The following is a 144,179-nucleotide window of genomic DNA, read 5'->3' as shown; positions in this document are numbered from 1 at the left end:
ATGACAAAAATGACAAAAATGACAAAAATGACAAAAATGACAAAAATGACAAAAATGACAAAAATGACAAAAATGACAAAAATGACAAAAATGATAAGAATGACAAAATGACGAAAATGACAAAAATGATGAAAATGACAAAATGACGAAAATGACAAAAATGGCAAAAATGACAAATACGACAAAAATGACAAAAATGACAAAAATGACAAAAATGACAAAAATGACAAAAATGACAAAAATGACAAAAATGACAAAAATGACAAAAATGACAAAAATGACAAAAATGACAAAAATGACAAAAATGACAAAAATGACAAAAATGACAAAAATGACAAAAATGACAAAAATGACAAAAATGACAAAAATGACAAAAATGACAAAAATGACAAAAATGACAAAAATGACAAAAATGACAAAAATGACAAAAATGACAAAAATGACAAAAATGACAAAAATGACAAAAATGACAAAAATGACAAAAATGACAAAAATGACAAAAATGGCAAAAATGACAAAAATGACAAAAATGACAAAAATGACAAAAATGACAAAAATGACAAAAATGACAAAAATGACAAAAGTGACAAAAGTGACAAAAATGACAAAAGTGACAAAAATGACAAAAATGACAAAAATGACAAAAATGACAAAAATGACAAAAATGACAAAAATGACAAAAATGACAAAAATGACAAAAATGACAAAAATGACAAAAATGACAAAAATGACAAAAATGACAAAAGTGACACAAGTGACAAAAATGACAAAAATGACAAAAATGACAAAAATGACAAAAATGACCAAATTGATTAATTTAACAAATAAACAAAATTAACAAAATTGACAAAATTGACAAAATTGACGAAATTGACAAAATTGACGAAATTGACAAAGTTGACAAAGTTTACAAAATTGACAAAATTGACAATATTGACAAAAATGACAAAATTGACAAAATTAACAAAATTGACAAAATTGACAAAATATTGTGTCAATTGTGTCAATTTCGGCAATTTATACAATTTTGACAATTTTGTCAATTTTTAAAACTTTTTTTTTTGCAATTTTGACATTTTCATTACAATTTTGACAATTTGGACAATTTGGACAATTTTGACAATTTTTTCAGTTTTGTTAATTTTGACAAATTTGACAAATTGGACAATTTTGACAATTCCGACAATTTTTGCAATTTTGTCAATTTTGACAATTCCGACAGTTTTTGCAATTTTGTCAATTTTGACATTATTGACAATTTTTTCTATTTTGAAAATTTTGACAATTTTGACAATTTTGTCAATTTTTACCATGTTGGTAACTTTAACAGTTTCAATAATTTTGAAATTTTGAAATATTTGATATTTTTGAATATTTTTTCAATTACGACAATTTTGATCATTTTTATCATTTTGACAATTGTTGGCAATTTGCAAAAAATTGATAATATTTTGAATATTTTGGCAAATTTGACGGTTTCGAAAATTTTGATGATTTTGACATTTTATAGACTTTTTTTTTATTTTTGCAAACAAAAATTTTAGATAGGGTTTTCAAATTATGGCAGTTTTTGATTGCAGGTTCAAGTCCTGTCGGTGAGCCGTTGTATCTTTTTCGAAATTTTCATGATATTTACGGCTTATGTTCTTTCGTTCTTTGATAGTTCATGTTTCTCTAATTTCTTTCATCACATATGAAAATGTGATCATTTTCAGGTACAAAGATGTACCAAGCGATTTCATAACATCAGTATTGATGGCAGTTTTTATATTTTTGATTTTTTTTAAACAAAATTAACACTCGTCTTATAAATTATTCAAAGGACCAATCATTTTTAAATTAAATTTTATCGTGATAGATTGTAAATTCCCAATCTCGTAATGTTTGCTGTATTCAGAATTTGATTATTTTATTTTAATTATCTGTTCATAATTATTTTGTGTCATAATTCATGCCAAAATAATGATTATAATCAACAGCACATCCGGGACCTTCATCCGGGACAAGTTCAAATCTACCCTCCATAGATCGAGTGCATGCAAGTGTCCACATGCATATTACGCATGCCGCTTCAAAGTAAATTTACGGCCCATATTTTATGCGCGGTAAATATTTGTAATGCTCATCCATCCTCCAACAGTTTTAATTATTAAATTACGCACCATCACCCCCACTACGCTGCCACAACAAGACTCAGGCTACGTCTTCCGATTCACCGAAAATTCTCCATTTTCCCCCTCTTCTTGTATTTAGTAGAAAATTGATTCACTAGACGTCTCGTATCGCAATGATTCCTCAAACCCCACGCGCGATGCGTTGAATTATGCGATAGCTATCATGATTTTCCCCAAACGAAGCCGTGTCGGAGTTTTGAATTGTCGTTTTGATGTTTCCAGTTTGAAAAAAAACACAAAAAAATAATAATAAAAAAGTTTTAAATGGTTTTTTGATCTCATAAATTTTTCAATTTGAAGTTATCAGAAAAAAACGTTAAAAATATTTTATATTTCTAAAATTTTTAATTGGACAAAAAAATGCTTTCAGCATATGTAGATAAATGAAGTTTATTGACGAAAAACTAATCTACAAATTTGCGTAGACACGTCCTAAAACTTTAAGCCGAAGCACTCCAAGCGTTTTGGGGCGATGATGCTCGAGATGCTGTTGTTATGACAACACCCGCGACAGCCGAGATTAAATTCATTTATATACATTTTACCGAACGCGCCACTTCCTGTGCTCCGTCAAGTGTAGTATACATTTCGGGTGCGGTTTGTATTTGTAATTCCATCTTATCATAATGGAACCCAACAGCTTCTGGTACAACCGGAGGGGTCTCATCGTGGACATGAAATGCTGGATTTTTCGTTGGCGGAAAACTTAATTTAAGAGCAGAAGATATCGAACCGCCTAGTCTGGTCTGGTTGGTGGTCCGGATATAAATCAATGCGAAAAAGTCGCACGGCTTCGTCGGCGGCAATTTCACGGCCTGACACGCTTCGGTGATAGTTATTATAATTATTTTATGAAAAAGTCTGGAAAAATTCGTGCTGATTGCATGTATCTCCGTTTACTGAATCAATTACAAGCCAGAATAAGCTATGTGCTTTTTGCTTCTACTAAAATTACCAGTCAAAATAGTTAGGTTTGAAAACCACTTTTTTTTTAATATTCTGAATTAATTTTTTAAGAAAACAGATGATCCTCATATAAACAATGTCCCAAACAACAACAACACATATACGTCAATACATTTGTGGGGAGGCAGTAAATTCTGCAACCGCAAAGATATGACGCAAACAGAAGCAACATTTCGTTTGGCACCCGGTCAGTCATCTCCATGCATTAAAGATTTGTTTTATCAAAATGGATGCGGACACTCTCTGCTTCTTAGCCAAATCCGGGGGTCCATCTTTGTAACAATAACAAAAAAAAAAGAACGACATAGTACCTAAATGTTTATGGTTAAAATTTCCCAACCAAGCGTGGTTTGCTTGATATTATGAAACCACCTGCCCAACTGTTGGAAACGATGAACGAAAACTACGCATCGGTGTGACTTCTTTGTAGGAGTGTACATATATTAATACATGGTTTAAACACGTTTTTCCCTAAAAATGTACCACTTATAAATAAAGACAAATAAGTTTGAAGGAAACTTTGCTGTCATTTTTTCTAAAAATTAAACATTTTCTCGTGAATAATTCTTAATCGTTGGACGTTTTCAAGTATATACCTATGTAGATTTAAGCTAGCTAAAATTCAGATTTACCAAAATCAAATCTAGCATTATTCAAGACCATTTATTTCATTGACACAATTCTATATAAGATGCTATATTCTTGTTAGGTAATCAAAAATCTTAATGCTGCTATTTGGAAATTTCCTAGGCAAATTTTTTACGGTCGCCATGTAAGTGAGAAAAAAATTATAATATCACAGCAGAACCTGTCTTACTATCGACCATGGCCGTAGGAAAAAGGGTGGGGGTGGGGGTTGATGGGTCAAACAACCCCCCCCCCCCCCTCTTGAGAATCCAGGAAAATCAAAGAGATATTCTACAGTTTGCACAAATTGGTTTAAATTTTCAATCTAATTTGATGATTAAGCAAGACTATTCAAGAGTTACAATCAAAACCTAAAACTGATGCCATAAGCTCGAAAACTAGTACCGGTTACGGTTTGTTTTTTCAAAATTTGCTCACTTGTTGAAAGAAACTTGTTCTGAATATTAAATTTTAAATAACATTAATCTCATTTCGGAGGTTCTAGTCCTATATTATAAGAATCAAAATTGTATTTCTGTTTTCATATTTTGGATTTTGTATCAAGGCAGTTTAGGATTCTAGATATTTAGTTCGAATAGTGATAGAAAATTGGAAATAAATGAACTGTTTTGAAATCCTGGTTCAAATTCGGATTAGCATTTCTTCCAAATTTAACTCGGGCTTTTTACAATACAATTTGTTTTTTTTTAGTTTGATTTGAGAATGAGAATAAACCCGGGCAAAGTCCAGGCTTTTCCTATGTATCCCGGGAAACCGGGCTTTTCCAAAATTGTATATTAAAAATCCGGGCAAACCTGGATAAATACAGGCAATCTGGCAACATTTTTCATGACTGATGGCTCTAAAACAAATCTCACTTCTTGGCTCATGTTCAAAATTTTGATCTAAATTTAAGTATCAGAAATCGTATTATTATTCGGAAACAGATTCGAATTTCGAAATTTGAATTTAGGTACACAATTCCGATTCCGAGCACTATTCTAGACACTATTGAATGATGGTTTAAAGCAACTAAAAAAACAAAACAATTAAATTGAAGCCTGGCGGTCGTATTGAAATGTGTGACTTTTGACTAGTTCTAGAGTTGGCGAGCGACATTCAAACACAGATTTGAACAAATTTATCGAATATTTTATGTTAGATGTAAGATAGAAAATTCAACTATTTTGATTAAACCACTTCAATATTTTCTTTATGGATAGCATTTTTGCAACGCATTCTAACATAAAGGCAAAAATTTTACATTTATTAGCAATATCTGCGTGGCCACTCTTTATAGAAGAATATATATAATTTTTGGAAACAACAAAGTAACGAAAATTTATTTTTAATTGATTAAAGTTATGTTAATTCAGGTTAAAAATGAAAATTTTTAATCAAAGGTCAGTTTGTACCTTTACATTTCAGCTTAAAATCACAAGTATAATTAAGAATTTTAGTGTTTTTTGCAAGTTTTGATTTTTAAAAACCCTGATTAATTTCAAAAAATCTTTCACAGGATTCGAATAATAAAGTTGAATTTTCAATGAAAAATATTTGTTTTAAACAAGACATGTAATCTTCATGCAAAAAAAAATTCACAGGAAATTGCATATGTTTTCAATGTATTATTTACAAAATATCTATTACAGTTTTTTGTGAGCACTACAAACTAAAGTTTTAATTTTGGTTCAAGTATGCAAGAATAAGACTTGAACCACATAATTGCAACCTGGTGAAAAAAAGTAATATTTCGCTATTAAAATTTTTACTATCATTTATCGGAAGTCTTCTTTCTTTGAATTGGCTCAAGAGTTCGATAGAGTACATTTTTTTCAATAAATTGAAGGCTTTCCCTAAAAAACATATTCCATGCCCTAAATAAATAGGCTAAATCTACCAGATTCTTAAAAAAAACAAGATTTTCACCATCGATGAAAGTATGTTCCCTATTTTGTTGCTAACGCTTTAATTATACAAACTGTGCTTACCATTTCACCAATGAATCGTAAATGAAAAAAAATCGCCACGACCAATAGGCCAAATCGTCAGATAAAACAAGTCAAACTGTAGCTCTATAGTTCAGTTTATTTCATCGAGATGAATTCGCTGCTAATTTGTACCGCAGAAATCGCTCATCGTGACCCGATTAATGGTGCTCAAACTGCCCCAGGAGTGTTCTCATTATGCCCCTAAAGTGACTGTTTTTCAGCTGTCGGCAAAAAATTTTTAAAATGCATTTTTAAACGTTTTTATCTACTTTTTTAAGTTTCAGCCAGTTAAGAAATAGACTTTTTTAGTTTCTGACACGAAACAATGATGTAACTCAAATATTATAGCGGTTTTCTTAAGGTCCTTCTTAAGGTGACCATTATGCCTTTATCTCCCCTACACACCTTTTTGAAGTGTTTAAAATGATTTAAAATGTATTGTCAAGAAAAAAAAATATGTTTAAGTCGAGAGTGTCAGACCAGTTATGACAACTGTGGTAAAACTATGTAAAATTATGTAAAAAAATAGGAAAATCTGACAAATTTGACAAAAAAAAATAAAAAAAATTCAACACTTTGTCCAGCGACAAATGTAATGAAAATATGACAAAAATTTCACTAAAATATGACAAAAAAGACAAAATTATGGAAAAAACCATGACAAAAGTTGACAACTATGTGACATAATTATGACAAAATACTGGCAACCATATTACATAAAAAATGACAAGTGTGGTAAAAATATGACGAAAATAAGACAATAAAATGAAAAAAACATTACAAAATTATGACATAAAATTGTGGTAAAAGCATGACAAATTTAAAGCAAAAAGTTGACATATATGATCAAATTTTGATTAAAATATGACAAAAAAATTGACAAAAATCCGGCCAAATCTAACTATGACAAAATATGACAAATATTTTATCTGTCAGATTGCTGTCATTTTTATCAAATTTGTCACTGTCAGTTTTTCGTGTTCTGTCACTTTTTTTGTCAATTTTTCAACTAATTTTTTCATATTTGTCAGATTAATGTCATTATTTTGTCTTATTTTAATCACATTGGTCATATTTTTAACAAGGGTCTCTCGATTTTTTGTCATTTTATTTTTAAAATTTATGTCATAATTTATGTCATAGTAGTCAGATTTTTGTCATAATTAAAAAAAATCATGTTTTGTCATTGAATTGTCAATTTTTTGTCATACTTATGCCATAATTTTTGCTATATTTTTGTAATATTTGTCATATTTTTGTCATGTTTTCACTTCATTTATCACATTTTTGTCACAATTTTGTAATTTTTTGACTATATGCAGAAAAAAATATAGTAGAAGCAATAAAGTTTTGACCAAAAATAATAAAAGTTTTGGTTGGGAAAAGGCACAAATATTGTTTTTGTAATATTGATGAAAAAAAACATTGATCCACTGCTGCTGGAATTTCTGGAATATTTTTAGCGATTTTTTTTTTAATAATTCAACATTTTACACGTTTATTGTAATAAACTTAATTTTGTTCTTAAACTTAACACATTTTGTTTTCAACTAATTAAAAATGTGAGTGTATGAGTTATAATTTTTTATGGCTATCTTATACCTTTTTTTTACAGCAAAAATTGCATTTCTAATATAAAAAAAAAAACTAAAAAAACGTGTTGTTGAAACAACTCCCCGTTCTTTTTCTGCGTGGACATTTGTCAATTTTTTGTCATAATTTTGTCATATTTGTCAGACTTCATTTTTATCACCTTTGTCATATTTTTGTCATTGTATCATTTGTATTGTCAAAAATTCAATCTTCAAGAAATTTATATTCATCACATAACTCCCACCTCCCCTTTAAATAATCGTTTAGTTTTAAGCGTGTTTTCGTATCCCAATTCACATTTTGCAAAAATGGCAATAACAAATGCCTACTGAAATTATCAGCAACTTTCGTTGACACTGATTAAATGCTAAAGCTGCATTCACTGATCGAATATAGTGAGTGATAGAAATGCCTAAGCGAAAGACGATTTCGTAAGGAGTTACCTGGTAACGTAATGTTTACATATGCAGATTTTTGTGATGTTCTGTCAAGTGGTTTTTGAGATAGCGTTCAATGTAGATATTTTAAGGATTTAATTTTATGAGCAACACGTGCGCCATCTGTAATTCATACTATGAACTACTGTAATGCATACTATTTTTTATTACTGTTTCCAGCAGCTTGGCCTTCAAAATAACACAAAATTTTGAGTTTGGACGAAGTTATAACAAATTTAGCCGACTGTTCTTCTTCGGCACAAAAACAACATATTTGAGTTTTTATTACTCCACCACCTTTTTTGCGTAATGGCACGATTCCAGATCAAACTTAAACAGAATTTAAATTTTGTGAAACCTATTAAAGTGCTTTGCAGGCAAAACAGTCGCGTTTGGAGGCAATCTTCTTTGTATTTTTAGTTATTCATCTTGTCAATCGTTATGAAATACTGAGAAATTTGCCGTTTTCTACAGATCATTAGCCACCTCAAGTGCGCGACTTTGAATTTTTCAATTTATTTCTCCATGTTTATCTCCGAAAAATACAGGCGGGACTTGTCAACGAATAGTTTCTGCCTGGCAACCTGCCAGGTGAATGCTAAAGAGTTCGTTTTGCTGTCCATTACAAAAAATTCAAAAATATCTCCCCACAAGCAGTCCAAATATTTTGCGCACGACTTGCACACCGTATTTTGTTTATTTTACCGGTGGGCAGCTGGGTGCCTAACGAGGTATTGCATGACTACTTTTCATGCAATGCTTTGTGTTGCACAAGCAGTGATGTCAATTGAATTTATCGTTTATCAATGCCAAAAGACATACTCCTGTCAAACAGCTAATAACTTTTTTGCCTAATAAGATCCAGAGAATTTATAAATTGGCAGAAAAACCATCAGGTTCGGTTTCACAGGAAAAACAAAAATGATACTGATTTTTCAGTACAAAATATTCCATTTTCCCATACAATCCTTAAAGTTCAAATTTACTTATGTAAAGGTTATTTAAACGTGCAGCAAAAAATCATGGATGAGTTTTGAACTAAAACGAAGCTTTTTTAGACCCCAGGGTTTGAGAAATTAAAAAATGATCCCAAATCGAATCAGTCTACTGGTCAAGACAGATGGAAAAATCTGACACGGATGAGGGTTAAATCAAAGTTCCTGCACCCACAATTCAGTCTCTGTGCCAATGGCGGCATCATTGGTACAAGGCATCATTGGTACAAGATGATAACGCGACCGGTGCTGATTCGATTTGCTCCCACCGGCATTAACCTCCCAAGTTAACCGAATTGCGTATGTCTGAAAGAAACAAAATAAAAACGAATTCACGTTTATCGAATAAATACCGGGCAACACCAGGCAGCCAGCGATCCGATCACTGTGCGTGTGTAGCAAAAGCAACAACAAAAATATTTCTTCCACCGGCCAAGCTGCCCGGCTTTGGCGCTGGTTAAAATGATGGACTGGCAAGACGATATAATTGGTGATTTGAGTTCGATTCTCACTACGGCGCTGTGGTTTTAATTTTTATTTTCTTGTTTCTGGGATGAATTATCCAATAGGAAGGAAATCCCATAAAATGTTTTTCTTGTTTCGCTTGAATGTAGTGGTCATCATTTTGGTTGGGAGCCGAGTCCTTATGCCAGTTACGGTTTTTCAAACATACCGTCTTCGGCATAGTGCACATTTCAGCGCATTATCGGCACAGAGATAAGCTAAATAGGCATTGGATTTTTGCAACCTCTTCTATGGGTGTGGTTAATAATTTGATTATTATTCATATAGCAGGGCTGGTAGCGAGTCACTTTTTAGTGACTTGGTCACTTTTTTTGGGTCAGTCACTAAAAAGTCACTTTTTTCATCATTTGGTCACTAAAGTCACTATTTTCCGAAAAATGGTCACTTTTATCACCAAAAGTCACTTTTTTCACCGAAAATAAACCAATGAAAGAATAATTTGAATTGCGCGTGTTAATATTGACGGTAGTAACGGTAAATTACTTGTTCAGTCAGTTAGAAATTTTTTTCGCCTCCGGCGGAATTTCGGCATGAATCACCCTTGGCTTGAGACATTTCGATCTACGACATTATTTGACGTTCATGAATTGAAACTAACTTTGATTGTAGATTTTATTTTTTAGTTCAATCAACCTTTTGCATTGGATCTCAAAACTTGATATACAAAAACCCTATCTCGTCTTTGGAATGGGTTTTTATTAAGAAGTGTAACTAAGTTTGAGATTGAAACGAACCATTTTTTTTAAATCTTTTATGTTATAACAAATGTTATGTTGATATGAAATATTCTTTAAAAAAACAATTTCATACTCAAATTTATTTCGTGTCTTTTGTTCTTCTAAATACTTAAAAAAAGGTTTAAAAATTTACACAAGGCTAAAAAATTTACATTTCTCTTAGGTGCAATGAATTTAAACGGTAATTTCAACTAATTTGGGTTCTCCGAATCTAAATATGTATGCAATATTTCTATCAGCTTTTGTTATTGAAATGACTTTTGAAAATAATTAAAAATCTTTAGAGAAGTTTCTGCACTTTTTTTTACAAAAACTCAAATCAAAATCATTGAATCAATTGATGAGCTTTAAATAGAATCAGGTTTTTTTACACTTTCTGCTGTGATGTCAAAAATACTTGTAATGACATTTTTCCATGATCAGTTATCTATAAATGATTGATTTTACTAGTAATAAACTCTTTATCACCAAAACTAAATGTTTTCGGCCGAATTTGACAAAATTTCTGGTTTAGGACACTATTTACCAAATCAATAATTTAAAAAAATAAGCACCAAAATGGTTATAGTGAAACATGTTTATTGAAAAAACTCTTCCTGAAATGTTTTTAAAAACTTATCTTTTTTATTTCCATATTGTTTTTTCAATTTTCAAGTAAATTTACCGAACTTTATTGTACATTTATTTTTTCAATTTTCTAATCAACTTGCCGAATTTTTTTAATCAAACTTTTTAAATTTTTAAGACATATTTTTAAATATTGTTTCCTTGTTTTTAAATTCTGAATTTTCGTGTTCTTCAACCATAAGCCTTTAACTCCCATTTTTTAATAATAAAACATAATTTCAACCTTCTGTTATTTCAGGACCCAATATTTTAATCAAAAGAGACAAAATACTCAGAGCTTGTAATTTAAAGCCTTAAAACCTGCGATTGAATATTTAAAAACTTTTTATTAATATTTTTTATATGAAATCATGTTTTTTGGATCGATCATGATTTTTAAATTAATCTAAAAAGTTTGAAAAATTGTTCTAAGTAGCAACTTTAAAAATAAATTTTAATACGCAATGTTAACTAAATTTGTACTTGATTTGTGCTTTCAATATTAATAACAAAAGTTTTGTACTCATTATTTTTAATTTTTCATCAGTTTTTATCATTCACGTAATTACTCATTTTCTATCATTTCTGTGTCAGTGTAGTGGAACATGAAGTTATTATTTAAGCTTCAAAAAAGAAATTTTGATAACTGGAGAATTTTACTTTATTAAAGGTTTTATGTCTGGTTTAAATAACTGGCACTTTTAAAATAATCATAAATATATTCTTCTTTTTATCAAATTAAATTAAACCATTGAATAAATTCTGTTCAAAATTTATTTCTTATTCAGTAATCGCTAATTCACATTTTAAATCGTGATTAAATATTTTCTGTTCAAATTAAAAAATTACAGCGGAATTTCTCACTAAACTTCCAGTTGTAAATGAGGAAAAGAATTCCAAATTTAGATGAATAAAAATTAACAATTATTATCATTTTCCTGAAATCTATTCATGGTAAGTTTTGTACAAGATTGGACATTTATTTTAGAATTCAGATTTTTTAATTTTAAATTTGCTAAGAAATTCTTTAGAAACTAATTTATTTCTTACTTTCTTGACTTATCGAAAATTTGAAACATTCATTGTAATATGGTTCCAAATTTTTTTTATCAGTCTTTTGTTTAGTTTGTGTGTTGAACATGAGTGACAAACGGTGTAAGAAAACCTTTTCATTTTAAAATTTTTATTTGTTGTATTGTTATTATTTTTATCTAAATTTCGAAACCCAGCCCCCCCCCCCTGGCCGGGTCCTTCGCACGGCCTGATTTGGTCACATTATTTGTAGTTCAAAGTTACTTTTTTCGTTCTACATAGTCACTATTTGGTCACTTTTTTCGGTCCTCAAAGTCACTATTTGGTCACTTTTTTTCAAATTTTGGTCACTAAAGCCCCTACTTTTTCATTGTCAAACCGCTACCAGCCCTGCATATAGTCATCTGAATCTGATTTAAGGTACACCGGGGTAAGTGGGGACGGTTTTTCATATAGTTCAACTTTTAAAAATCATTAAAAAATCAGCAGTGAGTCAATTTTCATAAAATTGCGTTCAATATGATGCTGAACATGTTTTTCACAAATGCTGAAGAGATGAGCTTGATAGACGCAAAGCGAAAAAAGTTATCACGTAAATGGTTATGGACTGCTGGTGTCTTCATTTACCCCGCTTTAGTTTAGCTTTAGGTAAGTGGGGACGGTAGATTTTCCCTTTGATTTCTCATGAAACTTTCAACAAATTTGTGTTTTTTTTGGTTGAATACGTTACTTTATTGCTCGAACCGTCCGAAATTTTGAAAAAAGTTCCTAGTACTATTAATAAGGCATCTTTCAATAATTATTGTGTGTAATCCGATATTATCGAAAACATATACTTATTTTAGAAAAAAATAAGTACTTTTCCCAACTTTTCATGATCTGAATGTTAAATATAGCTAAATTTTATTGAATGAAGGAGAGAAAATTAAAAAAATGTGTAAACATCAAGTATATATAAAGCCGTCTCCACTTACCCCAGGTAGGGTTTGGAGACAACATTTTAGATTTTTGCAAATAAACCCCTTTTTCTTAATTTTTAACCGTCGTTTCTTTTCCTAACTGGTTGTTTCGAATGTAAGGATTTTTTCAATGTAGAGTTTTTCGTCAAGAGCCAGTTAGTTTACGAGAAATTTGCGATTGAAAAAGATGTACTTCAACTCCACATCGTAGTTAAAAATAGAAAATTTACAAAAAGTCACCGTAAACATCCGCAATTGTCGGAACCGTATCTCTTTTACAGTTATTGGATGGATTACAAGTAAATTTAACATTCTGCATTAAAAGTTTGAAAAAATAGTTCACAGTATTGTTTTAATAGCCACCGTCCCCACTTACCCCGCGTCCCCACTTACCCCGGTGTACCTTACATTCTTTTAGATATCTTCTGTACTATTTCCGAGAAAGTATGGTTCAGAATTTTGATAAAACAACTATCCGTATCCTTGTTCCGGATGCCGATTCTGATCTTGACACTTATTCTGATGAAGATTCAGATTCGAATTCGAATCCTGATGTGGACCCTGAATTCTGAATCTGAATTCCTGCGCCTTATACAGATTCAGATCTGCATCCTGGTTGTGAACCTGATCCTGATACTGATTTTTTTTCCTGTCCTGATACTGATCCAGATTTTGAATCATGACCATAATCCGGATCCAGATTTTGATTTCGAACTTGAACTTTTTCTATTTTAAGTTCTAGTTCCTGATATTAAGCTCTATCGTAATACTTATCCTTATTCTGATTACGATCATATTCTCCAAACTAACCACGATCCCAATTCTATATCTGCTCATGATCTTGATCATGATCCTAGTCCTGCTTCAGATCCATTACCCAGAAACGATCCTGATTCTGGTGCGGTTCCAACTCTCCGTCATTATCGTGGTCTAGAAATCTCAATTTATAATGCCGATTCTGGAAAAAAGGCTGACCCTATATCTGATCCTAATGTCAATCCTCTTTCAGATGAAGTCAAATCCCGTTTATATGATTTTTATTATTTCAAAAGAACCTCATAAGAAAAAAGATATCTTTAAAAAAAACTGCATTGAATTGATGAATATAAATGGATGCAGTCTTATCCAATCCATGAAACTGCTCCAAAAAAAACCAACATTTCATAAACATGGAAAAAATTTACACTAACCGGCAACTTTCGTTTCTTTCCTTCCGCAGAAATTGAACCCAACATCATAGCCAAGAAACCGTGTAGAATAGCGGTGGCGACCAAAAGATGGCAGTCAAAAGTAAACTCCTGAGAGTGGATTTGCATTTTGGCTGCCCGCAGCAACAACAGGAAGGGATACCAGAAGAACAACAACCACAACAACAGTCATCGTCATCGTCATCTCCGGCTTCGGTAGTTCCATCCTAAAGAATCTTCGACCACTTTGCGTCGTCGTGATTTGTTCCCTGCAACCGCCTTGGGGTTATAAGAGAAAAAAAGGCCAGAAGGACGAAATTTATTATAACAACTCTTTTGGGAGTGTACTTATCTCGATCATCGCCGCAACATCACTCTTTCCCCGGGTTTTCTGGTAGAACATCTGTAATGAAAAAAGTTTTTTTCGGCGGACACTACTAAGGACTCTCTGCTCCGGTCGGAAAGTTGCATCGCAAGCGGAAAATGAACCCCCAATAGAACCGGGAAAGTTGGTCAAGTGAATTAATTACTTCTGCCCGGGCGAGGAAGAAAAATCTTCAAGGGTCGGGCATATGCTGAAGGGTTTCCAACGGTACCACATTAGACGAATGTTGGTTTATCATCGATCTCATCCACGTCGCCATCATCTTCACCATCGGCCACAAACGGCCGCCGGATCGTCGTCGAAGTCGCACAGCCATCAAGGAGACCCCGATGGCAGCAGTTTACTGGTAGTGTCACCGCCATCATCATCTTGATCCGGTTATAGATTTTTCTAACACCACCACTAGGCGATTGTAGAGCGCACTTTTGTAGCCGGGGAAAAATCACATGAAAGTTGCGCCAATTCAACATCAAGGTACAGAAGGAGAATAAGAGGAAAGGAACCGACAGCATTTATGAATATCGTGCCAAGATAATCGCAAAACAATTAGCATTCTAAGCTAGAACGAACGCGCATCGTATCCGGGCGTTTTACCGGACAAAAAAGACAGACACACAAAATTCGTTTAATCTTTTACACATACGGAAACGGAACGCACATATCCGGATCCCACAGAGAAAACGTTTAGGAACCTAGGAGAAAAAGAAGTCAAATCAGCCCACAGTGTGCCTGGTGTGTCCATCACACAACCGCAAGCAACGTCGCCACAATATCTTTGAAACCAAACCAAACCAAAAAAAAATCACAATATTATTAAACAAGGAAAATCAATCGGCACAACATTAGCCTGTAAATAAGCATTTAAACATTGAAAAACAGAAATAAAATCGCCGTATCCTACATAGAATTGGCCGAAGGCGAAAAAGTTTCAAGTCCAGCCAAGCATCTTTTGGCAAAGCGAGAACCCTCTTTACAAAAGTACCGTTTAAGGATCGATTCCCGAAACCTGTAGATTAGTTTAACTTTTTCGGAACCCACTCTTTTAAGTAGACAAAAAAAAGCCGAAATGGGTAACAAATGCTGCAGCAAACGGCAGGACCAGGAACTGGCCCTCGGCTATCCTGGTGGGGGTTACAAAAAGGGAGAAAACTCCTTCAGTTCCAACATGTCCGGGGGACCCAAACACAATGGCGGGGGCGTAGGCGGAGGCGGTTCCCTGGATTCACGCTACACACCGGACCCGAACCGGGGGCAGCTGATCAAACACCCCAAGGGCGGGGTGGACATCATCCGGCCGAGGACGACACCGCGTGAGTAGAATTACAACAATACATTTTCTTCTATCAGTTGACAAAAAAAAACCAAAAGACGACAGCTTACAAATTCCAATAAATATGTTTATCAGGCTTTTTCCCGCTACCCATCAATCTATCAGTCAAGTGATAATCCCAGTGTTACAACTTCCTACTACTCCCAGTACAGTTGTTTCTCTTAAGCCAATTTGTAGAATGTAATCGGACCACCCAGTTCAACCCCCTTTCCCACCCGCGCACAGTTGTTGTCAATCAAACTTGACGTTTTTATAACGGTGTTTACATGTGGTTTGTGGTCGCGTTGTTGTTGTCCTTATCGCCGGCGGATCAACTCCATGCTTTGTAACATCAGCGGGGGAAATGTAACAACACCCATCGGGGAAAATTACAATTCCAACCTACTACAACCCAAATGTGTACTTTGTACTATGTTGTGGACCATATGTCCAGGTGAAGCCCGCTCATTTAAGAGATACGCACGTGTCATCTTTGAAATACAGTTTGACTGTGGACTGGTAGATGCGGGTTTTCCAGAACTATGCTGTTTTTAACAATTTTTCAAAAATTAATCTAGATATGGCTCAAATGACTTCTTTGTAGAACATAATGCAGCTAAAAATGGCGATTACTTAGAGATTTTATTCACTTCTTGAGCCTATAAATTCTTTTTTTTTTTTTTTTTTTTAATTTTTTTATTGGCTTTACCTCTATAACATAACCGGCCAAGTGTTAATTACTCTTCTACTTACATGTCTATTTTACATTCAATTACAAAATTAGCTATCGTTTTATATAATTCAATGTCTTTCTTTTTTAGTATCAAATGAATATCGGGTGGAATTCCTTTTTTCATTAAAATTCGCCAAATAGGTCTACGAAGATTTTCAAATCTGCTGCATGCGAAGATAATGTGATCAGGATCTGCGATGGATTCGCCACAACTGCACGTCGCGTCCAATAGGATACCATTTCTAGTCAGATGAGCAGGGAGCCGTGAATGATTTGATATTAATTTGATATTAATTAATTTGTCTGCGGTTGAGATCCAAGCTACTAAACCATGGTTGGAGCGAAACGTTAGAGATGATGCTGTGACAGAAACGTCCTTTAGTTCCTGCATTCCACTTTGCTTGCCATTTGTGCACTGTTGTACGCCGAATCGGAAACTGGATGTCGAATGATGTTAAAATATAATCTGCTGTACCACCATTGATGCACGCACTTTTCGCCTCTTGATCTGCCAACTCGTTCATTGGAATACCTCTGTGAGACGGAACCCATATCAGATGGATCTCGTGCCCCATTCTTTGTCCTTCAAGAATGGAAGCTTTTATATCGTACCAAGCAACGGGATATTTTTGATTGATGTTGATTTTTTGAAGGCTCGTGAGACAACTCAAACTATCGGTTAGAATAATATACTGAGCAACAGGAAGGCTTACGATCATTTTCGCAGCATGCCTGATTGCTAGAAGCTCTGCCATATAAACTGATGCTTTACTGTCGAGTTTGATCCCTTCTGCAGGCGCTCCAAAACTATTTACCACAGCATAACCTGTGCCGTGTATATCTTTCGACCCGTCAGTTGCCAAGATTTTCGCGTTGGCATACACTTCCAAGAGATAGTTTGAAACCAAATCAGCTGCCGATGAGTTCTGGTGTTCTGAACATAACCGTTTAACAGTGAGATCAATGGATATTATTGTTCTTACAACTTCACGGTTGACCATGTAGCATGGGAGATTATTTAGAGGCTGTTCAAGTGGAATAAATTCGTTAAGCATTCTTATGGCGCGGTGTATTCCCGTAGCCACTAAGCCACCTTCCAAGATCGGTCTGGAGTATTGACCATGCCAAGAAGAAAGTGACGCTCTTTTATTTACAAAACGCATGACAGCAAGTTCTCTTCTTTGTTGCAGCGGAATAATACCAGCCATCACTTCGAGTGAACCTGTGTGGGTGGTTTTTGTGGAGCCCAAACAGATTCGAATTCCTGCCCATTGTAGTCTATCCAAAACGATGGCTTCTTTTTGTGTTAACTCCGTCATAAATATGGAACCGTATTCCAATATTGATCTCACACATGACTTGAAAATAGCTAACATTGCTGCTGGATGTGCTCCCCATGACTGGCCCGATATGCTTCGTAGAAAGTTAAGATACGGAGCCGTACGTTTTTGTACCTCTCTAATATGACACGACCACGACAGATTTCGTGTGAGGTACATGCCGAGTAACCTCAGGGATCTGACGTATTCCAAAGTGCAACCGCCGATATTTATTTCTGGGGGATTATCGCATTGTTGTGTCGAGATCAGAAGGCACTTACATTTCGTGGGCGAAAGTTCTAACCCAAGGTCGAAAATATTTTCCACAACTATATCCACTGCCCTTTGGAGAGATTCGCAACTATGCTCCAGCGAGGTTCCTCTTACAGCAATTGTTGTGTCATCGGCGTAATTTACGGTTATCACATCAGGAGGGACACTGTTGATCAATCCACTGATCACAACATTAAAGCATAACGGACTTAGTGGAGATCCCTGAGGAAGGCCTTTCCACGTTGTCCTAGATATTGAATCTAATCCATTTGAAATGCACAAATTCCTTTCTTCAAAAAGATGGAAGATACTTCTTACTAGGCATTCAGGGACTGTTAATGAGCGTAATTCGCGGACCAGAACATTAATTTCCACGTTGTCGTAGGCGGCTTTGATATCGAGGCTACCTATCACCACATGCTCTCTTCTTTTCAAAGCTAAAGAAGCTTCATTAATCAGGGGAAACAACGCATCCATTGTTCCTCGTCCTTTCCTAAAACCGTTGATAGCTGAAGGGAATAAGTTGTTGTTTTCGATGAAATGTTCTAGTCGATCTTTGATTATGAGTTCATACACTTTGCGAAAACATGAAGCTAACGCGATTGGGCGAACAGCAGAAGGAGAAATCGGATCATGACCACTTTTAGGAATCGGTACAATTTTAAAGGTTTTCCAGCTTTCCGGAATTCTTCCTGAAGCAAAAATTTGGCAATAGATTTTTCGCAACTGACTAAGCGCCGCCCATGGGAGATGATTTATGACGGAATATGGAACACCATCCAAACCAGGAGCCGAATCTTTACCGATTTTTAAAACTGCTTGAATATCCGATACTGAGAATGGTAAACCAGTTTAAGGGCAACACGAACATTGTAGAAAAGCCGGGGGTGGATTTTTGGCAGATGAGGGAGCCAACTTGTCCAAAACATCGTTGGCCAAATTGTCCGAAATTCTAAGGTTTTTTGATGGCTCTCCGCGCCCTTTGAATCTTCTAGCCATCCTCCATAAGGTTGTGAGGGACGTAGAACTATCACAACTATCACAAAAATGTTGCCAACTTTTCCTCTTCTTCTCGCGTACCAAATTTCTGAACCTTCGTTCTGTATTAGCGTACCCTTCGTAAGCTTCGGTTGACAGCTCTCGTTTCCAAGCGCGGAAAGCAACTCTGGTGGCTTTCTTCGCTTCTGTTAGCTCTTCGTCCCAATAGGGTTGCGGTATTCGGCGAGTGTGGTTCGAGTTTACTGATGGACAGGATCTGCGCAGTGCTTGCCAAATCAGCTCAAAGAAGACATCAAAGCTATCCGGTTCTCCATTTTCGACGAATGATTCCTCGAGGCTTCCGGTAAAACGTTCCCAGTCGATTTTCCGAACATTGATTCCAGAGTAGAATTTCATCGCGCATGTAGTACTCGAATGAAAAACTATCGGAAAATGATCGCTTCCATTTGGTGAATCCAAAACCTCCCAGTCGAAGCACAAACTAAGGCTCGAAGAAACCAGCGTGATATCAATTGCGCCCCACGACCGGTTTACATCAAACCTAGTTGGCTGACCATTGTTGAGAATGACGAGATGAGATGTTTCGATGGCTTGATGAAGACGGTCTCCACGTGTGTTTCCATGATCGCTTCCCCATAGGTGATGTTTTGCGTTAAAGTCTCCTCCAATGATGCACGGTTTCGGAACGGTTGATAAAAAATTATCAAACTGAGTCTGCGATATGTTGGCTTGCGGGTGTATGTACACAGATACAATAGTGATCAACCCGGAGATGTATTTGATCTGGCAGGCAACGGCTTGAATATCCGCTGACAGTGCAATAGGAAATGCTACGGGATTCAGTTCTGAACGAATCGCGATGGCTACGCCCATCGAGTTTCGTCTGTGATCTTTACGAAAAATGGTGTGCTGCGGTAGACTAAAGTTTGTGTGATTGTCGAGATGTGTTTCACTCAAAAGCGAAATATTGATATTGTGTGTATTTATGAGCTGGATTAAAGATGAGCGTTTACTATTTATCCCTCTACAATTCCATTGTAGACATTGCAGAGGAACGGTGGCTGTTAAAGTGCTCGGTGTGGTGTTTTTCATAATCTGAGATTAGCAAAATATCCTTTCATTTTATCACTTACAACATCCGAAATTCTCTCCAAAACCATTTGTTGAATTTTTTGTCGAGTTTCAACATCTTCCTCAGGAACTTCCAGAGCCTCTGCAACGATATCGATGACCTCAGTAGATTCAATCGTCGATCGGATCGAATCGCAAACCCCGTCAGAAATGTTAACTTCAAGTTGGGGAAGCTCATCGTCCGAATCGACATTATGACGACGTTTGCTGGAAGGATTAGACCCATTCTTGTCAACATTACTTGTTTGGCAAGCAACTGCCACGGTGGATTTTGTTGTTGGTTGGGAGATGATAGTTAGTGAGTTTGATGATTCATTTGAAGTTGTTCCACAAAACCAATCGACACGTCCTTGTGAAAAAGTGTCGCGCCGCTCTTTATCGGTTTTCTTTTTTTGAATTATTTTCGGACAAAGCTTGTGATCATTGGCCCGATGGGAGCCCAAACAGTTAACGCACTGGGGCTCACTATTTTCACATGCATGATCTTCGCCGCCCACTTGCTCCAAGCATTGGTTACAGCGTTTAGCACTCTTGCATCCTTTTTTATCATGTCCCAAGCGCCAGCAGTTACCACACTGGCGGACAGGATAAATGTACTGCTTAACAGAATAAAGCACTCTATTCAACTCGATGTGAGTAGGTAAACTCTGCCCAGCGAAAGTAAAAATCACCGTAAACAGGGCTTCCTCTTTATCATCAGCTAATTTTCTAAGCACACGACGAGCATGAACTATCTCCGGGTTATCAACTTGATTCGACTTGCGTTTATCGTACGCATTAGCAAACTTCAATTCTTCATCACAAATATCCGGCTCAATATAGGCTACCCCAAGGCACTCCACCAGCCGTTGGGGGATAAAAAAACGCACTTCATTTGAGGTACCGATGCCTGCTATTTCATTAGCAGCATCCCTCGATCGCATCAAAATTTTCATTTTGGTTTTAGAAACCGGCATAGCACGTATAAAATCGTCACCAAATTTCTTCACCAGACTTTTAGCAATCTTCGCAGCAGATATATTTCCGACATTTGTTTCAGCCATAACGAGATATGGCCCAGCATAATTTTCGTGATATTTCCGCACTCGAACTTCATTTTTCGATGACCTTGGTGTATCGTTGTGGGTCATTGCACCGCTCGACAATAGCGTGTGGAAGGAGAGAAGAAAAATAAATTAGATTTCGATTCAGCTCACACACACGATGTGCAACGTACCGTAGTTCAAACGAGACTGGCCTATAAATTCTGCTGATAATGTTGATGCTTTGGTCGCATGCGAACTGAGATAGTCGGCTCTGTAAGCGTCTGTTCTTCATGGCAGGGGTGGCGTGCGAAGTTTAACAACGTTCTGGTGGTGTTCGGGATCCAAAATAGCAACATCACGACGGTCCTCCTGCGAGATAGGTTAGCTGCGGGCCTTTTTATTATTACTACTAGCTGATCCCATACGAACTCCGTCTCGCTTTCAAAGTCAATTGCCCAGCATTTTCCAGATGCACTTCTGAATTCATTGTTAAGTAATAATTGCAAAAATATTGGACGATCACTTCGTCTGTCGTCTGCTACTTAATTTGAAATCAGAAATCAATGTACCGTGCCAAAAAAACCACGTGTATTAATTTCGACTAAATCATTGCATAAAAACGCAATTATTGCCAAAAAGTTAAACCCTTTTCATAGCCTCTTATACAATCTTTGATATCTGAAATCGATTGAACTCCCGTGTGCAAATTTTCAAAGCAATCCATTGTATAATAACGTGAATATTTCTAAAAACAGTGAAAATATATTTTATATGGACGACATCTTTCGTCGACCCCTGGCAAAACATTTGACATCTGAAATCGATTGCCCATCCCTGAAAACTATCGTGTGCAAATTTTCATCCCAATCCGATGTATAATAACGACGATATTGCAAAAATATTGAAAGGTTTATATGGACGACCCCCTTTGCCGGCCCCTTACACTGAATTCAATACCTGATATCCATGCTCATCTCTCATAACTCTCGTGTACCAATTTTTGTCTGAATCCGATGCATAATAATGACAATATCGCATCAACAGTGAATAGTTAACATGGACGACCCCTTTGGCCGACCCCTGATTTCAGTTTGGATAAGTGAAATCAGTTGTTTGTCCCTAGTAACTCCTACGTGCAAATTTTCATCCCAATCCGATGTGTAAAAACGTCAATATCACTAAGATACTGAAAAATTAATATGGACGACCCCTTTTGCCGGCCCCTTACACTAAATTTGAAACCTAAAATCGATTGCACGTCAGTCAAAACTACCGTGTACCAATTTTCATCTGAACACGATGTATAATAACGAAAATATCGCAAAAATAGTGAACAGTTAATATGGACGACCCCTTTGGCTGACCCCTTACAATAAATTTGATACCTGAAATCGATTGCTTGTCTTGCAAAACACTCATGTGCAAATTTTCATCACGATCCGACGAAAAGTAACGTCAATATCGCGAAAACAATATTTGTCTTGTATGGACGACCCCCTTCAGAAGGGATCATTCGAAAATCTAAAAACATTTTTCATCTTTCCTGGTCCTAATGAGCATCCATGCCAAATTTCAGCTCTCTAGCTCCTAAGACGGCTGAGTCTATAAAGGACAAACAAACAAACAAACAAACAAACAAACAAACAAACATACAGAAATTGCTTTTTATATATATAGATTATTGAACATATTTTATTCAGTAACGTAAGACATTAAATCTTTTTTAATGTTACATGTTGTGCGTTGATAGAATTCAAGGGCCTTGGATCTTATTTCGAATAATAACTAGTTACGCCAGAACAAACTTCAAATCCTTCTGCATACTATATCATTGTACAAAATTTAATCTTCATCTCTGTATCCAAAAATATTTTATAAAGTCGAAGAGTTCTCAAAGAGTTACTTTTTTTCCGAGGACTGCTGATACGAATCCAATTTAAAGTTGGACTGTATTTTAAAACTTTCATTTACAGCTTCGAACATAATTTTTATCGGAGTGTGCAAATTTTCGGATTTTTTCGCATCGAATTATTCTTATTTACAAAAACTTGCATACGATTTATTCACGTCAAAGACAACGCGTTTCTCATTGAAGAAGCATGGGTAGACTGGAGATCATCATTGATTCGGGTATTAATACACTGTTCTGTCAAGTTTGTGCAATCTGAATAGAGTTGTACATCATCTGCAAAAATGTGTATTTGTAAAAATCTTTGAACATAAGGTAAATCGTTGATATACATGGTGAAAAGTATGGGTCCAAAAATAGAGCCATGAGATGCTCCAGACTCCAGATACGATTTTATCAAAGTCGTCGCTCAAATTCCAAATCCCAAATTTTGTGGAAATTTTTGCAAAGAATAGCTTGATGAATCGTGTCAAATGCTTTAGAAAAGTCAAGCAGAATCATAATAAAAAATCGAGCCCTGGAATTACTGAGCCTATGTCATCTCGTACTTTAATCATCGCAATTTTAGTACTGTGTTTTCGTCGATATTCTGACTGATATGAGTAATAATTTCGTTTTCCGATAGAAACCCACAGATTTGAATTTTTTTAATCTTTTCAAACACCTTCGAAAGAGCACAAAGTATACTTATAGGGCGAAGGTTATCTAACGAATTCAAATTATTTTTCTTTTTGATTCGAATAATTTTTGAGTGTTTCCATTTTTGAAGATATTTTCCTGAAACTAAAATTCTATTGAAAGTGTTCGTTATGGGAGTTAATATGTGGGGTTGTTATATTTTTAAAAATTAAAGGGGAATGTTATCTGGATTAGATTGGATCTCAAAAAAGCAGGTTAATGCTTTGAACTCTTCAACTTTTCGAAAGAAATATAAATTCCAGCTAGATATTAACACGTTTCTGTTTTGAACATTTTTGGTTTAAACTTTAGAAAAAGCTTGGTTTATTATTTCGGCATGAAAGTTATTTAAGGAAATAGAGTTTGAGATGGTAATTCCAGTATTTTTTAAAATATTTTCCATAAACTTTATGGCGGTAGATTAAGGTTGAGGGATTGGTTAAAATGATTTCTTTTCGCATTGTTAACAAGAAGATTAACACGATCTCGAAACTTCCTATAAGCAACAAGATTATAAATTTCTCGGGTGATTTTGTAAGCTAGATTTCTATTTACGTCTGCTCGTTCGGTGTTTAAATTGAACCAAGGACTTTTTCTGGATTTGGTTATACCATGGTTGTATCGAAACATATTAAAAAGGGTTTATGCTTAGAACAAGTGCAGCGTGATCTGGCGAATGTGGGATGTCCAAGAAGTTGGAGAACGGTCGCCATGGACCGAGTGAATTGGAGGAATATTGTTCATCAGGTTATGTCGTGAGACGAAAAACCATGTAAATAAAAACAAAAGAGGGTAACCTTAAGCGAGAAACCTCTATTATAAGTGATACAAATCGCCAAGTCCTTTGATTTTTTTTCATGCTAGACTAAGATTGCCAGAATATTCAGCACCTATCCGGGCAATTTTAACCTGGCAAAATTCGGGCTTTGATTTCAAAATTGACGACCAAAAATTCTTACAAAAGCCGGGCAAATGTAGTCAAAACCCAGAAATTACTCAACAAAAATCAAGAAATCAAATGGAAAAAATATATATCAAAGCTTAGATTTCAAATCATATTTTAGGCTTTCAAAAAACCTTTCTTGATTATTATTACAAAACTAGCGAAAAAAAATTCGTTTTGGAGGCATAAATATAAAAATTTTACAACACAATTTGTTTTTTTTTGTTGTATGATTTGTCAATCAAAGTGCACGCTATCTTTTCGCAATTCCTTAACGAAAACTTTTGATCCGTTATTCAATAATACTGGGAGAACTCCTTTTTCTGGATAAATTCCTTTACCCTCAAAGGGGTACTCATCATGTTAACGCGGATAAAAATTATTCCTTATATCAAAAGAGCTCGATTATGGGATTGGAGCAGTTTCAAGTGACAGAGCCAATCATGTTTCATGCAAGGTATCCAAAATCAATAAACAATTGAATGTTACCAATTGTATATTTTCCAACTATTCATATTACTAGCAAAATTTTTGAAAATCTTTCGGACCTTCATCATTAGGACGGCATAAAAATTACGAGTTCTGAAATGAACTTAGATTTAATATTATTTGGTTTTACTTCTTTTTAAATTTTTTTTTTAATTATTTTAAATAAACTTACTCTACCACCAGCCATAGAACGAAGGAGACTTGATGCATCTTATACATGTCCGCAAGTACCACATAATTTTTGCAGTTTTTATACAACTGGTTCCGGAACAACTGTTGGGAAATATTAGATTAAGAACAATTTCTTTGAAAAAAAAAACTTACTACAATCCTTATCATCCAGTTCAGTTCCCCTTGCAGAGGTAAATTTTCACAAAAGCAAATAAAATTCAAAAGCTTACAAAGTTCCAAGACTATGACCCGTTATTTGACAGATCATGAAGGTTTTCAATAACGGGTCAACTTAACGCCTTTCAGGAGTAGCCAAAAGTTAGCGTGTGAATAAAAGCTGGCAAATTCCGGGCATTTTTCAATGAGATTCGGGCAACCCGGGCCGCACTGTTCCCAAACTTTGTACCTATTCAATATCCGGGCAAATCCGAATAAAAACGTGCAATCTGTTAACCTTATGCTAGACTAAGAAAATCAAAGAAACTCAAATCCCAGACCCCCAGTTTTGGTATCAAAATGACATTGTGGTATGAAGAGAAACAAAAAATAGTTTAAAAAACGAAAGCTCTCTTAAATATTTGTAGTTTTCAAAAGAATCTTGTAGAAATTTCGTTGAACTGATGTTGACTTTTGAAATATTATGTTGGATAAAGGGGCAATTTGTTTGATTTTTTTTTTCAAATTCAATTCTACCAACTAGAGATGTACCGAATAGTGGTATTCGGCGAACGGCCGAATACCGAATATTGACCTTTTCAACTATTCGGTCAAACGAATATTCGGCCGAATATTCGGTCGAATATTCTATTGAGTTTTTAATGAAAAAATCTTTAGCGATTATTTCAATGCTTTCTTTTTATTCCATATTAATGCCCCCCATGTTTTCAGTCGATTATTTTCAACCAGATGATATTATCGGATGACCTTTTTTAAGTAGGGGTCTTTTACCAATAACTGAAAAGACATCTGATGACTAGTCTCTTCTAGGGCGTTTGTTCCCAAAGACATTGCGTTCCTGTGAAATCTGGGACAAAACAAATCGGAACAGGAGCTAAGCTATTTGAATTTGCTTCTTTGATATTGTACTAGTTGAAGGTCGAGTTTGAGCAAGATATCTTTAAAATAGCTATTGAAAAGAAAGATGATTTTCAACCTTAAGCATACCATACTTTCAACTGCACGTATCCACATGGTTAGGCATTCAGGACGTTTTAAGAAAAAAAAAATTAAAAAAAGGCAAAATTTATGTATTTTTGAAATTTTTGAAATATTCTTATTGAACACAAATATAGAAGTTTTTAAAGAGAAATTTGAGTTTTTTTATTTGATTTAGAAAATAATCTGACAAAATTCAGGAAGTTTAAAAACATCTGGGCATCCCGGCCAGATTTGACTTATCTGGAATCTTAACTGAATTTGTGGGCAAGCCTGAATATATCCAAAAAATCTGGAATAAACTTTAATCAAAGTATAATGCGATATTTGTCAGCATTCTCCTGTATTAACGATCTACAGTGTAAAATGATGATTGTGTAGCTTTTACAACATTATTTTTGAATATTCTATAAATTATCCAAAACATTGGAAAAATTTTACAAGTCTGTAGTAAATATTCGGGCTATTCGGCCTATTCGACCGAATACTTAGCTCAACTATTCGGTGAGCCGAATATTCGGCTTAACGGTTTTTTTGGCGGTATTCGGCGCCGAATATTCGGCAGAACGAATATTCGGTACATCTCTACTACCAACGGTCGCAATAGATATGTTAAATTGAACAATTCACAATCAAAACACAAAAGAACTCTCCTACCTCAAACAGAAGTTTGTTACTCAAATCCCTAGTGGACGTGTATATTTTCACAAATAACAGCGTTTTGCTATTTCTACTTTTTATGATATATAGCATTTCCTTACATTTTTAGACTAGGAATTTTCATAGTCCCAAAACTACCAGTCTCAAAATTAAGCTAACATGAAAGCTATTCATACACATTTTAGAACTTCAAGCACCCAGAGGCATATTCACTTGGAAATTTAAACCGCAGCCTTTAGAACTGAGACTTGATAACGCTCTACTGAGCCACGCTAAAATGTTAAACAGCATAAAATGCAAAAGCAACAAGAAGCATTGAAATTCTAAAATGATGCCCTATGGAACTTGAAAACTAAATAAAGGTTCATGAAAAAGCACGACGACTTCCAAACTGCAAAAGCCTCATGAAACGCTCAAATGTTCCTGAAACGCTTACTTTTAACTTTGAAAATTTGTATTGAGTTAAGTTAAGGAATTGGTCCCTAGAGCAAAAATGTTTTAAATTCTCTTGAGTATCCTTTCTCGGCCAACCATGAATGAGAATGGGGATAATTGATCCTTTTTTCTCATTTTCATCATATCTTTTCGGAAAAAAATTACAGATCGCCATCTTTTGCATTTTCTGAAGGCGTTTAATTTCAAGTTTCTATGCTACAAAAGTTAGATTGAGGTTGCCAGATTGTCCGGTTTTATCCGGGTTTGCCCGGATATTTTATACAAAATTCATACAAAATTTATGCAAAATTTATACAACATTTATACAATTCACTTTATTTGGCAAATAAAAAATAATAATTTGTGTTGTATTTTTTTACCTATAACTCCAAAAGGAAATTTTTTTCTTAATTTTGTTTCTTAATTTTTGCCAAGAAATCTCTGAGTTTTGACAAAATTTGCACGGATTCGGTCGTCAATTTTGAAATTAAATGCCTGGATTTTGCCAGGTTTTTATAAGAAATTGTCCGGAATTTTCCGACCCAGATAGGAACTGAAAAAAATTCTGACAACGTTAGACCGATACATGAACCCTTAGATAAACTAGAAGCGTTTTCGTGGAACTTAAAATATTGTGATATTTTGAAAGTTTAATTAGACTTGATCCTTTAATCAGGGAGCCCTTGACAAAATCTAAAGATAAAAGATCCATTGATTTTTTTGTCCATATTAGTTTTCATTTCACAGTTTATAAGTATCAGACGAAAAGTATTCTCTAAGTTTGTCTACTACGATATTCTCATAGCAGTCTTAAAGGAACAATTTTTCAAATTTTTTAATAAAAGCACTGTTGTGTGTACTTTTTATCAGGAAATATTGGATAAATATTAGTCATTGGATAAATATTATTAATTTCGTGCTTAGCAATTATCAACATCAATTCAGAAGAAAAATATATCTTTTTGGACTCGAGGGATCAAGTGAACCCATAACATACATATTGGAAAAAAATTTTCTTCAAAAAACTGAGAGTATGATATGCTTTGAAAATATGGCATTAAGAAGTTCATATCATACTCTAACGTTGGACATCTATATATACAAAAATGAATTTCTGTCTGTCTGTCTGTCTGTCTGTCTGTCTGTCTGTTCCCTATAGACTCGAAAACTACTGAACCGATTTGCGTGAAACTCGGTAGCTGGGGGTATTGGAGGCAGGGGAAGGTTCCTATTATGGTTTGAGACCCCTCCCTTTCTCATGAAGGGGGGGAGGGGCCTCCCAAGCAAAAGTCAATTTTTCGCATAAATCGAGAACGCATCAAGTAAATGGTATCAAATTTGGCATGGGGTGGTATTTGGGAACAAGGAATATTTCTATGAATATAAGGTACCCCTCCCTCCTCTCAATGGGGTGATAGGAAGGGGGGAGGGGGGCTACCTTACAATTTTTCATATAACTCGAAAACTAATCAAGATATTGGAACCAAATTTGGCATGGGAAGGTATTTGGATACGCAAAATAATTCAATGGTTATTCGAGACCCCTCCCTCTTTCCAGTAGAAAAGGGGGGGGCTCTTTCATAATTTTTTACATTACTCAAAAACTAATAAAGCAAATGGAACCAAATTTAGCATGGAAAGGTATATGGATACGAAAAATAATGCTATGATTATTTGAGACCCCTCCCTTTTTCCAGTAGGGAGATATTAAGGGGGGAGGGGCCTCTTTTATATTTTTTTACAAAACTCAAAAACTAATTAAGCTAATGAAACCAAATTTGCCATGGGCGGGTATTTGGGAACGTGACATGTTCTAATGATCGTTTGAGACCCCTTCCTTCTTCCAGCGGGGAGTAAGGAAAGAGGAGGGGGAGTTTCATACAATTCTTACTGCATAACTCGAGAACTACAACCGCAAATGGAACCAAATTTGGCGTGGAACGATATTTGGGTACGAGGAATGCTTCTATGAATATTCCCTCACTCCTTTAAAGTGGATGAAAAGGAGGGGAGAGGTCTTCCTTTCAATTTTCAGTATAATTGGAGAGCTGATCGAGAAAATTGAACCATATTTGGCATGTGAGGGTATTTGGATACGAGAAATGTTTTTATAATAAATTGAAGCCCTATTTTTTCTCAGCGGAAAGATATAAAGGGGGAAAAAGGGGCTTCCATACAAATTTTTTGCATAACTTGAGAATAAATCGTGCAAATGATACCAAATTTGGCATCATAAAGTATTTGAATACGAAAAATATTTTAAGGAATATTAAGTTTTCACCCCTCCATTCAATGGGGAGAACGGAAGGGGAGATGGTACTTCCTTTCAAGTTTATGCATAACCCAATAAATTACAACCTAAATAAAACCAAATTTGGCATGGGATGGTATTTTAATACCAGAAATTTTCCTATGTGAAACGATTCCTTTCTTGCAGTAGAAGGATAGAATTAGGAATATAGGAAGGGAAGAGGAATGCATTTAACTTTTTTTTACAAAATCCGAGAAATGGACAAAACTTAACATAAAAATTCATTTTTGTATGATTCTATGATTATCTGACACACCATCTTCCTTTCAGTGAGTAGGTACATAGGAGAAGGGAGGTGAGGTTCTAAGTTCTCAATTTATGCTAACGAAGCCAACCAATGGAAACAAATATGGCATGGAAAGGTACTTGGTTACGAGATATGTTTCTAAGATTGTTATAGACTCTTACGCTTCACAGTGTTGAGAGGGGAAGAAAAGAGGGGGCTCCATATAAATTTTGTTGTAAAGCTCAAAAACTTATCAACCAATGGAACAATATATGATATAAGAGGATTTTGGGGAACGAAAAAAAATGGGTATGATTATTAAAGATCCCGTCCTCCATTCAGCAGGGGGTGAAAGGGAGGACAGGGGGGCTCTCTTATCACTTTTTTAGAACATATCAAGCAAAAACAACCTGATTTCATAAGTTAGATTGTTTGCGTAAGATTAATTTGAGACCCTCCTTTTTCAGGGCGAAGCTTAAAGAAACAGATTTAAATTATCATATTTTTAACACAAATTCACAGATCAAGATTCAGAAAATTTGTTTAAGTCATCTTTGTATTGCAATTCGAAACTCCAGCTGTAGTTCTCATTTTAAAGCGGTTGCTTATGAATTTTGTTGTTATTTCATTTAAAATAATGCCAACAAAACAATAAAAATTTAAAAAGAAAATAACATTTGTTTTTGAAAGGTGTAGCAAAGCACACCGGGTCAGCTAGTAATGGAATAAATATGTTTATTATAATTTTTCGCGCGGGAAACATTTTAATGTGATAAAAAAGATCTTTAAGTCATATTTTGTTACAATTTTTACAATTTTTAAATTTTTTTGAGAAACGTGTTGGTTGTTTTGTTCTTTTTGACAATTTTTCTAGAAAATTTGATCTATGTAAGACATTCCAGTTTCTAAATATAGCTGAGAAATCAAGTATACCTAGGGATCAAGTATCCTCATTCTCCCCTACTGTTTAAACCATTTTGTGCCTTTTGCGCCTAATTTCGTGCCTAATCAACCCACACAATAACGTTTTCAAGAAACTTATTGCAAAAAAGAATTCGAGGGACGTCATGGATCGCTCCTTTTTTCTCGGACGTGCGCAATAAGATTCAAATAATTTTTTTAGGAGCACGGCCTGATCATAATGAGGTCCACTCGCTGCTGCTATGCCAGCAGTGTTAGCGACTTTCATACAATTTATTTGTATCTGCACGTCAGTTATTTTGGCGCAGGACTAACTGAACATGAGTTTAATCATCGAGAGAATGCGCCTCAATGATGAGTTTCTCAGATCCAGTCGTTCCTGGGTCCATAACCTGTTGAAATGGAATTATGATTCAAAGAATGTTTAAGGGGTTGAAACGAGATAATTAAAACACACCTGCATTTTACTGCTGCCATAGATCGTCAACACGGGCACTGCGAAATACTGAGTTTTGACAAAAAGCAAGATGGAAATAAGTAAATAAAAAAAATGTTCCATTTTTCAAGAAACCATTGTTATGCAGGATGCAAATCTATTTTAAATACTACTAGCTATCTCTGTAATTTCGTACATCAAAAACACAACGAGACGTTAAACCTAGTGAACGTTTTCCGAGTGCGTTACAACGTTTTCATTTTTGAAGGGATTAATTGACGGTCGCCATGTAAGAAAAAAAATTCTGTTGAAATATCAATACGAAGGCTTTTCTGCAAATTGTGGTCCTCATCAATATTTTCTCATTATATTTAAATACAGATCTTCTGCTAAGCTATTGTAATATTCATGTATATTTGGTAGAACGAAATAAACCCCCAATTTCATTTTTTGGCTCAGTCCATCCCGGCCTCTCGACGCGCCGCGTCGTGGTGGCCCTGTACAACTACAACGCCCGGGAGGAAACCGACGTCAGCTTCGTCAAGGGCGACCGGATGGAGGTGCTGGACGACACCGAATCGGACTGGTGGCGGGTGGTCCATCTGCGGACCCGCCAGGAGGGCCTTATCCCCTGGAATTTCGTCGCCGAGGATCGCAGCGTCAACAGTGAAGAGTGAGTTTTAGAGGGTTATTTTTTTGAATATGATGGTTTTTAATCGGACTTTTTTTTGACAATTTTAGTTGGTTCTTCGAAAACGTATCGCGCAAGGAGGCCGACAAGCTGCTGCTGGCGACGGAGAATCCCCGCGGAACATTCCTGGTGCGACCGTCGGAGCACAATCCGAACGGGTTCTCACTTTCGGTGAAGGATTGGGAGGAAACTAGAGGCTACCACGTGAAGCACTACAAGATCAAACCGCTCGATAACGGTGGCTACTACATCGCAACGAATCAGACCTTCCCCTCGCTGCCGGCCCTGGTGATGGCGTATTCCAGTGAGTTGAAGACGGTTGAATGGTTGTTTGGAAGGTTTTAAACGTTTCTCATTTTCTGTTTTAGAAAACGCCCTCGGCCTGTGTCACGTCCTGTCCAGTCCATGTCCGAAGCCACAGCCACAGGTGTGGGACCTAGGCCCAGAGCTGAGGGACAAGTGGGAGATCAATCGCAACGAGATTCAACTGATCAGGAAGTTAGGGCACGGTAACTTTGGAGAGGTTTACTACGGCAAGTGGCGTAACAACATCGAAGTGGCTGTCAAGACACTGCGTGAGGGTACGATGTCTACACAGGCCTTCCTTCAAGAGGCGGCTATCATGAAGAAGTTCCGTCACAGCCGGCTAGTGGCTCTGTACGCGGTTTGTTCGAAGGAAGAACCGATCTACATCGTCCAGGAGTACATGTCCAAGGGCAGTTTGCTGGACTATCTGCGAACGGGTGATGGTCAGTTCCTGCAATTTGAGGACCTGATCTACATAGCCGCCCAAGTGGCCTCCGGGATGGAATACCTGGAACTGAAACAGCTCATACATCGGGATCTGGCCGCCCGTAACGTACTGATAGGGGAGAATAACATAGCAAAGATCTGTGATTTCGGTCTGGCCCGGGTGATAGCCGATGATGAGTACTGTCCGAAGCAGGGTTCCCGGTTCCCGGTCAAGTGGACGGCTCCGGAAGCAATCGTCTACGGCAAGTTCTCCATCAAGTCGGACGTCTGGTCCTACGGCATCCTGTTGATGGAGCTATTTACCTATGGTCAAGTGCCCTACCCGGGAATGCACAGCCGCGAGGTGATCGAACAGATCGAACGGGGCTACCGAATGCCAAAGCCAACGAATCACCACCTGCCGGACGACATCTACGCACTGATGCTCAAGTGCTGGGACGCGATACCGGAGAAACGTCCGACGTTCGAGTTCTTGAACCACTACTTCCAGAACTTTACCGTCACCTCGGAGGTGCCCTATCGGGAGGTCCAGGACTAAGCTGCTCCTTCCCAAAAGAGCAAACTCTCTTTCATTTCAGAATAGTAGTTCTTTTGTTTGGTTTGCTATTTGCATTCGAGTAGTTTAGGCGTACATGGTAGAAGCACACTTCAAATAACAACCTAAAAAAAGAGATAAAAAACGATACGTTACGGAAAACGTACTTGTTTAGCTTAACACTGAAAGCTGTGTTACTTTTTAAACGAATAAGTTAAGAGAAGAAGCGTCAAATCCACTCTCTAGGGTGGTGAAGCATTTAGCTCGCGAGAAAAATAAAAGTGGTGTAGAGATAGTTACATTTATAAATTTCTTTTAAAGTGACTTTAGAATAAATTTCGTTTCAATCACCCTTTCTGTATTTCAAAATTACCTATACGTATTCATATCAATAAAATGTTTAATTTCAAAAAAAGTAATCTTTATTCAAGTTTCAAGGAACACCAAAGCTAGAAAATTTAAAAATAACTGTCCCAAAACTTGAATATTTCTTAAAGCTTAATTTTTGTTTTCAACTCATTTACTTCACCACTTTTGAACCAAAAGCGTCGTACATCAACAAAGCTGAAAGTCGATCACCGCTCTAGAGAGACAAAAACAAAGGAAAAACATGAACTGAAAACTAATCGTAGAGAGAAAATTAAAATAAATTAAAAGATAAAAAAAACACCGCAACAACAACAACAAAAATCGCTGAGCTGAAAACTAGAAAACTAGTCGTGAAAGCAAAAAACAACAACAAAAAGAAAAACTTCTTTTGTAATATAGTTTCTTAAATATATTTGGGGTAGAGTTACAGTTAATGCTATTTAGTCATGATGATAGATGATAAATTTCACAGAAGCGCAGACATACACACGCGTGAACATTCGATTGTTCAACAACCTACACACATCCAAACTCAATCAAGTCGCTTGATACATCCACCTAGATAGATGGTCTCTTAGAAAATCGTTAGTGTTAGTTTGTTTTTTGATTTTTACTACAGAAAAAATTCGCTAAGTGTTTACTGGATCCTTTGATTTAATATATTAGTCATTCGGTAATTTTACCGAAATTTTGGATAAAATTACCCAACAAACTTATTAAATTTACAGTGCACTCGACAGTTTTACCGATGTATTTGTCAACTTTTAATTGGTCGATAATTTTCTAACCAAATTTTGATCTTCCTACCGAAAATTTCTTTTCACATTTTCGATCAATTTTTCGAAAATTTGAGTAGTCAGCCTTTTCGCCGAAATTCTGGTAAATATTACTGGAATTTTTTTTTAACAATATGCTCGATAGTTTTTATCGCGCTGTAGTTTAAACTTATCAGTTGGCCGGTGATTTTTAAAAGTTAATTCGATTGTCGATCAGTTATACTGCCAATTTTACAAAATCGTTGAAAAATTGTCGTTTTATATGCATGGTAATTTTGACAATATTTGAACTTTTTCAACTCACGTTCAGATGAACTTGCTTGCAGCTCATTCGAGAGAAAAATTTAGCCTGGAGGAGCCAACATTAAAAGGCAAAATTTGGCAAATCCCATCACAAATCTCCTTTGAAATTCTAGGAAAGTCTGTACAGATGATGGCCGCATAGCGAAAACTAATTTTCGAAACCGGCATGTGCTAACCAGATTGGACGTTCTGAACCAGTTTTCCAAATTCGATAATTATTTCCAAAGAAAACAAGTTAAAAGTTAAATATTATTGTCACTGTTTTGTTAGATAATTACTAAGAAGTCTTGGAATTTTAATGTCAATTGTCAACATCAACATTTAGAAATTTTATAAAACGGGTGCCCAGTGCTTTTCAATGACAAATTTATTTACAAGGTTAAAAAACACTGTTGAACTACTTATTGGATCAAAGTTCAGTACGGTGATAGTTTTTTGTATTAAAAGTCAACAAAGGCCCTTTTATAGATAGTTTTTCTTTCAGTTTTAATTATTTTGATGATTTCTACACAGTTTGTAAATGTAGGAATCCAGTTAGAAACAAAAAGACAAAACGAACAAAATAAAACATTGAAAAACTGCCATCGTTCTTTTGAAAAAAAAAAAAACCATGAGAAAATGTAAGTGTCACACTTTGTGAAAAGTTAAATGAGAATGTTTTATCAGAGCATCTTTATCCGGGGTTCCAAATAGCCGATTTAGTTAGATCAAATTTCTGACCAAAGCAAGGCTTTAAGAACTGGTTTAAGGATTATTCCAAAACTGATGAGATTTGGATCCAAATTGACGCCAGTACAAAACCGTTTGACAGTTGGTGGAACACGAGTGGGGTTGTAAGTTTTTCAACCGGATTAGATCTAAATTCGTTGGTTCAATTCTTGAATAAATTAAAACCAGGAATAGACCAGGGATACAGGTGCTCTCAGTGTAGTCAGTTTTTTTTTATTTTGGTTAAATTTTCTTCTGTTCAAACCAACAATCAAGAAACTTCAAACTAGCAACCTAACAAAGAGAGTAGAGTTAGGTGAGAGTGGATTCATTCGAGGTTTTACACGTGAAAGAAAAGTGTGTGCGTGTTAATGGGGTTTTCTTTCTCTTACAAGATTGTGTGCGTGAATTAGTAGATCAAACATACACACATACGAACATCACAACAGCACTTTAAAGACACAAACAAAGCCGCCATTTTAGGTTATCTAGATGAGCTGCACGAGTCATGTCTTTTTTAAGCGGTCGTAAAGTCGTAAACTGATCTGAAATCTGAAATACACACAAATAAGAAAAATACACACCTAAACCTAAACTGAAAGACAGCCGCTGTAGTTCTTTACAAAAATACGTATGTGCGTGAGTAAACTGTAACAGTATAGGAAGCAAAAAAAAAACAAATGTACGCATTGAAAATAATAAATAAAAAGAAATCTAATTATAAGTAATCGAAACATCTGAAGGTAAAAAAAAACAAAACACTTTTATTACTATTTATATTTATATATAAATTAATTTAAAGCCATTATTCCTAAAAGTACCGTCTTAAGCTTTCAGTTTCGAGAATAATTGAATATTAATCAGAACGAAAAACCAAACTAGAAAGACAAACGTGCTAATTTTATCAGCAACACAACACAGAAGTAAAAAAGCAGGACAGCATACTTTTTACTCTCTATACTCTTAATAAACTTTAACCAAACCAAAAGCGACAAAATAAAGAAAAAACGAAATTCACTAACCTACCAATCGGTCGTCTCAGCACCACCCGCTATTGTTAAGGGTGAAAAATTTGGAGAAAAGTCATCATTTCTGTCCAGCATACGACAATTGCCAATGTTATGCAACCATTTTGAATGATATCAGGATGATAAACGAATAAAATTTACCCATTACAAACCAATCCAGACATACATTATACAATAGTTGAGAAGTAAAATAAATAAATGAGAAAAACCAAACCTTTTTCTACGGTTTTAAATTTAGAACGAGATAAAACTTACCCAATACATCAACAAAAACAACAACAAAGCAAAAAACAATAACCTTGTACACGCATAACATTTTAAGACAAAAAAGGAATGAAAAAAACGTAACAAAAAAAAATAGAAGAAAGTCAAGTTCCATGTTGCTGCAAATTGCCAGCGAAAACGCATTTTACACCATTTTTAAGCCGTTTCCGCCTCCTCCCACACATGATGCAATCAATGAATGAAATAATCATCTATTTCGATTATAAAACCTACCTTAAAATACCAACCTAAACCCGGGCACGAATATACATAAACAATCTAATAGACGAACTCCCAACACATAGACACACAACATGCAACTAAAACTAAAATTTGAACCACATCATCAATTTTCAACCGAATTCAACCGCAAAATCAGCAAAAAAAACCCAAAAACCAAATGGGCGGAAATGGCAGGCGCAAGATGATTTCTGTGACGCAAAGAATATAACAACAACAACAACAACAACAAAAAGTAAAGCGGAAGCTGAACAAAAAATAAAAACTAAGAAGAATGAAGAAAGCGAATGTGAAACAAAATTAAGTGAAAACTGAAAACAAAAAAAAACCAATTCTATGTTTAGTGGTTTGTTGTATGATAAAAACAAGAAAAATCTGATAAACAATAAAAAGGCAAGAAAAATTTGAAAAAAAAAACTTACTAGTGCCGTTTGTAATCCGAAATTTCCGAAAATTCTATAAAATTCTATCGAAAACAAAAAGATTTTCTACCTGAAGCTTAAGTAAGAACGAATCTGAATTGTAATTAATTTTTACAGCATGATTTAGGAGTGGCTTTTTCGTCCATTAAAATAACAAGTCATGCCACAAAATCAGTGACCAGGAGTACGTGTTGAAGTGGCTCCAGAGAGTGTTGTATACAAATACGTGTATGTATTGAACATTCTCTGGAGCCACTGGATAACTCTAATAAATTAAGGAAAGCATGACATTAAAGGGCGAACTCGAAATTATTGCGACATATTCAACAGAGCGTAAGATTTTTTTTACCATTGGGTAAAAATCAACCAAATTCTGCACACTTTCTCATTGATGTGTATTGTTCAGCTCCCGATGGGAGGCTTGTTCGTAGGAGTTCGTCGTAAGTGATGTTCCACAGAACCGGGCCGAGTATTGACCCTTGTGGAACACCCGCCAAAACCTCTTGTGTTCGCAAACCTTCGCCCGTCATATACTGCAGTTGACGGTTGTGGAAGTAACTTTCCACAAGCCTATACAGATATGTCGGGATCCTCATTTAGATGAGCGACGACGCAATCGCTGTCCAACTGACACTGTTGAAGGCGTTCTTCACATCCAGAGTGACCACCGCGCAAAAGCGGATCCCTCTCCTCTTGGTTAGCCTGGCTCTGTCCACTACCGAGCGGATGGCATCTACAGTGCTGCGACCTCGACGGAAACCAAACTGTTTTTCCGAGAGTCCGCCCTCGCTTTCGGTGTATCTCTGAAGTCGGTTCTGAATCCAGTATACAGATCGGCCGATATGCCGATGGGTCTTACCCGGTTTTGGCAATAGGACGAGTTTCTGCCGTTTCCACGTGTCAGGGGAAACCCGTTCCTTCACGTATCGTTGCAACGATGTACGGAACATATCGGGGAACTCCCTGATCGCGGCCTTTACTGCGACGTTCGGAATGCCGTCCGGTCCAGGGGCCTTCCTCGGTTGGCGATCTCGCGAAGTTCTTTCACCGTTATACGCTCTACGGCGCTGGTGTCCCAGTCGTACGGGACTGTTGGCCAGCGGGTAACATCGTGCTGTGGGAACAGCTCATTGATGATGACTCTCAGTTTCTCCGGGCACGTTTCAGGTATTGGTGCACCCCCACTTTTAGTTCTGCCCATGACTATCCGATAGGCATCACCCCATGGACAGTCGTTGGCGTCACGGCATAAATGCTTGAAACATGCCCTCTCACTTGCGTTGATGGCCCTGCGGATGGCCGCCGATCTCGTGCTTGTGAAGAGTGGTCTACAATCCGTTCTCTCTTCTTGGGTCCTTTTTTTTTTCTTTTTTCTTTTGGGGGTTCTCGTTGATGTTGTTCGGTGATGTTTAGAAGAAAAGATTTGCTTAATTTTTACGTTTCGGTTTACTGTTTATTTCAACCATCTTCAGAAACTATTTTATAATGTAAAATGAGGAGAAAAAAAATTTTTTTTTATAATAACTATAGCCTAATTAATAAAACGTTAAAGTACAAAAGTAAAAACACTCACAAAAAAGCTATTTTTCCGCCTGCTAAGGTCGTCGCTTAAATTGGAAAGGAAGTCAAGTCTATTGCTGCTGCTGCTGCTGGTTGTCGTCGGGACGTCGGTTTATTAGAGTTTTTGGATTCTCTCGTTCTCTCTCCTCTCTGAGTTTGGTCCATAGTCCGTTGTAGGCATTGGAAACTCCCTTCGTATCAATCTGGAGATTAACCGCTTGGTTCCCTCTCAGTTTGATGTGCAGTTTTTCCGCAATCAACTTATGTGACTTGTGGATGATCCTCTCCAGAATTTGGGTTTTCGTAAAATCGAACGTGTGGTCAGCGTCGTCTTCCAGTGCGTGTTGCGCTAGGCCAGTTTGTTTGTTTTTCACCCGTATGCTGTTTTCATGCTGTTTGGTCCTTTTTTCCAAGGTTTGCGATGTTTGGCCGATATATTCTTTACCGCAGCTACATGGTACTGAATATACGACGTTGGTTTGCATCATTTTAGGGATCGGGTCTTTCAATTTCGTGAAAACTGTTGACTTTATTTTGTCACATGGTTTGGAGGCGGCGATCACATCATGTTTGCGAAGGATTTTGGCCACCCTTTCGCTCAGTCCGGGTATGTACGGGATCGATGCCATTCTTGAAAATGCAGATTCGGGGGGGATCTGGTTTTGTAGTGTATTGTACATTGCATGTGTCCTTTTCTCGAAGATATTATGTAGTATGTCTTGCGGATAATTGTTTTTGCCGAGGATGTTTTTCACTGCATCGATACTTGTCTTCCTGGTTTCTGGGTCAGATAATTTTAGAGCGCGGTCCACAAGAGCGAACATTGTATTTTGTTTGTGCGTAAACGGGCTCTCTGAATTGAAGTCCAAGTATCGTCCGTCCGGTTGTTTTGTGAACCACGTTTTGATAATTTTATCATGTTGCCTCGATAAAGTCATGTCCAGGTAGCGAATGGTTTGTTGTTCCTCCTTCTCGAGCGTGAATTTGAGGGTTTTATGCGCATTGTTAAATTCCTCGAAGATCACATCTACATCACTTTCCCTGGCGACTACGAAACAATCATCGACGTAGCGTTTGTAAACAATCAGTGGAATATTTTTTTGTTTCAAACGTTCGATGCATCCTTGTTCTAATTTTTCCATGCAGATCGAAGCGATGCATCCCGATATAGATGATCCCATGGGTACACCGTGTATCTGTTTGTAGTAGTTGTTGTTGTATTTGAAAAAGGAGGATTTGAGAACAACGCTTAGGGCTTGTTGCAGGGAGGCAAGGGAGAGTGTTGTGTACTTGCGCAGCCTGTGCCATTGGTCCTCTATGAAGTCATACGCGTTTTCTGCTGGAACATTGGTGTATAGCGATACGACATCAAGAGAGAACATCACGCAGCCTTCGGGGATTCGGACCTTCGAGATGTCTTCGGCAAAAACGAAACAGTTCTTCTGCGGACAGGTTGTCCAGGTTCCTCTCCCAGTGCAACACTTCGACAAAGACGTTCTGGTCGAACTGTGTTGTCTTCCAGAGGCGTTCTCCTGTCCAAGATCACGTCTACCTGTCCGCGTACTTGAGCCTAGCCGATAGGGGATCGCGAAATGATCGCTATTCGTGTAGGCCTTGCTCACCATTCAATCGCAACCCCGGGCTACCGAAGGTGACATCTATGGTTGACTCGCCCCTGTTCCAACCCTGGTAGGTATTGGTGTTCCCTACATTGGCCAGATCCACGTTCAGCCTTGCCATGGCTTCTAGAAGAATTTGTAACATGTTAATATGTCCCATTAATTTAAACGAAATAAATAAGAGCGTAGATGGGCTGGGGGTCAAAAAAGGGGCGGTTAACGACGCTTGGGAACCGCTGTTTGGGAAAACGTACTCCACAACATCTCGGAGTTTGCGTCTCGAATGGAGTTTGCGAACTCCCAACAAAAGAAAAACCCCGGAAAGGGGAGAGAAAACCGTGTCTCAGGCTCTTGCCTGCCAACCACTGAAGAGACAGGACGTGTTAGTCCGTGAACGCTCGCAAGGTCCGACAGGCTCCGAAATCCAAAAAACGTGGCGCGATAAATCCGGAATTCACCCATATGGTGGCACCGTGAACCCGTCGTGGCAAAACTCGGTTCGGTCGAGGTTTCTCGAGCACCAAAGGAAGCACAACCCGTGAAATTTTGTGGCTATAGAGAGCACGTGTAGTGTCTGAAGACCCAATCGTGCGACCCAGTGTGATTCGAGAAGAATATCCACCAGAGAACCACTAAAGAAACACCTCAGTGTCCTAAGAGGTATACCGGTTCCCAGCTGCTAATACCGGCCGTCGCCAAACGCCTCCAGGCCAACAAAAAACCCCAAATCAGGCGTAGGTGCCCCTGAGAAGAGAGTATAGCCGGTAAGTCTAATAAGACCCCTTTAAGTGTTCTAAAAACCAATTTATTAAAAGTTTGACCTCTGGGGTTTGTGAGGCGGCTACCCCATTCATCGGCCCACGCGTTAAAGTCGCCAGCTATAACGATGGGACTTCTCCCCGTTAGCACCTCTACCATCGTGTCAACCATAGAGCCGAACCTCTCCAAGGACCATCTTGGAGGAGCATAGCAGCTACAGAAGTAGATCCCGTTAACTTTGACTACCACTATGCCTTCGTTTATAGTCGCAACCACTTCTTGTATGGGGAAACTACCTGTCACCATATCGCGGCCAGTTTGGCATCATCGGTCGCCCAATTAGTGACATTCGCAGCTCTACGATATGGGTCTGCCACTAGCGCGATGTCCAACTTTTCCTAAACTGTCATCTGCCGCAACAGCTGTTGTGCTGTGTAGCAGTGGTTGAGGTTAAGTTGGACGACCTATATGCTCTTGGCGCCGGGGTGGTACCGTCTGCGCCTTTTTATAGGTGAGGCACCTAGGGTTGCCAGCAGCGTGGTCTCCAGCGCAGACAGGGCATTTAGCAAGCTTCATGCAGATAGTCGATTTGTGATCGGTTTTGCTGCAGCGCCAGCATATGCCGTTTCTGTCCGGCCCAGTGCAGTCGAACGACTTGTGGCCGAATTCCAAGCACTTGAAGCACATGTCTGGTTGCTGGGGGATGGATATCTGACAGATCGACCATCCCACCTTTAGCCGCCCACACCTAAGTGCGGGGTTTGCTGCTGCAACCGGAAACTTGACCAGCCCTATCTGCATACCAGATCTGGGGGCCATTTCTCAAACGAATCGATATCTGGTCCGAGCAGATTTTGCACTGGTCAACCAGTGCCATCCACAGTTCTTCTTCTGTCGTGACTTCATCCAGAATTTTGACCCGGATGGTCACCTCCTTACAGAGGGCGCGTACCCCAGCCTTGTCGTCTAGGGCTTCGGCCGCCTTACTTAGCCGTAAGGGTCCCGCTGGAGTTTCCCGCACCACGTTTCTAGGATCATCTCGCCGGTGCGTGTCCGACGGATTTTCCGCACGTTTTCGCCGAGATCGGCGAGGTCCTCATTAGAACGCATCTGTCGTAGGACATCAGCGTACGTGCCCTCAGGTGCCTTGATGACAATCGCCTCTCCTTTCTCCCTGACACGACGTTTGCGTCGTTAGGGTTGGGGTTTGGCTTTTTTGTCTCCGCACCTTTGAGCCTCCCCCTTTTGCGCGATACCGTTTGCCATCCGGTATTTGCGCTCGTCGGGTCTCCCGCTTTGTCTTCAGGGCCTTCCGCCCGTTTTGAAGCCCTGGCCACAGGATCCTGCCGGACAGACGGATCCTTTGCTCTTTTCTTAGGGTCACCGGGTCTGAGTTCCCCGGGAGACTCTCTCTTACGTTTGCTGTTGCCGGCAAACGCACGACTGCCCTCTGTTTGGGCAAAGGCATTGACCTTCATCGGACGGATGGTGTCCGCCCTCAGAGTGGTCTCTGCCGGTCCTCGCTCTTCTGGCCTGGCCTCGGGTTCTGCGAGACGTTCCACCACAGCTTCATTGGCTGCGATGAAAAGCTGCATCACCCTGGCTAGCTTCTCGCTTTTTTCCTTGTGGATGTTGGACTTCCCCTTCACACATTTCACAAGGTCAGCGATGCCAGCCACGGCCGTGACCAACTCTACCAGAGCTCCCGGATCTTGAAGTTCCGGGGAGCTCAGTAGATCCTCCAGCACTTCCTGTACTTCATCGTACGGTTCCGCTTGAACCTCGCTCGGTGTTTCCACCGACTTCGCCGTCGAGTCCATCGGGTTGGCAGATTGCCTAACAGGTGAACGGATCCTGGCTCTCGCCTTTGTCCGCTCCATTGTTTTTCTTTTTGTTGATATTTTTGTTCATTTTTAATCACACGAGTCGCACGGTAAATAAAAGTTCGACTGCGCCAGTGACCTGTTTAGCGCAGCAAGGACTGGGATACTGTGGGGTGTGTCCTGGTGCCCCACAGGCAACCGTTTTGAGCTGGCGTGACTTAACGACCCGCCAGCCTTCCAGGTACATCGGCACGGTTAAACGTTACAGCTTCACCAAATGGAGTCGGTTTCCGATAGTTATCCATAGCCATAATCAAAGTTCGATAGCGAGGGTCTTCATAAAGGGGAAGGGAGGGGGGAGTAACTCTCTCGGCCGTACATCTGCAATAAAGCAGACACGTTTCCACTCTGCACCACGGGGAGGTGGAACTATTTCGCAGAGCAAGCATATCGATATGTGTCATTGTCTATGTATAGGTCATAAGACAATGTAACAGGAGGTTTCTTACGGTCGTCGCCACAAATTAAAAAAATCGAAAACATTGGTTCAAATTTTACAATTGGCCACTTTTTATTTCACCCTCCCAATCTCCCGACTAAGTTCCACTTACGATTCTCGTCCGACTGGCACCTTCCTGGGAACCATGCATGTGGGCAAAGTGGGACCTTTCGGCCTCGTACTTGCCTCCGAGACGCTCGACCGCCTGACCATGTTGCTGCTGGTGTTGTTGCTCTGCTGTTGGCATCGATTGCGACGCACCGAATTGCCGTGCCGGATGTTGTTGCTGAAGTTGTTGTTGTTCTGCTACTGGTGCAGCATCTCCCAAGCAGCCGGAGGTGTGGCTGGTATCGAACCGATGGAGCGCACGACATTGCCGTGTCGGATTTTGTTGGTGAAGTCGTTTTTCCGCTGCTGGTGCAGCACTTCCCTCGCACCCGGAGGTGTGGCCGGTATCGCACCAATGGCGCGCGCGACATTGCCGTGTCGGTTGCTGTTGCTGGAGTCGTTGTTTTTCTGCTGCTGGTGCAGCACTTTCCAAGTAACCGGAGGTGTGGCTGGTGTCGTCACGGGAGTCGCACAATATCACACTTCGATGGCTTTGCTTCCGGTTACTGGGGCTTCACAATTTTTGTCACGCTCCTGAATGGTGAGCGCTGCAGCCAAAGCACCACACTCTCCTCCAATTTTGCAAAAAACTGACTCCCCGGAAATATCGATGACAGGACAAGTTTTTTCTTTTTTTCCAGTTTTTCCGTGGACTGTGGGCTGCCGGTTTTTTTTTAAATAAGTTCGATACAGTGGGCCAAATCTGGTCGAACAAGTTGGTTTGTTTTTGATTAGGGTTGAGTTTTTTAACTTTATTTTTGCTCAAATCACACCATCGAAAAGGTTCCAAAAATCAACTGTAACAACAAAATAATGCGAAAAACAAATAATTTGGAATAAATTGCACGGAAGCTTTTATGAAACAAAATTGCATCCAATATCATTGCAAAAAACCTAAAAAACAAGTCATTTTTTATCGAAAAAGTTCAATAAAATCAAGAATATAAAAGGTTAAATAACTTCCATCTTCAAACATTTGTTTCTTGGTCTTGTAATCTTTCGGATATTTGAATTTTTTTTTCTCGTAATTTCAAAAAAACCTTTCATTTTTTTTCCCCTTCGGGTTTATTGAAAATTTCGAAAGGGGAGGGGGGGGGGGTTGTTGACAAAAGAAGAAATTGATATTTGTTCCAGCCTTATTATGGGATCTGAGTTACGAAACAGGGAGGAATGCGACAGCTGTTGCGTATCGTAGTGGTCCTAACGGCTTTAGTGGTCGTTGGTGGTGCTCTCGTTGTAGTGATCGTTGGTGGTGTTTTTGTAGTTGTAGTTTTCGGTGCCTTCGTCGTAGTGGTTTTAGGTACCTTAGTGGTGGTGGTCTTCGGAAGTTTGGTTGTGGTAACTTTTCTCGCCAGATCAACATCTACCGGAGTCGCCTTAGAATCCGCGATGGCAAAGGCACACAACACCCCCAGCGATGCCAGAACAAGAACCGTCAATCTCATGGTTGGTATTGATCTGTTGAAGGCTCACGACAAACTCGATGCAGTTTGCACAATTTTGCTTTTTTATACAATTTTAAATAAAAAATTATTATATTATTTTTAATTTAAAAATAAGATTCAAGTTATTTATTCAAGTGCTCGGATTTAAGCAGGATATTATCCAGTTGAAACCGGTTGACCATAAAATCATTAAAAAAAATAGTAATAAACGGGTTTTGACATCTTGTCTATTTTTAAGTTGATTTAAGTTTAAATGTACTAAACTTAGAATAAGTTATCTGTAAACTAGTGATAAGAAAAAAATAATTCCGACAAAATCGAATAACCCAACAATTCAAATAAATTTGTTGACCTTCGATTAAAACATTTGTTTAAACGTAGTATCAACTTTCTCGCATGAGCTTCAAAAATAAGTTTTCTCATTAAAAAAATTAATTTGAGAAACTTCTAATTTGTTCGTTTTTGGTATTTTCTCAAAACTTAGAAACATTTTTGAAATAAATTTATTTAATCGATTTTCTAAGTTGTGGTAGCCATTATCATAATTCTGGCGCGTGTATTACTCATTAACTTATTTTAAGCGCATTTTGTTTTTCTAAATCAAAACAATCTGAGCAAATAGAAACTTTTAGAACCTATTTTCAAACTGTTCAAACATTTTCAGTTTGGCGAAGGAGCTATGTGCTCCACGATTGTCTTATAAATAGTTGAAGAACCGTTCGAACCCAGTATAGTCCACTGGTTGAGCTAAAACAAATCACACCCACCCAGAGAAGATGAAAATCCTGATGCTGTTGGTCCTGGCCCTGGCTGTGGTCTGCACTTTGGCCAGCCCGGATGCAAATGCCGACCCCGGTAAGGCGGTTGCCGGTGCCAAGAAGAGTCCGACCAAGGTTCCAAAAGTGCTCAAGCTCAAGACCAAGGTCCCCAAGGTGAAGAAAGCCAAGAAAACCAGGAAGCCTCCAACCCTCCCCACCCTGCCGCCAATTTAAAGCCGGAACGAAGAAATCGCTGATAGCATGTTCTGGTTAAGGTTTCCCGAATGCTCGAGCTATGGATTGTGTTTAGAATGAAGTAAATTATAACGCAAATAAAGGGCGAACTTGAAATTATTGCGACACCCAAAATGTCATGCCAGTTTTCTTATATTGTTTAGAATCAGTCCGAAATTTTATACATACATATATTTACTTCAAAAATCAATAGAAAAGTTATTCGATGGAGCCTTGAGTGTAAAGTGAACACATTTTCGCCCTCCTTCAAAGTCTTTACTCGTTTCTCTTTTTTTTTTTTCATTTTCTTAACATGTCTCGACTTTGACTGTCTTTTTGCTCTTACGAAGTTCCCGCTTCACTATTGCCCAGTACTGCTCCACTCGGCGCAGCTCCGGACAGTTTGGTGGGTCCATGTCCTTTGGAACAAAATGGACAGAATTGGCCTCATACAATTCGTTCCGTGCCCGAGTTTTAGCCGTCGATTGTTGCCACACATCGCGATTTGAGAAGTTCTCTACCTTGTATGTATGTAGTCCAGCTCTCTTCTTTGCATTCTGGACGTAGCTCTGCGACATGCCGACCTTTTAAGCCAAAACACGGCTTGAGACGTTGGGATTCGCTTTAAACATCCGCTTCACCTTTCGCTTCGTCTTTTTGTTCTCCGGTCCCGGTTTTCTTCCAGCTACATGTTTCAAGTGACGGCACATAAAACTTTGTAGAACTCCAAATGAAAACGCGGGTACCTAAATTTCATTTGAAAAATCTACAAAAATTCTGTCGTTCGTTTTGACCAACAAGGAATTTTTTTAAAGTAAAGGCGTTACGAAACTCGTTGAAAAGTTGCAATTCGACACTCCCTGATACAGAAGAAAACATGTATAAGAATGGCGTGATAGTGGCTCCAGAGAGCGTTTTAAAATTATTTCTTTTTTGAGGGTTCGACGGTTTTTAAGTTCTAAATAGTAAGGTCAGAGTTTTGGAGTGGTTTCTAAGGATAGAAATCTGAGTGGTACAAACTTTTCAACAATAATGCAGAATCGTTGAGTACACCTTGACTTTTCTGGAGTCACTGTAGAGGCACACAGTTAACTGACTTAAAACGAATTGTCGAAAATCCTCCTCAATCAATCCTTATTTTATGTGTCCAAAAAAAAGTGTTAAGTGTTAAGAACCATCTTTGGCGGCGTACAGGAGAACGGAGTGTGGAGGCGAAGGATGAACCACGAGCTCGCGCGCCTCTACGGCGAACCCAGTATCCAGAAGGTGGTGAAGGCTGGCCGGAAACGCTGGGCGGGACATGTTGCGAGAATGCCGGACGACTGTCCTGCAAAACAGGTGTTCGCTACGAATCCGGTAGGAACAAGACGAGCGGGGCGCAATGAGCGAGGTGGTTAGACCAAGTGGAGCGTGATCTGACGAACGTGGGTTGCCCGAGAAATTGGAGAACGGTTGCCATGGACCGAGTGAATTTTAGGAATTATGTCCGTCAAGTTATGTTGTGAGACGGAATACTACGTATATTACGAATACTTTGCTCCTTTGCAGAGTTCGTTCATTACCGATCAGGCGAGGGGTGCGTGTCACTACATATCCTAGTGTCAAATTCAGCATTCGAAGATGACATATTTTCTCGAGAAACAGAAGTAGGTACAGAATAAAATCAATATAATTTCTTATTACACTCCTTGCCTAAGATTTGATTAGTCCTCAAATACAGCGTGAGGGAGAAAACGAAAAAAAAATCTTCTTCTTTTCATCGTGGATCGAGACCTCAAAATAAACTTACAACAATCGAGTACAGCCTGAAAGCATGACTATTTTTAGCTTTTCCATGGATTCCAACTTAAAGGTGTTGCTCATAATTCAAATTTTTGTAAAGAAATTTCGAACATGGAATAAGAATTCAGAATGCGAAATTTACAAAAGTCCTATTTCTTAAAAATTACTGAGGTCTGAAACTGAGCTTATTTCGAGGTGAACAAATTTTAGAGTTAATTTCGATAAAAGTTTAATTTAAGTATGAATTTTTTTATATCAGTTCAAATGTTTGAGACCTAAACTGCCGCTATTCGCAAGACTGTCCCATATGCAAAAACAACGAACCGAGAAAGTCGGCTTTGAAATTTTTTATAAACTTTCGTGGATTTCTCGTTTGAAACTTTACCTTTTTTTTCATAACAGATATTAAGATAATTGTTGTAGAATTTCGTCCAATGTTTTTTTGCTTTGGAAGTTGCTGATTTAGAGGAGAAAATAATGATGGGACAGCCTCGCGAGTATATTTCGCATGCGTATTGAATGTACCCGCAAAGCTGTCCCATATTTGGCTTTTCTTTTGTCAGTTGATCATTTGATTCTCTCTATCTGCGCTGTATTATTCACTTTACTGGTTGTTTACTGATGAAAATAAGATTGAAATGATGTTTATGACATATTTAGGCAAAAATAAAGTAAGTTTATCGTAAGAATTGAGTAGGTCTAAAATAAAATGAATTGCAACGTTCCATGAATAAAACAACCTGTACTCTCATCTTTTGGAAAGTTTTTCGGTCGAATATCTTTTTAGAAAGACTATAAATACCTACAAATAGAATTAATGCTCAATCAGAAACAGCAAAGCATCTTGGCTGCAAATATTTAATGAGAAAAATTAATACAATATGACTGCAGCAAGGAACAGCATGACAAAAACCTAAAAAAATAGACGTATGGGACTGTTTTGCGGGTATATTTCATATGGGACTGACATGACTTGGTATTTTTTTCATATATGTTGAGTACAAACTTATGCAAGTTTTTAGTCTAAATTGAAGAACTAACTGTATTTGAACGGCGCGAAAATTTTAATTTTGATGTTCAAGTGTGAAAAATAGTTTTAAAGTAGTTGGTTTGTGAATCCGGTGGAACGTGTTAATATGATCTGTGACACTAAGATGGAGTTTCGTCGAAAAAGTATTCCTTTTCTCCAAAATTATTGAACAATAATGACTGGTACTACGTCCGAGGGCCCAATGCGAGAGTTCCCGCGAGGTTTTGGATTATACTACGCTTTTCTGATCCGGATTTCAAGATAAGTAGATTTTTGTTTGTATTTTTTTTTCTATTTAGTGTTTCTATTAATTTTATCACTTTAAATAAGTGATGAATTGGATTGAAATATAGAATAAAATAAAATCTTATTTAAACAGGTTTATTGTTGTCAGCAAGGAAGGGAATATTTCACAGAGAGAAATATATCACAAGTAAACTTTACTGGATAAAAACATCGCATCGTTGCAGCACTTCAAACATTTTCAAATGAATTTAGGTTTTGGTAAAAAATTACAACTTTGAAAATTGTTGAGATACTTGAGATACTGTTTAATCATTTTAATTTGCTTTCCATAATTTGGTTCCGCGAAAATGTTCCCGTACGGTATCTTTCTAGCTGATCTTTTCAGCATTTATTAAAAAACACGCTAAGCATCCAACTTAGCTGTGTTCCATCAAAATCGACCCACGATTGATTTTAATATGATTTTGCAAAGTTGAACTATATGGAAAACCGTTCCCTTTACTCCGGTGTACCTTATATAATGATCAAATACTTCAACTGCCTAGATTAACTTGACTATAAACTTTATTCTGAACAGTCATCAATGCAATAAAGAAAAAGCTATTAAGGCATACAATATTCTAAATCAACCCAATACATAGTAACTGAAGTTGTGTTTTAATATGAAATACGTTTAAATTACAGCTGTTTTTTAACTCTTCCATTTTCCAGTAGGGATTGGTAAAATTTAGCCAAATGTTTATATTCAAATTTTGGGTGTTTGAGAAATGCGCAGAAGAATGGTTTAGAATCTTTGGAATTATTGGATTTCAAAGGATTTTTTTATATCAACATATTTTAAAATAAACGTGGAAGTAAGTTGGGTGCCGAAGTTATCAGTAAAAGTTGTAAAATAGTAACGCGAACCTCTGAAAAGTCAATCAAATTTATCACATTTATACAACATTTAAATTCAGGCTCAGGTGATACTAAAATAATTATGGATTTGATTATTCGGTAAGTAAATTGAAGGTAACACAAAGCTTCCATAAATTTGTTTATCACGATTTCAAAATAGGGCCATATTTCTTAGTGAACAATACGAATCTAGTATCTTCAATACAATATGATTTTAAATTTTCATAATCGAATTATAGGAGATAAAAAAACTGGTTAAAAAATCAGATCCATGCACTTGTCAAAAGTGTTTCCAGATCGTTTCCCTTTTCCCACATTCCCAATAAATTTTTTTTTGCTAGGATGCAGAGGTAACCTCGGTCCTAAAGCGCGAATTTATGTCTTTTATTCCTCTCTCTACTTTTCCTAACTATCTATTGACTACTAGGACGTGGCCGGCGCCGTTATTGATGTTCAAAGAGAGAGCATCAGTTTTGTGCATTGAGAATGGCCTCCTAATCCCAAGAATCATTCTTTTGACCTTTGCGCAAAATTGATGTCCTCGGTCAATCACGGAGTAGCAACCATTGGCGATGTAGAACTTGTTCTACTGAGCCACGCCTTTGATCGTGGGGTTCGAAATACATTTGTTTTAAACACTGTCTAATATGATAGAATTTTTCCTATAAGCTTAAATACGTTAAGAATAATTTGCAAAATAGATTAGAAATGATACATATATACTTCAAAAACTGTTGATAAAGTATTTCGGGCTCAATGATTAAGGTGGATGTGAGTAGTCAATCAAGCTAAGCTAAGCTAAGCTAAGCTAAGCTAAATTGAAGAACTAACTGTATTTGAACGATTTTTGAGATAAACTGAAAAATGATAAAAATGCATATGGGACAGTGTTGCGAATAGTGGCAGTTTACGTCTAGTCTAAGCCATATATCAAGGTAGAGCCAATTTTTTTCTTTATGAATATGGGCAATTTTTCCAATTTAGGTTGTGTCCATGAGATTCGAGAGGAAAAAAGGGAATTGACGGGTTTTCGTTAACGAAGTACCTATATTGAAATCTAACTCGTAAAGAATAACAACAAAGATTTTGAGCTGAGGTTTCGATTGAGAATTTTATTTTTATTCGAGTATGTACTAAAATTTTGATAAAATTTTTGAATAAATGAAATTAACAAAAATCAAATTTAAAAACTTAAACAAGAAGTTTTCATCTCAATTACGAATAACAACTTCAAAAAAGTATTATATTTCTTAATTCTGATATTGCTCATTTATTTAACTTTGAGACGAGTTGCTCTGAAAACTGAAAAAAAAAATATTTATACGTATAGTGTTGTTTTAAAACAACACTAATCTAAATCCAAATATCTCGAAAACGCGCGGAAATTTTTCAAAGATGTATGGACAAAAAATGTTCTTGAGATTAAAAGGAATTAGCCCATGGTATTTTTTATTACGGTATTTCATTGTTTTTGTGAGATATCGAACAAAGTAGGCGGAAAAAATGCAAAATTCAAATTTTTTTTTTTTTTTCGAAAAAAGTAGTTTTTGGAAAATTGCTGATATTTCTTCAGATTCGCAAATTCCATCAAATTTTTTAACCTCAATCAATCACAAACACCTTCCTGCACCCAATTGAGAAGGTTTTGAAGAAATTTGCAAAATCGTATTGAAATGAATTAAGAATTTCAAAAAATATTTTTCAAGTTTGATGGGCCATAACTTTTACAATACTCAAAAGAACGACTTCAAACCTCTTGAGTTGTGTTATTCGAATTAAAATGTTATTATTTCACTGAATCAATAACTGATATTCCCATTTAAAAAAAGTCATGCATTAAAGGGTTAAACATTTTTTCAACATCAATCGCTAATTAAATCTGCTTAAAGTTGTGAATTCCAATTTCATATATAAAAATTAAGTTTGGAATCTGATGGTGCAAGCGTAATTTGTTTTCAGATTTTTCCTTTATTTTTGCGATATAAAAAAAAGCCGAAATCGAAATGTTTAAATGCATCGAATTCTGGATTTCGTCAGTTTTCATGCTGATTTGAAATTGGCATAAAGAGTCCAGCAATATTTTTTTTGCTGAAATGATGATTTGGTTCTAGTTTTTTAAAACAATGCTTGCCTGTTCTATTGTTTCCAATTTCGTAAAACTAAACATCTGTTCAAATTTTGGATTTAACCTATCGTCTTCAACCTGTTCAAATATTTTCTCTTCGAAAGATCTGTCTTACACTAAAACTCTCTATAGTTATAAAATCTTTCATTGATGGCAAACTTGTGAGTTCGATTGAAACCATTTTTTCTTGAAGTTCGAGATGAAACCGTTGATGTTTCTGATTCTGGCTCTGGCGATGATGATCGGCCTCATCACCAATCCGGTACTCAGCAGTGTAATTATGAGTCCGTCGAAATTAATGGGAGGACTTCCAACTACGGGACGCCCATCAACCACCGCATTTCCGAAGATGGTGATTTAGATTTCGCGAGATGGTTATTTTGAAGGTTAATTTCTTTCAAAACTGAGAGAATTATTTTCAACTTATTAATGATCTTAACTAACGATTTTGAATAAATCGCTAAAAAAAGTTAATGCATTTTTATTCCCTCAATTGAAATATCACCTAATTCAAGCTAAGTTAAACTATTTTAATAACTTTGATCTTCAATTATTGTTTAAATAATACAACCTAGATAGCATTAAAACCTAAATTTGTTCACATGAATTTGTTCATTCTACACATTGAGCAGTAGCTTCTTGTTGCTACCGGACGAGCCTCGTCGAGCATTTGCGAGCGGAAGAAGCTGCCCGAACCGTCGGAACCAGCGTCCAAAATCGGCAAAGGTCAGCTTGCTTCGCTTGCTGTACACGTTCAGATAGATCCCGAGCACCACGATCAACCCGGCCCAAACGTAGCTGAAAATATGATTGCGATTAGGAACCTTACATTTGAAAAAAATCTTGCTGGCATACTTAAACGTGAACGGCTTGCTGAAGAATACGAACGACAGTGCTATGGTCACCGCTTTTCTAGCTGTCGTTACTGTGGCTGCTAGTGGAGCTCCACAAGTTCGAACCAATGTCAGCACTATTTGAATCCCCAGATAGCCAGACAGACTGAACAGAAATGCGTAACCGTAAGTTTCTACTGGGTGCTGTAATGAGAATGATATTCATTAAGTTCTGTTGTTCATCAAACAGAAGACTTCAATAATTCTTACATTCATGCAGAATGAAATCCCGGAGAAGAGGTTCCCGGTCAGCAGCATGATTACGGACAGATACAGGAATCCAATACCATAGGAATAGATCACGACTTCGTTGTTCGGAGCTTTGTGTTCCCGCATTGCCTTCTCCTGGACATTTCCGATGGCTGCATCGCACAGAAGTGCCATGGAGATCAGGAACACACCAAACGTGTTAAAGTTTGGCGAAACTTGAGAATCCGCCAAGGTAAAAAGAGTCAATCCCAGACACATAGCCATGGCCGCTAGAAAATCTAATGGTCCATGCTTCTTGCCCTGTATCAAAATGCTTCCAATCAGAACCGGAATAAGCTTGCAGCATTTGAAAATGACTTGAGTCGGGTAATTGAGATATCCCAAGCTAGAATTGGACAATCCCATCGTTCCTAGTGTAAGGAAAGCCAACAGCAGATATGTCCTCATAGGAATGCATCGTTGGACTTTGAGTTTCTCAATCGATCGTTCGATGTACCCGAAAATCGTGTAATATCCAAACTGCACCAGAGTCAAGAACCATCCGTAGGGTTTGAATCCGTCCAAGGTGAAAATCAGCTCCTGCATGTATCCATAAAGCAGATACATCACGAAAACGCCAGCACAGCATAGCAGAAACTGAGTTGTTCCATTATAATAGGTCAGATCAAAACACAGGATCTTCAGCTCCTTCCGATCGTCATCCGGACTGGGTATATTTCTTGGAACATTCCGTTGACCCGCGGAATCTCTCTCACCTATATAAATCGATTCGCTACCCGCCGAGGTCGTATTTCTGTTGCTGGCCGCCATCACACTTCCGTTTATTTTCTTCAAACAACCTCGTTACTCCAAGCAGACATTATGAGCTCTTAACTGCGGGAAAATTGCTGCCATTATTTATAATTCTGCCTGCAATATTTATAAACAAGTAGCAAAATCAGTAAAACCAATCCTTTCACGTCGTGGCAAAATCGGTGGATAGCATTCCCTATTTTAATCAATACTAAACCGCACAGGTGTAGGGTTGGATGAAGTTGAATGTTTGGCCGTACGCAGGGTACCGTTTGGTTGCTGGAAGTACCGTTTTTCTTTTGAATGAATTTCGAAATCGATAGGTAAACAAATGGCTGTCATTGTGGAAATTAACGGTACTCACCGGGCATTAGCACAAACTATGAAACTTTCAAAGGTGTGTTCCACGATAGGAGAAATTTGTTTCGCTAAACATTATAAGAAAATGTTTTGATTAAAAAAAAATAGTAACTCCGAAGTCCGAACAGGAAATCCAAAAAACTTACAGCTCAAAAATGACCAAAATGTCAAACATGAGAAAAATTGGCAGATTTTTAAAACTGTCAAAACTATCGGATTATTAAAATTTAGAAAAGTGTCAAAATAATCAATTTTGTGAATTTTGAAAAAAAAAACTAATTTTGTTATACTTTCAGTACTTTGACAAGTGTTGGCTCTCTCAAGAATACACACATTTTTTGACGATTTTGACTATCTTGATAATTTTGACAATTTTAATAATTTTAACAATTTGACTATTTGACTAATTTTTACAATTTGAAAATCTTTGCCATTTTGACAATTTTGAAAACTTTGACAATTTTGACAATTTTGACAATTATGACAATTTTGGACATTTTGACAATTTTGACAATTCTACAATTTTTAAAATTTGACAACTTAGACAATTTTGACAATTTGGACAATTTTCACAATTTTGACAATTTTGACAACATTTTTTACAATTTTTACAAATTTGACAATTTGACAATTTTGACAATTTTGAGAGTTTTGACAATTTTGATAATTTAAATAATTTGACTATTTGAAGAATTTTGACAATTTTTACAATTTGAAAATCTTTACCATTTTGACAATTTTGACAATTTTACCAATGTTGGACATTTTGATAATTTTGACAATTCTACAATTTTTAAAATTTGACAACTTTGACAATTTTGACAATTTTGACAATTTTGACAATTTTGACAATTTTGACAATTTTGCCAATTTTGACAATTTTGACAATTTTGACAATTTTGACAATTTTGACAATTTTGACAATTTTGACAATTTTGACAATTTTGACAATTTTGCCAATTTTGACAATTTTGACAATTTTGACAATTTTGACAATTTTGATAATTTTGACAGTTTTGACAATTTTGACAATTTTGACAATTTTGACAATTTTGACAATTTTGACAATTTTGACAATTTTGACAATTTTGACAATTTTGACAATTTTGACAATTTTGACAATTTTGACAATTTTGACAATTTTGACAATTTTGACAATTTTGACAATTTTGACAATTTTGACAATTTTGAAAATTTTGACAATTTTGACAATTTTGACAATTTTGACAATTTTGACAATTTAGACAATTTTGACAATTTTGACAATTTTGACAATTTAGACAATTTTGATAATTTTGAAGATTTTGACAATTTTGTCAATTTTAACAATTTTGACAATTTTGACAATTTTGACAATTTTGATAATTTTGACAATTTTGACAATTTTGACAATTTTGACAATTTTGACAATTTTGACAATTTTGCCAATTTTGACAATTTTGACAATTTTGACAATTTTGACAATTTTGACAATTTTGATAATTTTGACAGTTTTGACAATTTTGACAATTTTGACAATTTTGACAATTTAGACAATTTTGACAATTTTGACAATTTTGACAATTTTGACAATTTTGACAATTTTGACAATTTTGATAATTTTGACAATTTTGACAATTTTGCAAATTGACATATTGACAATTTTAACAATCGACAATTTTGTCATTTTTGTCATTTTTGTCATTTTTGTCATTTTTGTCATTTTTGTCATTTTTGTCATTTTTGTCATTTTTGTCATTTTTGTCATTTTTGTCATTTTTGTCATTTTTGTCATTTTTGTCATTTTTGTCATTTTTGTCATTTTTGTCATTTTTGTCATTTTTGTCATTTTTGTCATTTTCGTCATTTTTGTAATTTTTGTAATTTTTGTAATTTTTGTCATTTTTGCCATTTTTGTCATTTTTGTCATTTTTGTCATTTTTGTCATTTTTGTCATTTTTGTCATTTTTGTCATTTTTGTCATTTTTGTCATTTTTGTCATTTTTGTCATTTTTGTCATTTTTGTCATTTTTGTCATTTTTGTCATTTTTGTCATTTTTGTCATTTTTGTCATTTTTGTCATTTTTGTCATTTTTGTCATTTTTGTCATTTTTGTCATTTTTGTCATTTTTGTCATTTTTGTCATTTTTGTCATTTTTGTCATTTTTGTCATTTTTGTCATTTTTGTCATTTTTGTCATTTTTGTCATTTTTGTCATTTTTGTCATTTTTGTCATTTTTGTCATTTTTGTCATTTTTGTCATTTTTGTCATTTTTGTCATTTTTGTCATTTTTGTCATTTTTGTCATTTTTGTCATTTTTGTCATTTTTGTCATTTTTGTCATTTTTGTCATTTTTGTCATTTTTGTCATTTTTGTCATTTTTGTCATTTTTGTCATTTTTGTCATTTTTGTCATTTTTGTCATTTTTGTCATTTTTGTCATTTTTGTCATTTTTGTCATTTTTGTCATTTTTGTCATTTTTGTCATTTTTGTCATTTTTGTCATTTTTGTCATTTTTGTCATTTTTGTCATTTTTGTCATTTTTGTCATTTTTGTCATTTTTGTCATTTTTGTCATTTTTGTCATTTTTGTCATTTTTGTCATTTTTGTCATTTTTGTCATTTTTGTCATTTTTGTCATTTTTGTCATTTTTGTCATTTTTGTCATTTTTGTCATTTTTGTCATTTTTGTCATTTTTGTCATTTTTGTCATTTTTGTCATTTTTGTCATTTTTGTCATTTTTGTCATTTTTGTCATTTTTATCATTTTTGTCATATTTGTTATTTTGGTCATTTTTGTCATTTTGGTCATTTTTGTCATTTTTGTCATTTTTGTTATTTTGGTCGTTTCTGCCATTTTTGTAATTGTTGCCGTTTTTGACAGTTTTGTCATTGTTGTCGTTTCAGACAGTTTTATCATTTACGTAATTTTTTGTTATTTTTGTCCTTTTTTTCATTTTTGTCATTTTTATAATTTTTGTCATTGTGGTCGTTTTTGACAGTTTTAATTGTCATTTATTTCATTTTAAATTTTTATCATTTATGTCGTTTTTTAATTTTTGTAATTTTTGTTATTTTTTTAAATTTTTGTAGTTTTTGTAATTTTTTGTCATTTGGTCATTCGTGATTCATTTTTCATGTTCATCTTTATTTAAGTTTCTAACTGTCGAATGAATTTTAAAATCTTAAGATGTTCTAATAAAAAAGGGTATCGTTTTTCACCTAAAGGCTAATAAAATAATTGATAAACATAAATTACGGTGATGAATCTCTTCGTAAAAATAAAATTGCCTTAATAAAAAATTCTTTTCGTTAAGGTAAACCCACCGTGCATTTGAAACACTCACAGAAGACCGTTAGCACAGTTACACTCGACTCGTTTTTTTTTTGACAGATTGCGTGTTTTTTTTCATTCATTCTTTATCCTTTTTCATCGTACACGCGCATCGCGGCATCAGTTTTCGGGTCCCTCGCGCTGCTGCTGGCTGATCGTTTTCCGATTGTTCCATTCCTTTCATTCATTCGTTAAAACTGGGTGCCGCCGTTGCTGTCATTCGCGTTTTCGCCAAATTTTCCGCATCCAGCATTCAGTCCGTTTTTGTTCGCGTTCGAAAGTGGGATTTTGGTAGCGTTTGCTCGGTCCCGCATCCACTAGGCTAGGAAGTAAAGTTGTACTTAGTAGATTTTTAGGTGTATTCGGCTTAAACGGGGATTAAGCGGAATTGAAAAGTGTGCCGTCGTCGTGCTGCCGCGTGTGCTGTTTGCTAAAGTTTGAAAATTTTGATTCATTGCTTCCGTGGGTTGGGAAATGTAGAAGTGTGTGATCGTGGGTTTTTCTTCCTAAAAGTTATAAAACATCGTTGCTCCGGAGGTTCCAGAAAAAGTGTTCTCCCCGGGCCACATAAGTATAGTGTTGGCTGCGTGTTCAAGGGGTTGTGCAAAAGTAACAAAAAACGTGCCACCAAATCGCGTGAGTGAGTCAGCAGCGAAAAGCGCAACAAAAGGAATTTGAAATTTTTTCGGCTCCAGCTCCAGGGAGAAAGCTTTAAACTTTCGTCTGGAATCCGGAGAGGAGGACCTCAAGATGGTTAACGTGAGTGGCGGATCCAACGCCAATGGAAGCAATCCGGATCCGGCCAGCTTTCCCACCGTGAATTATCTGCACGAGCTGCCCCAAGCGGATGAGGAACGGCTGGAGAAGATTTTCAACAAACTGGACCGGGACGGAAATGGGCGAATCGATATCCATGACCTGTCTGAGGCCTTGAAAGAGTTTGGCCTGTCCCATCAGTATGCAGAGGTAAATTTGCTCGGGGATTGCTAAGCACCGAAAAAAGAAGGTCACACACCATCATTCATCAGTCATTCCAATCATTCATTTTTTTATGAGAAACTTATTTTGGATTCTTTTTTGGCTGCGGGAAATCTGTACGACCAGTTTTTGGGCAGGTTTTATGACAACATTGTTCCCCTCCATGGTGAATGGATTAAGTCTCGATTGAATTTCGATTCATCTTCTCTCGGTACGCCTCAGTAAATCTATGAATGCCTCGAGGTTGAAAAGCTGCAGCCTCTGCCATCTGAAGCGTAAATTTTCGATTTTTATGATTCGTTGCATTGGAAGTATTCCAGATGATTCAAAATGCACTTTAAAGTTGATCAAATTGTCACTAAAATAGAAACTTATATTCAGGTCATCTAAATCTGGGTGTCACACCACAAGATGAGTGCAATTATTGCAGCGATAACATGAACTTCTGACAAGAATGCTTAACTAATAATACACATTCGAGTCTCTCAATCCTTTTCCTAACACATCCTCGTCTTCGTTTCCCTTTCCGGTAGTCAAACCTTAAGTACCACGTTAGGGCCAGGCCTTCGCCAAGAAGTCAAGGACGAAAGTTCCATGATTTTTTTTGCTGCTTCAGCCAATTGGCTTGGTTCGTTCCCATCCTGATGCTATTGTCTACATTCTTACTAGAGCGGCGCTAGACATGTGACATGTGCGCACTCGCAGCGCGGCCTTTTTGTTCCTTACCCCCCTGGACTGGTTCCTCCAAACTCTTGCCGATGCAGTATTTCCTTCTCGGTGTGCTTTAATAGCCGAATTCTTTGGACAGCACGTGAACGGGACACTCTTTTTTGCGCTTTTATGTTATTTTTGCATTCTCGCGATTGCATCCACGGGAAAAGCAATCAGCCGAACTGAACAACTGTCACGATAAGGTTTTACGTCGGTTCCAACCTACTTTGGAAATTGTTGCTTGTTATTCTTCATTAGTGAGACATGTCATTTGTTGGTTTTCTGAATTTGATCACCGACTTAGAATCTAAGTCATAGATTTAAAATTTCGAATTTTCGAGTATCCGTTTTTCTTGCTGACTGCTGATTTATATTTCAAAATTGTATTGTTCTTTTTATTTTTGATTGTTTATCTGTTTTGAGTTATGCTTCTCAGTTAAGCGCACACGCGTTAAGCGAAAAAAAACGAGATATCTTGTATTTGGTCCGCAATGTGTTAATATTTTCAATATTAAAAGTTGAGGCATTTAACAGATTTTATGTCATCAGAAAAGTTAACTAATTGTTTATTGAAACAAAAAACATACATTTTAAAAATTTAAGAAAAAATATAAACAACGTCATGCTAAAGAGCTATTTTTATACTTCGAAAACCACTTAGAAAATTACTGTTTTTTTATCTGAAACGTTTTGAAGCTGTTGAATTGATTTTGAGTCCTTATTTGAGCGTTTATTGTTGTTAAATTTCCTTTTATAAAACGACGTAAAATTGTTATTCATATGCACAGATGTTTTTAATAAATACAGAAAAAATATACCAACATATTTTTTTAAGACACAAAAAAGTAAACGATTATATTTTACAATTATCAACTTCGGGCATTTTTTTAAGTCACTTTACTCAAATGGTTCACAATATTCAGAGTGATCTTATGAGAGACAAGACAACGAGTAACAGATTACTAGGTAAATTGATTGTGCCGGTTTTTTATTCTTTCTATAAATTCTATCGTGTACAACTGATAAGCTAAGCCGGTTTTCGCTTTCGTTATTCACTCGTGCAGAAAATGTTAACGAAACGTAAACAAACACCGATGGATGATGGTTGTGGTATTGAAGGAATCCGATGCTAACCTAATATTGCACGGCAAACTGCTGAGTTTGCTGTCTCGTCTCTAGACATCCGACGACCAGCAACGGACGTGCTCGGTTGATATTTTTAAGACTTCAATCCCGGACGAATTATTTATCTCTTGGCCGGAATTGACACCCAGCTCAGCATTTTCGAACGGAAAGCAAGTTAAGATTTTCCAAATCTTTTGATATTCGGTGGAACAGTAAGCTCACTTGATAAGCATCTTCACTACACGTTCTACAAAGACGCGACAAAAAGCTGAGTATGTAGCAAGATTTTCCCTTCAATTGCCATCATTAGTGGGTCATTATCAAGGTGTAATTTACTAACCAGCCGGCTGAACAAACCATTGCATTGCCTTGGATCGAGGCCAGCAAATTGTACGGGAGGGCTGTTTCTTGCACAATCTTACAAACGGTTCCCTCGCTGTAATTTGTAAAATTGTGCAAGGCAATTTTCGCGCCTTTCACTACCAAATTTTCGTCAATCATATGTCGTCTTTATGTAGTAAGTAAGTAGGTACTATCAATGGATCGACTAACTAGGATTTGATGACGAATCCTGTCAAATCAGATGTCGATATTTCTTAAGAGAGGTCGTTCGAAAAAAAAAAATTATTCGACATAATCGAAACACCTTTACATTTCAGTTCTATAATACGGTAGCAAATTTATACAAAATACAACTTAGTTTTCATTTCACTTCAGGAATAACGTGAGTTGCACTTCTTCGGCAATTCGAATCGATATGACCCTAATTATACTTTCTCGAAGCGATATCTCAGGAACGGAAAACTAGACACATGAAATATTCTGACTGTTCCTAAAATGAGGAGCTCTATCATTTCTCATTTTTAGGTTTTTTGATAGGGTTACCGGAGTCACCCAGCAAAAAAAAAAGACAAATAGCCGGTGAGGGTCATATAGACCCGGATTATTGTTTAGATTGTAAAATCAAAACTACTGAATCGATTTTCCTAAAGTTACTTCTTAAAAATATGAGTTTTGATTTTTATGGTCTTTAGAAAACGACCTGAAAGTAGGGTTGCCATCCGTCCCGTAAAAGCGGGACATGTCCCGCATTTTTGTTGAATTTCCCGCTTCCCCGCTTTTATCTCAAAATGTCCCGCTTTTTTTATGGAAAAAGCGTAAAAGTTCACTCACTTAAACTGGAAAAAATCAAATTTTTGTATCAATTTAAATTCATTGGTTTAACACAGAAAATTATTCAAATACGTCTTTTTTTATCAAAGCAAGCACTATTTTTTATAGTTTATAATAATTGTAAAGTTCTTAGCATTACAGTAAGATTCTGATTCAGTTAAGCGTCCTTGGAGCACATTCAAACAATGCACAATGAGAAAATATGACCTCAAAATCCCAAAAAAATCGAAGCCGCAGGTTTACGGACTTGAAGTAAAACTTATTTTGCGTAAAATTTTCTTAAAAACTTAAATTTTCCATCGGATTTGACCGGAGGCATCTCAGTGAGTTGTTATTTGTCTTTTATTATCCAGAAAAAAGCTTTTTTTTCTTTATGTCTTAAAAGCATAGAATCTTCAGTCATTGCAATTTCATAAATCGAGCTGACGATTTTTAAATACTTAAAATCACTTTAAACGGAATTGCTTGCTTTATATTTCATTGGATGTTGATCTATTTAAAAGAACTAACATCAAATTGAAGCTTAAGAATGTATACAACAACTCTCAAATTTTATATGGATCGACTGATGTATGCCAAAGATATTCACTTTTGTGTGAGTATTTAACTTTTCAAAAAATTAATTGATCAAAATAAAAATTTGGTATTGAAGAGGGCTCTTTTTAAAGGCTTGGCGCTTCCAAAATCTTCATGAAGCTTTCACATATCATTAGAAAGTTTCCTAAAAACAGTTTCACTTAAAAAAAAATTTGCTCAAATTCATTTGTGTGAAGTTGTTATTGTTTTTTTTTGCTGGGTCATAAAGGGCGTACAACACATCACTTAGATGTAGCCGGTCAAATCTGACGGCAGATTTGAATTTCTGAGAAAATTTTACATAAGACATGTATTAATTCGGGCCATTAAACCTGCGGTTATTATTATTTGTTTTAAATTTTAGGTCCAAATTTTCCCACTGTGCAATGCCATGTAAATAAATTTTTTATAAAGAAAATATTGTTTAAGTTGCTTCCAAATAATTATAGATATAATTTTTTTCGCCAGAATCTTTCATTAAATTGCCTTCTATAATACGTTTTTCGGCTCAATTGTCCAAAGCTTATAAATAGGAAAGTTTTCTTGAGTTTTCATATTTTTACACAATTTACCAAACAAACAAAATTTTTCAATTCCACAAAGGTGTTTTACGCTGTATCGAATCCACTAATTACACATAGGACGTGGAATATTTTCTCCCTAATGACGTGCTAATTGGCGAGAAATGTGGAAAATAACCGTGCTTATGAAAAATGTACAGTGTTAAAATGAGTCATGTAAGAAAAACTGAGCTAAATTAATACGCGTTAAAAAAAACATTAGTTTATGAACAATCAACTTAAGAATTTAAAATCTGCCCATTTGATCCGTTTTATGTTGAAATGTATGTTTCTTTTTCGCGGTTCTTAGTGTGATAAAAATACCTCAAAAAACAAAAAAAAAAAAAAATAAAATTTAGTTAGTTTCCATTGGTTTTCATATTTTTATAGATTAACCCTTCATTTCATGATTTTTTTTATTTTTCTTTAAAAACTATTTTTAACAGCTGGAAATGCTGAGTACATCAAGAAAAATAAAAATAAAATACGATTTTTCTCTTTTTCCATACAATAATTGTTGCAAATTTGTTACTTTATGAAACGAAGGGTTAAAAAATTTAACAGCCCAGTCTATAGATAATAAAAATAAGCAATGGTTCTCAAGAAGAAAATCAGTTATTTTTCATTGTTTCTTATATTTCCATTTATGATTTATGAAATAGGAAACCAAAAACTTTTTTTGATTTTAATAAATCTTTAAATCAGCCTAAGTTTAGCTGAAATTGTGAAATTTCATTATTTGTGGTCACCATCTTTGTTCAATAATGCCATCTTTTTTGGCCACTTTGTCTTTCGGCTCAACTTTCAGACACCAACAAAATCATAATATTTTTTTTCATCGTTAATAGATTGTGAACATGTAGACGATTCAAAAATGGTATATTTTATGACAATCGGTTCAGTAGTTTTGAAGATACAGTCAAAATAGTAATCTGGGTCTATATGACTATAACCGGCTAATTGTCCTTTTTTTTAACCTTAAAGAAAGGTTAACAACACTTTTCTCGTTATTGATAGAAATATTAAGAATGAATAAGAGATGGGAGCATCCAGAGAATCGACGAATGAAGGGATCCATAGGCCTCCGCTTGAACATACGCCCATATAAAAAAGTGGAGGGGGTTCAAATCCGGACTTCATAGATGTCAAGGATCATTCGGTTAAAACTTCATATTTATTCTCACCCAGCCTGGATTAGGACCGTTTCGAGGCATGGCATGGCCTCCATCTTGTTGGCTAACAACATTCTCTGGTTCACCTAAGTTTGCCCGAAACTACGGAAGAACCCGATTCTTAAATATGTCCATGTAGACTTCAGTATCAACATTTACTCCAGCTTCTAAGAAAAAATAAGGCATCTTCAATCTGTTCGAAGCAGTCGAAATACCATGACTCCGGTGGGATGTTTGGTAGTAGATTTGAATTTCACCTTCTCTGGAACATCCTTATCCTTCAGGATTCAGGAGTGAAATATACCGATCCGTAACACCGAATCAATCGAAAATAGTTTCTCATCTGAGAACACATTCTGCTGCTTCTTCTTCAACTTAGACAGAAATTGCTTCTTGCCGTCTTGCTCTTGCCTTTGATGACGCATTTAAGTCATCTTTGACCAATCGTTGCATGGAAGAATTCGAGATATTCGCTTCCTTAGCCAGCTTCCCGATTGATCCCACTGCAGTCCAGTGCACTGGATTCCGCTTCACTTTCGTCTCGACCGATTTAAACCACTTTTACAGTGCATAAAGACCGTGGCCTTCGACTTCCCGGCTTCCGTGGACATGGTCCATCAAGAAGAGAACATTTCACGCGGTGTAAAGTCTATGGACCACCGAAATTTTCTTGAAGGATTTTTGGGCGAGAAGCAAACTAGTAAAGAAACTATAGTAAACAAAGAGACGCAATCTGATCCCTTTCGAAATAATGAGCTTGCAACCCTGCTGTAGGTGTGCCTTTAAGACTGCTTGGTTTTGCTCGATTGGAATGACACTGACAGAAAATCAAAAATTCCCATCGTGACATTTCGTCTTTTTGTTAACTATAGGTTCGTTACAAACTAGTCACTATCTTCTTTGGGTACTTCTTGCCAATATACCGAGTTGTTTTTGACATTTTTCTTGCACACTTGCTGAGCGTGTACTAATGAGACGGGTAAATTAACCTCAAAAACTCTCGGTACAAAAAACGGGCAGCCGGTCAACAAACGTGGTCGTTTTTGAGGTTGATTTTCCTAAAACGGAAAAGTGTTGGTGAAACAACCAGCATAATATCAAGAACACTATCAGCGCCAAATTGAACAATTCGGTAGTGGATTTTGAAAAGGGCGAATACGCCAAATGTAAACAAATGGAGTTATCAGCTGGGTAATAAACTACGTTCAGAGCTCTACATTTTGAATGCACAACGTCAACTGAAGGATATTTGGTTTTCGAGAAACAGAGAAAATAAAATAAAATTTTTGCTGGGAGCTTACGGAGCTGTCAAACTTTGAACGCGTTTTTCTCGAAACAGTGATGTTGGCGCATTCGCCGTATTCAAAATTCGATACCGAATTGCATTTTTTTTAGAGCGGTCCCAGCAGTGTTTAGAAAACAAGGTTTTGGAGCCTCTCTAAAACAGTCCGTCTGGCACCGTTGGCTTAAGTTGCTGTTTCAGTTCAGTACAGTTATCGATTTCAAAATTCCCAACATACGCCTTTGTTCCAAATTCATGCAAAAATATACAACTGATCGATTTTGACGTTTGGTGTTTTATTTTAAAATATCTTTATTTGAAACTGCTTTTAAGGAGCCAAATTCGTTTTTAGTTTTTTTTCCAATGGTCTGCTTAGCTTAACAAACGTTTGGTGTTCACGGTTAGAAAATTTTAGCTAGCGATGATTAATTTCACACATGTCTGGGTATCAATGGTGTGATAAATGTTCCTTTTTGAGCCATTATTTGAATGTTTTTCCCGCATCAACCAGCCTATACGTACATAAATTGATAAAAGACGCTAACAAAAATCATATCAAATGTAAAAATATATGTCACATTATTCTTGACTCAGTATATTCAAATATTATCGCTGAATCCCCAAACCGGAGCTTTTGTTAACAGACATCTATCAAACATCTTCCAAGTGTCGAATTCAATCAGAAGAAGGGTTGTCGATTGCCGAGGTGTTTGCTAAATTGATATGAAATTTTTCATCGTCGCTGCTGGTTGGCGATGTTGCCAATCACCAGCTCGAAAACTTCGGATTTCAGCTGCATTGACAATATTAAAACATTAGGTGGTATGAAATAAAACCTACACCCAAAATAATCCGCACGTAGGGCCTACGTGAAAAACTACATAATTTTTATCCAATTGATTTTCACGTAGATGATACGAAATCAATATGTGAACGCGTCCCTAAAGGGTGATACGTTCAAAATTTGGTCAATATCAACTTGACGTATTTCTTTCAATTTTGCATTTAAAAAACCTGAACACACCTTCATTTTGAAGGTGTGTGTGTGTAGAATGTTGCTCCTATTTTGATTTTGGAATAAAGCATTTCCCGACTTGTCAACCGAACAGCTGATTTCTCATGTTCACAATTTTCGGCACCTGGTGGTAGGGTAAAAATAACAACACCACTACGCATGTTCAATGGCGGGATAGTAACGAAACCAAATTGGCGGTGCAATAGTTATGCATTACCATGGTTATGCAAAGTTCTTTATTTTTTAAACTACCTAAAATTAAATAATTGTAGACATGAAATACTTTGAAGGTAATATTGATGTTATATAATTTTAATTTTAAAAAATAATTTCTTTTGAAGAAATAATTGAACAGTACAAATCTCTCAAGTTCAATATGATATAGCGACCAGTAGGTGTTGACATTTTTCAAAACAAAAACAAAAAGCTACCCTACCATCATCTGTCTCAGGAAATGCTCTATTCTCTCTTCAGTTGTCAAAATGCCGTCCAAGGAAGAAGAGCAGCGTATCAAAGTTTTGCTCGCGCATCGCGAAAATCTGAGCTACTCGCACGCAAAATCGTTAAAAGCTGCCAAATTAACCGTTACAAATGTAATTAAAATGTTTGGGGAACGTTTGTCGACAGCCAGGACGTCTGGATCGGGGGGAAATCGAAATCCGGAAGCCACTGAGACGACAAAGAGAGTTGCCGGTAGTTTCAAGCGAAACCCTAACCTCTCTCTCCGAGATCGTCCACAACCGTGCATCGAGCCAAAAAACGAGCCAGACTAACGACTTGCAAGAAGGTAGTGACTCCAAATCGCAATGATAAAAAAAATACGACGGCCAAAGCACGATCCCGGAGGCTGTACACGACGATGCTGACGAAGTTTGACTGCGTGGTAATGGACGACGAAACCTACGTCAAAGCCGACTACAAGCAGCTTCCGGGACAGGAGTTTTATACGGCAAAAGGAAGGGGAAAGGTAGCATATATTTTCAAGCCATCTGTACCTGTGGCTTGAAAAGCAGCATTTTCATAGCTTCCGGGACTGTCAACCAATAAATTTACGTGGAAGAGTGTTTGAAAAAACGTCTGCTGCCTTTCCTGAAAAAACACGGTTATTCCGTACTGTTTTGGCCGGATTTGGCATCTTGCTATTACGGTAAAAAGGCCATGGAGTGGTACGCCGCCAACAACGTACAGATGGTTCCCAAGGACAAGAACCCTCCCAACACGCCAGGGCTCCGCCCAATTGAGAAATACTGGGCTATCGTCAAGCGGAACCTAAAAAAGACCAAAATATTGCTAAGGACGAGCAGCAGTTCAAGGCAAACTGACTTTCTGCGGCGAAGAAGGTGGACAAGGTGGCTGTACAAAATCTGATGGCAGGGGTTAAGCGTAAGGCCAGGCAATTCGGATTTGGAAAAGCGGAAGCCTAACTGAATATTTTTCCTGAATTTTATACTAATTAAACATGAAAAAGAAATTTAGTTTGATTTTTTAAATAAACGATTTCACCAATTTACACGCCTTTTCCCTTGACCAAATTTTGACCGTATCACCCTTTATGGCTTAAAAAAAGAGGTGTATTCAAACTTCTTGAACACGCTGTATTTTTCACTTGAGACTTGAGATACATGAGGAATAATTTTCGTAATTTTGGTTCAGCCTTTAATTACTTGGTTACTTGGTAAATGTAGGTATTTCATTGATATAAAACATTCTTCCTACTGATACGAATAAAACATACAAATTCCCAAAACGCAGAATCTGTGAAGTTTCAAAGTAAACAAATGTTCAATCGAAATTATTTACACCTCGCTTTGAAACTTCCCCACTCTTCCAAGAAGAAAAAATCCGATTTCGTTTGTTGTTGTTCATGTTATCCAGCGCGAACGAAAAATATTTGACAAGCTAATGACAAGAGATCGTATCGAATTACGCACCGGATACCGCACTTGGAGGAAAAATCGGTAGTCAACACGTTTACAGTCCACATATTTTTCCTGCAAACAGAACAGTTCGCGGATATATTGCTCCCCGGACGCAAATAAATGTGTAGGTTTCTATCGATTAGCGTCCCGGACACACACGCTGTGTAGACCGTTAACAGGTGTTTTCCTCAGCTGTTGCGTGAATTTGAAAAATGGGACGGAAAGACTCGGGATCCTTCAGAAAAAAACGCTTTCAAAAATTTAAAAACCCATTTAGGGTTTTGATTTTGTGTAAGCATTTTTGTAGAAAATTATTAATATTAGAATTTTTTTTAAGGCGCAAATCGTCGCCTGGTTTCGATTCCTGGAAAACAGTAATCGAAACATTAGTAGAATTTCGCATAGTGTGCAAAATTTCGGCCCCATGAGCGGTCGTAAATTCACACTTGCGGTGCCAGTTTAGTTCTGCATGATGCGATGTCGGTATATATTATGGCCAGTTTTATTTATAGCATTGGTAGGCATTTTTTAATTTTTTTTCATTTTCATTCTTTCTTTCATTGTTTTACGCCCGTGGGATTCTCAGTTATGCTGTGAGTGGGTATTTTGTTAGCCATATGTTCGATCGACTAATTTTGCGTCTTATTTTGAATTTTGAATTTTGAATTTTGAATTTTGAATTTTGAATTTTGAATTTTGAATTTTGAATTTTGAATTTTGAATTTTGAATTTTGAATTTTGAATTTTGAATTTTGAATTTTGAATTTTGAGTTTTGAATTTTGAATTTTGAATTTTGAATTTTGAATTTTGAATTTTGAATTTTGAATTTTGAATTTTGAATTTTGAATTTTGAATTTTGAATTTTGAATTTTGAATTTTGAATTTTGAATTTTGAATTTTGAATTTTGAATTTTGAATTTTGAATTTTGAATTTTGAATTTTGAATTTTGAATTTTGAATTTTGAATTTTGAATTTTGAATTTTGAATTTTGAATTTTGAATTTTGAATTTTGAATTTTGAATTTTGAATTTTGAATTTTGAATTTTGAATTTTGAATTTTGAATTTTGAATTTTGAATTTTGAATTTTGAATTTTGAATTTTGAATTTTGAATTTTGAATTTTGAATTTTGAATTTTGAATTTTGAATTTTGAATTTTGAATTTTGAATTTTGAATTTTGAATTTTGAATTTTGAATTTTGAATTTTGAATTTTGAATTTTGAATTTTGAATTTTGAATTTTGAATTTTGAATTTTGAATTTTGAATTTTGAATTTTGAATTTTGAATTTTGAATTTTGAATTTTGAATTTTGAATTTTGAATTTTGAATTTTGAATTTTGAATTTTGAATTTTGAATTTTGAATTTTGAATTTTGAATTTTGAATTTTGAATTTTGAATTTTGAATTTTGAATTTTGAATTTTGAATTTTGAATTTTGAATTTTGAATTTTGAATTTTGAATTTTGAATTTTGAATTTTGAATTTTGAATTTTGAATTTTGAATTTTGAATTTTGAATTTTGAATTTTGAATTTTGAATTTTGAATTTTGAATTTTGAATTTTGAATTTTGAATTTTGAATTTTGAATTTTGAATTTTGAATTTTGAATTTTGAATTTTGAATTTTGAATTTTGAATTTTGAATTTTGAATTTTGAATTTTGAATTTTGAATTTTGAATTTTGAATTTTGAATTTTGAATTTTGAATTTTGAATTTTGAATTTTGAATTTTGAATTTTGAATTTTGAATTTTGAATTTTGAATTTTGAATTTTGAATTTTGAATTTTGAATTTTGAATTTTGAATTTTGAATTTTGAATTTTGAATTTTGAATTTTGAATTTTGAATTTTGAATTTTGAATTTTGAATTTTGAATTTTGAATTTTGAATTTTGAATTTTGAATTTTGAATTTTGAATTTTGAATTTTGAATTTTGAATTTTGAATTTTGAATTTTGAATTTTGAATTTTGAATTTTGAATTTTGAATTTTGAATTTTGAATTTTGAATTTTGAATTTTGAATTTTGAATTTTGAATTTTGAATTTTGAATTTTGAATTTTGAATTTTGAATTTTGAATTTTGAATTTTGAATTTTGAATTTTGAATTTTGAATTTTGAATTTTGAATTTTGAATTTTGAATTTTGAATTTTGAATTTTGAATTTTGAATTTTGAATTTTGAATTTTGAATTTTGAATTTTGAATTTTGAATTTTGAATTTTGAATTTTGAATTTTGAATTTTGAATTTTGAATTTTGAATTTTGAATTTTGAATTTTGAATTTTGAATTTTGAATTTTGAATTTTGAATTTTGAATTTTGAATTTTGAATTTTGAATTTTGAATTTTGAATTTTGAATTTTGAATTTTGAATTTTGAATTTTGAATTTTGAATTTTGAATTTTGAATTTTGAATTTTGAATTTTGAATTTTGAATTTTGAATTTTGAATTTTGAATTTTGAATTTTGAATTTTGAATTTTGAATTTTGAATTTTGAATTTTGAATTTTGAATTTTGAATTTTGAATTTTGAATTTTGAATTTTGAATTTTGAATTTTGAATTTTGAATTTTGAATTTTGAATTTTGAATTTTGAATTTTGAATTTTGAATTTTGAATTTTGAATTTTGAATTTTGAATTTTGAATTTTGAATTTTGAATTTTGAATTTTGAATTTTGAATTTTGAATTTTGAATTTTGAATTTTGAATTTTGAATTTTGAATTTTGAATTTTGAATTTTGAATTTTGAATTTTGAATTTTGAATTTTGAATTTTGAATTTTGAATTTTGAATTTTGAATTTTGAATTTTGAATTTTGAATTTTGAATTTTGAATTTTGAATTTTGAATTTTGAATTTTGAATTTTGAATTTTGAATTTTGAATTTTGAATTTTGAATTTTGAATTTTGAATTTTGAATTTTGAATTTTGAATTTTGAATTTTGAATTTTGAATTTTGAATTTTGAATTTTGAATTTTGAATTTTGAATTTTGAATTTTGAATTTTGAATTTTGAATTTTGAATTTTGAATTTTGAATTTTGAATTTTGAATTTTGAATTTTGAATTTTGAATTTTGAATTTTGAATTTTGAATTTTGAATTTTGAATTTTGAATTTTGAATTTTGAATTTTGAATTTTGAATTTTGAATTTTGAATTTTGAATTTTGAATTTTGAATTTTGAATTTTGAATTTTGAATTTTGAATTTTGAATTTTGAATTTTGAATTTTGAATTTTGAATTTTGAATTTTGAATTTTGAATTTTGAATTTTGAATTTTGAATTTTGAATTTTGAATTTTGAATTTTGAATTTTGAATTTTGAATTTTGAATTTTGAATTTTGAATTTTGAATTTTGAATTTTGAATTTTGAATTTTGAATTTTGAATTTTGAATTTTGAATTTTGAATTTTGAATTTTGAATTTTGAATTTTGAATTTTGAATTTTGAATTTTGAATTTTGAATTTTGAATTTTGAATTTTGAATTTTGAATTTTGAATTTTGAATTTTGAATTTTGAATTTTGAATTTTGAATTTTGAATTTTGAATTTTGAATTTTGAATTTTGAATTTTGAATTTTGAATTTTGAATTTTGAATTTTGAATTTTGAATTTTGAATTTTGAATTTTGAATTTTGAATTTTGAATTTTGAATTTTGAATTTTGAATTTTGAATTTTGAATTTTGAATTTTGAATTTTGAATTTTGAATTTTGAATTTTGAATTTTGAATTTTGAATTTTGAATTTTGAATTTTGAATTTTGAATTTTGAATTTGGAATTTTGAATTTTGAATTTTGAATTTTGAATTTTGAATTTTGAATTTTGAATTTTGAATTTTGAATTGTGAATTTGGAATTTTGAATTTTGAATTTTGAATTTTGAATTTTGTATTTTTAATTTTTAATTTTGAAATTTGAATTTTGAATTTTGAATTTTGAATTTTGAATTTTAAATTTTTTATTTTGAATTTTGAATTTTGAATTTTGAATTTTGAATTTTGAATTTTGAATTTTGAGTTTTGAGTTTTGAATTTTGAATTTTGAGTTTTGAATTTCGAATTTTGAAGTGATGGCTGTTTTATCCTCAATTTTCCAACACTTCTTTCTCATAATGCTTTTGCTTAAAAATTTTTTTTTTGTTATTTTAGCACTATTTGAGTATCCATTTTTAGCTTTTTTACATTAATAGTTTTTAATATATAAAAGTTACTTTAAAAAATATGTCCTTAAATCAATAAACCGCTTACTTAATTTTTTTTTTCAAAAGCTTTTAGTAACGAAAAAGGTACTTGGTAAAAATCTTTGAATGTGCTTCAGAGTCTAGTAGATTAAACTTATTTGATTAGAGTGTAAAAACAGATTTTAAAAGTCTACAATTTCTTAAAAATAACTTATTCTTTGCGCAAATCAAATTAACTGAATCTACCAAACTCTTGAGCAAATTGAAATATTTTAACCATATTTACATGGAATCAAAATGTCAAAAGTCAATGGATCAGATTAAAAATTAGCGGTTCAAAGCTGATAATTGCAAACTTGATCCAAAATTAAGATTTTAGTTTGAAAATTGGCTCTTATAAAAACTGCGATATTAATAATCTTAAACAACAAACTGATGAAATACAAAATTCCTTGCAGATTTTTTAAGAGAAGATTACTTGTTTTTTTATTACCAAATATTTTTTCTTAAAAATGAACTCCACAATTAAAATCTTTTGGATGTTCGGAGGTTTTTGTATGAAACAAAATTTGAAACTAAAATTTTACTTCATATTCGTGATTTTAGTTGAATTTTTTATACAAACTTACTTTGATTAAAAAATTGAAATTATGAATTGAATTAACAAAAAAAATATCAGTCTGCGATCTCTTGCAATTTGAATTCCGCAACGAAACATTCGTCTTAATATCTTGATTGTGAAACTCATTTACGAGCTAAATCATTATCTGGCTTTTGAAAATAAATCTGAATCTGAATTCAAAATTTAGATTTGAATCTGTTTTTAAAGGTTCAAAACAGATTTCTGAAATATTAAAAATCTGAGCTCGCATATGAGTTTCAAAAATCATGAATAAAATCATTGAAACTGATGATTGAAAATCATGAATTCGAGTTTCGAAAACCATTTCATTAAAAATTCATGGTTTTCGAAACTAGAATTCATAATTTTTGCAACTGATAAAACCAAATTTTAACCGCAATTTCAAACAACTTTTCATTTCATAAGAATCATAATTTGGCAAAAAATAATTAGGTTTGTAATCAAATTTAGAAAGTTTTTCATATTTTCAAAGTTTTGAAACTGAGCTTTAAATATTCATTATATTCTCTAATGTCTCGATATACTTTTGATTTTTTTTAAGTTTGAAAATTTAGGCAACATGAATAACTTTTGAACATTTGATGTAAGCTGAGAAAATTTAAATTATAATTTTTCACATTTGCGGAATCAAGAGTATGAAATGGCTGAAGTTGTTTTAATATAAATTTTCGTTTCGAAGTATTTGTTCTGCGATTCCAAAACAATTATTCTAAGATTTAAATTTTCTTTCAGAATTTTTCCTCAAATTTGAGATTTTTCAATTTGCATCATTTTGTGTGTGAGGTTATCGAAGATTGAATTATAAAGTCAAAATGACAAATCATTCTGGTAATTTTGTTAATTTCAATCATGTCTGTCGTATTCGTAGCTTCAAGCTGTCTTTCTTCAAGTTGCTTCTCCTTCTTTAATCTCCTATGTCACTACAAAAACATCTCACGTCTGTACCTTGAAACATCTCTTCAAAAACTGAATAATTTCTAAAAGTAGTCAATCCAGATCTCTCTATACCCAAACTTGTTTCAAAGTAGGTAGATTCATATTACTAAATCAAAATAGTCCTCCTGATGATCCTAAAATATTCATAATGATTCTTTTTACTCTCCAACATCAACAAGTAGAACATGAAGTGTCGCTTGCATGCAAGTTATATTTCCGTGTTTTCAAATGCAGATGGCAGCAGCTAATCAGGCCATAAAGGGTGACTCATCTGAAAAAAGATTTCTGTCTTTGGTTAAGAGTAAAATTAGACTTAACAAATTTTGTTGAATAAATATTTACTTACACAAAAAAAAACACAATCGTAAAATGTATTATAACATTAGATTTCTATATAATTTCATAATTTTATTATTATATTTGATTGTATTTAGAATGACTAATATTTGATAAGTGAGGACTGCTTTTCAAATTTATAGTAATTTTATAATTAACTTTATTTTAACTGATTATTTTTATTCTCTTTCGTTTTCATGTTGTGTCCTAACACCATCATAACATAACACGCACATACACGTATAATTTGAATCATTCAAAAAACATAACCCTCATCCTTTAACATAAAAAACACAATCACTGGTTCGTGACATGAAAATCATCGGTACATTACCCCCTCTCCAAAAACCACCCCAGGAATACGGACATTCCCTATTCTTTCAGCGGTTCCTCAAACAGTCGGACCAAACCGAATCCGGCGATGTGGGCCTGGCCGAGTTCATCCACTATGTGCGGGAGCACGAGAAAAACCTCCGGCTACAGTTCAGCCATCTGGACAAAAACCGGGACGGCAAGGTCGATCTGGAGGAAATGATTACGGCCTTCAAGGAGCTGGGCATCGACATGGACCGACACGAGGCGGCCAAGTTACTTAAGAGGTTTGTATTTTTGAATTTACCAATCATAAACGCTTAAAACTAATGAGAACTTTTATATTTTAGGATGGACAAAGACGGAAGTCTCAACATCAGCTACGACGAGTGGCGAGACTTCCTGTTGCTGGCACCATCTGCAGATATTCACGAACTCGTCAAATACTGGAGGCATTCAACCGTAAGTAATTCAACCAATTTCTTTCCCCGTTGCAAAGTTCTTAGAACGAACTACTAAATCTTATGTTGACTTATATGTTTCTTGTTTTCATCCTATAAACCGAATCATTCCGGAAAACAATGTTCTGAAGAACCTAAGGTACAATGAATCCTATCTAGCCATGATTGGCCGCGATAATCAGCCTTTCCAAAGTTCAAACCAGTTGCCTTCCGAATCGAAGTACAGTTCAAAAACGCGTAGTACCGAAACGAGTTACCCTAGCAATAGTAATCAAAATAGTTACAGTAGTAGCACTAGTAGTAGTAGCAAATCTACAATCGAACAAGATTTTAACGGATCAACCTCGCCGTCCCCTGATTTTCAACCGGGGTCCCCATCGACAGTGACCCCAGACGACGAATCGCAAACCTCGCTGTCGTCTCCGCTCAGTCTGATCGATCTCGAACAAGCGATCGAACATGTCACTGAGCTGATCCTGAATCCGGGCCTTTTTGCCGGACCATCCGGTTCCGGTTCCCCTCACATGTACCACCAAAATACGTCACACCTGTTGGTGGATGGTAAGGTACAGTGGAATATTTTTTTAAAGCAAAGAAACATTAAACAAATCACCACTTACTGCTAAATTCATCTATAGTTTGAGTTCTTCTTTGGTTTTAATGCATTGATGAAAAAATTTATTCTTTGAAAGTTTGATGAAAGCATTTTCTTATTGCTTGCGAATTATTGTTTTCTGTTGTTCTGTCAAAACTGCAAAACGGGATACTGCTGCGCAAATGCTTTGATTGTTGCAAGCGTATCAATCATCCTTTCGACCTATTCATTGATTTTTAGAACAAAACTTTCTGTACGGTATTATCTCACATAATTTCTCTATTGGCACAAACAATTTTAGTTATTAAGTATAAGTTGGTTCTGGAAACATGTCAAACAGACAAAAATTAACGACGCCCTCTATTAATTCAGGAGACTCGTCTGTACCTGTATCATTCGCCATCAGATGTACAACTCGAACTGCTTCAAATTGTAGGGACGAAAGCCGTAATTAGTTAGTATAGTGTCCAGTTTAGCTAAATACTACAAATAGCCATTCGAATTTTTATAGTTTAAGCTTTGAACATTGTTCACATATTGGTAGTATCTTAAAGCTCATTGTGGTTGAAATATAATCTTTCTTCGAGTCATATATGTATACTACTTGGCAAGGCATTTTAGAAAGTATTGTGAATTTTGTTTGAGGAAGGGTTTGAACCAATTCAGCCGAGAGCTTTATAAATGTTTTTGGTAAAAATTAGTGAGTTTTGAAATTATTAATTTCAAGTTCATGCGACTTTGAAATTTTTTGTCTTCTTAAATTTTTGGTCTTCTCACTCATTGCCATCAAGTGTCGGTACACGGAGAAAATAGTATAGTATTTCCAACAATAATCCACTTGTATTCAATCATACATCTGATCATCTGATTGATTCTCGATCAACTGTAATTATCAAAATTTCATCAATACATATAATAGACAATCTGATTCAATCCGTACATTCAACTATAGTTGTATGATTGATTTTGTGCATTCAACTATAAATATAAAAGATTCAACTATAATGTACGATTGATGTCATACATTCAACAATAATTATAGTAGATTCAACTATATTAATATGATTGATTTGATTGTAAATATGGTATATTCAACTATGAATATATGATTGATTCAATTATAAATATGATGGATTCAATTATATTTCAATGATTGATTCAATGAGGTCAACTATAAATATTGTAAATTTAAATTCTGTTTATAATGGAAGTTACCATATCTCATCATATCATGATTATGATGTTTTTCTTCAGAATAATTTTGTGGCTACGTTTTATTTTTTGAATTTATTATTTCGGCATTTTTTCTAGTTCGTTTTAGCCGCCACGATGCTAGAAAAGTTGACCAGAAATCCCGATATCCACGTCCTGATTCCTCCGCTGTTGTTCTTCGTGCATCTTAATGCATGGTTGCCCAGCGAATTGTGCGTCTTAACTAATCGGTCCCGGAAGATGTCCTTAGAAGTCGGTGCTTCTGCATCCGGCGAAGATTGGCCTTGTGGGGGGAAAATTCACTCAACATCATGACATCGATCTATCATTCGCTTTACCGACCTTCCTTACTTACAAATATCATTTTCCTGTGGGATCCTGCCATAATTGCGTAGAGGAACGTCGAGACCCACGTCAATTTCGCGGGCAACCAGTGTAGGTGTACCTTTCCCAATTCCAGGAACTATCGGCCTACTACACGACCGCTGCCAGGAACTAGTGGAGGAAAATTTTTCTCCCTCACCGGAGAGCGATCAGGAATTGCCAGCTGAGCCCTAAAAACAGCACCACGAACACTGCAGAGAACACGTACTGGTCTCACATTAACAATTTTTTAAATTTTTGCTGATGAACTCTATAGTTTTCATGTATTACACAATCAATCATAAAAATATAGTTGAATTTACTATATTTATAGTTGAATACCTAAAATCAATCATACAATCGTAGTTGAATTAATCATATTTACAGTTGATTCAATTATACCATTACAATTGAATCTATTATATTTATGGTTAAATGTGGAAGGTAAACCAGGAATGTATTGTTGAATCTATTATATTTATAGTTGAATGCCTAAAATCAATCATACAATTGTAGCTGGATCTATTATATTTACAGTTTTCTCAAATATACCATTACAGTTGAATCCATTATTATATTCTTAGTTGATTGCGTCAAGTCATCAGTTTGTAGTTGAGTTTATTATATTTATAGTTGAATGCGAAAAAATCAACTGCGCTTTGATGATACCAATCATCAAAGCGCAGTTGATTTTTTCGCAGCTGAAACAGTGGTCTTTTTTCTTCGTGTAATTGAACTGAGAATACTACCTTTACGTTGGCATTTCCTTTCCTGATTGTCTAAGGAACTCATAAAGTACAATTGGAATTAAACCAAACCCAATGATACTTTTAACACGTAGTTCTGCCTAGAAGCTGGAATTTAGGTTGATCTGGTCAGTGGAAACCAGCTTCTGCGTTTTCTCTGAAGAGAATTTATCCCAAGGGCCAGCTTGATGTCGCTAACTTAGAAACTGTATAAAAGAGGATTCAAGTATAAACCCTAGGGTTACATACATCATGTTTGAAGTCCTTATTATTTAAATATTTCCGTAAGCAATTGCGGCTTTTAAAATATATAACGAAAAAAAAGTTTCTTGTAGAACCATCATGAAAACAAATTACCGTGAAATTTTTAGTTCAAGAGATAGGTATTTGATGTCTTCGACAAAGTTTTATGAATAATTATGCTCTAAAATATTGTAGAATAATGTAGGCCTCTTTCCTATCAGCGTTAGAAAATAATTTTCATATCTCTGAAACTATATAAACCACGTTAAAATTATTTGTTGTAAAAGTTTGTTTCAGATTTTTATCGCCGTTATAATTGTTGATTATAATATTTAATGGCATTGCGGCGAGAATTCTAAGTAGAAATTTAAGACATTGTGAAATACACTGCCGGCCAAAAGTTTGGGATCACCCACTAAAAAACATGCAAATTTTGATCGTTCATATCTCAGCCGTCTTAAGACATATTGTAAATCTTCTGATATCATTTGAAAGATAATGAGCAATAGCTATCTCGGAGGTATTTTGTTCAAATATAATGTTTTAGTTTTGAGCTTAAAACTTAACATAAAGTTATAACATTTTCAAAAAGTCGCACTCAATATTCAAAGCCGATCATCTCGGGATAGGGTGGACCAAATCTCAAAATTTGAGTGGCATTAGAATTCCTGTTCTTTACTTCTCAAAACACAATCAAAAAAAATTGAGAAAAAATTCAAGAATGTATTTTTAATTAATAAAATATACACTTGAGTTATCGTCCAAAAGTTTGGGATCACCTCTTTGTATGGTGAGTTTGGGATCATTCTTATAAAAACATGCAAATTTATTTTATTCATATCTTTCTCATCTAACATCGTATTGCAGAGCTGAAGGGTTCATTTGGAAGCTTAGGAATTGTTGTTTTTTAATAAATTCATTCAAAAATTATATTTTAAGGTGAGAACTATAAAAAAAATCTGGGAACTTTCAAAAAACAATTAATTTCAGGTGATTTTTTATGGTTATCACTTCAAAATATAATTTTTGAATGAATTTATTAAAAAACAATAATTCCTTACCTTCAAATGAGCCCTTCAGATCTGCAATAAGATGTTAGATGAGAAAGATATGAATAAAACAAATTTGCATGTTTTTATAAGAATGATTCCAAACTCATCATACAAAGAGGTGATCCCAAACTTTTGGACGATAACTCAAGTGTCTATTTTATTAATTAAAAATACGTTTTTGAATTTTTTCACAAAATTTTTTGATTGTGTTTTGAGAAGTAAAGAACAGGAATTCTAATGCCACTCAAATTTTGAGATTTGGTCCACCCTATCCCGAGATGATCGGCTATGAATATTGAGTGCGATTTTTTGAAAATGGTATAACTTTAGGTTAAGTTTTAAGTTCAAAACTAAAACATTATATTTGGGCAAAATACCTCCGAGATAGCTATTGAACATTATCTTTCAAATGATATCAGAAGATTTTCAATATGTCCTAAGGCGGCTGAGATATGAACGATCAAAATTTGCATGTTTTTTAGTGGGTGATCCCAAACTTTTGGCCGGCAGTGTATATAGGCGGGTAGATGAAGCGAGTGCGCTTCGTAGAAGAAGTGAGTAGGCGATGAAGATGTAAGCGAAGGCAGTTTTGTATAGAAAGCTCAAAGCTGTCGGTTAGTCCTTTGCTGCGCACCGTCTGACTATGGAGAGGGGACGAAGCAATCGCATAGTCAGTCGGTGCGCAGCAAAGGAGTTAGAAATTATATGGGAGTCCTTTCACATCTCCTCAATTAACCCTCCAAAGCTCTTCGCAAAATATCCGTTAAGGGGTGAATTTTACCTGTAGTTCGTTAACCTATTTTGATGATATTAGATTCATTGTGTAGGTATTTTATTCTAGTTTCTTAATGTTTCAAAATTAAGCAGATAGGCAAATTTATTTTTAATTACTGACCACTTTGCCGTTTTATGTGTTTTCGTGATTTCAGAAATTATCAAGAATAAATCTATCCAACGATATACACATAAATATGATCGAGTCCTATGAAAATTTTGACCACTATCTCGGATTCTCTGGTAAAAAAAATTTAATTTTGAAAAATGACATCCAATTTTGGCTTCTTTTTAACTCAATTTTTAGTTTTTTCTCGTTTATTGCATTATCATTTTCACAGAACTTACTCGGTCTCTCAAAAATCTCAGTTCTTCAGTATATTGGAATGAAGATCAAGATGATTTCAATACAGCCTCCAAAGTCCCCACGTTGCAAGTTTCAAATTAATTCAGTAGTTTCCGAGCATATCGTTAACAGACAAAAAGACAGACCAAAATTTCATATCTTTTTTTGGCTCAAAATGTTATATGAGTCTTATAAAAAAGCAAAAGTATTACCAATTCGTGAATGAATATTGTTCAAGCGATCTAGACGTATTGCTAGGGTCAGATTTAGACAAAAATCATCATATTGTTCATATCGCTCTGCTTCATAAGTAAAAAACTCGCGGCTAGAAAACGATATTTATCTTGTAGGAATTGTTTGTCTACATAGTTTATAGTTCGCACGATAATGTTGTTGTGTTAGATTTTGAAGTAACGTATTGGATCGATAATGCGGCTCATGACTAATGTTTTCATCGTTTTTGTTTGTGTTTCGCACTTCTTAAGAACTAGAGGATTTTAGTTAGTCAGAGATTTAGTCAATCAACTTTTGAATGTTTGCTAGAAAGTCAAACAAATTATTGTAAAAATACGGTTCTAGGTTTAAGAGCAGGTTCTGAATGAACATTCGTCGAAAATATTTTTATTTCATCATACTTTTAAACAAGTGTTATCAAATTCGTGTCTACCAGGATCTAGCAGTTCAACTGTAAACATGTAACACGTTGACGTACGGTGACTTTCCGATTCATTCGTAATAAATACTATCTCCAAACAGATCAACCCGTGGGCGGAGGCTGATAATAGTTTGTCAATAATGATTAGCAATCGATTTGCTGTTGGTATTTTCCACCTGATGCTAGAGCTAAATGCTTGTTAAAATAAGGGAAAATGAGAATATCATGTTCGGTCTTTACGTAAGCTCGTCACTCTTTTTTTTTTCTATCAGTGCTCCAAGTCAAAAGTCACTCTCAAAAAATAAGTGTATACTCAATTTTTACCACGAGAATTTTTCATTTTTTTTAATTGCTTTCATCATTTGGATGAATCATACAGTTGACACAATATCAGCATTATTAAAATGTTTATACACATATGAGTAAACTCGATAAAAAATCAAATTCAGAAAAAAAAATTATCTAGAGTTTTAAAATTGAGTGTAGTGTACACTAGTGTACACTTTGTATGAAAATTTCAAGTTTATACATTTTTTTACCTTCTATAACTGTTTTGGTTGTTTTTACTGCCACAAATAGCAATAATTTTTTTGGAGCGATTCGTTTAGGCCTGAAGCGCAACGAGTTTTAATTTTGTTTGGAAATTTGTATGGGAAAACAACACTTTTCATTCAAAAACCGCTTGAGATGTACTGAAAGTTTCAAAAAAATATTTTTTTGTTTTTTAAATGTTCCTTGATTCTTGCAGTAAATTTAATGTAAACAAACCTAAAACCTAACTTGTACCAAATAAAAGATATTCGTTATTATTTCAAAATATTTTTTTTTTAATTTAAGCGATTTTGGCTGCTCATTTAAAAACTGTTCAACCGTAGGATAAAAATAAATAAAGTCGCTTAAAACTACTTTGCATAGCCAATAAATTTGTTGACTTATTCAATTTGAAAAAAAAAAACATTTTGAAATTTGTGAAAACTTTAGCCAGTAAAACCTGCTATTTTTAAATAATTTTCATTGAATTCAGACTTTTTATTTTGAAATGGTTATAACTTTTTTCATGAAAAACTTAGCTTCTTCTCATATTAGCGAAAACTGAAGCTTAAGAATAGGCATAACCAATTATTAAAGACAAACTTCATTTCAAGCTTATTTGAATTTTCTGGATGAATTTATGTGCAAAAATTTCTTCTCCCATACAAAATCAACCACTTATGGTATTTTCAACTACTTTCTGTGATTCAATCATAATTTTGTCTCTTGACAATATGTTTTCAAAAAGGTCATCAGCAGCGTGTATTGTATTTACATATTTATAAAGTTGAACCGTTGTTTTTTGTGATGAAATGGTAAAAAAAATCATAAAGGTAATGTTGTAATTTCTAGAAAATTTCAGTTAAAAATTCCGGTAAAAATCAGATAACAATTTTTTTTTTCAAAACTTGCTATTCAATGCTAGTTGAGGTTAAAAGGTTTTTTTTTTTAATTTTTCCTTAAAATATCAAATTCGCAAATCATTGTTTTGAAGTTTTGTCCATGTCGATCTCGCTTTTAGTCTGAGTGCAGTTTTGTTTTCTCCCAATTCGCTCCTGCTTCTTTTCGGTGACGAGTTCTTAAACTGTGATGAATAAAATCTCTAGTAACAAATCTCTATGAACAAAATACGAGGAACTTTTCCAGGTTTGAAGAATATTTCTCACAAATAGTGGTAACGTGTTGGCCTTATCGTTGTCAATCGATAGCATTTGAAGATACACCTTCAAGGTTTCATTATTCATATCCCATTTCCATCCCATTTCCCGCCAACGTTATCTTTTCATCGCCTACAATTTGTGAAACCTTACGTGAATTATTGTCCGAAAATAGACAATGCCGGGAGGACGTCGCATCTTTATTTTATTTTCAGATTCAGATCTGAGAATGGGAGCGGAAAAAGAAGAAAAGAATGACCAAGAAAAAACATGGTCAAGAAATGCGAAAACAAATTCGCATGTATTGTATACGTCAGTCCGATATACACACAAATGAGTTCAAAAGAAAGGAATTTTGCTAACAATAAAAAAAAGTTGGCTTATTCATTTCACTCAGAATATGTTTTTTTTTGGTTTGTTTTTTTTTTATGTCTGAGATACCAAGCGATAAACATCTAATTTTTAATAGTTATATTTGTTGTTACGATGCTGTGGCATTCATAAAAAGAGAAAATATTCGTATACATTTTCATCTTTTTTCTATTTCAGAATAATAATAGATTCTTTTTAAAATAATATCAGATTCGCTGGGGTAAACTCCGATCAATGAAAGTTAGAAAGCTAAAAAAACACACAAAACTGAAACAATTCTGCTATAGAAAGATCGCTCGCTGTCTAAGTTAGAAATTGTTATAAAAAAATATTGGAAAAATATGTTGTTTTCAAAAATACTTGTGAAAACTTGCAAAGTTCCAACATATATATAAAAAAAAACTTATTCCAAATGGTTATTTCTTGAGGAATTCTTTGTAAAATCATGATTTTTTTTTAGTATTAGTATGGCAGGAAGTAATATTTATATAAAATTTGAAAATCCAAGCAAATTAATTCGGTTGAAACTAGGTATTTACGCAGAAAAAAAAAATGGGAATATTTGTAGTCCAAGAAAAAATATCGTAAACAAATCACATCAAGAAGTTGTAATTTTATTGAAGCTCCTGTAATGAAACAGTAAAACGCATAGGAAAATTGAATCCTGTAAAATGAAATGATGTGATGTTCTGTCAAGTTGTTTTTGAGATAGCGTCCCATGGAGAAACTTTTCGACTTTAATTTTTGGGCAACACGTGCACCATCTATAATGCATACTATGAACCACCTTTTTTTTTCAAGTAAAGGTAATTTTCGCTTACGTTTGCTGTTTCCTGAAGCTTGATCTTCAAAATAACTCAATATTTTGAATTTAGTCGAAGTTATAACAAATTTATCCGATTGTCCTCCTTCAGCACAAAAACAACATATTTGACTTTTCATCACTCCACCATCGTTTTTGCGTAATGGCACGATTCCAGATCCAACTTAAACCGAGTACAAACTTTGTTGGACCTGTTGAAGAGCTTTGCAGAGAAAACGGTCGCATTTGCTGTCCATTACAAAATTTTTCAAAATATCTCTCCAGAAGCAGTCCAAATATTTTGCGCACGATTTTACCACCGTATTTTGTTTATTTTACCGGTGGGCAGCTTTTCTACCTTGTAGAAATGAAGTCAAGCCTATTAATAAGTCAGCTAGACGAACCTGTCACAATAAATTGACTTTTTTTATCACTTCCTCATTCATATTTTCGGATCGAGCTTGAAAAAACCTCTCACGTTTCTTTCACTTCATGGAATCAACAATCTTCACTTTCATTCAAATTCTAGCTCACTATTGGGTCCTCTAGGACGTCTTAAACGGTTTATCGTGTGGTCGAATAATCGATTTCGAGCTGTTTTTGGGTCTCCCACTGGGACTTTTCTGTATTTTTCTCGATCCTGCCCGAATTTTTTTTTATAAATGAATTCAATGAAATATGTATTGGACGCTATCTCAAAGACCACATGACAGATGGTCCCCAAATTTTGTGCACGTACACATTACATTACTAGGTAGCTTCACTGGAAATTTTATCAATTTTCATTCATGCATTCAAAAGTTATTCACGAAACTATAAACTTGTCTGCTAGATAAAGGAAATTGCTGTATGTTTTTGTACAATTTCGTCAATGAGCCAAATTTGAAAAAAAAATTGCTGTTATTTTTTGTAGGACAATCTTCAAATTTCAGTTTTTTTCTATTTTTAAAATTCGCATATTTTGTATTTTTGTACAAAAAATTTTTAAGTCACTATTTCACTATTCGATCGATTTCTGACCTTGGAAAGGAAAGATTATACATATTTCCTGATTTTTAATGTGTTTCATGACTATTTATAGAAGTTCTTCAAAAACTTAGTCTCAAAAAAGGCACACAGCTATTTCAAAATACTAATTAGAATTTATTTACTAGCATTTGAACTGGTTTTGTATGGCTTAGCTCTTCAAATAAAAATTGGTCCGGAAACTCCGTCCGGATTCAACTAGGTTGAACCAGATATGTTCGACTCACGCTATTTTAATCACGAGCATCCTGATTTATTTTAGATATTTAACGTCACTATCGGCGGCAAGCAGAAGCCCAAACATAGACTGTACTTCCAACGCTCGGATTTAAATCTAAAATAGTTTGTCTAGAATCTTGTTTGAAACAGTTGGATAATGGGGTCTTTTTTTTACTTCAAACTTTGAACTATTCTCCTTTTTGTATTTCGGTAAGATTTGTCTACATATTTCCGAAAAATTTGTTAACTTGTAACTTTTAAAAATTTTGACATAGGTCCAATTTGTCAAATTTTTGTCATAGGTTCATGATAGATAGTTTAAAAACCCCGATTTAATACACTTTACAGTGGATTGTAGCCTTTCTTACAGCCTGTAAAATATATTTGGGTACATATAAAACAAAATGAACTATGAATTATGATTAATGAATTTCATACGCAATAAATCCAAAATGAATTTAGGAAATAAAGATTCAAAGTTTTTATTTGGATAAAAGTATTTTTATATAATCATTATTTTCATATAAATTAACCTTTTTGAATGACTAGATTCTGGAATATCATGTATGATTCCGTTTCTATGACATTATAATCTATAACTCAATTTACTCCTTTTGGAGTTACAGCATATGATATCTTCAAAATGGAAGTGGTATAAAAATTAAGAGTACCTACAATTTGAAAAAAGATGCCTGACCATGTATTTCAAATAATTCAACCTCTCAAGTATATGAAACAAATACATAGATAAAATTTTTGGATAAAATTTCAAATGCTAGATACGATACCAAAATGTATAAAATCGGTACAATAAATTTTGAAAATTAAAAACATTGAAAATTTTGAAAGCGTAGTATTTTTAATTTTGTTATTTTGAGATTTTTATTCTGTTTTGTTGATTTTGTCTATTTCGTTAATTTTGTTAATTTGGTCATTTTTTAAATTTTGTCAATAATGTCAATTTTATCAATTTTCATGATTTTGTCAGCATTGTTAGTTCAGTAAATTTTGTTAATTTAACCAATTTTCTAGATTTTGTTTATTTGTCGATTTTAACAATTTTCATGATTTTATCAACTTTTTCAAATTTGAAAATTCTGTCAATTTTGTCAAATTTGTCAACTTTTTCAAATTTGTCAATTTGATCAGTTTTGTCAATTTTGTCAATCTTGTCAATGTTGTCAATTTTGACAGCTTTACCAATTTTGTCAATTGTGCAAGTGCATTTCGTCGATTTTGTCATTGTCAATTTGGCCAATTTTTTAAATTTTTTCAATTTCCTTCGATTCTGTCAAGTTTGTCAATTTGTCAATATTATAAATTTGGTCAAAATTTAGTCAATTGGGTCAATTTTGTAAATTTCGCCAGTCAATTTTGTCAATCTTTTCAATTTTGTCAATTTGTAAATATAGTGAATTTTGTCGATTTTGTCTTTGTGAATTTTGACAATTTGGTCATTTTGGTCAATTTGGTCAATTTTGTCACTTTTGTCGATTTTTGTCAGTTTTATCAATCTTGTCGATTTTGTCAATTCAGTGTATTTTGTCGATTTTGTCATAGTCAATTTTGTCAATTCTGCCAATTTTCTCGATTTTGTCGATTTTAAAAATGTTATCAATTTTTATGATTTTTTCAGCTATGTGAATTTTGTCAAATCAATGAATTAAGCCAAGTTTTTCAATTTGGTCAATTTGGTCAATTTTGTCAATATTGTCGATTTTTGTCAGTTTCATCAATCTTGTTAATTTTGTCAATTTAGTGAATTTTGTCGATTTTGTCATCGTTAATTTAGTCATTTTTTCAATTTTGTCGATTTTGTCAATTTTATCAATCTTGTCAATGTTGTCGATTTAATGAATTTTGTCGATTTTGTCATCTCTTTTGTCAAAATTGTTATTTTTGTCAATTTTGTCAATTTTTTCAATTTTGTTAAATTTGTCAGTTTTATCAATCTTGTCAATTTTGTCAATTTAGTGAATTTTGTCCATTTTATCATCGTCAATTTGGTCAATTCTGCCAATTTTCTCGATTCTGTCAATTTTATAAATTTTATCAATTAATGATTTTTTCAACTAAGTGAATTTTGTCAAATCAATGAATTATGTGAAGTTTGTCAATTTCGTCAATATAGTGAAATTGGTCTATTTAGTCAATTTTTTTCAATTTTGTCAATTTTGTCAATTTTTTCATTTTTGTATTTGGTCAACCTGGCGAAAATGGTTAATTCGGAGTTCTTTCCTGTTTCTTCAACTTTGTCAATAATGATTATAAGCTTTTTAGCATTATATGCATGTTCCAAAAAAAATCCCAAATGCTTCAAACTCTACTATGGAGGGCTTGGTGGCGCTACTGTTTGGTTGTCATCTTCCATTGGCTTAGCAAGTGAAAGTTCAGATTGACCTCCAAGCCGTCATCGTTTTTCTCTAGACACCAACCCCAACAACAACAACGCAACGTTAGATCTGAAGAGAGGAAGAGAAAAGGGAACAAAAAAACAAGCCCGAGAGCTTAAAGCTCGAGAGGATTCAGTAGCATTTGTCTTATTGGATTTAATTTGCTTCCACGGGCGAAATACTCTCCTGTCGTTGCTGCTTAAGAAAAAGCTTCGTAAGCACGAACGGCACGTGAGAAGATGAGAGCATGTGCATACATCGTCCGCGTACCCGTGTTGTTTTCCCCTTCTCAGAGCAATCTTTGCCTGAATATAATGTTGAGCGAAGTTACTATCGCTTTCGTACCATGCAGTGTGGGCATGAGGTACTCATCAACGACTTCAATAATTTTGGGGTCGTACCCCTTGGTGAAAACCATTTTTAAGTTTAATAATTCGGAGCTTCGGTTCCGAAATTTTTGGAATGGTTCGGTTGCAAACTGAATCATTAATATGAATAAATTAAACGATAGGTCGGGAGAATTTAAGTTGATGTCTTCCTCCCACACGGTTCCTGTCACGATGACATCGAACCTGAGTGAGAGTGAAGCCTGTCTGTTCTCCACACATCGACAGATCCATACTTTTAGATAGCAAGCGCGTATCAATGACGTCACGTATAATTTGACGTCATATATACGATAATCTTGATTTTAGTGATTGCTGGTTGTGGCTAGCAAGCCAAATTGACACGTTTTTTGGAGAGATGATTTTTGATATTTACTATGAAAAAAAAATTTTCAAACTATTTTGTATTTTTTTCTTTCTTTTATAGGTTGAAGAAGAAAAAAAATCAAATTTTTCAAGATAAAAATTATTTTTATTGTACTGCTCAGTTTCACAAAAACGTCGAGAACAAAGTTTACAAAAATTCACACAAATACACACAAATACACAGACATCATCAGAACTCGTCGAGCTGATTAGATAGGTACCTATAAAGGTATATCTAAGACCCATAATTAATGATCTCCCGAATCGACCGATAACTATACCTTTCTGTAAGAAAGGCAAAAAAAGTTTTTATTGAGAAAAGAATATTCCATTTTATTGTGAGTTTCAAATACGAAACAAATTTAAGGACTTCGTTTCGTCGATCGAAATCTGCCGGATCAAAGTCCAATCAACTAGGCAGCAAAGGCAAAAATACGTCAGTAACGGCCGGTCGAGATCACGATCCTTTGACACCGTAGTTGAATTCCGCGCTAAGCACTATGTATACACAATAAATAACCCACGATCCGAGTTTGTTTTGCCCGTGTGATAGTAGACAGACTAGCCTAGTAGTAAGTAAGTAGGTATACATCAGCACAAGTATTTAACACAGAAAATGCACAATCAAAAATCAACAAACGGAATAAATTATTGCCCCGATTCCAACGTCATCGCCGCTCCTGGGATTCGAGAGATAAGTTCTGGGGGCACGCGTCATGAGCTCTCCGCTCCAGGATCTTGGGAGGCCAAAGTCGAGTGGAAAAGTTTGTTAAAATAAGACAAAACATATAAATTACTTCCTTGGCAAAGACAGTCTAAACTGATCGAAACTTAGTTTACATCAACAGCAAGAATGTTTGACAAATGTCTTAGGCGAAAAATTCATATTATTTCAGATAAGGTTGCCAAAACTTTTCCAGTACGTATCCGTCCCGGACAAATCCGGGTAATTTTATACAAAAACCTGGCAAAAGCCGGGCATTTGATTTCAAAATTGACGATGAAAAATCCGGGTAATATCCGGTCAATTTTCTACCAAACCCCGAAATCCACAAAAATAAAAAATAAAAATTGAATAAAGATTTTTGTATTGTTTATCAAAACTCATCGAAAGACTTTAAACCGTATTTTAAGCTTCCAAAAAACCTTTCATGATTATTTTTATAAAACTTGCTAAAAACATTTAATTTTGGAGGCATAAATTAAAAAATCTTAAAAATAATTTTTTTTGTTTGATTTGACAAATAAACCCGGGTGAAATCCGGGCATTTTTAATGATATCCGGGCCGGGCCGGACAGTTGCAACATTTTGTATTAAATATCCGGGTAAATCCGGATGAAACCGGGCAATCTGGCATCATTTATTTAAGACCAAATTCGACCTATGAAATATCACCATCGTAATACACTTAGAGCATGTTTTTCAATCGTTAGAGTTTGAAAACTGATTTGATTATTCAATATTAACAGTAACTGTTTCCAAGAGAAGTTCAGAAAAATATTTTTCACAAATATGAGTCTATCAAACAACTGTGTTCTTGGTTACTGATAAGTGATAATGACTTCTAGCAACTTTGTGTAGCCGGCTAGGAATAAAAAAAAACAAAACAAAGCATAAACCATAGACTCTGAGCTCGTTGTAAATAAATGTACAAATACAAACATAATATTATTCCATGACGTGCATTAGCATATTACGAACATAATAATTATTATTTGTAGGTGTTTTCTTCCAAGGTTGTTTACTACAAAGATTATATTTTCATAGTTCATGGCTATTCATGAACTAAATTCTTAGTTTTCAGTTAAACAACATTCTCATAACGAGCGGATTTTAAATTCTTCACTAAATTAGTAAAATGTAGAATATTATACTTGTATATACAAAAGTAGAAACGTTTCCTTTGTAAAACCATCACGTGTAAACAGAGGATCAAAATGATAGAAATTTGGTATCCGAGGGTTTTTCGGGTCAGAGAAGGTTTCAAGTTTCTAGGCCCTCACACTTTGTTGAGAAGGGCCTCTATAGAAATTAAACTCAAAATATGACAGAACTCAAACGATTTTGAGATCATTTTCATAAAAATTGGTCCAGAAGCATGATTTGACAGAAGAAGTTGAAGAAGTTTTTTTCCATGTTGGCTTCCTACCACTATTTTGCAGAATTATTCCTATCGCTTTTGAAACGGCAAGTTCCCAAAAAATATTCATAGATAAAACAGCATATCTCATGCAATACTCATGTGATTTTTATGTTATTTAGTATAAATGCAAATTTTGACATGATGAGATAATTTATTTTACTAAATGGCCCATGAGACTAAGTCGATTTGAGATCATTTTTTCATCTAAAAAGCTTCGATTTGGTTCAAAACTCATCCATGATTTTTTGCAGAATTTTTAAGTAACGTTTACATAAGTGAACTTTGACTTTTGGGTTTGTATGGGACAATTGAATATTTTGTTAGAAAAAATCAACATAATTTTAGGGAAATGTTCCCGCTAAACAGCTTTATCCAAGACCTGAATTTTGTATCTACTTAGACAAAAAAGTTATTAGCTGTAGAATAGGGGTATGACTTTAGGCATTGGAAAACAATCAACTTAAATAACTGGCATCACTGCTGGTGCCTAGCGCGGTATTGCTTGGAAATAAGTCATGCAATATCTCGCTAGGCATCAGCAGTGATGTCAGTTGAGTTGAATGTTTTCCAATGCCAAAAGACATGCCCCTATTCAACAGCTCATAACATTTTTGCCTTATGAGATACGAAGTTACGGTCCTCGACAAAGTTGTTCAGCGGAAAAATTCCCCTAAATAATTTATAAATTGGCACAAAAACCATTAGCAGACTTGATTCCTCAGAGAAAAAAATGGTCCATCAAAAATACTACTCTACACTCAAAATTTGTAATTCTTAATCATATTTTGATGATGGAGTAAGGTTATTTAATAGTAACAATCTTGACTCGGAACTGATGTCAAAACCTCGAAAACTAATCTGAGGTTCAGAATGCAGTTACAGTTTTTCAAAATTTTCTCACTTATTGCTAGTAATTCTTTTCTGAATACTTAATTTTAAATAAGTTTTAAATCATTTCAGAGATTCTGGTTCCATTTTAATCAAAACTGAAATTGTGTTTGTGTTTTCATATTTCGGGTTATGTATCCAGTTTGGGATTTTTGATTTTCGGTTCAAATCATCCTAAAAAATTAAAACGAAAAGCTGTGTTTTAATTTGGTTTTACATTTCCTTCAAAATTTGATTCATGATTTTCGAAACCCATTCGTATTTTTTACATTTAGATAATATTTTTTCCCGAATATGAAAAAAAAAACTTCGAAATCATTCTGAATTTTTGTTCCATATTCTGGTTCGAGGTTCATGAACTTTATTCGTATGCAAAATTCAAACATAAAAAAAGCTTCAAAATGGCGATAAAGATGCATCATTCGAAATTTTTATTTTTTTTAGATTTGCATACATATAATTGAAATGAAGAAAATCATTGAAAGCCAAAACATCCGAATTATAATTATATATTCATGATTGAGGGCTCTGAAACTGATTTCAACTCCTGCCTGGCTTGTATTTCGAAATTCAGAAACCGTTTTAATGTACAATTCAGAAAACGTATCGAAATTCCGAAACATATAAAAAATTCAAATTTTGAATCCCGGTTCAAAATTCAGATTCAGCTCGTAAATGAGTTCCACAATCAAAATAAAACTATCAAGATGACTATTTCGAAAAAGAATTAAAATTGCAGGAGTTCGCAGGCTTCTAATTCTGATTGTAAGTTCGATTTTAAAATTCAACCAAAGTCAGTCCGTTTGCACAATCTAGCTGAAAATGACAAAAATTAGACAGAATTTGAGTTCATTTTGCGAGTTTTGTCTTTTGAAAAAATTATTTAAAAAAAAAAGGTCGTTTTTTTTCCGCGGTCGCGTTTTGCTTCGATACTGGGGGATGGTCTAAAATTGAAGAAAACTATCGAAATATTAGCAACTTATAACCGGAAGTGATGTGCGTGTGGAAGATAAACCATTACCCGTTTAATGAGGTGTATTGTCCTCGGGAAATTGAGGCGATTTGAAGATGAGTTTTTGTGCTGTGGAAGGCTTGATTCATTTCAAAGATTCACTGAAGAAAATATGAAAGAACAGTTAATAAAAAAAAATATATAATTTTCTGTCCTGTTCTCATTGAATATTATTTGTGCGAGAAAACGTTTAAAGAAGAAAGAAAGTACCACAAAGAAGAAAGAAAATGTAAAGAAGAAAGTCCCACGAATCAATGTGCCGGTGGAGACTAAAGTGCTTTTGTGACAAATTTCGAGGGAAAAATTAAGCTGTTCTTCAATTTTACTGAGTTTTCATGATAATGTTATGCAGTTAGAAAACCGTGGTACAAAATTATGCCTTGGCAATAGCGAAAAAATAATGAGGTTTTCAGACACATGTTTTCAGTTGCCTACGACCTTGGTTTAAGGCTACTTTTTATTTGGTTGAGTCGTCGAAGCTTATTGAGTTTAATGTGCCACTTCCTTGGTGTCGTTGGGGCAGGAGTTGTTCGCGAGGTTCTGTGGAGGAGAGGGGATGTGTGGTTATTTTCACTATCGGTCAAATTGACAAGGAAGAATTTCATGATTGCTGCGATCTTTTTGGATAATTCAAAAAGAAGGACGTATTGTAGCGCTGCTGCCCTTATAAGGCAATGGAGCTGTTAAATTTTCTGTTGTTTGCAGATAATTATCTACAGCGGGGTAATCCAAGCTAAGTATAATTTCAATGCCATTCTATGTTTTTCATTTGTATAATGGTTTTGAGTTACTGACTTTCCCTTTACAAAAAATTGCTGTTCGAAATTTCCATTTCAATACTGAAAATTAACATCGGCAATATCGCATCTTATTGTAAGTCATTAAAACCATTCGAGTTTTTAACAGAACTCGAAAGGTTTTGTTTCCCGTCTAATGTTTCCCTCTGTTCTTTTTTATTTGCAAGAGCTAGTAAAGGCGCTATATCCTTGGTCAATGACCAGAAATGAGAGTGCACAAAAATCCAAAATTGTAAAAAGTTTAAATTTGAAAATTGTATTTAAAGTTAGAAATTTCAGAATGTTTACACTTATGATGTCAGATTCCCAAACATAATTTGATCCTTATGTTTTGTGATTTCTGTGTACAAAATAACTCATTTACAGCCGACGAAGAATGACCAGAGCCACACTTCTTTTTATCAACAAGGAGCACTTTTTAGCGTGCTTCCAACGCATTGCCCCTCGGAGCGTATGGTACTGGTGGTCCACGCTTCTTCTCTTTTTTTTTTGTTCCTGACGTCTCTCCGTTCTCTGCTCCACAGTGGGCCCGGCCGATTTATGTTTTCTATTATTTTAATGTTTATATGTTAATATAATGGAAAACATGAACAAAGACAAAAAGAATAATAACAACCTTTTATTATTCTCCGGGATCAGACATAAGTTCTGGCTGTGGATGTATGATTAGTGATTAGTGATTAGTGATTAGTGATTAGTGAAAAAATTATTTAAAAAAAAAACATCCACAGAAATTGATTTTTAATGAAAAGAAGTAACATGTATCTTCCAGTAAAGAAATTGCAGGAAGTTCCATATGCTTTGGCATACTGTTCAACATTAATAATATTTCAGTTTTCAAGAACCAAATTTCACACTAAAATTCTCTAACTAGAATCGAGTTTGCATAAATCCGATTTTATTCGCAAAATTTTAATCTTTTGCTTTTACTTTTGAAAATTGTATTTATTTAAAAAAATTTCTCCTCTTCTTTCTGCTTTCTTAAAAATAACTCATTGTAAGTTCAAATCAAGTAAGCAAAATGAAGCAGTCCCGATTACCCGGTTTAACTCGGATATTCAATTAAAATAATTGGAAAGGTTTTTCCAAGCCCGGTTGCCCCAATTTTGTTGAAAAAAATCCTGATTTTGTCCGGATTTATTCACATTTTTTTTTTTGGAAAATCAAATAAATAATTCAAATTGCATCATTATAATGTTGAATTTTATCGAAATTGTTCATGCTTGATTTATAAGAATAAGCCTAACCGATTTTATGAGAGATTGAAATACGATTCAAAATCTTGGTATGATTTTTCGATGAAAATATAATGGTTCAAATGTTAGTTTCCTTTTCGATTTTTGTTGAATAGTTTCTGGATTTTTGTCAAATTTTCCCTGATATTGCCTAAAAAAATGTAAATAGAGTGCCCTGATTTTGCTAGGTTTTAAATGAAATAACCCGGATTTGCCCGGCAATCTTAAGCTAAGTTTACCACATTGAGATGCAAATTTTAAGATTTCATTCATCGATGAAAGTAAGTTTTCTATTCCGTTACTAAAGGATTCTTTATTCAAATCCTTATCATCATTTGAAAGATTTTAGGATGTATTTCCAATGGTGTTCATTTAACACGAAAAACTATTTATGTAAAAGAACTTTCATATGAATAATCAAATAGAATTGGAAAATAATATTTTATACTTATGCATTGTTTAAGAAATAATGTCATAAAAAAAAAGACCACAAACCCCCTCCCCCCATCATGAGTCAGTTCTTCCGGATGTAATCAGTTGATTTCTAAAAAAAAACTTTCCACATTCCAAAATCAATGTCAAATACAAAAACATTATTGAGTGATTTCTAGTTCAGTTTTGTTAATTGTTGTTTGTTGATTGTTTTTGAAAAAATGGATAGGGTTTCGAACAGCTTGAATTTTTCAAACGTTGGTGTCTAAATCGATATAACGAATCGATCCCAAAAATCTTCGAAAAATTTTAATAAAAAATGTAACAAATACAAGTTTTTACAGAAGGAATGTATTGTACCTAGGTATTTAAAAACTCTTCTACTATAAACAGAAGTGAGGCTTACATTCGAAACTTGAAAATGATAGGAGAAGTTTCATACAAAAAAAAAATAATACAACTGAATTCGAACATTTTGCCAGTGAATTTCCTTGAAATTTGACACACACGCAAGTTATGACATATCGAAAAGATAAAATGGAGAGTGATAGCGGGAAGTATGGGAAAGCTTCATGCTAAAAAAAAAAAAAAAATTATATTGAATCAAATTCACAAGCATCTTTGGGAACGATTTCAAAGTTTGTCAAACGTTAGGTGTACTTTTCTGAATTTATTATTTTTTGAAAGATCTGAAAAGCCATCATCGACAAGTAACAGACAAATTCTTCGTATGTCAGAAAGCTGTCGTTATTCAATGGTATGATAAGGACAATTGATAACATGGTAAAAACTTGTATGGAGCTTTCAATTTCATAAATTTTACACCTGCAACAAAAATTTTGGAAGCGATTCATTCATTAGCGCAACGAGTTTCTATTTTGCATGAAATTTGTATGGGAAAACAAAATTTTTTTACTTAAAAACCTTCACAGATGTACTGAAAGTTGAAAATAAATATAACTTTGACTTTTGAAAATTATTTGGTTCTTGCAGTACGTTTCAGGTTAACAAACCTCACTTGTATGTAGTTTTAGCATTTTTGAACGCTTTTTTTAAAGCTGTTTAACCGTAGAAAAAGAAAATCGCAAGAAACTCCTTTGTTGGACAATGAATTTTTTTATTTATATTATCTTGGCAAAACCATTTCTAGAAATTATTAATGCACTAGCAGACAAAGCCTGCCGTTTTTAAATATCTTTCGATGGATTCAGACTTTTTTTAATTTAAAAAAAAGTTTCAAACCTTATTCCTGAAAAACTCACCTTTTTTTCATGCTCCAAAAAAAGAAACTTAAGAATAGGCAAAGCCAAAAATTAAAGACAAATTTCTTTGTAAGCTTATTTGAATTTCCTTGATGGTTTAATATCCAATAATCCTTCTTGCACACACATTTTCATACGAAATCGAATCGCGTTGCGCTAATTCAGAAATCAACCAAATAAACTCAAATTTTACACTGATGCTTGGTGACCCAGAAGGCATCGAAAAAACATATGGGAGCAAAAAGTCAATTTTTGCATCGGTTCTATGATTGCCTTAAAAAATCTTCGAAACTCTCTAGAGCCACTATTTAGAAATGATATCCTTGAATTCTAACTATCCTTAAATTTTCTATCATTTTAAACCGCATAATAATCGTCAAAAATCTACTCTGTCAGGCTCAATGAACCTGCAGCTTCAAAGCTCCTCCTAAGTAGTGCCCCAATGTCTAGAGCGCTTTCCTGACCCCGTCATTTAAATGTTTCATCAACCATCTGGATAAAAACAACGGACGGTTTGTTTACGGTATTAGTTTCCGATTGAATGGCTTTGCTGCCGCTTGAATGAACGTACTCACTAGCCATTAATATCACTGAGACGTTCGATCGAAACGTCAGCTTGTTTACACCTTTCAAACAGATTTTATGTTTCGGCAAATGTTTGCACTCAAGATTTTAAAATTATTTTTTAATAAACTCTTTTTTTTCTTCTTGACTCAGAAGATCATCAAACTCAATTTTTTTTAATGTTTGACCAATTTTCTGTACACTTTTCCAATACAGGTTGATTTTAATTGAACAGAATATGGCCAGGAGCGTCTAAAAAAAAGAGAAGAAAATGGGGCCAAGGGGCTCGACTTTTGAACTCTTGAACCGTACTAGTTCACGTTGCTGTACCCAATGAGACACAGCTATGAAGGCGCCTGTCTAGTATATCGTGTAGGTTTAGTCGGTAAACTTAACTCTTATATAAACAGGTTGACTGACTTTCGAGCCGGCTCTAATTTCTAAACTATGATACATAGGTACCAACTGCTGCTTGATGCTCTTGATGAGGGTCATTGCTGGTTGATTGCTCTTCAAGTAGTCGCGTCGCTTCAATCATTTTTTTCCCTCCTAAATATACCTAGCAACTGAACTATTTGTTTGCTCAATACCATCACTACTGGGTTGTCGACGATAGTCGATCGAGAATTTTATCCCCTAGATACTAATCTAGGATTAAAATGCAGCAGGTATCTATTTCCACCCCGTCTAAACAAGCTTATAGATAACGTTTATGACATGTACTAGTGTACTTTTCTATATTTTTCTGTGCAATAGCAGAGTTGTCGGGTTAGGGTAATTTCAAAATATGTATCGTCTAATTGGGTTGTGAAATACTTGTGATCATTTGCTTTCGATTCAGGCGCTTATTCTGTATAAACAAAGTACGATGACGGGCACTTATTGTTTGTTTACACAACAACAGCACGGAAAAGGCACGTCTTATTTGGAGTGATTGCTGATTGGTTGTCCGTCCGTCACTCAAACTAGGAAGAAATAATAGCTGCTGTTGGAGTTAAGAACACTATGTGGTCTTTCTCATTCTAGTTAGAACGTTAGATATAGTTTAGATCAAACTCATTGAGTTTGGGAATTTTATACTTATCGTAAAGCACCAAGCTACCCTTGATTTGTAGACCTAATATTACTAAGTCAATTAAGAGATTCCATGTTGTGCTACAGTAGTTCGAAATTTAAAAAAAGTAGAAAATCAAAAAGATTTGCTTCCTTATTGTAAAGTGAAGTCCATTTTCTGGATCACCAATATTCAAGCTATTTATTTTTGAATTAGTTTGAATCCCTGCATAATCGACTGATAAGGTTTTTTTTTTTTTTAAAAACACCTACAGGAACAGAATAATATAAGTAGAAAACATTTGAAATGGAAAACAAAAAATTTAGTTTTTATAACTTTATCTTTATCCTTAAAAAATGATTAATCGATAGCTTCTTGAAATTAAGAAATTGAGAAATATTTGAAACTAGCTGATCCCGTACGTACTCTGTTTCGCATTTTACTCTTATTATGTGATGAGAATTTTTTAGTGAGAATTTAGTGATAATAACCGGGAAGCTTTTTCACAACAATATTGTACGACGAAATCAACAGTATTTATGAACGACCATTTTGTTCGTCTATCAAATTAAAATTCATAGTTAGAAATCGATTGACCGTCAAAAAGAAAACCTGTATACGAATGTGTTTGAATGCATAATAACGAATGCACGAATGACAAATAATAAAAAATTAACGAACCCTTTTCCTGTAGTCTGATACCATATATGAAATCAGAAATTTGTCCGTCTTGAAAAACTCTCGCCTATAATTGTTTAGTCCCGATCCAATAAATAGTAACATTATAATTGCCAAAACTTTCAAAAGTGCATATGGACGATCCCTTTTTTGTCATCTGATTTACAATTTGAATGCAGGAATCGATTGTCCGTTTTATAAAACTCCCGTGTATGAATTTATATCTCGACACATGCTTAAACTTTTGTATTTAAATCATGTGTAATTTGTCATTTTAGTCATTTTTCAGTTTTACCTTTTCACAAATTATAAAATTGACAAAAATGAAACAAATTTAAAAATGACACAAATAAAACAAATGACAAAAATTCAAACATGACATAAATGACATAAATGGCATAAAAAATACATCAATGACAAAAATGAAAAAATAGCCACAAATGACTAAAATGGCAAAAATGACAAAAATACGAAAAAAAAAGAAAAAAAATTTACCAAAATGAAAAAAAACTTCAAAATAACATAAATGACAAATATTACAAAAAAAATGACAAAAATTGAAAAATTGACACAAAAATACAATAAATGCAACAACTAAAAACAAATGTCATAAACAACAAAAAAAAACAAATGAGAAAAAAAAAATTAAAAAAAAACAAATATGACAAAATTGGCCAAACTTAAAAAAAATGAGAAATAAGACAAAAACGCCACAAATGACATAAATGACAAAAATAACACAAATGAGGCCCTTGGAGCCAAAGGGGTACAAGTGCGTGGAAGCTTATTTCGAGAAAAAAAATGCTTTTGAGTTGTTGTGTTTGGCAATTTTCCATATATTTTACGAAAATTTTTATTTTGCTTTGGAACGTAAAGGTCTGTAAATATAGTTTGAAATAGGAAGAATCGTTTGGCATCATTAACTCAAAATCGACCATTTTGTCACTTATACCCCTTTGGCTCTGAGGGCCTCAAATGACTCAAATGACATAATTTTCAAAATAAACAAAATAGAAAATAAGCATAAAAAAACAAAAAAATACATATTAGACAAAAATCACATAAATGAAAAAAAAAAAAAAAAACACAAATATTACAAAAATAACAAAAATGACAAAAATGGCAAAAATGACAAAAATGGCAAAAATTACAAAAATGAAAAAAAAAAACACAGAAACGACAAAAATAACATATATTACAAAAATTACAATTTTGATAAATATGACAAAAATGACACTAACGACAAAAATGTCAAAAATGACAAAAATGTCAAAAATCACAAAAATTAGAAAAATAAAACGAATGAAAAAAAATTAAGACACAAATCACAAGAAAAAACAAACATTGGCGAAAAAGACAAACACGACAAAAATGACAGGACGAAAACGACAAAAATTTAAAAAAAAACAAAAAAGAGAAAAAAAAAATAAAAAAAGACACAAATGACAAAAATGGCCAATTCGAAAAAATAACAAAACTGACAAAAATTTTTAAATTTGACAAAAATCACAAAAATGACAAAAATGAGAAAAATGGCGAAAATAACAAAAATGACACAAATGAAAAAAATTACAAACATGACAAATGAGATAAAAATACAAAAAAGCAAAAATTAAAAATATAACGTAAATGACAAAATTCACAAAAAAAGAACAAAACCAATATGTCAAAAATAAAAAAAAAAACAAAAAAAATGACACATATGACAGAATTGACACCAATAACACAAAAAAAAACAAAAAAGAAGAAAACGACAAAAATAAAAAAAAAAAATGACAAAAATGGAAAAAGTTTAAAAAATTTGAAAAATCACAATAATACTTCAAAAAAAAAAAAAAAAGAAATGAAAAGAATACAATAAAAAAAAAAACAAAATACACAAGTGACAAAAATGACAAAAAAAAAAGACAAAAATGACACAAATGAAACAATTGATAGAAGTTACAAAAATGGCAAAATAGAAACTGAAAACATAATGAAAAATAATAAAAACTCCGAATATGAAATGAAAATTAAACAAATGACAAAAACGACAAAAATGAAGCAAATAACAAAACAAAAAGAGAAGAAAAATTTAAAAAATGGTTAATAAGAAAAAAAAATCAAAATTGACAAAAAGAAAACAAAAAAAAAAAAATATATAAATGACATAAAAGTAAAATAAATGACTTAATTAACGAAAAAAAAACAAAATTGACCAAAATTACACAAATTACATAAAAAAATATACAAATAACAATAAACAAAGATGAAAAGATTAGAAATGACAGTCATGACATAAATGATAGAAAGAAGAAAAAAAAAACGACGAAAATGGCAAAAATGACACAAATGAAAAAAAAATACGAAATAGACAAAAATATCAAAAATGAAATAAATATTTGCACAAATGACAAAAAAAGAAGCAAAATGACAAAAATAATAAATTACATAAATGACAAAAAGATGACATAAAATAAAATACGATAAAAATGAAAAATAATGACAAAAATTTGCACAATGATAATAATTACTAAAATTACTATTATTACAACATTATTGTAAAAATGACTATTATCACAATTACAAATGACATATATTGCAAAAAAGCAAAAAAAAAATTAAAAAAAATAAATGAAATTAAGAGAGAAAAAATAAAATAAAGAAAAAAAATAATTTAAGAAAAAAAAAATAAATTAAGAAAAAAAATAAATTAAGTAAAAAAATAAATTAAAAAAAAAAAGACATACACCGTCTTAGCCGATTTAGGCTTTACAGACTGAATAAATGACGTGGACAACTTAAGATTAACATTTAACACCCAGTACCGAGATGGGAATCGAACTAATGCCATAAGCGGACCAGCGAATACCGTCTTACCACGCTAACCACTCGACCACCGAGACGTACAAAAATTACAATTAAGAAAAAAATAAAATTAAAAAAATAAACAAATTAAAAAAAATTTAAAAAAAAATTAAAAGAAAAAAAAACAATTAAGAGAAAACAAAATAAAAGAAAAAAAAAAATTAAGAGAAAAAAAATTAAAAGAAACAAAAATAAAATTAGGAGAAAAAAAATTAAAAGAAAAAAAAATAAAATTAAGAGAAAAAAATGCAAAATTAAAAAAAATTGAAAAAAGTGATAAAAATAAAAAAAATGAAAAACAAATACCACGAATGACAAAATTCGCCATTTAATTGACCCAAATGATAAAAAAGAAATTAATGACTAAAAATAAATTAAAAGGAAAAAATGGCAAAAAATCAGAAATTACCATAATGACAAAAATGACGAAATTGACACAAATGATAAAAATGATGCAAATGACAAAAATGACATAAATGTCATTTATTACATAAATGACAAAAAAGCTGGCTATTTTAGTTATTTTTGTTAATTTGTATCATTATTGGAAAATATTTCTCTTGTTATTCTAGTTTATAGCGATTTTTTTTTGTGAAATTTGTAGTTTAGGCATTTTTTTTCATTTTGTTTAATTTTTTATATTTACCATTTTTGTCATTGTTGTATCAACTTTGTCGTTGTAGTTGTCGTTTATGTTATTGAGAAACAATCCATTTAGATTTTTCATTTTTTTTTCTTTAGAGCTATGTTTGAATCAACCTAGTGGTTAATAAATGGTAATAGAAGTAATGGAAACTTCAAATGTTAAACCAAACAGTCGGTTGATCGCAGAAAAAAAACCGAGCATATTGGAAGTGTTTCAAAAGAAAATAGCTTGACGAAGATTGGAAATATATTTTCCTTAAAAATATGGTTGATGCTATACTGAACTCATTGGACAATTTCTCGTGAAAAGCTCGTAGAATGATTTATTCTAAGGAATTCGGATATTTTTGTTATTCCGACCTCTCAGGTGCACACTGTTTAAATTTTCATTCTGAAGCCTTTTCGATAGTTTTATTTTTGAATTTCGGAATGGGTTAACTAAATTTTAAATGTACAATTGAGCGACAACTTAAGGTTTTTCAAGCAGGTATAATTGTCTGTCATTGACTGTTCGAATGGAACAACTTTGTTGTAGTGCTTGCGAAATCCCTCAATCGTTTGAATTTCCTGGAACGAATCTCTTGCAATCAATTATCATAGTTGCTGGTCAATTTGCGATTCCAAAGTTCGGTGCGCAATTGGAATCTTTACAACTGCCAGGTCTGACGTATAGAGCGTTCCATGGTGGAAACTTCCAAACCAAAAACTAAATACTAGTAAATAATATGGGAAGACTGTAATCTCGGTTTTGTAATACACTCGTCTGCTAGTGTCGCAAATGTGCGACGCTTTCGCGTATTTAGTCGCAGCAGCGCAAAAAGGCACATGTTTGAGACTGATGTGTGTTACGCCATGTGGCGCTCAAATGTTAATAACCGCGCCAGGCATTTGGACAAGGATTTCTGAGCTGGAAATTCCGTCTGTTCCACCCACTTGTAGACCGGTGATCTAGGACTAATTAGATAAGAAAAACTGCACGAATCATTGCCTTTAAATGGGAATGGTCACTTGAAATTTTTCGTAAAACGTTGAACTTATTTATGAATTCGTTCATAAACCAATTTTGGAATCATTATTTTTGCTAACACTTTATCAAACTGGTGCATTACGTCGGTTGAATCAATATTCTGGACAACATCAATTTCCGCCAATACTCGATGACGTCTATGAGTTTGCAGTTTTTGTTTTTGTGCAAATAGGACGTTGGCACACACGGCAAAGACGCTACACAAACCTACTGCCCAAACCTGGACCTGATAAGATAGTCAAACTGCCATGTGCGGACGTAAGTAATGTGAAAAATTAAACACGTCAAACGGCTCGGCCGGACAAACAAAAATGCAACCACTTGATGTAGAACGGGAGGCTTGCGTTTAATTGGCCTGACGAATTAAAAAAAAAATCCTTGTAGAGATAATGGTCAACTAACGTCGTCGGAAGCATAACCGATCCAATTTAATTGTCAATTTAATGAATTGTTGAAAAGTAGTAGGGAAAAAAAACTAAAAGTAATACGATTGAGTTTTTTTTTTTGTTTCAATTGGCCAAGATGCCAGTCACATGCACATATGGAAAATTGACCGTGTTGAAGGATTGCCAAAATTAGAGACCAGGTGCCAAAAATGTGAAACCACAATTTACTTGCTCAAATAAGTGCGATTCCGTTTTGAGGAGGATGGTTAAAATATGTCGACAGAAATTTGAAAGACCGCGAAGAAAACCTGTGAAAATTATTGAGTTTATGCAAATTTCCATTTTTTAGTTGGAACACGTGTGGCCCATAAAGTTTATATAATTTAATAATCTTGAAACAAAAATAATTTACAATTACATATCCTATATGAAATGAGTTAATTGAAAACATCAACCCAGGTTAATCAAGACACGTGCCAACCGAAATATTATACCTACTTATTAAATGACCATTTCTAGAAGTAAGAATAAAAAAAAACACCCTAAGACAATCCAAAACTGTAAGTAGATGCAGCAGGTTGCAAGGAATGTGACTTTGTAACGCTTGACTCACTTCTTCTTCTGCTCCCGTCTGCACCATCGTCATTCTATCGAGTCTATGTGGATTAACCGAACGCGGAATAAAAATTAGCAACTCGATACCTACAACTAACTGTACCTACCAACAAGGATTTGGCATTGGTTCAGGTTCTGATTTTTTGTTATAGACACGTTAAAAAACGTTTCAGTTTCAGTTCGTTTGCTTGAAAAATATGATTCATTTGGAACGGCGATTTTGGGTGACAGCTTGAGCCAGATGAAACTAGTTGAAATAATACTTTTTACATTTAAGATATGACGATGTTCAAGTCCAACGCATGTAAATAACTCATGAGGCATCATTTTTTTTTTATCAAAATCAGTTATGATTCAGTACTCGTAGGATCTTAAAATATCTCAATTTATATCGAAAAATCTATAAAAGCATAGCTTAATGATATCTCTTTTTGACATTCTAAGAACAAGGTTATATCTCATTTAGATAGCATAGTTTAGTTTAGAGCAGAACAAACCCTAACAAAAATATGTCTCGTCCAGATATGAATGCTTCGAAAATAATTTCTGTGGAATGTCATAAATTCGCATAGGTAATTCGATAAAAGCACACTCCATTTCTGGTTTCCCAAGTAAAGATTTAATTTCAAGAAAACACTCAAAATCCCAAACTCATTGAAGTTCGGTTTGGGCAGTTGACTTCGATACCCGTGTTTCATAAAAAGTTGTATGCATATCAAAATAAGATATGATCATAATATTTTATGACTTTGAAAAAAAATCTATATGATTGAAAATGAGCGTAATTCCATTCAAGTCTGTCAATCTAGATTGAAGAAACTTAAAATCGAAAACTTTGGGTACTAAATTATAACTGTATCAGATATAAATGTGTGGTTGCGACATGTTTGAGTTATTATTTTGATATGTTTTTCTGATCGGGTGTAATTTTTTTTATTTGTCACATAGTTTTACAGAAGATAGTTCTTCATCGGAAATGGCAGCACTGTTCGAATAAGCTCGTGTAATTTAAAATAGATTTTCAATTTATTCCAATTGCTTTATCATAGTAGCAGGAGTCTGGTTGTGATATCCAGGAGAAAAGAAGGATAAAACAAGAACAATTTTAAAAATAACACCAACAAAAAAAAAACTAGATTGCACTTGCCAGAAGAGCTTTCTGATCATATCCTTCCACTTACACTCCAAAACAAATTTGATTGCTAGGAATGGATGCAGAGGTGACCTCGGTCCTAAAGCACAAATTTATATCTTTCATCTCTTTCTCTGTTTTTCCTACCTATCTATTTATTGACTACTAGGACGTGGCCGGCGTCGTTATTGATGTGCAAAAAGGGAGCATCAGTTTTGTTCATTGTGAAAAAACTATCGATTCCACATACGAATGGCAAAACCCTCTTCTGGAGACATTCTTCTTTGTAAACATTTCCATTCATTGTGTCCCCAGTGATGAAAATTCGTTCTTGATCTTAGTCTTCTTCCCACAACTACAGATCCCTTGCCCAATCATCAACTTACGAGCAAATTTATCTGCGAAAACAAACTTGAATCTACCTGCAATATTCCCTTTACGCTTCGCAAGGTAAAATTTGTTACCGGGTATTTGTCCAAAATCCATTTTGACGTAAGTTTCGTCGTCCATCAAAATGCATCCGTTGTACTTGGTCAACACTTTCTCGTACAACTTGCTTGCCATGGTTTTGGCAACCAGGTTTTGTTTCAGCGTCCTGTTGGGGTGTTTGCTTGCATGATACGACCGCAAGCCTTCTCGCAAACAAATTCGTCGAGCTGTACTGTGGTTCGTCTTGAACTTTTTCGCCAAGTCACGTAAGGAGATTCCAGGATTATTGTGAACTGATCAAATTACCTTTGCTCGCAGCTTCCGGTCAAATGTTCCACTTTTACGCCTGGTTTGTTTTGCTCGATCCATCGTAAGGGTCTCCCGGTAACGTTGTAGAACCGAATTTACATTTAGAATAATCTTGAAATTATAAGCTTGTGATATAGTCATTGAAATTCGAAAAGATTTTGAAAAACTTTCAGAATTGGGATGATTTTATTAAAAACGGTGGTGGATTTTTTTTTATACCGGTCACTGTTAAGGTCCAAACACGATTCAAATTGATAATCAAATTGACAAAATTAAAACTAACTCAAGGATACAAGAGGAAACCTTGAAATCGGTGGAAAGAGGAATGGTTCTTGAATTGAATTTCCATTCTTAGCATGTGCTGCATCACACTCAATGAAGTGATTGAGAGAGTTGGTGCGCCCGCCCACCACCCTCAATTAGGATGCATCATATAAATATATACATACAATACCTACTAGGTACTTTCTCGAAACTATCAACCGGGTGGGCGTTTTGGAAAGTTCGGGAACAAAATTCGAAACGATGTGATGCTGTGAATGAGAATTGGGTGTTAGTTTGTGTAAAGTTTGGTAGTTGTAGATGTCGTTTAAGCATGTAGTTGAGAAAATAGTAGTGCGCTTGTGGTTTAAATCAGTGTAGTAAATCAGGAGACAAAGTTCCTGCCGCACATTTCCATTGAGCAGTTTCTAGAATATTCTGAGATTTTCAAATTATGTTAAACTATAATCTTGTTATATTATAATGTTAATAATAGTTATGAGGAGAGATGGAAATTCTGAAATTCTTGAAAATCTGATTATAGACAAAAGAGATTTATACCGTTGTGATCCTGAATATCAGATTGAAGCTTTCCAAATTAACCAAGCGATTTATACAATTAGAACAAAGAGGATAGTTAGCTACCCAGAAGTCTTAACATATTGCGGACCAAATACGAGAATTCTCGATTTTTTCATTTGCCGCAAATGTGCTACTCTTAGAAATATAACACAAATTTTGTAAATTTTATATTTATACTCTATTCTATAAAATTGAATACAACACCGGTGACTCAAAGATACTAAATTTGTAAAAAAAATCCAGCTGATTTTGAGATATATTTTGAATGCTAAATTTCGATGCTTCTCGGTTAGATTTCTTAACGGTCCTTAATGTGTCGATCCATATATCTACTGTAGGTAGGAGAAATAACCAAAGAGTGTCTCAATAGCGGACGGTTATTTAAACACGCGGGAAAATAATGCTGATGTTTCACCAAGTTAAACTTAAATCTATTTGAAAGGCTCTGCTTAGCGATCATCCCTATAATTTTCATAGTTGTTATAGCAATTAATCGATTGTTAACAAGGAATTCGGACTGCAATTAAAACAAATGATGCTGGGATCGTTAATGTCAAGTTTAAGAAAGGCCGTTAAACAGCTGAAAGCATGCTGCTATGCAACTGCATTTTCTCGGCTTCTACTGTTTGTAGCTATGTACAGACACAAATACCACCGCTACTTTATTTACACAACTGTACAGTGCGAAAGATACCATGTGCGTTTTCTTTCCAACACCCAATCACACCTACACAACGTTGGGTGGGTATCTGAAAAAGGAAAAAAAAAACTTTCAAATGCCGGAGCATTCACGTGCTTTTACGTAATCAGCACACACCACACAACGAGAAAATCGCTGCCAAAGTACAAAACCCAACCAGCGCGCTCCGTACAGAATCATTCTCAGTATCGTTTTGACTAGTTGATTCGTTGTACACCCAAATATCAGACTGAATTTAATCCTGATTGTTGTTCCGTGCATAATTCTATAGAAATGGGAAACACGCGAACTGTCGCTTCAATTTTGACCTTCCATAACTCTTTACTCTGATGATATTTTTCATTTAAATTTTCTGCGTAAGATAGATCAACTATAACACTATGTAATCACAAAATTTGAGATTTCTAAAACATGTGTGTTAATTCGAACAAAACCAAAAATTACTGCTATTGGTGCTTTCTGCGATATGACATCACAAATATATCATAAACGAAAAAAAAATTAAAATGTTTTCTTTTCATTTGATTTTTTTTATTAAAAACAAAGTTTTTTGCAACTTACCCCTCAAAATCGGGTGAAAGTCGCATGTTTTGGTAAATTTGAAAATAACTGGTGAAACCAATAATTTTTCTGATTACGTCAATTTGATGTCCCATCAACCTTTAAGCTTTTTATGTACAAGCGGAATGATTATCAGTGGACATTAAGTTTTTAGAAGCCATTGAATTGAAAAGTGTTGCATGATGCCCCAGTTGACGGTACATTATGCCATTGCAGTATTTTTGTTATACTTAACACTAAACGTACCGGAGGCGGTCAAATGACGGTTTTTGAACTTTAAACGATGATTACGCCTTATATTATTGTTTTTTCGCAAATTTAACGAAAGGATTATTTTTGTTTTTAAAATGCAAGTATTTTTTTATTTTTTTTTCCTTCCAAAGCCGTTCGCTAAATATCCGTTTCGGGGAAATATGAGTTGTAATTTGATTTCGTTCTCCTGGCTGTAAATGTTAACCGATTTTGATGATATTATATTCATTGTGTAGGTAATTTATTCTAATTACTCAACATTTCAAAATAAAGTCGATATGTATTACCAGGTTTTCAGAAACTGGTTCAGAAAGTTAAAAGTCCGAAAAATCAATTTTATTTTTAAAATACTCATAACTTCTGACAGCTTTTCTGTATTTAATTATTTCATTGATGTTTGAAATTGTCAAGAATCCATCTATCCGACAATGTATAGATATGTTGGGGTCCAATGAAAGTTTTAACCGCTATGACAGATCTTCCGGTAGAAAAAAATCTTACTTTAAAAAAACGACATCCAGTTTTGGCTTTGCTTAGCTGTATTTCATTTCTCAATGAACCGATTTCAAAAACTCAAATTTTAGTTTTTTGGCGTTAATTTGATCATTATTTTTATAGAACATACTTGGTCTGTCAAAACTACCAGTTCATCAGTATATTGGAATGATGATAGAGATGTTTGAAATGTGCGCTTCGGGTCATATTGACCCGAACGGCTTTGGAGGGTTAATGTGTTGCGGTTTTCGAACAACGCGAGCGGTCAAATGACGGCAAACACCGTTTTCGCTAAAACTCCCTTGTTTCTTAACCGATTTCTACAAAAATTATAGTTTTGAAAAGCTTATGACTCGACTCAAATATGTTTTTCAGACAATTTCCAGCTACAATCAATAACTTCAAAGTTATTTAAAGTCCAATAATTTTTTTTATGAAAAAACATGCTTCAGGAAAAGGGCTGTAAATCAGTCATTAAGTGCTCGAAAAAAATTTCACTTAGTGCCTGAGAAAGCTGAAGTTAGAAGCTATATGTTGCACATATGGAACATTTTTTTAAAAATTTTCTGATATCATGGCCACAAAAAATGTAAAAAAAATGTGTAAAACACGTACTTTTCAATCAATCAACCGCCAAAGCTGTTCCTGTTACAGTTGAAAATTTTGAAAAAATAAATTGGAAAGTTGACGTAATTTGGCACATTTTGGCATCTTTAGATTTTTAAAATATGAAATACATAGTTTATGACTTTTCAAAGGTAGCTGTTTTTCAAACTTTTTATCTATTTGGATTTTCTGAGACAATTCCTACACTTAAATTCAGCTTTGCACTGGATTTTGAGTACATTAACGTAAGGTTTAGACAATAAACTATATCCAAAAGAAAGAAAATTTCATACCGGTTCTAGTGATGTAACTGCATTGGTGGTACAATGTTTGACAAAAATATGATTTTTCAGCTTGATCGGATTTGTGTTTCTATTACAGCCGTTATGATGTTATTTTGTATTATGTGATATGCAGGCAGTCATTGGAAATTTATCCGGTACAACTGTGTTCAATGTTTAACTCTTGGACTCGAACAGTTTCGATATTTTGACCCTCAAAAATCTCCAAGAAAGAACCAAAGGAATCCGGATTTTTTTGTGATGGTCCCACAGGCCCATTTGGGTCCTTCCTCCACCTCATACGCATCTTTAGAAGTGTGAGGGACAGTTTATCCTTAGGATAATATAATATTGTTAACTTTATTTTATCAATTTCTGTACGACTTATTCGTCTTACTTAACCGTATGTCCATCACCGTACAATTTCTATCTGATGCTTCGTCAGATGTTCATCGCTATTGTATTATCCTTTTTAGGATTAGTTCTTTTCTCAAATTATCTGTCTCACGTAATTTAATGGATGTATGGGAAAAAATCATGATCGAACTTCGAGAACCGACCGTATACATTTTGTAGATTAGCCTAAAAACTGACCTGTGCAAAATTTCTGCTTCATCGGACTTGATTTGGGGGTGCCCCAAAGCGCTCAAAGTTTCGGTTTTTCGACCCTCAAAAATCATTTGTCACTAAAATTATAATTTTGATTTTTCGGATTTCCTTTTGTCCCCTTCATGGTGATTTTTAAGGGTCAAAAAACCTAAACTTTGAGCGCTTTGAGGCACCCCTAAATCGAGTCTGATTGAGCTGAAATTTTGCACAGGTCAAGTTTTTGGGCCAATCTACAAAATGCATATGGTCGGTTTTTCGAAATTCTGCATGACCCATTTGGCTTCCACTAAATGTTTATAGTCGGTTTTAAAAATTCGACATGACTATTTTGAAAGCCACCCTAGCATATTGTCGCTGCCTGTCCTACTGTCCTGTATGTAAAAACAACGAATCGAGAGAAACGACTTGAAAGATTTTCATAAACTTTCGGTTAAAGCTTTACCATTTTTATTTCTTTATTCACAGATATTTAGAAAATTCTTGTAAAATATCATCCATTGTTTTTTTTTTTTGCTTTGGAATTTGCTGATGCAGAGGTGAAAATAATGATGGGACAGCTTTGCGAATATATTTCCCATGTGTATTAAATGTACCCGCAAACTGTCCCACATTTGACTATTCATTTGTCAGTTGATCATTTGATTTCTCCTATCTGTGCTATATTTTTCACTTTACTGGTTGTTTACTGATGAAAATAAGTTTGAAATGATGTTTATGACGTATCTAGATGAAGATAACGGAGGCTTATCATAAGAATTGAGTAGGTCTAAAATAAGATAAATAACAACGTTCAATGAATATAACAACCTGTACCTTCATCTTTCCGAAAGTTTTTCAGTCGATGATCTTTTTAGAAAGACTGTAAATACAAATTACATTAATGCTGAATCAGAAACAGAAAAGCATCTTAGCTGCAAATCCATAATGTGATTTGTCAAAAGGACTCTTGCTACCCAAACATACAATACAAGAGGTCTGTTGGGTACACATTAGAGATTTTTGCTGACAATTTCGCTGAAGTTCAACTAAAATGTTGTTGTTTTTTTCTAAAACCTATGCGATTTGTGCCTATAAAACATTCAGTGAGTGTATTTTCTAGTCATCTTCTTTCCAATAGAACCATTATTTTGATTTTCCATTCATCATTAGTGAGGAACCGAGCGAGCAGAACAAAGTTAAAAAATATCGAATGTTTCCCTAGGGCAATTGTAATGAATTCTGTAGATAAGGCGCAAACGGTCTCGTGGTTTTGAATAAATTTATGCTAAAAATTGGTGTGATGGTGGTGTTGATTTGTTTATGTGCGTTATTGAACGAAGTCCGGTGGGATGCAATTTTGAAAAAGAATAAAATCGCAGTTCGAATTTTTCTGTCGGCTGCCAAATGGTTAACGGTTGCACAGATTGGATTTACAGTTTTTATAAGCATCAAACTTTGGAAGTTTCGGGTGAGATCAATCAATTTTTTTGTAATTTTTATGAAAACAACTTTACAAATTTAATCATTCTCACTTTTTAATAAAATTTGTACATATAATCATATGAAGCGTTTGGTTGCTTCATTCCTCTCTTATTCCTGCACCTTTTGCGTTTTCCACCACATGGCTGGCCTGGCCGTAGTAGTATCTGGAATGCATATTCTATGTATCAAATACTACGTTGAAAAGACAAATGAAGAACGTAAGTTTTTTTTCATTTTCCAGGATGTATACAAGTTTTAGCCATGTTGGTGGTAGAAGATGGTGAAGAAGAAGAAGATGATGATGAAGAAATAGAAAAGGAAAAAAAGATTCGTTATCCTCCTATAGAATTTGCCGATTAAAACACCCGATTAAAACACCCCCAACAAGAACACTTTACTAGCACTTATCAATTTCAATTTTGCTCTCGATAAGTTGTGAATTCCGGTTCAAATATATCGTCTCTTTTAACGTTAAGGATGAGTTCTCGCCCCGGAATAGAAAATTTTTCTCACTATTTTTTATGAATTTAAAGCGGTCCATAGACTGCACCACATTTGAGCAAATGCGATGAAATTCTGGCGCTGAGGATGCGATTTGCATGGTGTATGGCACTTCTTGAATGAGCGTGCAAACCGTTTGAGTAAAATCGGTCGGGATCGAAATTTTTTGCACAAGCAACCCTCTGTATCATGGTGTATGGTTCTGCTTGTACAAAACTCAGGCCACTTACTCAGCCCCAGTCGGGGTGGAGAGGGTTTTTGTTGTTGCTTTTGCTGTTTTCGCCAGTAATCGTTTGTGTTTGCGCGGAATATGTTTGTATCGTGTGTGGGCGAGCATAACAATTGTCGTGGAATCATCGAATTTGCACATGTCGTTTGTGCGTTTTCTCTCTCGCTCGCTTCCAGTTTTGTCGGAGAATATTCTCAGAACTAAAACTGCCTGAGAGAAAATAATTTCGGACGAGTTATCTTGATCGTCATTGGAAACGGATGAGAAGTCATCGCGTTCTCACATTTATCGCTAAGTGTTAAACAAGTGATAAACTAGTTATCATTATCAGATCTGCTCGATTTGCTTCCCTGAAGTCTAACACACAAGCACTGAGCAAAAGCCCTATATTACTCACGCGTGTGCCTACAGGTACGCGTATTTTAGTTCATAGATTTTAAGGTAGCCCAAGCAGCAAGTAACAGCATTACGAAATCTTAAAAAAATATGACTTTGTAGCTATTTTCCATGTTTTACAACGAACAATTCAATAAGTCTTTAGTTTATCTAGTCTAACTTTTGTAATTTCAATGAATACTTATTTTGTCGCACACATTGTATGAATATTTGTAAAATTAACGTAAATAAGAGGAGTAATTTTAAAGCATTCTGTAGAAATAGACATATGCAGTAGACTGGCCCATAACAAAAAAAATCCTTATATTCCACGCGGCACCCCCTAGGTTGGTGCATTAAGGTGAAAAAATGACTTTCTGAAAGTTTCAGATCATTTGGAAGAAGCACGAGCTGGCGCGAAGGACTTGAAATTTGTATGGAGATTTTCGGCAAAATGTATGAAAAATCGACATACTTTCACTCTTTGTGTTCTAAAATATGCCGGTATTGCTGAAATTCAATCACTAGCTACAAAATCTGGCGCCCAAAATCTGGGTGTTCCTATGTAGACCGAACACGTTGTTAGTGTTTGGCGCGCTTTCTACATCATTGCCATGCACTTTGTTCGTGTATGTAGTGTTTGCTCGTTCCACAGATGATAGGCGTCGCGATAGACTGACTTAACTGAGTCTTGGCAAAGGGAAACGTCCGCTCAAATCAGTCTGCATTCTGCTACCCCAAAGACTGGACGTGTTTTGTCTCCGACTCTCGAACTCTGATTGGTTCCAAGTTCCAAGTAGCTAATTGCTTGCTGGTGACCACAGTATCGAGGCAAACCGAAGAAATTGAAACGATTAACATAGTTTTTCGAAAGTGTTACCTGATTTATTAGGATCAATTAAGTGTTCCTGGCTGTCATCACCTACCCCTGAAGTGTGTGACAGTGCAGTGTTTTACAACAAGAAGTGCAATAAAATAGCTTTTTATACCTACCCTATATCCGGTGTCGAGAGAAATACAAAAGAAGGCTGATTAAGGTCATATACAACAGTGGCGCACCAAAGAATGTCTCCTCGAATTGAGACAAGTGATATAATGGCCCTGTTACATGGCTTTTAACTTAACAAACCAGGCAACCAGTTGAAATTCGTTAAAAAGACTGGCTTGTGGCTGTGTGTGTGCCCAGTTTACTCGAAAATTCGAGATTTTTCTCTCCGTGTTTCAAGTGAAACTGCACCGGTAGTGGTGTTTGTGGAGAACACAGTGCTTTCGAAAAGTAAAAAAAAAGTTTAATCTAAAAAAAGCGAAACGTCGTTCCGGTCGAGTTTGTTGCTAGGCAGAAAACCGGTCTACTTCGGTTGGTCTCGCTCGGTCATCAACGTCGTGTCGGGTCGGGGCTTGATTATTTGCTTGCCCGATTCGTGTGTGCAAAACAGCTGTTCACGGCGTGCTTTGTTCTTCGCTTTTAAAGGTGACTGCTGAAGAAGAATAATATAGAAAAAAAATACCAAGAGATTGGGAGGTGTGTGCCTGACTTGAACTTCTACTGGCTGGCGTGCATCGAAGAGTGACGACGACGACGACGCTCGAAGGCCACGTGGACGACAGCTTGGTGTGCGTGCATCAGGAAGTTTGAATCGCTAGGTCTCAGCTGTCTCGGGCTAAGGCAGCCTTTATCAATAAATAGTGTGTATTATAACTCTGGTCTGGAATTGCAAGCTGCAACAGCTTTGCAATTGCCAAGATTCCGTCGAGCGGCAAAATTGATCCCAACATGGTGCTGGAACTGGAACAGGCCGCTGTGCAAGTCAGTGGAGATGTGCTGGAGGACTTTGTCCTCATATTCCGAGAAGTGCTTTCAAAGGTAATTATATCCACAGCAATGTGTTTTACACTTTAAGGCCTCTTCTAGCCTACTTTTGTATCGATGTGGTGGTGTAGGAATTCGAAAAAAAGGTCGTAGCGTCCATAAGCTTTGTATGCAACGGGTTTCACTCCTAGGACCTTGTGGGCGTCTTTGACCTTCCTAGAACTAGAGAAAAAGTTTTGGCGCCATTCTTAGGGCAGCATTCAGGTTCAAAGTTTAAGAAATTACTTTTTGTATCATTAAGACTAAAAAAAAGAAAGATGATTTTTTATTCACCTTACTTGCTCCATGAAGATAGTCATTACTTAAGCAAATTGTAGATAAGCATCCTTGTTTGATAGCAATCGAAACTGGTTGAAGTAGGAAAGTCCGGTTGAAGCCATATCTCTCACTGGCATTAGTCATCTTTCTCGGAAACTCGAAACAGTGACGTGTTTTTCTCCTAACGAATGTCTTGCTTGTTTTTTCCTGCTATCGCAAAACTTGAAATCGGTTGGGGATTTTTGGCGTCATATTGCTTTCCGGTTAAACTGTAAACACCGAGACTGGGCGTTACTCAAAATGAACTAAAGACATTCAACGCCTACTACGGATGATCATCGTTTAAAATATTTGCGAATCCAAAATTTTCAATGGTATGACATGAGCATCTATTCAGTTGTCGATAAGTTTTTTGTGCTAAAGATCACTCGAAACTGGTTTGTTTCCATGCATGAAGTTAACCTTCAACTTATTCTTATTCTTGTCTTTTTTGTTGGTCGTTGTCGGAAATTTGAGTAAGCTTACCACTCGCTTAAACTGGCTTCAACTGGTTTCGCGCATTTTTTTTAGCTTCGGTTGACTTTGTGTGATGTGCATTTTTTGTGTTACTTCAGCTTAAATGGGTTTGAATTTAAACCTCTCACTTATGTTTGGACTATCCTCTACGAGTTGTTATCAGTTCATGGACATTCCTTTGCACCATCTTAAGATTTGGATCAACGGCTCTGCTTGTTTGTCTTTTGTTTTGTCACTTTTTATTTGCTTCGAATTTGAAACAGTCTAAATCTTGCCTTATTTGAAAACCAAAAAAATCCTTAACACCTTTCGGACCAAATGCGGTATGTCTCGTTTTTCGCTTGACGCGAGTGCGCTTCACTGAGAAGTATAACTTAAATGTAATACATTTTACAAAGATACTTCATTTTACAAAAAAATTATCAGCACTTTGAAAAACTCAAAGATATTCGATTTGAATAATTTGATCCAGTAATTTCTAAGATAGAGGATGCAAAATTTTGCTGTTTTCGAGCTTAGATTTTTGCGGTCCTTAATGTGTTAAGAAATATTTTGCTATAAAACCTCTTCCAACTCTATTGAAAACAAAAGTCTAGTTTTCAAAAAATTCTAACATTTAAAAGTGTTTTCTTTACTCAATATTTGTAAAAAAACACAGCTGATTCACAATTTTATCCTAGGAATATTGCACAAGAATACAAAAGTTCATAATAGATAACTTCCTGGATTCAATATTAATTTCCCGAATTGCCTAGGTTATCTTGAAGTGGTGCACCAGAATATCCCATCAATAATAACGCTGCCCAGAGAGATAATGGCATCGTCCTCCTCTAAGCATTCGCCTCGATATTTTGCATAAAAACGACAAACAAGTCCAATCGTTTGGAAATTTCCATCACCGTTGTCAATCTCACGGTCGACGAAGTCCTATCCAGACGATAACACTACTGTGTTCAGTGATAGTAAACGCCACGTTAGGAGTTGGTTGTTTACACTATAAATACCCATCTAGCGACACTATCGATGTTCGCGGTGCGTGGCTTTTTTTGGAATGGGAACTACCCTCATCCTGTCTGGTCTTATCCGATTCAAATGGGAAAAACGAAGCAAAAATAGGAAACAATCAAACAGCAGCAGTTCGCGCTTGCTGGAGGACAACTTTTTAATTACTGTCGGTTGGTCTTCATTATAGACATTACGAGCGCGCCACAGGACAGGAAATTCCGTCACCGTCGTCGCCGGCAGTTTTAATTGTTCCGATTTGTGCCGATATAGTGCTCAAGCTGGGAATTTTACTTCGAATCGGGTTCAGGGATGGCAATTGTAAGGCTTTTTGAACGGTCCTTAATGTGAAAGTATCTTTTCAATATAACACACGCGACTAGGTTAAAAAAGAAAATTTAAACATTCTTAGTCCGATAATTTTTTGATGCAATCAATATTGATTTTGGATCAATAAAAAGCAAGTGGTCGTAATTAGTCTTCCTCTCCTCTTTTTTTATTAACTTCAAATGAGTTTCTTGAGGTGACTTTTGTTTATTGCTGTGGCGTGCCAAAGAGGTGTAATACCTTGGATAATTTCAAATTAACGTCGCGACAGGTGTTTTCATATGGTCTCAGAAGAATTGGTAAATTATTTTCTATTTTTATTAAGGGTGCAAACATACTACTGTAGGGATGAGATGGAAGATATGTAGAAAATAAATAATATTTTTAAATAAACAAAATAAAATAAAAGTTAAATTCGGCAACACTGAAGATAAAATAAATAAAATAAATTTCTAAGGCAATGTTTTATATTTTGGCAACACTAGACAAAACAAAGTCAGTCATTGATCTATTCATGTGAACGACAGACCTGTCTAAGTGAATTTCTGTACTGAGATTCCTAAGAATCGTAAAATGGCGTAGTTGGTAGAATAATTGTTTATGATTTGGCCACCGGTGAAAAGATGGATTGGCTGAGGGAGCGAAGATTTTCAAGACTTTTGGTACGAAAAAAAAAATTTGATTCGGCCACCGGTGAAAAGATGGGAGTGCAAATTTTTAAGGCTGCTGCTACGTTTATTTGTTCATGAATCGGCCACCGGTAAAAAGATTAATTTGGCTGAGGGAGCGCAGATTTCCATGGCTGCTGCTACGAAAAAATGGTTTCCGATTAGGTCGGCGGTAGACAAACGGATTGGCTCAGTGAGCGCAGATTTTCAAGGCTGCTGCTACGATTGTTTGATTAAGTTCCGGCTCTGTTAAACAAAGATAGAGCGGCTGGAAAAGCACAGACTGATTGGAATGGCTGTTGCTAAGAATGTTTTCGGGTTGTTCCGGCTCTGATAAACACAGACAGAACGTCATAAAAAGTGCAGATTGGGGAGGCTGTTGCTAAGAATGTTTTTTGCATTGCTCAGGCTCTGGTAAACAAAGACAGAGTGGCAGGAAAAGCACAGATTGTTCCGGCTCTAGCAAACAAAGACAGAGCGTCAGGAAAAGTACAGATCGTGGTAGTCTAACTAAAACGAGAGAACTTTTGCAGCCCGTTTCTTGTACGGTTTTCAAGTATAATTATTTGGAGCCAATTGAATTCTTTGAATTTTCTGCCCACAATATGGTAGCAGGAAAATCTAAGTTGAGGAGTACAGATAGCAGGAAAATTAATATCGAACAGTAATATGGGGGAATATACGCGTAATTTCAGCCATATATCTGGTTTTTACTGAACTATTTTAATTCAGCATGGGACCTTTTGATAGGTTAAGGAACAATTTGAACTTCCAAAGGTTTGAAAGGTTTTTTTTTCTGAATTAACTTCACGTGATTGCAGACTCTTCCTAAAAATATTGATGCTGGCTGATCAGAGTTTGAGGTCATATCACACAAATGATCACACTACATAAATAAATTTTGATAAAATCAACCTCAATGACGTATAGCCAAATCAATCAGAAATCGGTCTGTTTCTTCAGTCGACTATTAAGTAATCCGGCTTTGTTGAATGGACTTCATTATAGATTCTATCAATTTCTTTCAAAAAATACTTTCAGTATGTATTTTTCTTTGTATACCTCTTAGTCTGTACCTGTTCCTGTTGTACTTGGTGACCTTTTTTCAGATAGCTCATTTGTGATTTTTCCAAGTATACTCACCAGAAATTGTTCATGTTGTAGAAATGAAATGTATCGAGATTTTTGAAGGTAGAGACTAGAAAGCCAAATCATCTTGGTTCTTTTCTTTTCAAACCCAAGTAACACAGATTAAGCCAACTGGCATTTGAAAGTTTTATTATGGCATTTTATATGCAGCTAGTTTTATAACTGTATTATGATAGTAATAAAAAATGCTTAGATTCTTCCAGCATTTGTTTTCAGGTAGTTCTGAAAACGCTAATAAAGCTTTTACTAAATTTATTTACAGTTCAAGTGGTTTAGAAAGAGTTCTGAATGCTCTAAAACTCCCACAAAACAAACTAAGAAGTTTGTTCCAAGTTTTTTTATGTATGTTTTCTAAAGGAACACAGTGCTTGATTTTAAAACCGTAATAAAATTAGATGACAGGGCTCGATCAAGATGTCGAATCAGGACACGCTCAGGCTAGATTGCACATATTTGGATTGGAATTTCAATGTTTACACATTTTCTTATAAGTGTTGTTTTTGAGTCAAATAAAAAAAATATATAAAAATCTTTGAAATATTTCAAATCGCCGGAAGTGGCATGAATATCTCTTCAATATTCCCAGCATACATTTTTGTATCTATGTATATTCTTATGCTGTTTTGATAGACGTTCATATATGAATGAATGAATGAATGATCGTATGAAAGTCGAAAAAAAAACAGTATTTACCTACTAAAGTGGAGGCAATATACATACATAAATTTAATTTCTTTCTAATGCGACGAAAACTACATCAATTGAACGCTATCCGATACCTTAATCTTAACTTTCGGAAGAATGCAAGAGAGCGCAAGATTTCGCTCTCATAGCCTTCGAATCGTTTCCAGCGACAATATTTTCCACTTCTTTCATTGGTCAATATTACTCATTTCCCATTTGATTTTTTACCATCTGGATGCACTGCTGGAGAGAGCATGATGATGATTTTCTCACTTAAAGCCCGTGCGTGAGCATAATCGTTTCAAAATTTCAATCATATCCGATTTAAACTGACCTCAGGCGACATTTTATACGATCTTTTCACCATGCAGTTGCTGGGTTAGTGAAAGGGTCCAGCTGGTAGGAGAAAAAAAATTGTTGCTTGACGCCATCATTAATCCAAGATGGCGGCTTCCGCTTTTCTTTTCAAAGCTTTAAGTGACTTAAAATCTCATGAAATACCCGCAATATGGGTATTGGGAGTAAAAGTCGAATTTCGTTGTTCGACGCCATAATGAAATCCAATATGATTTCATCCGCTCAACTTGACTGAAGATCGCTTGAAACCCCCGGAATATGGGTATTAGTTGAAAGGACTCAACGAGTACAAGTCGAATTTCGTTATCTGACACCATCTTGAAATCTTTTCTTCTCAAACTTGTATATTACTGATAATAGCTTGAAACCTTTTTAATTTGGGTTTTGGATAAAAAGGCTAAACAAAAAGAAGTCGAATTCTCTTCTTCCGCTTGATTTGAAAATGCTGTAAATCACTGAAAATCAAATGAAAGCCCCACAATATGGGTATTGGATGAAAAGGCTATACAAGAACAAGTCGAATATGATATTCTGACGCTATCTTGAAATCCAAGATGGCGGCTTTGGCTTTCCTTTTTAAACCTTTATATCATTGATAATCGCTTGAAAGCCCCATAATATAAGTATAAATTGAAAAGGGCTAAATTAGAAGAATTCAAATTTCGATATTTGACGCCGTCTTAAAATCCAATATGGCGACTTCTGCAGTACTTAAAAATGCTGTAAATCACTGAAAATTGTATAAAACTCCCACAATATGGGTATTAGGTGAAAGGGCTAAACTAGTAGTAGTCGAATTTTGCTTTCTGAAGCCATCTTAAAATTCAAGATGGTGGTTTCCGCTTAACTTGAAAATGCAGTAAATCACTGAAAATTGCATGAATTTCAATGAGCTTAAGAATCGGTGGAAGTCACCATCTTGGGTGGTGTCAGATAGCGAAATTGGACTTCTACTCGTTTAGCCCTTTCACGCAATATCCATAATGTGGTGGTTTCATGTTATTTTCCTTCATTTACAGCATTTTAAAGTTTATCAAAAGTTACCATCTTGGATTTCAAGATGGCGTCAGATAGCGAAATTCGACTTCTTCTATTTAGCTCTTTTTCCCAACATCCATATTGTGGGGCTTTCATGCGATTTTCAGTGATTAATAGCATTTTATAGTTAAGCGAAAGTTGTTATCCAAAATTTCAAGATGGCGTCAAACAACGCAATTCGGCTTCAACTCTTGATAGCATTCACAACCAATCCCTTGTTTATTCAATTTAAATAGTCTTTTCTCCTTTACTGCACTAATGATTAACAACTCACAAATGAAAAACTCATCCTACGTGTGTAATTCATTAGATTGCGAGAGAAATGTCATATTTTAGCTATTTATATAGCATTCATAAAACCGTTATAAAACCAATTAGTCATTATTCTGATCATAATTAAGCTAATAAACATTGAATTGACTAACGCCATGTTGGTTGCAAAATCGTAGGGCACAAAATGACGCTATGTTGATGGATTTACAATGTTAAGTATTTTTCCAGGCATATTTCCAATCAATTCCATGTGTTTGCGATGTCACTATTACAATTATATTTATTGAAAAATTGAAAATTTTCGCGAATTATTTTTAAATTTAATTTTTTTAAATTTCATTTTTAATGATATCTAGAGATTCAGAGGATCCAATATTAACAGCAAGACGACGATTAGTTAAGTAGCCTCTGATCAAGGCGCATAATCTCTCAGATAAGCTTGGGACTGGTTTTAACTTTAAAATATTAACTGAGTCAAATGCCGCAGTGCATGATGTCCGTGTAAATTGCGTCGACTTGTTTGCAACAATCCAAATAAGATACACAGAATTATGTGAACACTGCCAGGCTCGACGTAACCGAACGTTTCGAACTTGATGTCACTCTTGCTACTATTGTTGAAAATTTATTCCAGTAGAATGACTATTATCACAGAGAACAGACGTACAAGCTAGCCCACGAAACTTGTGTAAAATTTCCAACGATCGTTTTGAACCAATTTTTGTTTTTGGATGGGTCACCAGATGTCTCCAAATACATCAAAGAGAACTGTCAAAACCAAACTAAGAAAAAAAAAAACAATATTTTTGTCAATTTTGAACACGTCGTGTATTTTTTTTTTGTTTCGATTATAGTCGTTTTACCATCTTTATGGCATTCGCGACTTTATCAACGTTACAGTTGGCGGATCGTTATTGAAAAACTTATCCGGTACAACTGTGTTCGATGTTTACTCTTGGACTCGAACTCGCGGACATCGGCTCAGGAAACAACAGACTTGCCAACTGAGCTATATCACAAGCCCTGAACACGTCGTATGAACTGTTTGGCATGTTTCAAGGAAACTGCTGTTGAAGTTTTGTAACGCTTTCGTCCGGTTGTAAAACGGAAAAATATGTTAAAATTCAATCGTTAATTCCTTCAAGCAAATGTGCTAAATTTTGGACAGTAGGATGCAAAAGTGATACTTTCAAGTAACCCGCTTTGAGATGTCTAGAATCAGTTCTCATGGGTAAGACTGATTGTAGAGAATGTTCCTAATTGACTGGATATAGCCGATTCATCCTCTGACGATAACCGTTCAAGAAGTGCGAAAACTTTCTGTAAAATTGTTAGTTATTTCGACTGTCTCAGTAGTGCAAAAATAAAGGAATGAATAGAAGTTTATCACTGGTACTTTTTATACGGTTTTTACTTATCGACTTCTTTCGGTGAGTGAAACAACTTTTTTTTTTAAATTTACGTAACGTTTTGGGTTACTCTTGGGAACATCTGATGATGGGTGAAGAAAAGTAACTCGAAACGTTATGTAAATTAAAAAAAAGTTGTTTCTCTCATCGAAAAGAGCAAAAATCGTATAAATTGAAGGAAGTGAAATTCTGTCCAGTCAAAAGTTACTCTTAGTGCATTTATCTAGTTTAATTAGTTTAATTTAAATGAGTTTTATACGATTTCGCCTTTCCAAAAACTGGGCGCTTGATAATTTATATTTGATGTGTAACTTTTGAACGGCGCAATAGATGGCACTGTTTAAAGTCAATTTTCAACGTATTTTTTGGATGTCAGCATTACAAATTTTAAACACTTTTAATATTTTGTTTAAGCTTGTACGTCTGTTCTCTGTGCTATTACCGAGTAACAATTCTAGAAACAGATTAATCATTTTAAGGATAGTTGATCCCGCAAAAAGTTAGATAAGTTCTACTTCTGGAAGAAATGAAAAGTCTTATTGTTCCTCATAAGACATTTTTCAGACTTTCTGGACTAAATATTGTATTGGTAAAATTGAATATTCCGGATGAACTGGTTTCTTATTGTAAATAATACATAAATTACTTTTTGTAAACTCTCGTTTAAAAGCTTTTGGATTATCTCTTCAAAGGCTTGTTATTCCTTGTATTTTTACAAGACAATTTAAATTTTCTCTCAAAAACTGTTATCTTTTTAGTCCTATTGGTTTCGTTAAAGTTTAAAAAGAACATGTTAAACCAAAAAAGATTGGTTCTCTACCAATTTCTTGAAGCAATCTAATCTCACTGTTGATGGGATACTGACTGCATCGAAAGACACAAAATAGCACCTGTCGGCCCAACAATCCAGTAGAACAATCCTTCGAATGATGGATCGGGATGGGAACTATACTACCGGGATAAAACGAGCGAGAACACGTTAAACCATTCGTTTAATTAGCCCTAACCACTAACAACCAAATCAACGAACGGTAGACAACTGACGCCAAACTCATTAAATAGTACGAGAACGACGCGTTCTAATTTGGGAACCCGCTCTATTGACCTTCACATTGGTGACATTTTTTTCGGGGGTACGATATTCGTCGGTTAGTGACGATGACGTTGATGATCAGGAAGAGATTTAGATTTAGTTGGGGTTCGTTTTCTTTTTTACTGTTTTTGGTACTGTGTTTTGGCACAGTGATCTTGAAACCGACGAAAAAGGACTACCTAGTTACAGAACTAGTTTTTTTAAAACGAGAACTTGTACCAATGTTCTTCTAAACTTGTGCGTCACTTTCGACTATATAATTCTTCATTTTAGTTCAAAATGCCATTCCAGGTAATCAGGTTATATTTCCCGGGCGCCCAGGAAAATTCGATTGAAGCCAACTTTATGGAACAATTTTGTTCGTCCAAGTGGCACAATAAAAAAAATAACCTTTCCCTATACAGTTGATCCCCGGGATCCCACTATACGACAACAACAAAACCAGAGAAAAAACGACTAGATGAGAAATGTTAATTGCACCGACAAGTGCCAGCAGCAGCGTGCCACCTACCCATACTCCCTAGAACTACTATGAACATACAAGAAGGTATAGGTATCCGATCTCCGGACCCCATGATTCGCATTTGGCGCGATTCTTGTCGTTTTGCCTTGAGTTTTGTTGTGGCACGTGCAAAACTTTTCTCGTTGCATCGAATCATAATGCTATGCGTTTCGTTGCAAGTTGAGGGGGATGAATGGTGGAAAATGGAAAAACAGCAAATGCTTTCCCATACCTACAGCTGTTGCCGTAGCTCAAGCTAGCTAGAGAGCTAGAGGTGTATCGGTGTCGAAGCCTCTCTCTGGGACGATTTTCGGATCAGGAAAAGCCAGCCTGGCAGCCAGACTACCACAGTTATTCGGTGGCTTCCCTTGGAAGTGGTTCTCTTTTCGGTGCTCGAAATCGCACTCCGATCCGTCCGTCCTCTTTTCGGGTTGAGGCTTGCACGAGATATCTCGGTCGTTTTTCGTTGGCGTTTGTTTGTGGCTGCCAATTTAGTAGTACTGGTACCAGTGTGTAGGAGAGTGGTGAATTGGCTGGGACCTAAAAGGTTGTTTTGGCTGTGTGCCGAAACGTTTCTCGCCATACTACATAACATGGCTCCGGTGGGACGTTCTGGTTGGTGGCCATCATGTCCCACCATCAATCCCGTTCTAGTGCCACTGTAAATCAGTGAATCGGTGGAATAGTTCCTGCCGTCGTTGCAGAATTTATTGATTACCTGTCGACATAACAGCAGAAAGCAAAAAGAGGCGGTCCGTCCCAAATAAACGTTCCATGCGAAGCTGAAATTCTACCCTACAATGGATACCCTTGATAGTGATTTCTACGTGGAAGTTGTGTTGAAGGTTAGAATACTGCCCACCTCATCTTTTAAGGATATCATACATACGAAACTTCGGAAAAGTTCATAGGCCGGCCACCCTGTAACATGAAGCATGTCGTTTTATAACATTCAAATTTTAGCGTTACATCACAGAGAAGTGTACTGAGACGTGGTTGTTGTGCCAACACCACATGCACCGGGTTTCTCGCAGCTGATCCCAAAATAGAGCACACCCGGTAGGAGGGAAAAGAAAATCAAACCACTGTAATGATGTGTATGGTGAATACCAACCATCAGTAGGTGGTTAACAAACCACAACTCACTCACCAGCATTGGGTATAAATCACGCAACTCTCGTTGTCGAAACTCAGCAAACAAAGAAGAGATTAAAAAAAAATGCAGCCGACACACCCCCTTACTGATGGTGGTCGGTAGCCTTAATTAATAAAAAAAAATCACTGTAACATACACACATTCGATTGAAGACGATTCAACTGACCAATCGCACTCACATTGGCGATTGGATCACGGTCAAACGAGGGCTTTTCACCTTTCACTTCAACTTGGTCCCACTCGGTTAGTAACAGCAACCGTTGTTGTTGTTTGTTGACTTGTAGCGCTACCTACTGACCCGGTCCATGGAAGGATCCTCTTTCATGTACAGTACACACTCCTGACTGATAAGTGTGAATGGAGCGATTTTTTCCCTCTGGAGGTGCCCCCGTTTTTCGTTGCTTGTTGTGGGACTGGTAATGTTCCTGCGGAGGTCAATCCGGGGAAGGAAAGTTCGCTCGCGCGATTGCTGTTGCTGCTCGGTTGCGGTCCTTTTTCTTGTCTCGCGGTTGTTTTTCTCAATTTTTGGATTAATTCAACTAAGACCACAACCCGGGCTTTTTATGTTGTTATCTACCGGTAGGATTGGAAATGGTAGATATCACCGGAAGCGTTGAGGCTTATTTTTTTACATGCGTTTTCACATTTCTGTGGCACTGGAAACCGTACTTAATCCGACATTTTGGCTATGTGAGGCGGCAAAAAGTCGAAATTCCGGTTGAGTTTTCTTGTTGTCAACGACTTATACTGCCGCTATTCGCAAGACTGTCCCATATGCATTTTCGTCATTTTTCAGTTTATCTCAAAAATCGTTCAAATACAGTTAGTTCTTCATTTTAGACTAAAAACTTTCATAACTTTGTTCTCAACATATATGAAAAAAATACCAAGTCATGTCTGTCCCATATGAAATATACCCGCAAAGCTGTCCCATATGTCTATTTATACAGAATGCTTCAAAATTGCTCCTCTAATTTACGTTAATTTTACAAATATTCATACAATGTGTGCGACAAAATAAGCATTCATTGAAATTGCGAAAGTTAGACTAGATTAAATAGTACAGTAAAGATAAAATAACAATCTCCATAATTTTTACAAGCTAAGTTTAGCCTAATGAGTAAATTCCTCAAACTGTTTTTTTTTAAATTTCGCGTGAAGCTTATTGAATTGTTCTTTGTAAAACATGGAAAATAGTCAGCTACAAAGTCATATATTTTAGGTTTTTGTCATGCTGTTACTTGCTGCTTGGACTTTCATAAAATCTATGAACAAAAATACGCGTACCTGGTAGCACACGATTATGTCATATTGAATTGATTTTTCTCATCAAATATTTGTAGCCAAGATACTTTGCTGTTTCTGATTCAGCATTAATTTAATTTGAAGGTATTTAAAGTCATTCTAAAAAGATAATCGACCGAAAAACTTTACAAAATATGATGGTACAGGTTGTTTTATTCATGGAACGTTGTTATTCGTTTTATATTAGACCCACTCAATTCTTACAATAAACTTTGTTTATCATTGACTATCTAAACATGTCATAAACATCATTTTAAACTTATTTTTATCAGTAAACAACAAGTAAAGTGAATAATACAGCGCAGATAGAGAGAATCAAATGATCAACTGACAAAAGAAAAGCCAAATATGGGACAGCTTTGCGGGTATATTTAATCCGCATGCGAAATATACTCGCAAGGCTGTCCCATCATTATTTTCTCCTCCGCATCAACAACTTCCAAATCAAAAACACATTGGACGAAATTCTACAACAATTATCTTAATATCTGTGAAGAAAGAAGTAGAAAAGGTAAAGTTTCAACCGAGAAATCCACGAAAGTTTCTAAAAATCTTTAAAGCCGTTTTTCTCGGTTCGTTGTTTTTGCATATGGGACAGACTTGCCGGCAGCGGCAGTATACATCTTGTATTGAGACAGATCTATCTTATAGAAGGGCCAAAGATTGTCAGTCGAACTTAAAATTTTCAAGTAACTCTGTCCATTTCTAACTTCTTCGAAAAAGTCAGTTGTCAAGTGGTTGAACCTACAGTCTGAAGAAATATTGGGATTAGTAGTTTTCGTTCGATTAAGGGTCAATTTTCGTTAAGTTATATTGCGGATTTTCCTTATTTTAACAGAAAATCGTATGGAAAGCACCTTGAAAACAAACAATTTGTTTCTATTATGCAGCTTTTTTGCATTTAGCAGGGTGGTCAGAGAACCGGCAAAACCGGAAATCGAAAATGGGACCGGGAAAACCGGGGAAAACCCTGGAATTTTGAATCAAAACCGGGAAAATTCTCTATGAATAATTTTTCCCCTAAATGAACCTATTGAATTCAATTTTTTTTCTTTGCTCAAAAGCGGTATAAATTCGGCATCTAAATTCCATGGAGAATATTTTGGAAAAAGTCGGAAAATTCTTGAAGAAATCGGGATTTCATTCATTTTTTATTTTTGTTATTTATAAATAAGATTTTACATCTTTCTTATGCTTAAACGCGTGTTATGTGTATATGCATTTTATCACAGAGACGTTATATGAACCATTTATCTCTCATTGCACTATGTTCCAGCTCAAAAATATTTTGAGATTTTTTTTTTGTGAATTTACTTTTTTTAGACTGTTTTGAATTGAAAAAAAAAAAAATAATTAAATCACATTTTTCAAAAACTATCAAAAAAAAGTTGTCCAAAAATGAAAAATCTAATTATTATCAAGCGGCAAAAGTGCGAGAAACTTATCTCTCATATGGTTAAGAAAATAGTTTTTGGAAAATTAAGTTCAATTTTTTACCTTTGAGAGTCGGGAATTCATAAGATCATGAGGGAAAAATGCGAGAAAACAGATAAATTGAAAATGAATGGTCACCATCTTAGATGGTTAATAAAATGCACGAGAGGCATAACAAGATAACAAATTTTTGTGTGATTCTTTTTTAAATTCTTCGCTTTCAGTGGTTATCAAATTATACATATATTGAATAAAAAATGTTAAAAAAACACAGAATTAATATTAACATGCCAAGTCCAGAATCAAGCTAAAAAAAAATCAGGTTCTAAAATAATTTAAAATTATAAAATTAAAAACCTTACTTAGTATTCACAACGAGAATAGAAAATTTCTGAATACGTAGGAAGAATAGGATTCAGCTATCAACATTGAAGAAAAAAATTAGAATACCTATCATTAGCAATCAACTGGCTAAGCATTAGAAATAAAAATAAATTCGAATCATAAATCCAAACTTCAAGTTAAGTTTTGATTTATAGATCCTTAATTCACCCGGAATTCACCGTTGATTTAACAGACGTACAAGCTAGCCCACGAAACTTGTTTAAAAATTCCAACACCCTTTTTGAACCAATTTTTTTTGGCTTGGCCACCAGATGTCTCCAAACACACCAAAAAGAACTGTCAAAACAAAGCTGAGAAAAATTTACTAAGTTTCAGTTAGTTTTCAATAGGTCATATGAGCTACTTGACACACTTCAAGAAAATCGTTGTCGAGAATTGGTAACACGTTCGTCACGTGTTGCATAATAATGAAAATGACATAAAAAATATTACCTTTTTCATTCAAATTTGTTAGAAATACAAAGTTTATAACAGTGGGATGATAAAGTGAAATGTGAAAGTAACCTGCTTTTTTTGTAATTTCTTTCTTTGAAACGGCTCATACCTTGAGGCTTTAAAGAACCTAATTCGTTTTGTATGTTTACAATTGTTTTTTTAGGTCTAGATAGCCACTTTTTGAAGAGAACAGAAAATATATAGTGAAATATGAAACAATAGCTTTTAGAAGAAGGTATATTTCGAACATGTAATCAATGTCCATCGCAGCTAGTACATCTCTTACTGGGGTGCACGTAACCTGCTTTAAAATGCCTAGAATCAGTACTGCTGGGTGATACTGATCGTCAAGAATGTTTCTAAATTTGAGTGGACATAGGCGATGCGTTTTCTAACTTCAATTACTGTTCAAACTTATACCAAAGCTGTTTCGCCCAGTTAAAAGTAACTCTGATTGCATTTATCATGCAATAAATTGAAGCCGTCCATTTTACTGAGACATTGGATTGATTATTTGTGATTTCATATACGATTAAGTCTTTTTGAAAACTGGGTTGATTTGTAACTTTTGAACGGCGCAATAGATGGCACTGTTTCAAGTCAATTTTTAACGTATTTTTTTGGTGATAGCAATCGAAATTTTACACTCTTTTCTGAAGTTTTTTTGTTATAGTTTGTACGTCTGTTCTCTGAGGGTATATTTTAAATTTCAGAAACCAGAGCTCAATAGTCAAATTCAGTACGCGGTTGAATGCTTGTGATTTAGCTGTGTTGGTAAGCTAGTTGCCTTCTAAGCCGATGTCCACGAGTTCGAGCCCAAGAGTAAACTAAGTATTTAACACAGTTTAACCGGATAAGTTTTTTAATAACTTCCCCCAACTGCAACGGTGACATAATGTCGCCATGAAGATGGTAAAATGACTATAATCGAAACCAAAAAAAAAAAAAAGATAAACTATTTTTCAATTGGAACATCATCTTTATAATGCAATCAGAAAGGTGTTGATAAGATAATAAATAAAATGTAGAGTTTTGCACCAGATATAGATTGAGATATGAAGATCGTTTGGTATAAATACTTAAAATTAATATTTTTTTTCATCCCTGTAATCCTAAGGGTCTAAATTTCTATAGGAATCTCTAAAGAGACTATAGTAAATAAAGATGCGCCATCTGATAATGAGCTTGCAACCCTGATGTAGGGCTGCCTTTAAGATAGTTTGGTTCTGCTCGATTGGAATGACACTGACAGAAAATACAAAATTCCAATCGTGACATTTCGTCTCTTTGTTTACTTTAGGCTCGTTAGGAATCCCAACAAACAAACATCATCGTCATCAAACATTTGAATAACCTTTGAATTTGAAGTTTGATTAACTAAAAATTTCAAATCCTCTCACACTTTTACGTTCAACGTTATCAAAAATATTATTTAAGTAAAAAAACCCGGATTACCATATTTATTTATGTTTTTTAAAACTGGGAGAATAAAAAAAAATCTCGTTCGAGAAAACCGGGAATTTGGAAATGGAAGCTCGCTGGCCACCCTGATTTGGATCGAATGTAACAAAAATGGCAAAATCGGCAAAGCCTCAATTCAGCTATAGATATGGTTGGATTGTTCTGATCGCTACACCCAGTTGCAGTGCTAAATAATACCGTATTTCTTTATGCCGAGTGTTGCACTGGTGCACCACTAGTTGCTGTCAAACTGTTTGTTTATTCGAGCAGTGTTGCACTGCCATCGGACGGTAGTTTTTAAATTGAATGTTATTTTGATTTACAGTACACATTTTACTACACGGAAAGAAAAAAAAGGTGGAATTTACCGAGAAGCAGGGGTAATTTTTTTCCACCCTTCTTTCGAGGTAAATTTTACCTTTTTGGGTACATTCGACCGGTTTCTCATTTACTGACTATAAAGGTAAATGTAAGCTGTTCTGGCTTTTCACCAAATATTAATCAAAAAGACCCAAATCCGCTGAATCCTTCTGAATTAGTTAGCACATTATTTCTCCGTTTGACTCATCCGGCCAGCTGGGGAATAGTTTTAATTCTCTGTGGTTGCTCCAGAATAATTTGGGAAACACTTCGAAGTTCATTGGACCCATCTGTAATGGAAGCAAAGTTTATGAGAACTAGCACAACTAAATCTCACATGAGCTTTTATTATGTCGTATAAAACAAAATGTAAACAAAAAGTTATATTTCGAAAAAATACAAAAACTTGCAGCAGTTTTCTGTGAATTCTGGCTAAATTCTGAAATTTAAGCTACACCGTTCTGTTTCTATTTCACATTTTGCGCACGAATGCAAACTTGTTCGTGAATGAAATATCAGCTCACCCACAAATGATTTCAGAAAACAGTTACCTTTTTTCTAGGTGAATTGTACAGATTTGTTTAACTCAATCCAGGTCAACTTAACCTCGCTAAGAGGTAAGCTTCTCCTCGCCACAAGGTAAATTTTACCTCGGAGAGGTAGAAACCTTTTTTGGTTTTATTTTTTCTTCTTGGTGAATTGTAACTTTTTCATTCTGCTTAATTTAGGTAAACTTCTCCTTGCTACGAAGTCTTTACCTTTTTTAGATTCTCCTTTTTCTAGGTGAATTCTTCCTTCTTTGTCAGCTCGATTCAAGTAAATTTAAACTCGTTGTGACGAGAGTTTCACCTCGACGAGGTAAATATTACCTTTTTGGAGTTCACAAGTAGTTACCTGTTTTATCTCGGTAAATTTTACCTTTTTATTATTTTCCGATCTAGACCCAAATTCCCACCAAAGCAAAAGCACTGTAGTTTACTAAACCACCAGCTTCAACTTCATTTGTTTAGTACTGGTTTTAGGATTGTTTCAAAACTAGATTTGGATCCAAATTGAGACAGTTCTTTTTTGGTTTCGTATTTGGAATCCTTCTTTTGTCACTTGGAGTAGAAACATCATACTAAAAAATAACCCGAATCTTAAATTAAACGGAGCAAATTGAACAAAAGCTTGCATGCAACTAACTCGCATACACTCTACATTTCACAAAGGTTAGTTATTTAGATCGAAAATTTGAAAAATCTGGTATACAAAATGGGATACAATACTCTATTTCTACAGTTTTTCTTTCGCTCTTTCAAATGTTAAAATTTTTGAAGAATTCATAAAAGTTTCCAATAAAATATTTTAAACTTTATTCGGGATTTTCAAAGAAATCGAAGAGGGTGATTTTTGTCAGATTTTGTCTAAGTGAAACCTTCAATTTATGTGATTTGAAAGGCACTTTGAAAGTTTTGAAATTTATCAGTTTTGAGTTAAATTAATCTTTGATCACAGATGAAATAGCGAAGCTACATTCAAAACAAAAACTGATTGTAAATCTATGTATTATCCTTCATTCAAACAATGATTCAATTTTTTGAAAAATTGCTAGTTGTAGAAATGCATTGCACTAAAAAATAAAATTCCACATCATTTAAAAAATTTGATAAAAAAAAACTTCTGACATCGTTCTTGACATTTCTATCATTTTAAAACTATTTAACAACTTTGCTGAAGATAGTAAAACATTTTTAATTACGCTGTAGAAAATATCTCAGATTTCTTCTGGTTAAAATTTTCTCAAAAAGTTTCGTTAAAACTCTCGTATTTTACAAAACTGGAAAAAATAAACAACTTTTTCTCGGATGCCGAAATCGTTCGCGGTCTTGAATAAAGTTTTTTTTTTTAATATTTTACAGTTTTACCAAAAAATGTGCGTGTAATTATGAAATGAATTATAGACTATTTCCAAAAAAATAAGTCAAGAATCTGAAAATCGAGGGCTGCAGATAGAAATTTATCGCATATTTGGATTCAGCACCCTCCAAATAAGTAAAAATCAGCTCTTTATAATTCTATGTACCTCAGGAAAATGTGAATTTGATTAACTTGTGTTATGCTGTGAATAAACAAATTTTCCGTACAGCACTAGTTTTGACACAAAAACGTTAATAACGGACACTTTTTTAGCTAAAATGGCACCACCATATCGCCATTTTGTGCATCAATTCGTCCCCTTTTAAGATGAATTTTTATGTATCTTATATACTTACCCGTTCGTAGGGAATATTCAATTTAAGACTATGACTCCTCCTCTAATGTCAAAATTTTGTCAGTATACTGGTGCTTAGGCTGGTTAAACTTGTTCATATTTCTTCAGATCTCAACCAAATTTTATTTTGAGGACTCAATTTCATGACTCATAATCTTCAATTGATTATTTATCCCGAAAGGGTAAACGTACAAGAAATCAAATAATTGATCTTAAAAGATGACGAATTTATGTATAAAATGATGATATTTTGCTGCCACGAAAGATGACGAATTTATGTACAAAATGATGATATTTTGTTGCCATTTAATCTTTAAAAGTGTCCGTTATGAACATTTTGGTGTTAAAAGTAGTGCTATATGGACATTTTTCTTATTCTCAGTATTCGAAACGAAAAAAATGCATGACTGATTTAGCGTTGCATAGTCAGCCTTTTCAACATTATCTCCAGGCTGATTCAGATGAAGGTACATTTTGATTTTCTTCTAATTATGAGATATAGTTGATAAGGTTTAAATTCAAAATAATATTCTGTTTGAAATCCGCCATTTGCAAAAATCTGTTCGAAAACTTTGTAAGGAAGTTTGTTTTGGGCGATGAATAGCCCTGGTATTCGTTTATGGAAAATGTTATCGAAATACCATCAAGACGCCATTCACCGCCCAGTTAAGCGGTTTTTCAACTTCAAACATGTGTAATAAAAAACGACGGCGGATTTTTATTCGCTTTCTTTTCCAATACATCCCAAAACTGCTCTACTTTAAATAAAAAATTTAGTGGAATGCGAAAAATGTACGCTTTTCAAAATAATTAACTAAACTTTGGGGTGTTCAACTGGCCCTATTACCGCCCACTCGACTTTTTCGGGTATCGATAATGTTTTCTTAAGGAAAAACTATCTAAACAACACGGAAACTGTTCTTTTTAGTATTTTCCATACAACGAGCTGTCAAAACCATATTTTGGCTCTTTAGAGAATACATTTTGTGAATTTTTTTCCGCAAATTTAGTACAAATTTTAACAAAGTGCGTTGATTGACAAAATGATGATTCCCGGCAAACAATTTCAAGTAACCGGTTACTTTCAGCGATTCATGCGTTAAAAACAAAGAAATTGTGCGTGGCCGGTCATTAGGAACCCACATTTTTTTTATACACCAATTACCGCCCATCACTAAACGCTTCAAAAAACAACAAATATTGAAAAAATCGAAAATTTTTTGATGCAAATCTGTTCTACGAAAATAAAACTATCGTTTCAAGTCGATTTTAGGTCCAATAGGTACTATCTAGTAAACAAAAACCCTTTTTGCCCTAGGAGTACAGTAATGCTTAGTTCGCTAACAGGCGTCGAATTAAATAATTTGACCAGCAACGAAAAACCAAATATTTTATTTCTGGCTATAGTTAGCATAATTAAGTGATGTTTTTTCAGTGAAATGGTCGAACAATGATGCCGACACAGAACACAGGTCTTATATTTGGAGAAAACATCCCAGTTTTTTTCAAAATACACACAAAAGGGTGATTTTGGGCGGTAAATGGTGTCTGGGCGGTGAAAGGCGTCTTGATGGTACAAAACCTTATTTTTTCACTCTTTTGACATCTCTCTGAATTCTTTTTATATTTTTTTTCGTTGAATTTTAGATCTATAAGATCTAAAAAAAATACTATCACGGATGATGGTTGAGCAAGTTCACACTTACATGCACTTTTACCTGATTTAACATCACTCAAATTTGATTGAATAACCGTGCCAAGCTGGAGTTTTAGTTTTCGATACTCCGAAGAAAATACAAAAGACAAGCTTAATCCAAAAATTTCGATCCTTGTTATGTAGAATGTTGTTAAAGTTTCGAAATCATAGATGTTTTCAACAAAAGGAGGAGCTTTCTAGAAAATTTCTTATTTAGAGTTGAGGGAAAGAATAATGAATCATGAATCATCACTCGCATCGCCATCTGACCACCGATCGTCGTAAATTGATCGTCATCAACCGAAATTTTTTATCAATCAAATCGATAAATTTCAATTAGCATACGGACGGATCGGATGGTTGCAATTTATCATCCGTGTGATCATCGGTCTCCAGTTTCGATTAACACCCTTCTTCGTCAGTTTTTATCAGTTTTTTCCCAGGATAACCACAAACTTGTTAGATACCGCAAGGCACCGCATCGATCGAGGTCGAATTGATTAGCTTCCCCCAGCTTGAAATTTCGTCGTAGGTGTCAGCACGCCTCAGATGGACCAGGTGATCCGGAGGGCGCGTCACTTTTTTTTTGTCGAAATCAATCGATCACGCGCCCTGCCACGCTTCCTCCGAATGGATGGGAAAAATAAGGCTGTTTTGGAAGACGTCCGCAAGCCCCTGTACTATAGCTTGTTATTCCTTGTGGGATGTGGAAATAAACATATTGAAATATGTTATTGGCTAGACACCGTGTCCATTGGATGCTGATAACGCTAGGCGATCATCTTTGTTTTGAATCGAACGCTGCCAAAGGAAACAATCTGGATTCCAATCGATGCTTATGCGGAGATCAACATTCTGTTTACGTCTGATCGGTGGATGACCAAAGCAATTTTATGTACCTATCACGCTACCCTCAAATGATAGTCAAGTCCAAAGCGAATTAGAATCACATAAGACATCGATGATGTAAACGAGATCCCGTCGTAACAAAGAAAGTCGAATTTTCACAACACTGATCTAATTTCTTCCACATTGGTCATAGATCTTTGTCCTATCACGATTCGAACCAGTTCAAGGTTTCCGACTCGGTGTCGAAACTTGTCAAATATGTAGTGGATCTTAAGTAGGGGTACTGCGCAGTGCCAGTACAATCACCACAAACGGATTCAATGAGCTGTTTTAAGCGACTATCAGCGACTGAATACACTCTCTGTTCTTCATACACAAATATGCATATCAACGCGATGAGTTGAGTAAATGTTTGATTTATGTATTCAGCTCGTACCAGTACTGAGCAGTAAGTCCTAGTTGCTAAGTGGCTTCTCATGCTGCTTACGACCTCAATGTTCAACTTATGTTCAACAGTAGCATCATCGATTGTACCCATACAAAGCAGAAAGCGATCACGCAGCTTTGGCATGAACTTAATGTGTCGTCATCAACACGACGAAACGCTCTAAACGTAATCAACTTTCGAAGCGTTCTTCTATGCCGCGTCCAGTTAGTCGTGACGTCACAAACCATGTGGTTTGTTTCAACCGGACAGTCACTTCCATGCCTTCGAGTGTGATCGATAATCACCAGTCATTCGGTACTTAATTGTTGGTATTGGTTATTGGATTGTCTTAAACCACCAACGACAGCGACTCAGCTTGAACCGGCCCAAGCCGGATTAGTCGCGACAAGGAGAGTGAAATCTGCCAAGACGTTTGCGTCATTCCCTGGCTGACATTCTGTTGTCTTTCTTCCCGCGGGGCGTGTTGGGCTGGTTGACGCGCGCGTAAATTTGCGAACAAATAAGAATGTGTTTAAGTTTACGATTGGGTCTATCTATCCGTTGTTGATCAAGCGTTTGGTTTGGGTCGTGCGGAAGCCGTGGAATGAGACATGATGATCCGGTGACAGACGAGACAGTTCAAGGGCAATAAAGATAATCCTTCGCACAGGTTGATCTACTTTAGATTAGCGCCCTCCTTGCCTGGGTTAGTCAAATTGGAGCTCTCTGATGCACTGAAATAGATTACAGTTTTGAACACACCTTAGTAGGCTGGAAAAGTAATTGATGGTGACTTTTGTTGTTTTCCTATGTTGATTAGAATCACACAAAACTTTCAAATTTATAAAGCTAAACTGCACCGTTTTAATTTATTTATATTTCTACAAAAAATCAATAAATGAGTGCCTCGGAAAAGCAAGTTCACTACAATCAGTTTCTCCATTATCACGTTCACTTTCAGTACCTGGACATAGGCGAGGACCTGAACGTACCTGATGATTTCACGCAAAGCGAAATGCAGAGCGGCATGTGGTGGCGCCATCTGGCGGCCGGTGGTTTTGCCGGTGCCGTCTCCAGAACCTGCACCGCTCCCCTCGACAGGCTCAAGGTGTTCCTACAGGTAAGTTCAAAATATTTCCATATAAATATACTTAATTGAGATCAATTACTAATCATTAACTTTTCCAAACCTCCAGGTGCAAGCGAGCAAACAGCGAATCTCAGACTGCCTGCAGTACATGCTGAAGGAGGGCGGGGTGCGGAGTCTCTGGCGCGGGAACTTTATCAACGTGCTGAAAATCGCGCCCGAATCGGCCATCAAGTTTGCCGCCTACGAGCACATCAAGCGGTTCATCCGCGGCAACGACAAACGCCAGATGACGATCTACGAGCGGTTCGTGGCCGGTGCGTGTGCCGGCGGTGTGTCCCAGTCCGCCATCTACCCACTAGAAGTATTAAAAACCCGACTAGCGTTAAGGAAAACCGGACAATACAGTAGTATAATGGACGCGGCGACCAAGATCTACCGCCGCGAGGGTCTCCGTTCGTTCTACCGTGGCTACATTCCAAACATGCTCGGGATCCTGCCCTACGCGGGTATCGATCTGGCCGTGTACGAGACGCTGAAGAAGAAGTACCTCAGCCATCACGAGACGGAACAGCCGAGCTTCTGGTTGCTGCTGGCGTGCGGTAGCGCCTCCAGCACCCTGGGGCAGGTGTGCTCGTACCCGCTGGCGTTGGTGCGGACCCGGCTCCAAGCTCACGGTAAGTTGCGCGCTCAAGAACCTTAGATGTATAAGCTTAAATCCGCTGTTGCTGAAAAGAATGCGTCAGATGGCGTAGGAGGACACTCTACTTGCAATGTTGCATTTTAGGGAAACTTTCTCCCGCTAATTATTCTAAATTCACAGCATCTTCTTTAGATCGATGCGATTTGGTCTAGAACGAAGGTCAGCAAATCAAGATTTAAAATAAATCCTTCAGAGCCAAAAGGAACTATATCCAGATTGCCCGGTTTTATCCGGGTTTGCCCGGATATTTAATACAAAAAATGGGAACAGTCCGGCTCGGTCCAGGAGCCTGGATTTCATTGGAAAAAGCCCAGATTTTGCCCGGATTTATTGGTAAATCAAACAAAAAAAATTGTGTTGTAAATTTTTTGAGAAAGTTTTTTACGAAAATAATACAAAAAGATTTTTTTTGGAGCCTTAAATACGATATAAAATCTACGGATAAACTTTGATGAAAAATATTTGTTTTTCAATTTAAATCCTTGATTTTTGTTGAATAATTTTTGGTTTTTGACCAAATTTGCCCGGATTTTTGGTCGTCAATTTTAAAGACAAATGCTGGATTTTGCCACGTTTTTATATAAAATTGCCGGGATTTGCCTGGCCCGGCTACGTGCTGAAAAAATTCTGGCAACCGTAGACTAAATGCATATCAGCTGATTTCAAGAACAGATTTTTAAAGTTCATACAGTTGTCTGATTGTAGATAATAGAGGTCGCTGTCATAAATTGAAGAATAAAGAAAGACAGGATACCAACAGCGGATTGAAATTTGTACACTTGGTGAATATAGAAAAACCTCTTGTTTACTCTAATATTCGAAGATGTCGATCCGACCGGTTCGAGCCTCTGAAACATCTCTAGAACTACTAAATTTTATTTTTCTCTCTCCCATTTCCAGCTGTCACAATTGCGGCGCAGAATCCGGCCGAAGGAATCGCAGCCACGCCCACGATGAGCAACGTGTTCAAGCGGATACTGCAAACCGAGGGCCCCCTAGGTCTGTATCGGGGCATCACGCCCAATTTCATCAAGGTACTGCCGGCCGTGTCGATCAGCTACGTCGTGTACGAATACTCGAGCCGTGCCCTGGGTGTGAACATGACGTGATTTGCTGGCGCCCGCAAAACAATACCAACACCATTTCTTCTCCTTCTGATCGCCATCGTCGTCGTTAGTTGGGTTAGATCTTGTTGGCTGATCTCGGCTGCAGGCGCCGAGATTCAGATGCTATCAAACATGCAAACCATACCACTAGCCGCAGCTGTCTCATCACCACAAAACCGTCATCATCGTCGAACGCTCGTCATCCTGTGTTGTTCATTCGAGAAACACACGCGGGCGGCCGTCGTCCTTCCTTCAGTTATTTATTATCATTTGATTAAAAGAGAAAACAAAACACCATCGAAACAACTCCAACAAACAGTTTTCCTCTCCAGTAGAGTTTAAACTAGGATTCAGCGAACTTACCCGGAACATTTACGGACACTCCAATGTTTGTTTAAGTATTAAGATTGTAGGGAATGCGAGGGAAACCGAAAAGGAACAAAAAGTCAAAACCGACGAATGATACCAGGAGCAGAATCAGATTCGCTAGACTAAAAATTACGAAAACCACGGGAAGGACTTGGACAATGCTGAAAGTACACTTAAAAAAAAGTTCAATATAGTGCTTTTCTGTAACTTTACTAAGGCTAAGTGTAGATATTGCATGTTTAACTTATTTCTCCGCCCTGTTATTTTTATTACTTCTAGTAGCAACAAATTGAAAAAGCTCTTTTTTATACTGAAAAATACAAAAATAACCCAAAAACATGCTTTCGTAAGTAAACCTTTTCTCACAGAGACGTATGAAACCTTTTACGATTCCATTCATTGCATAATCTATCTATCGTAGTTAATATTAAAACAACTGATGAAAAATAGAATCAACCGTTTGAAACCGCGTTATAAAGTCTCTCTAAACGTTACTGTTTATATTCTAAAACAAACAAGAAAAAAAAACCTAAAACAAAACATATACTGAATCAATATGAAACAGACAAATGAAACGAGAAAAATAAAAATTATAACCTAAAGCCAAACAACAAAAATAGAAACGCAAGTAGTTAATGAACCATAAACAAAAAAAGAAAGCTGATTGTAAAAGCAAGCTTACTATCCGAAGCGAGAAAGAGAAACAACGAGAGAGTAAGTGTGACCGTGTGTATTAGTAGGAGGTTTGCCCGTCGCCCTCACTCTTTAGAGACAGATTTTTTTCAAACAATAATTAAAACTCTTATTTATTTTAATTTAGAGAACTTGCTTACGCGCCACCCTCAATTGAAATTAAAAAAAAAGTGTAACCCACAAGAGAGCAGCAGCAAATTGCATGTATATTTTAGGTGTATTGTAGTGAATTTACGCAATTTTCCTCCCAATTAAACCCGATTTGCTTCCCAATTAGTTAGAACTGTTGAAAGCCTTCCTAAATTTTCAACTTTCATCATTCTTCTGCTGGTTAAGAAAAAAAACCCGTAAGCTTAACGCAAACAGGGCCGGTTCCTGTTGTACGCGCATGCTTTGAGATCCTTGCATCCTTTTGAATGTGAGTGCGTGATGGAAATCGTAAGATTTTTTTCTGAATGTTTGCTTCTTTACTTCCTTCCTTTCCTTTCCTGTTTTCCTCCCTTAGATAGGACTTATATGTAATTGCTTAGTATTTTTGGTCCCCTTTTTTATTTTGTAAATTTTAGCTTTTTTTTAAACTTAAAAATTGGGAAGCAGTTGTCATGTTCGCTTGTGTGTGATCGTATTGCTGCAGGTGTGCGAATGTTGATAGAATATTGAAATTGATTACTGAGATACTAGAAAAGAAGATAAAGGAGGAAAAGAAAAGGATAAAACGGAAACGAAAAGCACTGATTGGGCAACAGGAACATGTGTAGGTAACGATTTTAAATCTTTAATCCCCATTTTCGTTGGATTAATCTGTGAAAGTGCGATCAAGTCGGAATATTTTTCCTTGTTTGCTTTGTTCTTTCAAATATTTCAAATGTGATGACTATTTTCCTTTTGGAAAACTTTAAAAATCAAATCAAAAGTTGGCGAAAATATTTTTTGAAACTTCTTATTTATTCCGTTCGATATATTTTTTGGAAACAATACCGCAAAGATGCACGCTGAGAGTGGCACAAAACAAAAGAACACAAACGAGAAATGAAACCAGAATTGTCGAGTCTAGAGGATCGGAAATACAATGATAAGCTGATAAACGAAAAAAAAATCTTGTAGGTATGTAATGATCTTTCCAAAAAGAGGCATCTCCTGTAATGCAACAACATTCGAACAACAACCGTCTTGCTAACACGACAAAAATGCAGAAACAAACAAACAACAACAACTAAAGCTAAATCAATGAAATAAAAAAAAACGATTATTCTCTATTCTATAAACAAATTTAGATTTCGGTTATTTAATATTAATAATGATGACATTTTCCTTTACGTATTACTACTAAGTTGTCACAAAGAAACTCGTTAGCAATTTTAGTTCGGGAAAACAGGCGAGATTCACAAGAGGAATTTCTAATTTTCAATATTTGTGTGAATTCTGATAGTATGATAGAAGTCTCAAATTGATAGGTTATTTCGAAAATTATTTTCAATTTTGATTGTGGATTTAAGAATGTAATGTGCATTGATATAATTATTGTTCATTTTACAAATTTCATAAAATATTTTAACTCTCATACCGATAATATCGGATGATAGTTTCGAGAATGTTTAGGATGATTTAAGCCGATGACGTTTAAAAAAGGAAAATTAATAGTTGCAAGATTGCCCAGCAAAGACCTCTCTTTCAAGGGAGATGTTAAAATTCTAAGGACCAAATAAATTTAAAAAAAAAAACAGCAATGATCTCCAATCAAGATAGATTGAAGAAGCACGTGGTGTGTGTTAAACGTTTATTACTATTTTATTTCGAAAAAAAAAAAAACGGTTCGGGCAAACGCTTACTTATAGGACCGTGATATTGCATACCCAAAGGCGCTTTTATTTCCACGATCAAGCAGCTTGACTCTACTTCTTAGGGAAGACAATCGGTCCCAACGACTGGACGGTGGAGGGTTTTACTGTGGTCGTCGTTGTTGCGGGTTTAGCCGTACTGGTGGTACATGCTGGCCCAATAATGATCTGGATCGAGGAAGCTGGTAAAACTGCTGCTCCCCCACTCGTAGCCACCGGAAACACGATCGCAGCAGAAGGATTATTGACAACACGCTGCTGAGGCCACCACCAGCTGCCGAAAGTTATGGGTTTCGCTTTAGCATCCACTTGATACGGGGGTCCGAGAACAAGCATATTTGTTGAAATCAAAACAAAAATGAAATTAAGTTCAATATTGGCTGAGAGTGTTTTGAACATTTTGAACCGACTGAGTCTTTAGTTTTGAAGGCCTTCAACTTTAAGTTGTGAACTAAAATGCAAATGGAAAACTTAATTTAAAATAGCCGTTTAAAATCTCCTTGAAATGCAAAACAGACATACGCCAACTAAAGAAAGAACCGAATTATAATTTATAATTGAACGGGTATGTCTGTTTATAAAAAGGAGGGTGAAAAAGAAAATTTGCTACATACTTTCGGTATTTTTTTAAACGTTACAGTCCTTGAGTACAAACATGAGGAATAAGATAATCCTAACCCTTTTGTTGGTATTGCTAACTTTGACAAGTGCAGAAAATTTGACATCTGATAAGAATCTTGATTACACGATAAACGTTAACAATACTATTGAAAATTCGTTCAAAAACACTGTGAAATGTTACTGCATAACAAGTCCATGCCCATGTAGCTGGTGGAGAGGATAATAGTATTAAGAAGATTTTCCAAACTATTAACATTCAAGCTTTTGGACAACTGGAACATCTATATGCAACACCTGTAACGAACCTTTAACTGTTAAGCATTTGATTGGAGAATGTCGTATGTATGACCAGGAAAGAAAAACTAACGGCATCAGTCACGACGTTTCCTCTGCCTTGAATCCAAGCAATGAAAAAAAATTGTTAGATTTTTTGAAAAGTGCTAATTTATTAAGAAAACTGTAATTTAGTGTATTTGTGTATGTATTTGTATTTTTTTCTTTCACTCAGAGGACGAAGGACTAGTATTAGTTAAAATCCTCTATAATAAACTATTAATAATAATAATAATAATAACTATTAACATTGTTTTAATAAATAAATATGCAATAAAAAGAGACAAATCCCTATAACATTTTTAGTTAAGATCTTTAGTTTTGAAGATAATGTTAAACAACAAACTACCTAATAAAATATTTTTTCAGCTATATTTTCCCAAACCTGAATAATAATGACAAGTTAATTTAAATTGAGTTAAAATCCTGTGAAAAAGATTCAAATGAAAATTTAGAATTTTTAAAGAACGTAATCTTGAAAATCAATTCAGATCTTATAGTGGTTTTCACCTGTTTTGTTGGGCAATTTAGAATTTGATTTCCGAATATGAATTCTGAATCTGAACCTCGATAAAATTTCTCAATTACTAGTTTGAAATCAATTTTTGAATCTAAATAAAAATAAAAATTCCCAATAACTACGAACACACTTTATAACAGAATCCTTAACCAGAAATATCTTATTTGAATTTTGAATCTTTGGTTTTCTATGTGTATTCTTTCTTCAATTATTTATTCGTAGTTCAACTAGTGAATCTAAATGGATCACCACTATGAAACTTTTTTAATTTTCAACTCTGCACAAGATTTCAGAGTAAGAATTTCAAATCCAAATATTAAAAATGGTTTGGTGTTTTAAATGTTTTTTTTAAGTAGGAATTCCACAATAATGAGATTCGAACATGAAAAAAAAACTATTTTAGATTCAAATGCAAATCCAAAATTTGAATCAGGATTTTGTCCCAATGATGAACCCAACTGAAAATCAAGAATAATAAACTGGATGCATACATATTCCACAATTCGATCACAGGCAACACATTTTGATTTTTACAAAAAAAAAAAACCAGAACGTTAGAAATGATTCAAACCTAAACTTACCAGATATTTCCCGCACTTATCCGGGCAGGGCAAATCTAGGCTATTTTGTCTAAAAACTTGCCAAATCCGGGCATTCGATTTCAAAGTTTACAACCCAACATGTAGGCAATATTGAGCCAAATTTGAAAATTCTTCAAAATCACAAAAAAAATCTCTTTTTTTTTCATTGAAACACATCAGTCAGTTTATTTTGCAAGTTCACTGGTGTTGGGAAAAAGTGAAAGAAATTTTGACATTTTGAAAATTTTGCCATGCAAAAACATTTTCAAAATCTGTGGCCTTCAAGTTTTTTTACAACACGTCGCATGCTGTGATGCAAAAATAGCAATATTTCCATCACATACGGCTGAAATAGAAACAGTGCTGTAAAAAAATACAGCGCCCGAAGAACTTGAAAGCATTTTTGCATGGTGAAATTTTTAAAATGTGCTACAAGTGTCAAAATTTCTACCACTTTTTCCCAACACCAGTGAACTTACTCTTAGTGGGCCTAATTTTAATTCAGTATTCGAGATTGAGGACTGTACCCAAAT

At 34.8% G+C, this 144,179-nt stretch overlaps 4 protein-coding genes across 11 annotated transcripts in view; 2 read left to right on the top strand and 2 right to left on the bottom strand.

The window, feature by feature from the left end:
- Positions 1–36,231, top strand: part of LOC129757407 (tyrosine-protein kinase Src64B) — a 224,839-nt gene extending 188,608 nt beyond the window's left edge. For both annotated transcript variants that reach the window (XM_055754619.1, XM_055754618.1), the window contains exons 3-6: positions 13,862–15,524; positions 31,797–32,010; positions 32,079–32,332; positions 32,397–36,231. In XM_055754619.1, the coding sequence (XP_055610594.1) occupies positions 15,281–15,524; positions 31,797–32,010; positions 32,079–32,332; positions 32,397–33,319 (1,635 nt within the window). In that variant the 5' untranslated portion in view covers positions 13,862–15,280 and the 3' untranslated portion in view covers positions 33,320–36,231. The remainder of the gene's footprint in view (positions 1–13,861; positions 15,525–31,796; positions 32,011–32,078; positions 32,333–32,396) is intronic.
- Positions 36,232–39,057: 2,826 nt separating this feature from the next.
- LOC129752105 (uncharacterized) lies at positions 39,058–40,368 on the bottom strand. The gene has a single exon (XM_055747897.1). It carries the CDS (start codon positions 40,366–40,368, stop codon positions 39,058–39,060), a length of 1,311 nt encoding a protein of 436 aa, XP_055603872.1.
- A 12,401-nt stretch (positions 40,369–52,769) lies between these two features.
- LOC129755246 (adenosine 3'-phospho 5'-phosphosulfate transporter 2) lies at positions 52,770–54,500 on the bottom strand. The gene is made up of 3 exons (XM_055751635.1): positions 53,415–54,500; positions 53,167–53,348; positions 52,770–53,109 (listed from the first exon to the last, which is right to left on the bottom strand). The coding sequence occupies exons 1-3, from the start codon at positions 54,222–54,224 to the stop codon at positions 52,929–52,931; spliced, it is 1,173 nt and encodes a 390-aa protein (XP_055607610.1). The 5' UTR covers positions 54,225–54,500; the 3' UTR covers positions 52,770–52,928.
- A 3,586-nt stretch (positions 54,501–58,086) lies between these two features.
- Positions 58,087–141,022, top strand: LOC129757814 (calcium-binding mitochondrial carrier protein SCaMC-2). 7 transcript variants are annotated; one of them, XM_055755130.1, is made up of 8 exons: positions 58,087–58,515; positions 58,575–58,845; positions 74,845–75,086; positions 75,150–75,261; positions 75,392–75,826; positions 136,757–136,915; positions 136,992–137,559; positions 138,486–141,022. In XM_055755130.1, the coding sequence occupies exons 2-8, from the start codon at positions 58,630–58,632 to the stop codon at positions 138,692–138,694; spliced, it is 1,941 nt and encodes a 646-aa protein (XP_055611105.1). In that variant the 5' UTR covers positions 58,087–58,515; positions 58,575–58,629; the 3' UTR covers positions 138,695–141,022. The 7 variants fall into 7 exon arrangements, with proteins under 7 accessions (XP_055611105.1, XP_055611104.1, XP_055611106.1 ...); XM_055755129.1 differs by having other exon boundaries at positions 58,087–58,845; XM_055755131.1 differs by having other exon boundaries at positions 58,089–58,845; positions 74,872–75,086.
- Positions 141,023–144,179: the final 3,157 nt, after the last annotated feature.

This window comes from Uranotaenia lowii, chromosome 3, assembly GCF_029784155.1.
Source record: "Uranotaenia lowii strain MFRU-FL chromosome 3, ASM2978415v1, whole genome shotgun sequence".
In the NCBI taxonomy this organism is placed as follows: Eukaryota; Metazoa; Arthropoda; class Insecta; order Diptera; family Culicidae; genus Uranotaenia; species Uranotaenia lowii.
The sequence above is the reverse complement of the archived record's forward strand: the minus strand, read 5'-3'. Positions and strand labels throughout refer to the sequence as shown.

Coding starts and splice junctions, on each gene's coding strand:
- LOC129752105 (XM_055747897.1), bottom strand. CDS start 40,368: ATGTTCTCTCTTGATGTCGTATCGCTATACACCAATGTTCCAGCAGAA.
- LOC129755246 (XM_055751635.1), bottom strand. CDS start 54,224: ATGGCGGCCAGCAACAGAAATACGACCTCGGCGGGTAGCGAATCGATT. Junction 53,349..53,414: donor GGATTTCATTCTGCATGAAT/GTAAGAATTATT, acceptor TTCTCATTACAG/CACCCAGTAGAAACTTACGG. Junction 53,110..53,166: donor AGCAAGCCGTTCACGTTTAA/GTATGCCAGCAA, acceptor TCATATTTTCAG/CTACGTTTGGGCCGGGTTGA.
- LOC129757814 (XM_055755130.1), top strand. CDS start 58,630: ATGGTTAACGTGAGTGGCGGATCCAACGCCAATGGAAGCAATCCGGAT. Junction 75,827..136,756: donor ACCTGTTGGTGGATGGTAAG/GTACAGTGGAAT, acceptor GTTCACTTTCAG/TACCTGGACATAGGCGAGGA. Junction 136,916..136,991: donor GGCTCAAGGTGTTCCTACAG/GTAAGTTCAAAA, acceptor CCAAACCTCCAG/GTGCAAGCGAGCAAACAGCG.